At 39.0% G+C, this 105723-nt stretch overlaps 7 protein-coding genes across 10 annotated transcripts; 5 read left to right on the top strand and 2 right to left on the bottom strand.

The window, feature by feature from the left end:
- Positions 1-585: 585 nt before the first annotated feature.
- Positions 586-5772, top strand: LOC110381771 (EP300-interacting inhibitor of differentiation 3). Its single transcript, XM_049848259.2, has 7 exons — positions 586-824; positions 1704-1814; positions 2312-2430; positions 2894-3060; positions 3881-4074; positions 4516-4628; positions 5382-5772. The coding sequence occupies exons 1-7, from the start codon at positions 722-724 to the stop codon at positions 5433-5435; spliced, it is 861 nt and encodes a 286-aa protein (XP_049704216.2). The 5' UTR covers positions 586-721; the 3' UTR covers positions 5436-5772.
- Positions 5773-8413: 2641 nt separating this feature from the next.
- On the bottom strand, positions 8414-27417 carry LOC110381764 (coiled-coil domain-containing protein 186; the record flags this gene model as incomplete). Its single annotated transcript, XM_064042910.1, has 15 exons — positions 8414-9802; positions 10420-10566; positions 14455-14661; positions 15476-15490; positions 15884-15972; positions 16416-16506; positions 17053-17154; positions 18482-18619; positions 19205-19364; positions 19985-20094; positions 22604-22758; positions 23248-23356; positions 23861-23980; positions 25059-25271; positions 26236-27417. Coding segments are annotated over 15 exons (2913 nt in total), but the record flags the coding sequence as incomplete, so codon positions are not given.
- Positions 27418-29204: 1787 nt separating this feature from the next.
- Positions 29205-61694, top strand: LOC110381763 (kinesin-like protein KIF3A). 3 transcript variants are annotated; one of them, XM_064042776.1, is made up of 14 exons: positions 29205-29408; positions 31904-32116; positions 48070-48275; positions 51708-51838; positions 52353-52552; positions 53106-53303; positions 54763-54893; positions 55649-55701; positions 55926-56065; positions 56510-56586; positions 57121-57301; positions 58569-58805; positions 59485-59613; positions 61485-61693. In XM_064042776.1, the coding sequence occupies exons 1-14, from the start codon at positions 29403-29405 to the stop codon at positions 61614-61616; spliced, it is 2034 nt and encodes a 677-aa protein (XP_063898846.1). In that variant the 5' UTR covers positions 29205-29402; the 3' UTR covers positions 61617-61693. The 3 variants fall into 3 exon arrangements, with proteins under 3 accessions (XP_063898846.1, XP_063898847.1, XP_063898848.1); XM_064042777.1 differs by lacking the exon at positions 29205-29408 and adding an exon at positions 29491-29633 and having other exon boundaries at positions 61485-61694; XM_064042778.1 differs by lacking the exons at positions 29205-29408; positions 31904-32116; positions 48070-48275 and adding an exon at positions 48507-48714 and having other exon boundaries at positions 61485-61694.
- Positions 61695-67524: 5830 nt separating this feature from the next.
- LOC126056185 (uncharacterized) lies at positions 67525-72832 on the top strand. Its single transcript, XM_064042832.1, has 6 exons — positions 67525-67608; positions 68076-68239; positions 68718-68873; positions 71561-71688; positions 72165-72271; positions 72662-72832. The coding sequence occupies exons 1-6, from the start codon at positions 67525-67527 to the stop codon at positions 72830-72832; spliced, it is 810 nt and encodes a 269-aa protein (XP_063898902.1).
- On the top strand, positions 69335-70723 carry LOC135119105 (uncharacterized). Its single transcript, XM_064042775.1, has one exon. It carries the CDS (start codon positions 69518-69520, stop codon positions 70685-70687), a length of 1170 nt encoding a protein of 389 aa, XP_063898845.1. The 5' UTR covers positions 69335-69517; the 3' UTR covers positions 70688-70723.
- A 3252-nt stretch (positions 72833-76084) lies between the features above and the next one.
- LOC110381761 (uncharacterized) lies at positions 76085-87274 on the bottom strand. 2 transcript variants are annotated; one of them, XM_064042927.1, is made up of 7 exons: positions 87034-87274; positions 85675-85812; positions 79234-84669; positions 78517-78689; positions 77725-77954; positions 77021-77432; positions 76085-76472 (listed from the first exon to the last, which is right to left on the bottom strand). In XM_064042927.1, exons 1-6 carry the CDS (start codon positions 87141-87143, stop codon positions 77205-77207), a joined length of 6315 nt encoding a protein of 2104 aa, XP_063898997.1. In that variant the 5' UTR covers positions 87144-87274; the 3' UTR covers positions 76085-76472; positions 77021-77204. The 2 variants fall into 2 exon arrangements, with proteins under 2 accessions (XP_063898997.1, XP_063898998.1); XM_064042928.1 differs by lacking the exon at positions 87034-87274 and adding an exon at positions 86537-86721.
- A 2611-nt stretch (positions 87275-89885) lies between these two features.
- Positions 89886-99981, top strand: LOC110381769 (V-type proton ATPase subunit e 2). The gene is made up of 4 exons (XM_021342165.3): positions 89886-90090; positions 90171-90218; positions 91768-91855; positions 99564-99981. The coding sequence occupies exons 1-4, from the start codon at positions 89993-89995 to the stop codon at positions 99582-99584; spliced, it is 255 nt and encodes an 84-aa protein (XP_021197840.2). The 5' UTR covers positions 89886-89992; the 3' UTR covers positions 99585-99981.
- Positions 99982-105723: the final 5742 nt, after the last annotated feature.

Raw genomic sequence — 105723 nt, 5'->3', positions numbered from 1 at the left:
GGCCCGCCAGCCGCGCCCCCTTGCGGGGGCGCAGCGAATACCACTGAGACGACTCGGGTCATTCGTTCACCGACCGTTGCCGAGTGCACACCTCCCACAAATTCGTGATAAATAATTGTAGTGACTAATATTGTGTTAATTGGAATAAACCAAGTGATTGTGTGAGAACCCCTTTGTTTTATTTAACGATGCCGGATCCTGACGCCGACAAATATATATATATATATATATATATTTTTCATATAAGAAAGGAGAAAACTTAGTTTTTGTTTCGACTGCGGTTGTTGCGAACTGTTAGTAGTTTTCAAACTACTATAAAGAGTGAAATAGTAATGCTGGCAACATTACACTAGCAAGGTGCGTTTTGAAACTATATATCACCGCCCTTGCGGTTTTTTTACTTTATAATTTCAACAAAATTTTATATAATTAAAATCAGTATTATTAATAAAAAAAGATGCGTTTTGATAAACAAACTGAATTTTAAAATATTAAATTATATTTTTAACGTAATGCAAGATAATCTTAAAACCTAATCCTGCTTAGACAGACCAAAGAAAATAGATTAGGTACTTCGAACACACTAAGATGAATGAAATCTATGATGGCGTTGTAAAAGTTGTTTTTGGGCGGCAATCATTTGCAAAAAAGTTGTAAACAAATCATATACAGTTGCTGCAGATCAGAATTTTAACCAGAAAAGGACCAAAATTATTGTAAGATGTCGTCAAGGAACAGTTCACAGATGTCCAGATCCAGTATGACTGGTAGTCACGACAGAAAATTGCGATACCGGACGATTTTGGAGAAGTTATCCACTTTAGGTAAGTACTAAAACAAAGATAACAATTATCAATATCGTATATAACGCAATAACCCTATTGTAAATATACTGTCACGTGTTCCTCTATTTCTTCATTTACTTGGTAGTAAATAAATTGATCCAATAGGAAAGTTTGTATTGACAATTACAGATATCAGATTTTCAAAAATATTATAAAGATTGTCTTTTTGTTATACTACTACTACCGTTAATAACTTTTAAATTACCAAGGGGTTTCATTTAAACACACTTTCTATTTGGTAGTCTTCCTACAAATAGCAAAATAATACTTATCAAAAGTGTAGTTTATATTTACATACTTACTCATAGTTACTTATTTACTTTCTGTATAAGTAGATACCTAATAATCTGTATCAAGTACTTGTTAACCACTTCACTGTCCACAATGTAGACACAATAGTTCAGTGTGTATCACATATGACTTATGGGACAGGGAAGTTATTAATATATAAAACAAAGTGGTCAGTGGGTCACAATCAATAGGGGCGGATGGCCCACACTCAAAAAACAGTTTTCTTAAAAGAAGTTGTAGCAAGTTTGAAAAAAGACCAAATCAACAATTTTTATACAAATCCCCTGGTTTCACCCACATGCCAGATGCACCACACTGCAAACTGGCAGAAAGCTTTAACATTTATAATATTAATTAGCTTTTTCTTACGGTTTCACCCACATCCTTTGGAACTACTTCCCATATTCCTACAAAATGTAGCCTTTATACTCATTTACCAACTAACCAATTTGTTTAATCAGGTCAGTATCAGTAGTACCTTACTCCTAAGCCTAAGCTTGTACCAAGCAAACAACCAAAAAATATTTCATTTTTATCATATTAATATAGAGTGTTATAACATTACAGAGGATGAAACCGGTAACAATGAGGATCGTATTGACAAGACAGCCAGGGCCGTGAGCGAGGTGAAAGCATTGAGAGCTGAGGGAGGCCTTGAAGAGAGTGCTAGACACCCTGGTAAGTCACTAACATGAATAAGATATCATCTATTTAGCCTTGGAGTATCGGGTTGCCCGGGTAACTGGGTTGAGGAGGTCAGATAGGCAGTTGCTCCTTGTAAAAGACTGGTTCTTAGCTGCATTCGGAGAGACTGGAAGCCAACCCTAACATAGTTGGGAAAAGGCAACACTGATATGAGGCTTGTTGCAACTGAAAATACAAGGACCATCCAATATGTTTATAATTTTGTGTAATGACATTTTTAACACAGTTTTTGAATCCATACACACAAAATTGTTTTGATGGGGATTCTATCCCACTACTTTTTCCCACTAAAACTACAGGTAGTATGGAAGAATGGGCGTTTTGGATTGCAGGCAAGGTAGGCGTTGTCTTTTGTAAATTTGACCTTCAAAAAGTGCTGTTTTCAGCCTGTTTTGGATAAATGCCGTTAACTTCTTTATCGTTAACTCCTACATTAAAACTTCCATAAATCCTATAAATTCCTATTCCAGGTGAAGGCTACTTAGACTCCCGAGTACTTCACGCGGCCAGCAACCTAGCTATCAGATGCTCTGAAGCTGTCAGTGGGAATGTTAACACTTATGATAAGCATGAATTGGCACAGCATATTGTAAGTTAACTAATATTTTTATAACGTCAAAGTCAAGGGTTTATATATCCTATTACAAGTGCTAGATGCATCCAAAACACTCTTTCTCTCTCTGTAACACTCTTATGTACTTCCTTATGAACACCTTTATGTACTTCCTTATGTACACTAATGTACTTCCTTATGTACACTCTAATGTACTTTCTTATATACACTCTTATATACTTCCTTATATACACTCTTATCTATTTTCTTATTTACACCCTTATGTTCACTCTTATGTACTTCCTTATGTACACTCTTATGTACTTGCTCTGGTACTCGGCTGCATTCGGTTACTGGTAGCCGACCTCAACGTAATTGGGAAAAGATTCGGGAGATGATGATGAGTCCCATACCGCCTGCTATTAATCTAAGATAGTGAAAACACAAACGCATTCCCTCTTATTTTCTCACTCTAACACCTCCATTCTCTCATTTCCAGCGTCAGAACCCATCATTCTGGCAGTTCGCCTTCCCCTCGGAGGCGCCGGCGTTTAGCTTCGTGTTCGGAACGTTCTCCCCCTCGGCGCCGGAGCAGAGGCCTCGCGCGAGGAGACAGGTGCAAAGACAACAGCTTGCCGAGTTGAAGGCCCCGGAGACTGTTGATAAGTGAGTGTCTTGTATGGTGCTTAACTGCCTCTTTGCTGGTGTATAGCTACTTGTTCGTTCTCCCCCTCGGCGCCGGAGCAGAGGCCTCGCGCGAGGAGACAGGTGCAGAGACAACAGCTCGCCGAGTTGAAGGCACCGGAGACTGTTGATAAGTATGTGTCCTGTATGGTGCTTAACTGCCTCTTTGCCGGTGTATAGCTACGTGTTCGTTCTCCCCCTCGCCGCCGGAGCAGAGGCCTCGCGCGAGGAGACAGGTGCAAAGACAACAGCTTGCCGAGTTGAAGGCCCCGGAGACTGTTGATAAGTAAGTTTCACTTTTGCTATGGTGGGTCTGCCTCGTTAGTAGTAATTAAATGGAATTTGGGCTTGTGGCTACTTCTGCATGAAGGTCTGTATGAAGTCGGCCGCAGCTGCACTACTGGTTTGTATGTATTTACATGAAACCGTTTTGGATCAAAGCGACAGCAGCGTTTGCAGTCGCCCTCAGAAATGGACGATTTTATGCAGTGGCTGCAACTGCGGTCGGTAGTTGCAGTCGGCAGGTAACATTCAAAACGCACCTTTAAGCTTCCTTAAACTGGGACCTATTAGTAAGACATTGCTACCCTCCGTTCGTCCGTCCGTCCGTGATCAGGCTACCTCATGAACTGTGATAGATCGTACAGAACCCTGTATGTCTCGCACCGGTTTTTAAACAATTTTGATGGTTAAAAAGTAACACACAACTAAAATCATGTCATTATTTCAATGAAAATAAAAAATACAAGTACATACAAAACAAATACATAGACATATTAAAATTATATCTTTAAAATTCCAGGCTAGAAAAAACCGAAGAAGGCTCAAATATGGTGTCCCGAGTGAACCGGTTCATCACCAAATGGTACAAACAGCATCAGAGAGCGCTCAGCTATTTCCACTGTGTGCTGGACCCGGACAGTTTCAGTCGCAGCGTTGAGAACATCTACCATGTCTCCTTTCTCGTCAAGGATGGCATGCTCGCCGTGGAGTTAGGTAATCATTTTATATCATCATCATAATCTGACCTCAACAGATCAGAAAAAATCTTTCCCTCTAGCGATAGCATTTTTTTACAATTCCTGGATTAATTTAGGGAAAAAACTGACGCAATTTTTTTTGTTAGTTTGAGGACTGAGTATTTTTCAGCAAAACTCTAAAGTAATAATTAAAGAGATGGTAATATTATGAAATAGCTAGCGAAACGAGCCAGAAGTTATTTAGGGATAGAAATGGGGATACAAAAATGATTGATCCATCTCCCTCCATGTTCGCCTCGTTTAAAACCAGAATTAATGTGGTATGGGTTTACTATGTGGAATAAAGAATATTGAATTACGGGCATTTTAGGGCGGTGTTTTGTAAATTCCTGACGTTCAAAAAGTGCTGTTTGGCAGGCAAGTTTGAATAAAAAAAAAATCATTTTGATTTTGTCAGACGAGGAGCACGGCTTGCCGTTCATCACGCCGGTGTCGTCGACGCAGCAGGAGCGCAGAGACATCAACGACGAGAAGCAGTTCATCGTCTCCATCGACATGCAGCGGTGGCAGGTAAACTATACTAACCATGTAATATGTACACACTATGTATATAGGGACACCTTTTCATTTAGTTGGTTAGCCTCAGGGTCAGTTATTAATTAATTTTCGTTATGGGTGCTAACACAACTGAAAAATATACCTGCATATATACATATTGTAACATCCAGACCTCGGCCAACAATCATGCTCATCACATAAATATCTTCCGAACCGGGAATCAAACCGGCATGGTGACCATTGGGCCATCGTCATCTGCTTTAATCTATACTAGCTTCCGCTCGCGGCTTCGCCCGAATGTTGTGTTGATAAATAGTAGCCTATGTGCTAATCCAGAGTATTACCTGTCTACATGCCAATTTCAACCAAATCGGTCCAGCCGTTTTTGCGTGAAATAATAACAAACACATCCATACATTCTCACAAACTTTCACATTTTTAATATTTGTAGGATTGATACACGCTGTCCCACGCAGTTTCATCCGCTTCTGGAGGCAACTAATACCCGCACTCGGATAAAAAAGTGGCCTATATTTCATCTAAACACTAGTAGCTTTATAATAATACTAGTCGTTTCCCCGTGGGAGCAACTGTCCGCACCGGGATAAAATATAGCCTATGTTACTCGCAGATAATATAGCTTTCTAATGGTGAAAGAATATTTAAAATCGGTCCAGTAGTTTTTGAGTTTATCCATTACAACCAAACAAACAAAGTTTTCCTCTTTATAATATTAGTATAGATTAATTATTCTTCTCTCCACAGGACTTGGTGAAAGCGTTCGACATCCGCAAGCCATTGATGGTGCTGAAGAAATAACGTAAACTATTGTATTTTTGTTGATCTGTTAAATAATTAATCTCCACTTTTGTGATTGTTGTGTCATCATCTCCCAACTATGTTGGGGTCGGCTTCCAGTCTAACTGGTTGCAGCTGAGTACCAGTGTTGTACATGGAGCGACTGCCTATCTGACCTCCTCAACCCAGTTACCCGGGCACCCGATACCTTAGACTGGTGTCAGACTAACATGCTTCTGACTACCTGTAAAGACTGCCAAAGATGTTCAAATGACAAATCTGTTATAATAATTAACCTCCACTTCTGTGATTGTTCTATAAGTGACATAACAAATAAATATAAGATTTTATATTTTTAGTAATTTTGTTTAATTTCAAATCGTGGTCTGGTGGTTTAAAAGCTTGTTTTTCAGATATATTTGCGAGTTCGATCAGCCAAGAAACTCAAATAAGGGTTATTAATAGAAATAAAACAGGTAATGAATGCTGAAAATATATTTCGTACACCATAACGGTCGCGAGTCGCGTAGAATTCCCACTTCACAACAATTGTTAAGATAATCTCTTATTTTACAATACAATGATAAGTGCTATATACGTACCGACTTCATATTATATTTAACACTAGGAAATTTCCCGCGGTTTCACCCGCGTCTTGTAGGAACTACTGCCCGTACTGGGATAAAATATAGCCTATGTTACTCGGGAAGAGTGCAGCTTTCCAACTGTGAAAGAATTTTTCGAATCGGTTCAGTAGTTTCTGAGCCTTTATATCCAATAGGCAATGTGCAATGGCGTTGTGCTTAAAACAACGGTTTACTTTAAAACTAGAAAACGAAAATTCATATTCATATCTTGGACACCAATAACCGAGTAAAAGTGAAGGAAAACAACTCGAAGAAACCTGGACTATATAGTCTGCAATCACCAACCCGCATTGAGCAAGCGTGGTGATTAATGCTCAATCCTTCTCCGTGTGAGAGGAGGCCTGTGCCCAGCAGTGGGACGATAAAAAGGCTGATGATGATGGAATTAATTTCTGAATATTAGGAGAAAAATATTTGTAAATGAAGTCGGTACGTACACAGCGCGATTATAATATAATACTATACAATATTAATACATGTTTGATCGAGAATAATTATTACATAAGGTACTATAGACACCGACATGAGGTCTCGTGTAAACACACAAATACTATTTCCTATACATTACACTGTGTTCCCGCACCTGGATAAAAAGTAGCTATAGACTACCTACTCACGTCTAGACTTTCTGTAGGACAGATAATCGGTCAGATTTTTTGTAGGACTATCTGACTAGGATTTTCTGACCGACTTTCTTGGACGAGTTCGTTGCATTATTGCTATCAATGTGTTCAATTTTAACCTTCAAAAAATCTGTCACCGGTTATCGGATGTGGGCAAGCCTTAGGCCCTATCGGTCCAGTAAATTTGCATATAAATATGTTTACTTTCGTATTCATAATATTAGTAAGGATTTTTGAACCACAGTGTAAAGTATAGGAGACCGTACATTAAACTATCATAACATAGCACAAAAGTACTTAAAAAAAATCATAATTACATTTCATAATAATGTAGAATATACATTGATATACATTTGCCAACATTTCAAGATCGAAGCAGCTTTGAAAAGATTCATTTTCTGGCTTCTGACTACCCGTAACGTACTACCAAAGATGTTCAAATGACAGCTGAGACCGATCAATTTAATGTGCCTTCCGAAAATTTTACTACAAGAATTTTCACTAATTTTTAAAATTCCACTATTTAAAAATCTTTTGACAAAGCTGCTTCGACTATCACAAATCCAAAATACGTATAATACAGTATGACACGACATTTGAACTTTAAACGCACACAAGGAAATTAAAGTTAACGGAATAGACCAGTAAAATAGGCGGTAACAGAAAATAAGAGATCGACCAAAATGTAGCTTTATTTAAAAACTGTTTTGACCCCAATTGACCTCCCAAACATGACCCCATTTGATCCCCTGATCAACAACCCATTTGAATAATTTATCATGACCCCGTTTGACCCCCTGTGAATTTTGTTCCATAAAAATCTAAAATATATGTATATCCAGATTACAATATTTTCTTTATCTTCATGGAAGGGTGACAGACAGACAAACACACAAGTCATGGTCACATACAATAAATACAATTTCGGTCGATCGAAAAACTAAAATAAATAGAAATAATAACTAGGTACATACATTGCAATAATTTTAAAACTAAACAATTTACAATACATGGTATATTTAAAAAGTAAAACATAGTACATGAAATAAATTTTAATTCTATTTACAATTCAATTCATAATGATACAGGTTTTTTAAAAATTATAGTAAATTAATTTTGGTGATAATTTTATTTTCTTTAAGTCATAGTTTTTTTGGGACGCGATGATTGCCTAATGAGCTAAACAAATGTTACTCTGATTAAAATTAGAATGACTTATAAAAGTCATAAATAAATAAAGACTGGATAAAAATGTGAAATTAATTGATAATAAATAAGCATTTAATGAAGTCACTTGGATATGGCCCATTTACCAACAGATTTGATTGACATAAACTCAACAATTATCTTGGTTCAAAAGTATATTTTTATATTTGTTTGAAAATAAAGGTATTTTGTTTATGATTTAATAAAATTTCGACTGTTCCAATACATTTGACGAACTCATCTACAATTGGTAGGTCGCTTCCAACAGGTATCTGTGGAGATCTAAGGGGGAGGCCTATGTTCAGCAGTGGACGTCCTATGGCTGAGATGATGATGATGATGATCTACAATTGGACTAAGATATTTGATACTTGTGAAAAGCATTGTGACATTAGTTTTGTGGCCCAGAAATTATGTCCAAGTTCCACCAAAGCGGAGAAATTCTATTAGTTATTTAAAAACTACCCCGCTCTGGTAGACTCCTGGATCTAAGATGACTGATTTAATTTTGCATTTTATTTAGTACTACTATATTTTTTAAAGTTTCGCACGCAATTCAACATACAATATTTCATAGAATCATACATATATGTATATGTATTTACAGAATGGAAAGATTATAATTTAAATGATTTTGTAAAATATCTTAGACCCAGATGTACCATTTAACTATAACGATATCCAAACTATATACCAGCCGTATACTTGCCGCGCATTGGTCAAATCTGAAAATGGTTTGGTTCATCATCATCCTCCGAGCCTTTTCCCAACCATGTTGGGTTCGGCTTCCAATCTAACCGGATGTAGCTGATGTGCCAGTATTTACAAGGAGCGACTGCCTATCTGACGTCCTCAACCCAGTTACCCGGGCAACCCAATACCCCTTGTTTAGACGGGCGTCAGACTTACTGGCTTCTGACTACCCGTAACGACTGCCAAGGATGTTCAATGACAGCCGGGACCTACAGTTTAACGTGCCATCCGAAACACAGAAAATGGTTCGGTTATCGTTATATTTGAATAGTGCAACTCACCGTAAGTTAAGAATTAAGGAAAAACTATAGTTTTATTTATAGGAAGATCTTTTGTGATCAGTTTATAATACACTGCTGAGTGCAATATTCAATTTTAAGTTTAACATTTTAAAATTGCATTTATATAAACGTGTCCGTAATTTTACAGTACTTTTACGGCCGGTCCCAATATACTATCTGTTTCGCTTACTAGAGATCGGAGTTTGACGTTACTTGAATGGGCTAAAGATAAAATTCTGTCTTTAGTAAGCGAAATAACAGATAAAATAGGGAAAGGCTGTTAATAAATAATTTCAACAAAATTCATTATCATACATTAAGAGTAGGATAACATTTATAATTGATTTTAATTTTTAATTTAATTTAATAAGAATTTATAAGCTTCGAAATAACTTAAAGATCGCCATTTCTAACTAAAATACTCATGTAAAATATTTTTTTGTTATACTTTGTTCGTTTTTAATTTCCCACAAATTTTCAATACGTATAACGAGCTATAGCGCAAAGTTTGCGCTAACTTAATTCTCTGCGCATAATTTGCGCAACATGGAATTTTGCGCAAACACTTACATCTAATGAAATACAGATTTATTAAAGCAATAATCTACACATATTAAAATAAATACTTGAAGGAATGTCAAAGTTTTGAAAAATACGTTTTTTTTCTAAAATGGCGACCAAAAAGTTTGACATAAAAGCCTTATGTTTATCATTGGCATGTTTTGGAATGTCATCCATATAATAATATAACAATGGAATTAATGTGATTTCACTTAAATTTTAGTATTTATAATAGTTTTCGTTCATTTAGACTCGCTGGCTGACTTTAATTGTTCTTTTAGTCGCGATATTTCCGCGCCCAATGTGTCCATGTTTTCCTGCAAAAATAGGATAATTTTTTCAAGTTTGGTTAATTTTTATTTGCTTCAACTTATAAAATCTATAACATGTAACCGCAAAATATGTGCATCGTAGCAAAGTTTTTATTTAGCAAGAATGTATGTAGAAGTTTTTATATGTATAGGTCGAAATTTGGCGCAGTGGTCACCCTGCCGGACTGCCGAACAGGGGCCCGATTCTCCTAAGTTAATCATGTCAAAAATGAATAGAAATTAAATGCAATAGCAGCTGCTATTGCATTTATGTACTACTAAAAAAAGAATACTACTAAAAACTACTAATAAAAGACCAATCGTAATCTAATGACATTCGATTGGTTTGCGATTTATTATTTTGGTGATTTTGGTCTATGCGGTAGTTTGCTCTACAATCATATTGCAATCGTAATAGCAGACAAAATGATTCATTATTAAATGACAGAAAAGGATAAAAACGTTTATTTAAAAGAAAAAAATGCGGAATGCTACATACGCTTCAATCGTAATTGAGTCGGGATTGGATCTCAGTCGGATGTGAATCGTAAGTAAAATTAGTAGAATCGCGCTCCTAATGGGCCCGGGTTCGATTCCCGGATGTGTTTGGATGGGTGCAGTACCTTGAGCGTGATGTTCTTGAGCAGCGTGTCCTCGAGCACGGCCTGCAGGCGCCGCGTCATCTCCAGCGACAGCTCGGGCGGCAGCCCCGTCGGGTCGCCGCCCCACACCGCCGCCATGGCGCCGCCGCCTAGACGGGCTATCTCTTTCTGCAATTATAAAATTATAACACGCGTCATGTAGTTTTGAAAATTTCATTTGTTACCATTTTTGTTTGGTATGGTTATCGGCACGGATATTGAGCCCTGACCTTCACCTGCGCAGAAGCAATTTATTGGTTTTTTTCCTTATGTGTACAGTGCGCAAAGCGATCCCCACTCTTCCGCCAAGAGCTCAATATCCGTGCCGGTAACTATATAAATAATTGAGAATAAAAATTTGCATGCTGAATATGAGGCGTGATATGAAGATTATATTTTAAGACCTATATAATTGTGCCGGGGCTGCGGGTTGTTCGAAAGAGTTACCGCGGCCCTGGTACATAAATGGCTACGACGGAACACGACGGTTTTTAGTCAGTAAAAGTCTGACACTCCCTCACCGCTGCTAACCCACAGCGGGAGGTCATTTGATGATTTTTGACGTCGTTAAAAAAATAAGACCTATATAATTGTAACCATATTTCAAGCAAATATATTCTATTCTATATACAAAAAAAAAAACAAATAATTTCGGTCGCCCTTTTCAGTTTTGGGTCGGAAATATAATTAAAATTCTAATTTCTTTATGGGATTTACTGTAAATTCAACAGTCTTAAATAAGGACGAAGTATTTAACCTTTTGAACGCCAATGTCGGCTATAGCCGACATGAGCAAGCGTGCCCTGTGCGCCAACGACGGCTATACTCGACAAAAAACAGGTCGCAGAAAAATACAAAGTAAACCTATTAAATCATTACTTTTATGTATTTTTTAGTAGATATTTAAAATTAAGATTTTCGGGCTTGGCGTACAGGGCATAGGAATACCGATATGGCGTGGCGGTGAAAAGGTTAAGAAGCATGATTTTTATGAAATTCGGTCACCTGTACACGGTCACGTCATTTTATAAATGCAAGAAATACTTATACAGGGTTACTGGTAAGTGAAATTCGATTATCTTGAAACGGGTCAACTTTTGCCCAGTGTATCCCAGGGTCAAAGGACAATGGGCACAAATATATGGGACCTGGTATACCCCACCAATAGCAATGTCGTATATATCATTGGATAGGCCTTTTTATGTAGAACAATATTTACTATGACAGCTTTGCTGAAATGTTTGTCCGTTCTGAGATATAGATCAAAAACTGTGCAAAAGTTAGAACTAAGTAATCTATTGATAACTCAAGTTTTTAAAGGAAAATCTAAGTACTAATAACTTTAAGTCTTGTAAGTACTTCTGTGCCCGTTAGGATCCATAATTGTTACTATTATGTAGCATTTCAACCTTTTATTGTACCAACTGGATGTTGGGCGTAGTGAGAAACCGCACCAATAGGAAAGTCATACATATCATTGGATAGGTCTTTTTAACTGGAACAACATTTACTATGACAGCTTTGTTCTATTGTTTGTCCGTTCTGAGATATAGATAACAAACAATCTTAAAACTGATGCTAATCAATACTGTAATCTGATTTTCTTTCATACAAGACTTACACTTAGTAGTTCTTAGATTTTCCTTTAAAAACTTGAGTTATCAATAGATTACTTAGTTCTAACTTTTGCACAGTTTTTGATCTATATCTCAGAACGGACAAACATTTCAGCAAAGCTGTCATAGTAAATATTGTTCTACATAAAAAGGCCTATCCAATGATATATATGACATTGCTATTGGTGGGGTATACCAATCTGCCCATTGTCCTTTGTCCGTATTGACCAGTACTATCACCTCATGAAAGTATGCGGTCTACTTACCAGTAACCCTGTATACAAAATTTTGTGGACAGTTTTAACAAGTATATAAGGAACAGATTATAGTTCGGCCGTTCAGAGAATGCGTTCCTGACACCTATCAGTTAGTCAGGACTAGTGATGGGCACAACATAACACTGAGTTCGTTACCGTTCCCCCAAAATAAACCGCCGCATTATTTTAAGATTATTTTCGTTTTAAATTGGCGGAATCATTTAAAATTTATATTTTAGTTATTTAAGTGGAAACCAAAAAAAGGTAATATTCATATAATAAAATCGTTTTATTTATTCTTTGTTACAAAGTTACAATCTGTATTTCTATGCAATAAAGTAAGTACATTGAATTGAATGTGCGTACAGAATGTTAATCAGACTCCGATTCGCTTGAGGAGGTGGTGTCTTCATCATCATCTTCGCCTACGTGTATATTACGTGTATATTAGGTATTATCAATAACAGAATCAATCCTGATATCTCGGTCAAAATCTTCCAAAATCAGGTTTTTAGAGCTCTACCTCACTGGGACGCCATGGCGACGTCGCCAGCGGCGGTCTGGCTACTTCTGGCATCCAAATGTCGCCAAGTCGAGTGGCCATGGCGTCTCGACAGTCAATTGTTTACGTCGTCGCTCAAGAAATTGCAAGCTGACTGGCGACCACATTGGCGACTGTGTGAGGGAGGTGCGCTTTACCGTGTACATTATAGTGGCTACTGTGGCCACGTCGCCAAGTTGCCACGGTAGCCAGAAGCCACATAGGGAACTGTAGCTCGTGGCCACGCCTCCAATTTGGCGACGTTACCAAACCGTCGCCAAGTGAGTTAGGTTCCATACATTTCAATACTAACTGCTTGGATACGTAGCCGGCGACGTCGCCATTGGCGTCCTAATGAGGCAGGGCACTTAGTCTTAGCGCACGAAACGACAACAAATGACTATTTAGCGTCACAAAATGACGGCCCATGATGCCATTTGGGGTTACCATTTTCAACCTAAATATAAAAATGCTACTTTCTTTCGCGCGTTCAGTTTGATCATAGTTTTATTTTTATATTTCATAAAAGTTATCCTATAGTCCATTATTTTCAAATTCTTAAAAAGAAAAACAAAACGTATTATTTTATATTATAAGTATAACTGTATAAGAACCATCAACCAGAACAGATTACGATACTTGCCTGTTATTTTTAGCACAGCACTACAAATATAAAGCGCTGACATAACCTTGTAATAGCGCAGTATAGATTTAGAAAAATATTGTTTACCAAGTTATTTGACACTCAATTTGGCACAAAATTACAACATTCATTGATTATTATTGATATAATAATGTTGTTTTAATGCTCAACAATTGTTAAAACGATAAACAACCAGCAAAAATATTTTTATCGTACTGCAACGCCATTACAAAGTTACGTCGTCAGTTCAATTGCGATGTGTCAGAAACGCATTCTCTGAGCGGCCGAACTATAATAAATACATATAAAATGGACTGTACATAATAGAGCTCAAACTAATGCTGAGTTTAGCATGATAAAATGTAGGACATTTACCTTGGTTAGCTTCCGTTTAGGCTACATAGCGGCATGAACAAGCAAACATACTTTTATTATGAAATACGTACAAAATAGGACAATTCACTTATTATAAATAAGCACTTAATATGATCAGTCTACTAAAAATCACATAATATATGTACATAAGCTCTCGAGCTATGATGTAAAATGACAGCTAATATATAAATATAATAGTTTGGCAAAATTATTTAAACAGTTGTTTAAGAAGTCAAAACCAGACGATAAAAAACAGGACAAGAACTCAAAGTCAAAATCATTTATTAAAACTTGGCTGCAGAATAGCACTAAGAAAGTTTGAAAATCCAAAAATTACAAAAAAAACAGCCCCCAAAACGCCCACCCCTAACCAATTCCAATGTGTTATTGCTGGGAAGAAAAAGTTGCGCAACAAACTCCCCAGTATGTATGTGTATCCTCCAGATGTCTGTATGCAGATTAGAATGCTGTGTTGAGAAGGTCCTATAGGTAGACATTCCATGTAGCACACTGGTACTCAGCTGCATCCGGCAAGACCGTAAGCCCAAAACTAGTTGGGAAAAGGCTAGTCAAACAATCAAATACCTTATTCTCATCCCTGGTACTGGAAGCCACAGCACCAGCAGGCAGGGTGCACAGCAGGTGCCTCAGCAGGCGGGACTTCGCCCTCAGCTCCGAGGTGAGCTGCCGGGAGTGCTCCTCTAAGAACTCGCAGCGCTCAGACCTTCGGGCGGCTGCTCGTTGAAGGGACACTATTCGCTCTATGAGGGTTTGGCGGTCTGGTTCGCGGACCTAGGTTTAGAAAAAATATATGTTAATCTACTGTTTTTGTTTTATTTAATAGCGTTGTCGACTAAAATAGTAACGTAATACAAAACCAAAAATATTAATCGATTTTTAAATCCGTTGAGAAAAAGTAATATATGACCTTTCTTTATTCAGAAGAAGGTGAAACTGTCTTATAACGGTAAAAGGAAGAACTATATTTGTCATCATAGTTATTAGATCACATGTGCAACAGAGATAAATAGATGTCAACACTAAAGTCTGCACTGAAATCTTGATACGAATATTAATAAAACTATTTAAAATGTTTACGTAGAAATTGGTTACAACTGTGTGAGTCACTAAAGTGTAAATAGGATACAGTAAACGTAAACCTATGTATAAAGAAATCATACTACCCCACTTACATTTTTTATGTACAGAAAATCTACTCAGAAACTAATGTGTAATTCGCACCACTTAACTTTGCATTTATGAAGTTAGCCATTTAACACCTCAATGCGAGATATGCTTTGACAATGACAATTAGACAATGCTTTGTTGATATTTTTCCCAACTGTTGTGAAGTTAATAAGTAATAACTTCAGACAAGCGAAGTTTTTTGACATGTGTCAAAATGCGGAAGGTGGCAAATGACGAAATTCAGAAGAGCAAAGTTAATTGGTAAGAACTGTAAATGAATAACAGATAATACAGATACTACAAAAATTAAAATTATCTTTATCTAACCTTAGGGAATATTTTACCGAATAGAGTTGGATATTTAATCTGGAAAATTAATTAAATTGTAAGTTATTTAATGAGTTAAATAAATTCTCACCGCAGTAGTTTGTTCCTGAGATATGCGTGAAAATTAAGAAAATAAATCAATATGTGAATCATTGGAGATCGATCATAAAAGTTAAGGAACGCTTGGCGTGGATGGGTGACCATCTTGTCTTGACGATTTCCACTGTATTTCGAATGGCACATTAAATTGGTAGGTCCCGGCTGTCATTTGAACATCTTTGGCAGTCGTTACGGGTAGTCAGAAGCCAGAGTCTGACAACCAGTCGTTCTGTAGTGATATCGGGGTGCTCGAGAAACTGGGTTGAGGAAATCAGATAGGCAGTCGCTCCATGTATAACACTGGTACCAAGCTGCATCCGGTTAGACTGGAAGCTGACCCCAATTAGTTAGGAATAGGCTAGGTATATGATGATGACTGTATGTTATATATATTACAAACCTGTATATCGGGTAAGGCGTCGCTGTGTCCGTTCTGCAGCCTGTCCTCATGCGGAGCGCTCTCGCCGCTACTGAGTGATGATACCGACCCTGCATTGAACATATCATGGAAGTTTTATTTGACGAAAGTTGGTGAACCATGGAGTTTGATAGATAAACATGCACATTGTCTATATAGAGGTATAATGAAGTTTGTTAAAGAATAAAATGATAGGAAAAGAACGGGCAATATTCTGTCCATGGGGAACTGCTGATAGTAGCTCTAGAAGATAGAAGCTGATAGAAGTTAATACTATAAAGACAATTTTTTTATGTTTGCACCAAAACTCCCAAACCTTACCTCAAAAACTCGAGAAATCGATTTGAAAGAATCTTTCACTGTGGCCATCTTACCTCAGGCTTTATTTTGTCCGGGTATGAGGAGAAGCCTTCTGCACGGGGGTGAGAGGCGCTAGTAAAATTATGTTGCTGGGGAAATTAATACAAACTAGCTGTTAATTAAAGTAAAAAATACCTGATATAGTAGTACTGACCTGTTCTAGTAGAGGGCGCTAGCTGTTGCGGCAGTTTAGCTTCCAGCTGCTCGCAGCGCTTCACAGCGCGTTGTAGCTCACGATTCAATTCCTATGATAATTTAATATTACACTTAAAACTTCCTAATGTTATAAGAATAAGAATCTTTTATTTGTATGAAACACGGGATACAAAGATGTTATATTATGTTCTGCATGTTTCGCCGTAGCATCAGCATACAAATAAAAATAAAAAAGGTATTCAACAACTACAATTAAATTTAAATGACCCTATACAACATTATAATTAAATTCAAATTAAAGACAAATAAATAATAATAATATAAATATGGAAGTAAGTTCTATCTGTAGGTCAGTCGCCACATAACCGATTTTAATGAAAGACATGGCTTCCTTTTAGATGGTTGTGAAAAGTGTTTCTCACGGGACGTGAGTGAAACCGCGGTAATTTTTTTTTTTGTATCTTTTCACCACCAATTCAGACTTGTGAATTTTTTTGCGGAAATTAGCGTATGGTTGTGATTTTTTAACACAAATTAGCGCATCATTGTAAGTTTTTTGCGCATTTTTGGAAGTTTTTAGCACAAATTCATGCTCCTTGTTGATATTTTCTCCATTCCTAAAGAGAACAACTAACCTTTATGGCACTGGTATGTTTCTTCTTGAGAACTCCATTCTCCCCCTTCTCCCACTCCAACTTCTTGTTCGCTTCTGACAACTCTTCTGTCAGCTCCGCCACCTGATATAAATAAAAAGAAAATGTTATGCTGTCATTGGGCAGTGATCAGCCAGTATGAAGTCACTAGACGTTTCTCTAGCTAGGAGACATTGGTTTACTGTCAATATATGACACGAACTAAAGAAAGATGTTAAAAGGAGGTGATGCGATAAGGTAGGTAGGTCAGGCTCCTTCTTCTAGGTCAAATATGAACAGAGAGCGTGACCAAAACGATCCGTTACGAGGGGAGCAACGAGGCGTACGGGGTCCTTGAACATCAGTCGACAATTCTTGGGTTTTACAGAAATGGGCAGGTTATAAAGAAGGTGTACGTTCCTCGTCCCCCGACTTTTTGGGACACTTTTTGGGTATGCTACTTTCTTAAGAGATTTTCCATTAAGGCATCTCTGGTAGTCATTTTGTTCTCAGTATATTAATTTATATTGTGTGTACATAACTTGTATATAGTTTCAGTATATAGTGTGCCTACCTTCCTAGCCAGCACTCTGTTCTCCTTGTTCCTTGTGTCGGTCTCCTCGGCTAGAGCCGCGTGCAGTCGCGTACACTCTCCCTCTAGCGTCTCTAGAGTTCCCTCAGAGACTCTGGTGTACTGTCAGTATATAGTGTGCCTACCTTCCTAGCCAGCACTCTGTTCTCCTTGTTCCTTGTGTCGGTCTCCTCGGCTAGAGCCGCGTGCAGTCGCGTACACTCTCCCTCTAGCGTCTCTAGAGTTCCCTCAGAGACTCTGGTGTACTGTCAGTATATAGTGTGCCTACCTTCCTAGCCAGCACTCTGTTCTCCTTGTTCCTTGTGTCGGTCTCCTCGGCTAGAGCCGCGTGCAGTCGCGTACACTCTCCCTCTAGCGTCTCTAGAGTTCCCTCAGAGACTCTGGTGTACTGTCAGTATATAGTGTGCCTACCTTCCTAGCCAGCACTCTGTTCTCCTTGTTCCTTGTGTCGGTCTCCTCGGCTAGAGCCGCGTGCAGTCGCGTACACTCTCCCTCTAGCGTCTCTAGAGTTCCCTCAGAGACTCTGGTGTACTGTCAGTATATAGTGTGCCTACCTTCCTAGCCAGCACTCTGTTCTCCTTGTTCCTTGTGTCGGTCTCCTCGGCTAGAGCCGCGTGCAGTCGCGTACACTCTCCCTCTAGCGTCTCTAGAGTTCCCTCAGAGACTCTGGTGTACTGTCAGTATATAGTGTGCCTACCTTCCTAGCCAGCACTCTGTTCTCCTTGTTCCTTGTGTCGGTCTCCTCGGCTAGAGCCGCGTGCAGTCGCGTACACTCTCCCTCTAGCGTCTCTAGAGTTCCCTCAGAGACTCTGGTGTACTGTCAGTATATAGTGTGCCTACCTTCCTAGCCAGCACTCTGTTCTCCTTGTTCCTTGTGTCGGTCTCCTCGGCTAGAGCCGCGTGCAGTCGCGTACACTCTCCCTCTAGCGTCACCAGACGTTCTCGAAGAGATGCATTGTCTACCCCTAATGCTCGGGCCTGTAATAAAACATACATAGAATTAAAACTTTGGCTTTTACAGACAGAAGCAGATCTGTGCAGGCAACGGGCCTCATAAGGAAGCTCAAAGACACTCAGAGAGTAACGGAGAAGGCTATTCTAGAAGTTTCTCTGCGAGTGATTCTCAGGAATGAAGAGATCCGCAGAAGCAAAAAAGTCTCCGACATAGCCCAAAGAATTGCAAAGCAGAAGTGATGATCCGCAGGGCATATAGCTCGCATATAGAACAGACTTATGAACAGTAGTGGACGTCTTTCCTCTGACACGACGACTATGAAAGGTCTATGTCTATCCCCACAGATTAGTGCCGAATGAGGGACGGATAAGGAACGTGTTACATTAGGAGTACATGACCGTAGTACATAAACATAGTACATAGGTACAAGCAATGTACCTCAATCTGTCAAGTTTTTGCAATAGATTTTCAACCTTATCACAATAGCGGAAGGCTAATGTTTGATTGGTAAAATTTGACAGATGCGAATAAGCTGACCTGCTATCGACTATAGATGATATTTGTGACGGATTGCTATTAACGAAATGGCTAGGCCGATGATGACATACCTCAGCCTCATGTCGACTGGCAGCGGCGCTAACAGCCACGTGGTTGGCAGTCAGCTTGGCGGCATGCTCTAAGGCGGCTGCCTCTCTGCGGCCGCAGGTCTCGGCGACTGCTCGTTCGACGCTTAATGCTTCTTCTGCTTGCGTTGCTCGCTCTGTTTCTCTGAAAAATATGATAAAAAAAACTCATCATCATCCGCTGCCGAGGTGAGGAGATGACACAGGACCATAATCATCTCCCGAGCCTTTTTCCCAACTATGTTGGGGTCGGCTTCCAGTTAAACAGGATTCAGCTGAGTAGCAGCGCTTTACAAGGAGCGACTGCTTATCTGAACCTATCTGACCTCCTCAACACAGTTAAATTGGGGCAAATATGAAAAAAATAACTCCCAGTATATAAAATAAACTTGTACAAAATAGTAGCACTACTTATAGGTCAAAAATGGCTTAACCATTTATGCTGAAAATCAGAGGGGAGGAAGCAAGACATAAGATAGTTTTTGTCACCATCTGGCTACCAGAAGACAGTTAGCAGATAGAATATATTATTTAACCAGATTTGCTTTGACTAATACATATGTATGTAAAACTTACCATTTAAACCATTTATTTGCTACACATACAATTTACATTTATAGGACAACAAACAGAAGGAGAAAAATGATATGTAGCAGGAGACTCAGCTCAGTATACGCTGTGCATGCAAGCACAGCACTGATTTTCAGCTGACTCCTGACAGTTGAGCAACATTTAATAATTTAAAGCGCACACGCACGCACTTACCTCTGCAACTGCGCGCTAAGGGTGTCCGCTAGGGCAGCCTTTGCTCTCAAAGCTGCTAACTCTGCAGCCTCCTCTTCCAAGCGGAGATTACTCTCCTTTAGTTGTTCTACCTGTAATATTATAAACATCATCACTGAACTGCGCCGGTTTTTTTCCTCTTTCTTTGTGTTCCTTCTAGCGTACCCGTCTAATATCATCCTCCGAGCCTTTTTCCCAAATATGTTGGGATCGGCTTCCAGTCTAACCGGATTCCGCTGAGTGCGTTACAAGAAGCGACTGCCTATCTGACCTCCTCAACCCAGTTACCCGGGCAATCCGATACCCCTGTGTTTCGGAGGGCACGCTAAACTGGCCCGGCTGTCATTGAACATCCTTGGCAGTCGTTACAGGCAATCAGAAGCCAGTTAGTCTGACACCAGTCCAACCAAGGGGTATTGGGTTGCCCGGATAACTGGGTTGAGGAGGTCAGATAGACAGTCGCTCCCTGTAAAGCACTGGTACTCAGCTGTGTCTGGTTAGACTGGAAGCTGACCCCAACATAGTTGGGAAAAGGCTCGGGAGATGATGATGGCTATGTGAGACCATCATCATCTAGATCAAGATCATCATCATCATCGTCTGAATCTAGATAAAGACTTTAGTTTTTACACGCTTTTTATTAGCTTCACCTGTATGTTTGTATGTTTGTAGGTTTGTATGTTTGTATGTTTGTTTGTAACCGACTTCTTTGGGCGTAATTTTGACCCACTTCAAACGGCCAGATTTCGTTCAAACTTTGTAGATTTATTGAGGACCGATGACATGACAATACACTAATTTGATAAAATTATTCCATTTTAACCGACTTCCCAAAAAGGAGGAGGTTACACATACACATCGATTACTCCGAGGTTTAAAGACCGATTTACGTGATTCTTTTTTTGTTCGACTTGGAATAGCTGCCAGTTGGTCCCATATTCATCAGGTCAGGATCTGATGATGGAAACCCTGAGAAATCGAGGGCAACCTTCAAAACTTGTAGGCATACATAGGGTAAAAACTTGACACTTAGGTGTACGCCTAAAAACACTATTCAACTGTGAAGATTTGGAGGTGACCTGATGATGGAGACCAGAGAGGGTCGAGGGAACTCGACAACTGAATATGTAAACTACCTCGTGTTTGGGCTTAAATTATTTGTATTGACAAGACCGTTGCAACAGTGAAGGTTTGGAGCTGACCTGATGATGGAGACCAGAAAAAATGGAGGGAACTCGACAACTGAATATGTAAACTACCTCGTGTTTGGGCTTAAATTATTCGTATTGACAAGACTTATGCAACAGTGAAGGTTTGGAGCTGACCTGATGATGGAGACCAGAGAAAGTCAAGGGAACTCGACAACTGAATATGTAAAATACCTCGTTTGGACTTATATTCTTTGTATTGATGAAAACTTCCCACTTGTATGGATAGTGACAACTATTCGTATCACTGAAAAGTTTTAAATAAATAACCTTTTTACAAAAAAATTAAACCGAGTCCCCAAAACACTAAAAAGCAAAAAAAAAACTTAATTTTAGGTGCATCGGCCTAGAAGTCGGTTGCAAAATTAACTTAGTAACATCCATTAGACACCGACTTCTAGGCTTTTCAATTTGCAAAATATGATCTTTGTTAATTTATATAATTTTCATCTATAGTCGATAAGGTAAGAAAATTAATTAAAATTTTCTAGAATTTTTCTCTACAGTCGATAAGGCAGGACTCGATGTTAATTTTTATTTCCAATAATTATCTTTAGCCGTTTTCTCTAATATCTATTGACAAATTTTTGTATACTAAAGAGAATTTTAATTCTACAAAACAAATAATAGTTTGAAAACAAACTAAAAAGTAGAAAATAAATAATAGTCTAAAAAAACTAAAAAACACGCTTTTTATAGAAAAACGAACTAAAAAATAGGAAATAAATTTTAATGAATTTAAATTAAGAAAACAGTGTTAAAAATTTCAATGAATATAAATTAATAATAGTGTGAATACAAAAAAAAATATTTAAAAAAAGCGTGGGGTGCTTTTTAAGATATTATCGAAATGAAAATCAGTGTACTCATATATGTCAATAAAATATTTATAACTATTGACACCATGCACCCCATGCTTTTTTTAATTTTTTTTTTTTTTTGTATTCACACTATTATTAATTTATATTCATTGAAATTTTTAACACTGTTTTCTTAATTTAAATTCATTAAAATTTATTTCCTATTTTTTAGTTCGTTTTTCTATAAAAAGCGTGTTTTTTAGTTTTTTTAAACTATTATTTATTTGTATAAATAATTTATATGTAATAACTTGCTTCTGCCAGAGGTATCACCCGCATCCCGTGGAAACCTCTGCACGAACCCGGATAAAAAGCCTATAGCCTTTCTCGATAAATGGACTAACTAACACTGAAAGAAATTTTCAAATCGGACCAGTAGTTCCTGAGATTAGCGCGTCCAAACAAACAAACTCTTCAGCTTTATAATATAAGTATAGATTAAGGCGCATTTATCGCATTGGGGTAACCTGTAATGGTAAATGTATGTACCTAGATAAATATATAAATAATAAATAAATGTGTTATATCCTCACCTCGGCAGTGGATCGAGCGAGGGCGGCGCTAGCAGTGTCCCGTTGTCTCGTGCAACTGTCTAACTGTTGTGTGGCGGATGTCAGACGACGTTCTAACTCGTCTCGTTCGTGACGACATAGTATTAGCGCGGCTTGGCTTTCTTTGAGTTCTGCTTCTGTTAGGGCCGGGTTGATGAAATAGGTAAGATTATTAAAGAAAATATTACTTAACAAAGTAGTATTAATGAGCGCTATGTATAAATAAACTATGTCGGAAAACCAAGGGAAAGTATAATGAGCAAAAATGTCGTCATCAGATCGTGTGAAAGTTCAGGAAATACCGACAGGAAAATTCTGACAAAGAACCGTTGAAAATTAAGTAAATTAATAATAAATAACTTTTTCACTGAAGTCAAAAATGGCTACTACGGACACTCCAAAATGGCTATGGATAAGTATAATTTATTTTTGCAATAGAAAATGTGTTTGTAAAATTAATAAAGAAGTGGGCGATGATACACAAAAAAATACAAAAACGAAATAAAAATCTCCTTTTTTGGGAATTCAGTAAAGATCATAAAATACAAGATTACTTTATACCTAGTTGTTTGGCCCCCTTTTTGGGAAGTCAGTGAAAATCAAAAAATACAAAAGTACACAAGTACCTAGTTGCTTAGCGCGGGCGGAGTCAGTAGCGTTGGCGGTGGCGGCCTCTTTCGCTGCTTCTAGTTCTGTCACTTGCTGGGTTAGCTTCTCTGCGCGTTCTGATGTTTCCTGGTGACAATATAATGAAGGATATTATTTTATGTGGGTGTATTTTTGCAGTAAAAAAAGTCATTTATGATCTGTGATGTCAATTTTTATCACTAATAATGAGCTCCAAAGTTTTCTTGTGCTATAGGTACGAGTAACTAGATTTTACTTAATCAAAACATGAAATATATATACCATAGATATGGATAGGAAATGTAATATAGATAGTGGGAGTTTTTTGGGAAGTGATTTTTGTGATTTTTTTATTTACACACTAATAATATTTAAGTCACAATGTTATATTGCTCAAAGGCAAGACGAAAGTAGAAAAAAACTGAAAACACAATAATAGCATAAAAGAGAATAATGCCATATACCGTCACTAGTCCATAAGAATAACGTCACTATGAGGTATTAAGTCCTTCACTATGAAAAATGCCAACCGTCACTATGAAATATCCCGTTCGTCACTACACTGTATACCTTCACCCCTGCATAGCAACAACATTCCAGAACACTCCATACCTTATAAGCGTCCATCTCCATCCGCAGCTTGCTCTGCGTCCACTTGAGTCTGCCGTCCAGCTCGCGCAAGTCTTCGCGCAACTTCGCTAGCTCGCGCTCGCTGTTCATTAGTTCGTGACACTGGAACAATAGAAGACATACATTTTTTAGGGTTCCGTAGCCAAAATGGCAAAAACGGAACCCTTATAGTTTCGTCATGTCCGTCTGTCCGTCTGTCCGTCTGTCCGTCTGTCACAGCCGATTTACTCGGAAACTATAAGTACTACAGTGATGAAATTTGATGGGAATATGTGTTGTATGAACCGCTACAAAAATATGACACTAAATAGTAAAAAAAAGAATTGGGGGTGGGGCCCCCCATACATGTAACTGAGGGATGAAATTTTTTTTTTCGATGTACATACCCGTGTGGGGTATCAATGGAAAGGTCTTTTAAAATGATATAAAGTTTTCTAAAAAACATTTTTCTTAAAGTGAACGGTTTTTGAGATATCAGCTCTCAAAGTCGTAAAAAGTATGTCCCCCCCCCTCTATTTTTATAACTACGGGGTATAAAATTCTAAAAAAAATAGAGGTGATGCATGCTAATTAACTCTTTCAACGATTTTTGGTTTGATCAAAGTATCTCTTATAGTTTTTGAGATAGGTTGATTTAACTGTAATTTACGGAACCCTTCGTGCACGAGTCCGACTCGCACTTGGCCGGTTTTTATGACTACTATGGACCATTTAATGATTGAAAATGTATTTACTCTTTTAAGGTAGTAGTCATAGATCTACGAAAAACCCTTACTACATTTTTTACTAAAATTAAACTGGATTTACCATTTTAAGGCTACTGTCATGGACCAACAAAATAGTCTTACTACCTATCTTTGATTGAAATAACTTTCAATTCAGTAAGCCAGTCCACAGGGGAACTCATGGCTAAGTAACAGCCACATGGGTCACAAGGTACAGTCGGTCCCTGGATGGATAACCATCTATTCATGAAGAGTTCCTTCGTCTTTCAGAAGGGGCATTCAATCGGCGTGTCACAGCTCTTATGTAGTCAGACAGAAGCCAGGTTGCCCGAGTAACTAGGTTAAGCAGTTCAGATAGACAGTCACTCCATGTAGCACACTGATACTCAGCTGCACCCAATTAGACTGGAAGCTTACCCCAACATAGGCAAAGGCTAGGCACATAACAAACCTACCTTATCATCATACAACTGACAGATCCTCTGCTTCTCAGCATGGGCCGACCTGAGCTTCCCGTTGAGGAGTTCCACCTCACCCTGGGCCGCCTTCTCAGCTTTAGCGGCATTTTCAGCGGCCCGCTTTGCTTCGATAGCGGCGCATTCTACGCTCGCGTATCGCATGACGGCCGCGTCCTTTTCGCGTTCGGCGTGGTCTACGCGTTTGCCCATCTAAAAATGAAGAATGTTTTGGGTATAGTACAAAAATAATGTTGTTTGGATTGGTCAGTTATCTAAACTTATATTATAAAGCTGAAGAGTTTGTTTGTTTGTTTGTTTGAACGCGCTAATCTCAGGAACTACTGGTCCGATTTGAAAAATTCTTTCAGTGTTAGATAGCCCATTTATCGAGGAAGGCTATAGGCTACTTTTTATCCCGGTACGGGAAGTAGTTCCCACGGGATGCGGGTGAAACCGCTGGTTTTATATATATTTGTACTTAGAAATTGTATAGTAATAGTTCAGTAGTTTTGGCATAAGAGCGCAACAGATAGTTACTGTCACATTTATAATATTAGTTATGATTTCTCATTTAACTCCTTTTAGCGAAATTTTACTGATGTCCATGATGCTTTTAAAATGTATCTCTTTTGTATCCTCATTGCAATTTCCTGTATATGGTAACAAGTCCACATTCATCTTTGTTGCAACAACGGTGCTCTTACAACCATGAACAATGTTACTTATCTATCACAAATATATGGAATGAAAAACCTTGGGCAATAATTGCCATTGAAGAGTATTATCAATTATTGATAATACTCTTCCTGTATACTAAATTTAAACTTACATCAAAGGCAAATGTGAGTATATGAGAGTGTTATGTTTTCAGTTAAACGGCTGATCCAATTGTTGAGATGTTTACAATATACTAGTTACTAGCTGGTCTCTGTGGGTTCACCTAATCCCAAGGAAACTATTTACCACACCTGAGTAAGAATTAGCTGTTGTCTTGTCTCATGTTCTTGAATGTTTACAAAATTTCACTTATATTGCTATAGCAAGTTTTGGCTATAGCAATATAAGCTATGAAAGCATGACAGATAGATAATATTAGTATCTGGCCCATTATCCAGATAAATAAGTAGTTGCATTGAGAGTAAAACTGCAAGGAAATATTAATTATAATACTTACCATATCCAACTTAACTTCCAACTCTTTAAATGTCAGATCCTTTTGCTGCAGCTCATCACATTGCTGTTTAACTCTATCCCTCAATGATGCATTCTCCTTTCTCTGTTCAGCCAGCACTCTCTCCAAAGACTCAATTTGTAGCCGCATTACATCCTTTTTAGCATCACCGACCTCTGTGGTTTCTACTTCAGATATTTTTGGTATGGCAACTTCCACATTTGAATTTGGAATTATTTCCTGATGCTCAGTTGTTTCAACCTTTTCCGGAATCTCGGTTTTGGTGTCTATATTTTCATCTTCGAATATGTCGTTCATAAGTTTACCGTTAGGCAGGTTTTTGGTATTTTTTACTGGTTTCTGATTGTAGCTTGTTCTGTGGGTGTAGGCACTTTTTAAGCTGCCACTCACAGACGAGAATATACCGTGCACGTTCTTAACTATGCTACCTATGTCTTGGGATAATAATTCTTTTGGTATTCTCGTGTATTTAGGATCTATATTTACAAGGTTTTCAGGTATTTTATGTACAGCGCTTACTTTAGTTTTTTGGCTGGCAAATTCTGAGAGTATTTTGTCAGCATTCAATTCTTTGTCACTAGAATTTAAACTTGCATTTTCAATTGGTACTGTATATGATATGTTTGAGATATTTTCAGCACTTTTACTAAAAGGAGATTTACACATGACATTGTTTTCAGAACATTTATGCTCGTTGAGACTTACAGTCGATGTAGTTAGAGGCCTATTTACATTATTATAATCTGTGTCTTTAAAATCAGTTATTTCACCATTTTGATCAATTTTTCCATCTGTCTCATCAATATTCATACTTTCTATACAATTCATGATCAATTCTTTGGCTAAATCGACATCGGTTTTTTGAGGAAATTCGAAATTTAAATTGTTAGTAACGCCGTCTTCAGACCCTGGGCTGGAAAGACTACTCTCGTTGGATAGGCTGTCTGTGGACGTTCCATTGCCCAAATCATGGTTTATAATATTTTTAATCGGGGATAACTCGGAATCAGAAGCTGGGAAGGCGGCAGAACACGAGTCTAACGTGTCCAGCCCCGAATCACAAATAGTTTCGCCCATTGATCCATTTTCTTTCACTTTTTCATTGACGTCAACAGACTCAATATGGACCTCGTTTTCTTCCAATTCCGTCGACATCTTTGATAATTACACTTGTTGTTTATCATCTATTTCATTTAACTTTTTGATAATGAACAAATAAGCCATGAAGAAACTAAATTATTGTTATTTTTTTAATAAAAATAAACATCAGCAGTGTTTGACTTTGACGTTCCTTGTTAAATTGTGTGTGGCCAGTTCTTTTTTCGTGACTGTAAATGTTGCATGTGTATAAATAAGTCCATTTAATTAAAACTTATTTTTTTATAAAATCATCTTTTCCATTTCAGCGGTTTTTGATTTATTTTACAAACAAAACAAAGGGTAGCAGCATTCATTTGCTCAATTTTCTAAAAATATAATAAAAAATGATTATTTCTCCCTCTATTCTTTGGTGGGTTTAAAATTTGCCAGAGTGCAAAAAAATAATTTGATGGTAGAATAAATACTTTCTATCAAGTACGTCGCATTTTAAAAAATTGGTAGTGTAGTTATTATCAAAGGCATTATTGTCAAATTGTAAGTTTTGGAGCTTTCTTTAGGCCGGACGGTGTAATTGTTCAGTTGTGATAATTTGTCGAGCAGCGGTCGTATCGTAAACCTGAAATAATTCTGTACTGTACCAACTGCATTATCATCACCTCTCACACTTGTCTCGACGATGTGGCGTGCTTGCGACACAACGCTTTGCATGGCGAACGAACACGACCCATTTGTCATGATATGGAAAGTATTAAGCCCGGTTTCCACTGCGAAAGGGTAATGTGCGGAAAATGGTTAGGCGGAACGGACTCCTTTTTAATGAAAGAGGTTTGCGTTTCCACCAACGAAGAGTTGGTCATTTGATTTCCACTGAAAAATGAAACTCAGATAGAGAAATGAGCGGACTGAGCTGAACGGAAAACGAGAAATGAAAAACGAATCGATAATTTCCACAGAGAACGAGTTCAGTTGAAGTTTTGAGCTGGTTGTGTGTGGTCGTGTTTTTGCGATGTTATCGAGTGACACGGAATCGAGCGATGACAGTGATTATGTATACAGAAAAAAGGCACGCAAAGAAGATTTTGGCTGTGCCTGCTGTGTGTAAATTAAAAGAGGAATTTAGGCAGACAGCGAGCGAGTCCGTTCTGAACTAGTCGGTGCAGGCCTTGCGCAGCGCACTCTTTTCAATTTCTTTTTACTCGCTCAATCCGCCCCGCTCACCACTTTCTGTGTGGAAACGCTACTATGTAAATTGTAATTGCGAGTTGAGCGGAGTCCGTAAGTACTCCGCTCCGCTCCCTAGAACTGAGCGAGCTCATTTCTACTCTTTCTACACGCTCGGCTCTTTCCGTCCGACTATTTGTTGGTGGAAATACAAGTATGCAGTTTGCGTTTGCGAGTTTAACGAAGTCATTAATGGGTCCGTTCCGCTCGCGGTGGAAACCGGGCTTTAAAGATGACGTTGTCGCACCGCTGCCGATTCACTCTAAACCATAAATGTATCTTCAATATAAAACCCGATTTTATATTTTACATGATCTTCATTACATTCACTGCATCCTTTAAAGTTCCTTCTCAAAATCCCATCTAGATCCTATTTGAATGAGTATCTTTTGGTAAAGCATCCTCGGCTAAACTGATCACAGCGGACGGCTGGGTTGAAAGGACTCCGAATTGGCTACTTAATATCTAAAGGATTGGCAAAGCTATCTGTGAGCTCTGAATATAACTGATGAGGAATACCTTAATGTGTGATAAAACAGGGTGTGAAACAATTTTTTTTGATAACGTGTATTCGAACGTATATCGAAATCTTCCGGAAGTGCCTCATCGATTTGGTAGAATGGTACGTTTTTCAACGAAGTACAGACAACATTAGCGAGAAAACGTCATGTCATTTCCATTTCGTTCGCCAAAGATATTGAAACGGAAAAGTAGGTCGTCAGTATTGATTTTTACAATATTCGTTGAACAAAGAACGTAGCTGTCCGCTGTATCTGCAACGCGATAAATTACATGCATTCCTGAAATCGGCGCCAGCATCGAGAAAAATGCCTGTAAGTACCACGCTATCATGTGATTTCCGGAATTCGATATGGATTCCTATTAGAACTATCGATTTTATATATTTTCGGGTTTGATCGCATTTTCATCGCTTATTTAGCTAAATTAGTTCCATACAGTCGTATTTTAGTCCAATCGTGCCAGTTAAGAAGGTGAGTCATGTTTTAATTCGTGTCAGGGTCATTTCGCAGTGCCGTTTGCCGCCGAGCGCAGCGCAAGTACGTACGAAATTACGCATTAGTCTTTCGTAATAGTAGCTGCCATCTGCTCCGCATTATCACTTTATGGCTTTAAAACCTTCATTTTAGGCATCAAAACCTTATTGTTAGGTTTTGGCACGCCATGGAACGTGGTAGGTAGGTACCGCCCGTATTTTATCGATATTTTTAGACTTTCATAAAAAGTTATGTTTCTGCATTGTCTATTGTTCGTCATTGACAATGGAAATGGTAAATACTGCCTCATTTTATAATCTTTTGTATTTTTTTTATTTTTCCTAATTTTTAGTTGTTAGCAAAAAGCTGAGCGTGCCTACGTCATTAGGAGTTACCGCCTTTTTGCCGTATTTTTATTTTATACCCTATCTTTCAAGTAATCAATACAGATAATGCAACCTACATAGATATTTTTTTAAGATACCTATCTTTTTTAATTAATCAAGTTTGTATTTAGTCCTATTTTAACTAACAGTTTCACAAATTCAAACCATCACTGTACTTCATTCATTGTCATATTTGGAAGTCTATCAAAATGGCTGACTCTTAGTAAATCCATACATATACTTTACTATAAACTACCACAGAAAGCTTCCATCAAGATGAAATGTAGTTCAGAAATAATGCACTGACAAAATAATAATCAAAATGTCTTTAATTCAGTAACAGCCACATCCTTCCGCCCTTGTAACATTTTGATTTGATGCACTTGGCCTCCTGCATAACATTTTTAATGCTAATAAGAATTGAGTACTGAGTATGGAGCATTTTCTTCTTTCATACTCTTGACTTAAATCTGCATTCAGTATTAATTATTATTATTCTGTACAAAAGTAAAATGGCAATACATAAGACTCAAAAGTAGTATACCGTCATCATCATCGGCCTAGCCTTTTCCCAACTTTCTTGAGATCGGCTTCAAACTGGTTCAGTACCAGTGTTTTACAAGGAGTGACTGCCTTTTTATCTTCTGAATCCATTTATATATGCTATCCAATAACCCTTAATTTACACACAAGTGTACATATCGATATTTTTTTCTGGTATTTAGATAATTTCCTTAAGTTTTTTCTCTGTTGCCATGTCAAACACAAGTATCTTACTTGATCTTCACGGTACAACCTTGGATACCTTTTACCCGACCTCAGTAACCTACTGGCAGTGAATTGCATTATAATTTATAAGGCTAACAACAAGAATCGTTAAAAATACATAATTCATAGCAAAAACTTTGACCTTCAATGTTGTATGTGAATGCACGGTTCTATCTCAAGTTTATTGAAGATGCAGTTTTTGTTACATTTGTACCTCTACCTAAATGAGAAATAACTCCGGTAAAAAAACTAAAATTTTGTATGAGCATTCAGATTTTTATGCAGATTATTTCTTGGTAATATCCCATCTTTCATTCCACTTCTTCAAATAGCCCTCTACTGTAGCATTGCACCGAATTAGATTTATTGACCAATGTCTGATTGAACTTCTTCCCGTGCCCAGACAAAATATAGCCTTTGTTACTCAATGATAGTCTACCTTCCCAATTGTGAAAAAAAAAATCAAAACGGTTCAGTAGTTTCAGAGCGAAGAAGCAAACAAACAAGAAAACATTATATTTCTACAATTTTCGTCAAGTAACATTGTCAATCTGAAGTCGGCCATTTGTCGCCTCGCGCATGCGCGCAATTTTATAATTTATACATTTTGACTATCATGAAGTCACTTGTACGCAACTTCAGAGCTGCAAAATTATTTGAAGCGCATTTCTACTTATTAAACAAATATTCTGCGTTTGCGCATTCATTCCTACACTGCGTTAATCACGCAACGAATTTAAAATTGTTAGTAATCCGCATTGCGGGTTGCAGTGCGGATATGTGATTCATTGCATTTTAAAGGGATTTTGAGTCATAGTGTTGCGGATATAGAAGGCAATTTTACTTGCTTATTTTATTTATAAAAAAAAAAAATGAAAGTATCAAGTTTGTTGTTTTACATAAGACTCTTTACTTTCATAAATAAGTAGACTACGACTACGTGATTTAAATGTGTAATTTAAAATCCAACTGACAGAAAATTAATCCTAGCACACATTTTACTTACAATACATTTTTGGATAAATGAATTAATATGCGGTTACTTCCCATGTCACAGTCTATAGGGTTTAGCTAAGAAAAGTTAATATTTTTTATTAATAGGCACCAGTTACATCTAGAATAAGTTGACCCGACCAAAGAGTGCTTTCCACATTTCTCAAAACCACCAATTTCCACCAGGACGCGGAGCTCACAGCTCCTACCGTGGAGAATGTCCGCGTGGTCGTACGAGTCCGGCCAATGGACCAGCGAGAGAAGCTCGACGGCTCCTACAACTGTGTCTCCGTGGATAGCACCAACCATACTGTGGCGGTGACCAGGAACAACGTGACTCCGCCCGAACCGCCGAGGGTTTATGCGTACGATGCCGTCTTCGATTATAATACTAGTCAGGTTAGTGGGATTTTTTTTGGTTTCAATAAGCTATCCATTAATTTTGGTTAGAGATCGGAATTCCAGGATAAACGGCCGCTCCTAATATTTAAATCAAATCAATAAGGCTGCAAAACAGCACTTTTTAAACGTCAGCAATTTATAAAAGACAGCCCCGAAAACGCTCACCCTTCACCACTTCCTATGTGTTTTTGCTGGGTAAAAGTAACAACGAACAACAAACGCAACAAACTCCCCAGCAACACATTTTCTATATATCTGTTGATTTGGTAACTTGTGATAGGAATTTGACATTATATATTTTGTGCCAATGTCAACATTTTATATCTACTAAGCAAAATATAGATTGAATATTGGGAACAGCCGTAAGACGCTGAAGACTGAACAAAATGGCGGATATTGGGGAGGCCTTTGTCTAGCAGTGGACGTCATTCGGCTGCAGCAACCATAACAATTTGACTTGTAAGGGACTAATGTAAAAAAGATAGGTTATCTCTATTAAGTAAATGAAAAGTTTGATAGGTTATTGAAATCCGCAATATAGATTTATGACGCCACTGACAATGATGTGTGCGTACATAAATTGGTTTTATGTATGCTTGCCATAAAATCTACTATATTTATGTTCTTCCTTCAAGGGGAATATTAAATAGATTTAGAAGTGCCACTAAACCTTAATACGTTTCCGAAACGGATTGTCTTTGCAATGAACAAGCTGTCAAATTTCAGAAAACTCCCTTTAATATTGAACCGGCTTCACAAAAGGAAGGTTTTCCTGAGTTAACATTTTAGCTAATTTCATAACCATTATAAAGTAGCTCATTTCCGTATTCATTATTGGATGTAGGTAAATTACTAAAATACGTTGTGTTTTGTCATTAATAGTTCGATTTTTCCGTCTAAAACTACAATCATCACCTTTTTATTGACATGTTTATTACTCATAAACTCTTGTGTATTAATAATCAATTCAAACATTAACTTCATACAATGCGAGCATAGACTGCCCGTACCATCGTATCGGAGCACCGATCGATAGACTGGCTTGTAAGCCTGAAAGCACGTCTGATTATTTCATAACTAGCGAACCGCCCCGGCTTCGCACGGGTGCAATGCTATTTATTATATGTATTTAACCATTCATGTACGCAGTAAACACATTAAGGATGTAGAAGTAACATAAAATAGTACAAAAATACTGCTTATTTCTAATGAAATCTCTTCCAGAAGACCCGTAGTAGGAGAGTTAGAATATAGAGATGTAGACAGTCTCTGCAAAAAAAGTACAAAGGACATACAAATACAGCCTGTTATCGTCTCACTGCTGGGCTCCGGCCTCCTCTCACACGGAGAAGGATTGAGTGGTAATCACCACGCTTGCTCAATGCGGGTTGCTAATTTCATAGAACATTTAAGAAAGGACATAGTAAAGATTTATTCTACATATAAATGTGTAAATGAATCCCTATATCCCTTGGTTAGGCCATCGCGCGTGAACAGCTGGGCCGATTAGGCTGAAAATTAAGAGGGGAGGTAGCTTAGACCCGGAAGGACATAGGATAGTTTTTATCACCATCGGCTACGGGAAGTCTCGGGACTCGAGTGAATCCGAGGACTTAAGCTTAGTGTAAAATATTTGTTAAATCTTGAATTTAAATGTCAAAGTTTAGATTTCATATTACAATTTTTTAAGGCTAAATAGGATTCAGCCATCTTTCAGTCTCTGTAGATGGTTCCGAACTCCACTTTTGATTGCTTTGTTGCAAAAACTGTAATACTACTGTATCAGGTAGTTTATTTCAGACATTGTTGACTCATCATTATATCTACAAAATTATTGAGAAAAATGCTAAGTAAAGATGATAAAGTCAAATACTTTTTAAAAATGGCCCTCAAAGTAGACCCATTTTTAAATCGCCAGATAACATTTACCTAAAAAATTGATGATCCAAGTTATGTTTTCCTTTGTTCTAAAAAGTTGCATCAAATTCATGACCTCTTCGAATAACAACTTCCTACACACCATTTACAAACAAACCAAGGCCATTCTAATTTTGTAACCAATTAAAAAAATTACCTAAACAGCTGTTCACATAAAGTAACGATTTTCCACAATAAGCGTTAACGTACATAGCGCTATGCAACGGGGTTGTAGCTGAAGCATTGCGCGTCCCGGGGCCCGAAACTAGGTCACGACCCCAGCGCCAACATAAAAATCGGACTGCGCGATCGACTTGCAACCAACCTGTTAGTAGTGCTGCGATCTTAAACGTAGACGCATCGCGGGCTCGGTCGGAGCGCCACCATTAATCCTAGCCTTACATACATCAGTACTGACTCCCTTGTGTTACTCATATTTAAATATAATAGCTAGTTTTTAATTTTCTGTGTTAAAACGGCAAGAAAGAAGAGTTGGGGATTTTACTCTTGTCTGGTCCATCCTTCGTCTCGACTGGCGCTGGTAAAAGCATCAGTCTTGTCGAATGGTGGGTTAGATTTGAGTGCTAACATCATTGAAGATTCCTGCTGAAGATCTAGAAGATCCTTTGTTTTAATTTTTCTATTGTGTTCGTGTTTTTTTGGGAGAATTTTTGTATATAATGTGTCTTTTTCGAAATATCTGCGCTAGTGAACTGAACAGTGTATTTCCAGTGTTATGTATTTGGGTCATTCTTGAAAGAATTTAACAGTCGTATCATGTGGAATTTGCCGCACGTGCCGCGTTCTAGTTTTTTATACGAGTTGACCTACTTTGGTCTGCCCATCATTGATTTTCAATATTCCGTCACGAAGCGACTATGTTGAAGTGCTTTCACGAATATTTGCCCAACCACAAAAGAATGTACAATGACAAACGACATTCGGGTTAAATTTTCGACTCCATTGCGTTGTTACCACACAAAGTTTCATTTCTCTAATCTGTCAAAAACGCAATAGTTTACGAAAACTAAAATAGATTGTGAAAACGTAGCCCGAATGATGTTGTAACGTTTCTTACAGTTCTGGAATATATCAGAGCTGTTGTGGGTGACGTAACATTCTTAATGCATCTTGGTATACGTCGCGCGTAGACTTATGTCTGATATTCCGCGCTGTCTGTATTGCAAGACATTAAGAAAACATATTGATGCGCAACGAGGAATCCATCTCATCGGTGGGAAGAAGACGGGAAGATTATAATGTCCTTTGTTCTACTAATCTAATTATGTTTTACGTTGTATACAAATTGTGTGTATTGTGTAATTAATAACTGTAATTAGGTCACATTTCCTGTGTCATTCTATTCTTAGCAATGTTCCAGTTCACTATCATGCCTATGTATGCTTTTAGATCAAAGGACCAGTTTGCAGAAATATGAATGATTTTTTTTCTTTGTAGATTTTAGTGGGAGGAGCCACGGGTGATTTCGTCGTGTAAATAATGTTTAAGGTTTTCAAAGGTAAGTTGAGCTGTGCTGAAGGTGTTTTAGGGTTTATAGAATCAATAGTTATTCAGGGAGGTTGCAAGTCGATCGCCGTTTCAATCGCCGCCTCACAAATGTATATTTTCATAAATATTTATATTTTTTGAGTTGATAAGCGACTGCGAAATTAACTTTAACTCTTTTTTCGTTTGGTTTTATTAATTCACTAGCTTTTTCCAGCGGTTTCGCGCGCCGGGACAAACTATCCTATAATAGCCTTCCTCGATAAATAGGGTATTTTACACTGAAATAATTTTTCAAATCGGACCAGTATTTCCTGAGATTCAGGTGTTCAAACAAAGAAACTTCAGCTTTATTCATAGTAGGATTGTATGTAGGTACGAGGTTTTATTTCGAAGAATGCAAAGTTAGCAATTCAGTTCATAGAATTACTGTTTATTCTGGTAGGTTTTATTATAACTTACAAAGTCCTATTGTAGCCGTTATAAAAAGATCCCTCTTTCAATGGCTTTATTTAATAGTTACGCAGAACTAGTCTGTTCTTTGTCTCAAAATATTGGGGTCAGCATCCAGTATAACCAGATAGGAATTGAATACAAGATGAATTAAATGTCTATCTTTGATTATTCAGAGGGGTGAAACGCCATTTAAATTTAAATGTGGCTAGCTACATTATATTATTGAAAACTAGTTTAATACATTCAGTCAATAATAGTTTTTGCACTGTATAGGTGTTGTCTACAGTGCGAAGTATTTTTACTCTATGAACTAGGGGGAATTTTTGGTCCTTTATCGAAAGCCAGCGGTTTCACTCGCTTGAAGGAATTACTTCCTGTAAACGGTTAAAATGTAGCCTGTACTTTATTCTGATATATAAGCTATATTAGGTACTGCAGAGATCCATCAAAATCTATTCGGTTGTTTCTGCGTGAAAGAGAAACAAAAAATCCATACATACAAAACTTACTAACTAACCTCAGATAGATCTCTTGGCCCTACAATTTAGACACTAACAAACACACCAATTTCTAGAACACAAAAAATCCTGCGTACGGTAGACCACACATCAGTGGTAACTGTCATGCACCTTAACTCAATAGTAATAAGTACGATTTTCCTATAAAACTGTTACCACTGACCTGCAGTTGACTGTACTAATAAAATTCACATACACAGACTCCATCAGATCAAACTATCAGAATCTACCAAAACCAATCGAACATCAACCTTTCACTATTGTGATAAGGTTGAAAATCTATTGAAGACAATTGACAGACAACTGCATAGAGACATTACATACACAAGTTAGTAGATATATTGCAATGCGTCATTTTATTGAGCGATATTCGATGCTGCGAAACTGATACATAGTCTACACTGCAGTTTTATTAGGTACTAGGTAATGTTATTGAAGTATTCATTTACAATTAATTAATTGAATTGTTTGCCTGGGTGACTGGGTTGAGGAGATCAGATAGGCAGTCGCTCCTTGTAAAGCACTGGTACTTAGCTGCATCCGGTTAAACTAGAAGCCGACCCCAACATAGTTGGGAAAAGGCTCGGGAGATGATGAATCAATGAATTTAAAAATTAAAAATAATTTATTGACTTAACACAAGACAGAGACAATATGGAACAAAAATTTCCAAGAAGGTGTGGTTATGCCAATTAGGTCCAAATTCAGCGTTATGCCTGATAGGCATTCAATAATTAATTTACAAAGTATTTTTTTTAATAATAATACAATTTAGTCACATCTTTAGGGGTATATGAAGTCACTGATTTAGTTTTTTTTTTTCAACTTGAAAATAATTAAGTAAATTGAGAGTAATTGAAGAGTCGATAATATTGATAGTTGTATTTCAATCTAGGAAGAATTTCAGTCTACGCACTTTTAGACTCCGAACAAAGAAAGTAACAAAGAGAGTGCAAAATACTAGCTTTTCATTCAATTCTGCATTTATTTACTAACTGGTACTAAGGTGTATTTCTGAAACCTATCTACACGTAAATTCTGATTAGAGATTGATTTTTGCCATAGCTCTATTTTATATATCAATCTCTAATCCCAAAACAAATGATAGATACCTATGTTGTAGAAATCGTAGTAATTTGAAGTTACTACTATAAGGTTGTAAAACGTATATTTACCGTAATTCTGAGCCCATTCAACTAAAATTCTTTGTGTTAACAATGACGTCAGCTTCTTTAAGAAAATACGTTTTGCGTATATTTTGTTACAACTAAGAATTTTGACTATTGAGAAAATAAGGGGAGGAGTGACATAAAATATCCTGTGTACTTTTAGTATGTAATTAAAGTCATAAAATGCGTTTTTGATAAAGTATTTATAGTAGCTTATTTGATAAGGTTTCAGTATGAACAAAATCTTTTCCAGATTAACTATAGAATTAACTGTAAAATCGCTTTCCTACATCGTCAAAACAAAGGAAAGCCACGACTGATCACCAGACCATTTCCTAACCGCTCCCAATATTTTATCTATCTCTTGACTTGCTTACTATAGATACCCATACAAGTACCATCAAATTTCTATCTCTAGTTAGCAAAATAAAGATGGATAGATTATTGGGACGCAGAGGGGGAGTTGTCCAGACAGTAGGTACTTCAATAAACATACATAGCGTTGTACGTCGAATGCAGTGGATCAATATCGCAAGGGTGTTGAGCGCAGGCGCGAGTTCCACTGGCCTATTTACCCGCCCTCGCCACGCCTAGTCATGGCTTCTGTACTATTAGATTATTGGTAGCACTTGGATTTCTTGAATAAGTCATTAGAAATATGATTTGAAGCTTTAGTTATTGAAAGAACGATATTTTTCATCATCATCATCCTCCTGCCCTTATCTCAATTTTATTTGGGGTCTCAGCATGTTTTCTCCTTCCATACTCTTTTATCTGCCGTCAGAATGATCTTCTTCACAGACATATTTTAGAAAAAAATATAGGGTCTGAATACACAATCAGATTCGAAAGTTACTGAAGAAAACGACATTTTCAAAACTGCTAAGTACTGTGGCGTCGATAATTTACCAGAGAATTACTACTTTTTTTTGTTGAAAATTTTGATGTGATCATCTCACTTTTGATGCTGGCGGTCACACCGTGCTGAATTTCATCTATACTTACTACATATTTATAAGAGCGACGATCAATGTAAAACACTGGTACTCAGCTGCATCCGGTTAGACTGGAAGCCGACCCCAACTTAGCACAAGGTTAGGCAGATGATGATGACTACATCCAGTTAGTACGACAGATATGGTTATGTAAATATTTAAAACTACACCATTGCTACAAATAACATTTATTCTATAGGTAAATATATTGGTTATTGAAAAACATTCCCAAATAATTCAGAACATAACTGAATTAATTTTGTATGCCTAGGAGAGCAATGAAGAAGACGTACTGCACCAACTTAAACCTTATTGGAAATGAGCAGGTGGCTGAAAGCTGTTGAGTGAGAGTCTCTTCTCATATAGAGACAATGATTAGTAGGTACTCATAAAGGAAAAGCGTTTTCAGACTTAAATATTACTTATTACAGCTCTTATACAACCTCAAAATCCATAATTTCCTCATTGAAAAGGATTAAAACAGTCGATATCTGAAGCTACTTGAATATGAAGGACCATTTACACGGCGGGGTCGGGGGGAGGGGGTTATAGCCTCCCCCAATGTGCGCCACCCTTACAGACGTCCCCTCTGAAGTACCTAGTTTATGTTAAAAAAATTACGTAACCTACCAGTCAATGGTAGTATTCAATTATGCATAATCGATGTTTCTTTCTTTTTCTTGCTCTATTAATATGAAGAAAATATTTCTTACTGATATTATAAATGCGAGTCTGACTGTATGACAGTTTTCACTCCAAAATAGGCATGAACCTATTTAAATGAAAATTAATGTGGTAGGTAAAAAGATAGAGCCTGAAAAAGCACAAATTCTATTTTTTTAATCTACGTACTACATCACATCTGGCAACATAATGGACATAACTAGTAAATTCGTAAACAATTTCAACTGTCCACAGCCTACCTCAAATCATTTCGATATCAATTATCTGGCTCGTATTGGCCCACTACACCCCTTCACCCGCCCTCCCCCCTTGTAAGTCCACTGCAAGCTGGCGCCAACAGCTTAGAACAAAGAGCTAGTGTTTGCATTTGATCAGCAGAAATGGACACTCGTTGCGTTTTTGATGAAGTTTCAATATAATGTGGATGTTCCGATTTATATTAATCCGATAGCCACAGAGTTTATCGATTATTTTATAATAATCGAGTCGGTTGAAACAGAAAATGCTCCTCTTCAACGATTTGGTCCGTTTAATGCTCCTTTATTGACAATAGCTTCTGCCCACGGTTTCAGAGAACTAGTTTCCCGACCCGATGGGGATAAAAAATATCATAGTGCTAAGCTGTCCACCAATTTTTTGCCAAGTCGTTTGAGCCTTTCTTGAGTGGTGTAACTATCACGACTTTATTTTTTTAGTATAGCTTAAAGATTAATTAAAATTAATGAAAATAATAGCATCCTCCCACGGGTCCCAAGGGGCCTAGTTTCTGCACTTGGATAAAATGTAGCCTCAATTTCTCCATCCTGAAAAACAAGATTAAAACTGCAATTCGCTACAATATACCATAATTACCATAGAATTTCAATTCTTACTAGCCGGTACCCAATACCCCCTTTGTGTTCCCCTATGGCTGTCCAACTAAAAGCAGCTGGACTATATACTATTGTTTCTTTATGTGCTCTATAGAATTCCCTTTTGTGTCAAAAGTATAATCTAGTATTAAGGGAGTCTGATTCCATGATGCGTGAAGGCTTGTAGTAATAATTTTGTCTGTGAAAGAAACTGGATTTTGACTATGTGTTTAAATAAGTGTAGTGGCTTATTCAGTTATTTGAACATTTTGGCAACCCTTATGAACATAGACTATGGAACTATGGAAAGTCGTAGGATAGAAGCCAGAAAGTCTGACAACCTGTCTTGTTGTCTATCTTGTTGCTCTGGTAATTGTGTTGGGTTGAATAGGCATTAACTTAATTTTAAACACTGGTGCTTAGCTGAAGGTATTGGGTTAGGCTGGAAGTCCACCACAAACTCCAACACAAATGGGAAAGGACTAGGCAGTTAAGGCTGGTGGTCTCTTCAGGACAATAATATGTAGATGTTCGAGTTGGGCATGGTGAATTGTAGGTATTCATGCAGGCGTATTCATTTTGAAGTGTCTGTTCAGAAGCTTGCTAGGCTTGAAGTATAACCATATCGCTGATTGACGTATCCGTCTTTGGCTTCACACATTATATAATATCGATACTACCAAGTGTACCTAATCGATAAACTATTCACTACACTTCATAGTTTCCATCATCGATATTAGCTGCCAAGTCAACCGTGCTCCTTAGCCAGTTGCTAACAAAGGGATACCACTACTACTGAATACACCGAATGCTGCATAGTTGCTGAATAATTGACAAGTTTCGAGTGTTTTATCGATTTAACTGATTGCGAATAGTGAGGTTTTAATCACAATATGCGCTGCGTTGAGGATTTGTGTAAGAAATTGAATGCATGTATATAGGTGCCTCTCTAGTCTTGTGATCATCAAGAGCAACTACTGTGTGAGGCCGAGCGGATTTTATGTTTCAGTCCAAAGTTTGTTAGTTGGTGGTGACACATGGCCATGCTTTTTAGACCACTTAAAATCGGCGTCTCCGCATGTTACTCAGTAGCAGTCTTTGTTAAAACTAAACGTCATAGGTCGTCAGGCAGATTTGAGAAAAGGGGTTTTAGCCATTTTATTTTCACTCTCTCATACAAAGAAGGAATGAGCGTTAATCATCAGCCACGCTTGCTCAAGACGGACTAAAAGTTTTTCTCAAGATGTTTTCCATCACCGTCAGACAATAATGTCTAAGATACACTTAGAAGACTTTAGTACTCCGTAAACCTTCTTTGATTCAGTCCTAGTCTGTCAACAACATTTTATAACAGGACACACCTATGTCACCATCATTATCTCCCAAGCCTTTTCCCAACTATGTTGGGGTCGGCTTCCAGTCTAACAAGATGCAGCTGAGTACCAGTGCTTTACAAGGAGCGGCGGCCTATCTGACACACCTACGTATGTCATCATACAAGTTAAATAATATAATTATTCGAGTCAAATAGGTTATCAGGTCGCTATATTGATCCGTAGTTAGGGCGGTCCTGTGACGCTGGATTCAATTGGTATTGTAACTGCCAATAAATATACATATATGGTGATAAACTAGGTCGGATACTGCGGTAGCTGAGGACCTGGATTTATATAATTAATGTCTTGATATATCATCTCTGCATCACCCTCAAGGTTGACTGGAGAGAATGCCTGTGGCAGTAAGCCCGCCTATGTAATGAATTTTTGCAAAAAAATATGCAATCAAGAAATATGATGTTTCCCCATATGGTACGCCTACAAATGTTTATTTTATTTTGAGAAATATAAAGAAAAATATACTTAGTGTATGCAAGAATAACGCCTCTTATCAGTCTTATGTAGGTAGGTAAATTAATCAAAGAGTAATGTCGGATATCCCGGATCTAGAATTGACATCATCACTTACGGCAAAAGAGAGTTTATTTAGTCCTCACTTTATCCCTTACTCTTGGAACCCCACCTTAATAATACAGCCTTAGGCAAGCCATACCCTTGAGATGTGGAAACTAGTCCAGGGTCTTTCATTCTTCATCCGTCAATTGTTTTTACAATAAGGCCATGTAACTTTACTACTTTCTAGTTTCCATTGAACCCTTAGTAGAAGTTTCAATACTGTAAAGTTACATCATGATCCGGTCAGTAGTTTTATTTTAGAGTAGCAAACATGCACAATCCAAAGATACTTTAATTTTATATAATTAGTCCGTAGTAAAAAAATCTGTAGTTAAAAGTACTACCTTCCTTTCTCTGAATGTCAATTCAAATCTGAAACCAGACAACGAGAAAAATGGAACTGAAAGGCATGAAATTGAAAAATGTTCCTGACATGTTCGTATGCACTTTCCGAAGTAGGTCTGATGGTTTGACATCACCATGTGTTCTAGTCTCTTCGGGGCTATTGATGACTTGATTTTTGAATTTGGATTGGAAAGAAATAAGGTTCACAGGGAATGTAATAAAATATTGTAAAAATTGGGTCATTCCTGACCATAAATTAATAAAAAATCATGATTAATTTACTTGGTTCTCAATTGATTTCAGACCCTTCAATATGGTAAACTCAATATACCTATTATTTAAAGTTAGTTAGCTTAGTTAGTCTCAGAAAATAGGTGATCATCCCTGGTGATGAAACCTGAGTACTTAAATAATTTTTATTTCAGAGGTTTGTTATGAATTTCTTGCATATTTTTTTTGTGAAAGAATAAGATGTACTTAGAAACTTTTGCAATTATAATCTAGCAAGGGGTCCACCTCAACATACTTTTAGGCTGCACCAACGACGCAATTCAAACAAAGAGCGTTACACAGTACATCATTAAATACATAAGTGCTATATACTGGATGTAGCTGAAATGCGCCAGCACCGGGATGACCCAGTGACCTGATTGACGCCCAAGTGAATTCACTGCAGCTCCTCGCACCCCGCACCTCACCCCGTGCCGACCTGGCCTGACATAGTTTGTAGATGAGATTACAACTTTTTCTAAATGGGTTTTTTATTAGCAGCTACACCTATCTTTTATAAAACTAGTGACCCGCCACGGCTGCCCACGGGGTAACAGTATTTCCCTATTATTTAATGTATTTTATTATACAAATAAACCTTCCTCTTTAATCCCTCTATCTATTTTAAAAAAATCGCATGAAATTCGGTTGCGAGATTTAAGCGTACAAAGGGACACGGGGAATAGGGATATGGGATAGAAAAAGCGACTTTGTTTTATAATATGTAGTGATGATAGAGTCAGTAGGTGGCTATATTTGCCAGTTTCTAGCTTGATGATGTAGTTAGAAAATTGCAATAGTATTGAGCAAGGGTGGTAATTAAGGCCCATTCCCTTTGTCTATGAGAAGAGGCCTGTGCCCTGCAGATGCAATTAGATAGAAAAGACGTGGTCTTAAGTCTGGCTTAAGTCACCATTGCCATTAGCCTTCATTTACATACATATTATGTAAGTGATGGCAATTTTAAATATTTTTGTTTTACATACATAGATATTTGAATAACCAACCAAAGTTTTAAAAATAACAATTATGATATTAACACAATTGCAATAATTGGTCTAGATCCCTAAATGACTTCTTTGTATGTACACCAAGTTGTTCATAGATAAGACTTCAAATTAGTGCAAAGAATTGCAGTTGGAAACGGTAGGCAATATAAGGAAAAAGAGGATATATTGCCTGAAAGTGTGCCAAATGACATGAATAAGAAATGAGTGGATTTTAGAATGACAACTGAGAGGAATCGAAGCTGAAAACATATTGCGCCAACAACAAATAACTTTGGAACTGGAACAGGGCAGGAATGAGATTTCTATCCAGTTGATGGACAGTGGACTGCTAATTACAATTGTGGATTCTTAATAGGAAACTAGGCTCATCATCTGCCTATCCTTTTCTCGACTATGTTGTAGTCAGCTTTTGTTTACCTACATGGAACAACTGCCTATCTTACCCCCCTTAACTCAGTTATCTGGACAGCCTAAGAAAAGTTACTCTACAATGTGCACCTACTGGTATACTCTTTTTCGCCCAATTGCTTCAGAGGCATAATATCTTTCTATTGCCTATTATTATATGAGGCACGCTTTGTAGTTAAAGCTTCTTAGTGGCTTGAACTAATGAGGTGTCCGTAATCCATCTTAATTTAGCTAATGAGGAGGGTAAATATGTATTATACTGGCTGTTTCCTGTGGTTTTTCTTGTAACTCCAGTAAATTAAAAGAAATTAAAAAAATATCCAGGAGGAAGTGGCAGTTTCTCATTGACTATTAAACACCACTAAATAGTTACAAAATAAAGGCGCAATTTAATTAAAAAAAAAAGGATTGGTCAAATCATCAGATCACTCCTCCCACTGTGGGTGCAGCGTGAAGATCACACTTCTACTGCTAAAAACCCTACCTTTGTTCCTTTGGGAGTCCTTTGTGTACCAGTGCCGCTGGTAACTCGCAGGCGTGGCAGACTTCGACCTAGATTTCCAATAAGCTATCCATCCGTTGATTTGATTACTAGGCATTTCAAATGACATTGAATGTATGGAACTAATGTCAAAATCATGTCTACATTTTACGGTTACAAATATATAAACTCGAACGTTTGCGCAGTAGTTCATATGGGGCACAGTTGAAACCGCTGTTACTAGCTAGAAAGCTAATACTAGCTTCCTAAGAGAGCATATTTTCCAACCCATCATTTTAGCCTCAACTTACTGACGAATTTACGTCATTAAACAAAAAAGCATCACAGTTTTCATGAACAAAGGAAACTACATCAAGCTCTGGATGGATCGCCGACCTAAATATCGTATCTAGGGCACTCTGCAGGAGAGGGGGTGAGGAGGGGTGTAGCCGGTGCAGCAACACCCTTTGTATGATAGTATGTAGTACATTTTATAGTACTCTGGATGTTATTTATTTATTTTACCGTTTTTGTACACATAAAAAACACAAACAAGAATAAATAATAGAAAAAAAATGTACAAGGGCACAGCTTATCTCTAAAGAAATTTCTTCCAGAAGGCCCGTTATGGGAGAGTTAGAATAAAAGAGATAGGTACAGATAGACAGTGTAAAAAGAAAGAAGATATAACCAATGTTAGATACTGTGGGAACTACTGCCCGTACAGGGATGAAAATAGCCTATGTTATAATACACTAGGGGTTTCTTCGCGGTTCCACCTGTGTCCCATGGGAACTACTGCCCGTACCGGGATGAAATATAGCCTATGTTACTCGGGAAGAGTGTAGCTTTCTAATTGTGAAAGAATTGTTCAATTCGGTTCAGTAGAGAGTCTTTATGGCAAGGAAACAAAGAAATATTAGTAAGATTTGTTAGAAGGTTGTTCAGTGGTTTCACCAGTGCCCTTTGGGAACTATTTCCTGGTTAAAAAGTTAGCTATAACATTTGTCAGTAAATGGGCTGTCTATTTTCTACCACTAATTCAATTTTCAAATCTGATTTGCACTTCCTGAAATTAACGCGTTCACAAACAAACTCTTAAGTTATTTATTATTAGTATAGATGACATCACAACTTCCGATTTCAATGCACAATGATAAATATACACGATCAGTCAATTGCATATAATAAATATTGTGACATCATCATGTCGTAATAAAATCGACATTTTTGCACTGATTATAAGCGTCAAGGTCCCTTATTAAGAGAAGAACTATAAATTCTTTATTGGTCGAAGTAACTTCCCAACCTACATACTGAAACACATCAAGAACATCCTCCTATTTAAAAGTAATAAAAGTATCTTAGAAATGTCTTAAAATTATCAAACTCCATTTGAGTGAGCCTCTAACAAACGCTAGAGCCACTGGAAAACTATCTTGATAAGTCTTTATATAGAAATACATACAAAAAAACTACCTACTGCTTGACATAATTATTCAATCGATTAAGTAATTTGTATTTAGGTAGCGACATATTTTTTTTACAGAATTATATTTTCAATCAGATTTTTATCCTTAGATAAGTGCAGATTCAAATTGACTATAGCTTTCGTTAAGATGCATCATCCCAAACAAAATCTTCAAGTCGGGCCGAAAACCTGAAACTGAAAAATGAATCGAGGAAAAATGTATCGTGAGCGCCGTTGCCGTTCCGCGTTCACGCCTGTTACAGGCGTTATCAGAGTGGCAACGTCGCATTACGTCTGATTCGACTGTTTTCTGACAAGGACGATTTTATTTCATGAATGATAGATGTTTTTTTTTTTGAAAGACTTGATAATGTATTCTGGTGATTCTTTTAAGATATTATGTAGGATTTAGAGACTCTTATTGTGTCTAGTCTTTTTCCAACTATGTCGGTGGGTCGGCTTCCAGTCTAACTGGATGCAGCTGAGTACCAGTTTTACATGGAGCGCCTGCCTATTAGACCTTCTCTACCTAGTTACCCGCGCCACCAGATAACCCTTCGAAATATTAGTTGTCAGACTTTCTGGCTTCTGAAAACCAGTAAAGCCTGCCAAAGACGCTCAAACAACAGCCAAGACCCACCAAATTAACGTGCCTTCGGAAACACGGAGGAACTCATCATGACAAGATGGTCCTATCCAGGGGCAGGACGAGCCAAGCGTTGCTTAACCTTATGATTGAGCCTTGTGGCTGTTATTTAGCCACGAGCCACTAAGTAGGTGTACATACGTAGTTACAGTTTGAGGAAATATCGTAACAAGCAAATAGATAGCGACTTCCGCGTTTGCACGTAGATAATATATTATGTGGCAATGAATATATGTATGTACAGGTTTGTATGTATGTAATGCATATGTGTGACTGGGTGGGCGTAATACATATTTGTACTACAATTAACATAATTGTAATTTGCAAGTAAATACTGCTAGCGGTTTCGCCCACGTCCCGAGGAAACTATTTACCGCTCATGGATAAAAAGTAGCCTATATACTATCCTTGATTCATGATTGCGTGGACCATGGAAGTGTCACTAATGAGCTGTGCAGGCTGTGGTAACAAATAGAATTGTTCAACTTATTTCGGCCTCTATCTATGGTCTTGCAGAAATGGAATGAAAGAACTTTAAACCTTGATAGGCTGGTATCGCCATAATCCTACACTTTTCACAACAGTCTATATTTCTTTACTATAAAAAAAAAAAAAACATTCACTATAGTCGCATCAAACTATAATATAGTTGAGAGAAGGGCGTTGGTTCCCTCAAATGTGACCCAGTGACCCTGTTCTGACATACTTGCTGCGGGGTCGCGTTAATAGAAAAATACGTTGTGACATCATTATGACTGTTTGCCTACAATTGACATACTTACATAGATATACATAGTTAGATGAATATTGAGTTCCAAATATCTTTGCGTTTCTGAAATTCTTGAGAATGTGTTCGCAAAGGATTTTAAAATACTGTAAGAGATCATGGGGTTGTTGCATCATTTTCAAAGCAAAACTGATCTGCCAAAGTAACTCATAAATTATGACACAATCATGTTCTACTTTCTACGGATAACAGATTCCATCAAATACGACATTTAATATGAAGCGAATGTCCAATTTCAATCTCCAATCCCAAAACAACGGATGGATTTGTTATTAGAATCCGCAGAGTTAATGAAAAATAATATAACGACTGCTTTCAAAAATATTGAAACCAATATTATTTGCTATCACCAACTAATCTTCTCAGGGAACACCTGTATGATCCAACAGATCTTTTATCAATACATTCGATTCCCCTCTGGAAACCACCAAAATTAAAATTCTCTTTAAAGTAATTTTATCACCAAGTATCTCCTCTTCCTCAGATGGACATCTACGTGCAGACGGCCAGCCCCATAGTGGAGCAAGTCCTCAAAGGCTACAACGGCACGATCTTCGCGTACGGTCAGACTGGTACCGGGAAGACTTACACCATGGCTGGAAGCAATACTGCGCCGGAGTTGCGGGGCATCATACCCAACTCCTTCGCGCATATCTTCAGTCATATCGCTAAGGCTAAGGATGATGAGAAGTAAGTATATAACGACTACAATAACATATGTGCCTAAGTGTCAGAAATATTATGCCGAAAACCGCATTAAAGTCGGTCAAACGGGAGATCTTAATGGCGTCTAAAAATACAAATAGGTCAAATAGAGAACCTCATTTCTTGAAGACGTTTAGAAATTGCAAATTTAGTTAAGGCTACAAAGGGTCTGATAAGTATGAATGAAGAGGCAAGTAAGTATACCAAAGAAAAGATGATAGATTGCTTGAAAGATGACAGCCAGCCCTATAGTGGAGCAAGTCCTCAAAGGCTACAACGGTACGATCTTCGCGTACGGTCAGACTGGTACCGGCAAGACTTACACCATGGCTGGCAGTAACACTGCGCCGGAGTTGCGGGGCATCATACCCAACTCCTTCGCGCATATCTTTAGCCATATCGCTAAGGCTAAGGATGATGAGAAGTAAGTTTATAACGACTTCAATAATATGGGGACCTACCTAAAACCTTCTCGTAATTCTGGCAAATGCAATGCTGAAAACTGTGTCAAAATTGGTTCGGCCGATCGGGAGATCTTAATGGCGTACAAACAGAGCACAGGTCAAACAGAGCACTTCCTTTTTTTGATAACGGTTAGAAATTACATATATAGTTAAGGTTTCAAGGAGTATGTTAAGTATGAAATATTAATGGAAAGGCAAAGTAGACCAAGGAAAGAATGGATCGATTGCTTGAAAGATGGCATTATTAAGAAGGGAGTGGATGTTAGTATGACGGCTGACAGAGAGGAATGAAAGCGGAAAACATATATTTGAAAAATTCTTGCAAGGTTAGATAGCCTATTTATCGAAGAAGGTTAAACTAGGAAAAGGGAAAGCTAGGTATTTTTTGTCCCGATACGCGAAGTAGTTCCCGAGAGAGGCGTCTGAAGCTAGTCTTAGATATAAGCCCTATAAGAACAGTCTTGAAAAATCAATATATCAATCCTTGAACATAATAACATAAATATAACAACCTCGGCTGAACATTACCGGATCGATTGTCAATCGCGTCTTGTCGACGGTTGTCGACCTGACGCTGACCTACTTACTAAGAGTAAGATATTGCACGGGAGCATTTACATTTACTTTGCATGGATGAGATGAACTGGGAATAAGCTATAAGGGGTTTAGATTCTTTTGGACTTTTGGAAACATTCGCGCATAGAAATAAAGTTAAGTATGAATGGAGAGACAGAGTAAGACCAAGGGAAAGTTCAGGACTAGGTTTTGCTGTGGATGCGACATAAGGGAGTGTCAGACTCTTACTGACTAAAACCCACCATGTTCCTTCTGGAGTCCTTTATGTACCAGGGACGCGGTAACTCGCGTGAACAATCCCGTAGCTCCTTCATCTTTTTTTCAGTCATTGGTGTCCTTACTAAGGGACCGTCCCCAATATCTATCATTTGTTTGCATATATCAGTGGTAGGAATTCGACATTACTTGTACGAAGGTTAGTTATGGTCAAAACTCTAATCTCTACTAACCAATACTCTGACTCTAATCTCTATTATGTTCGGGTTGGCTGTTAGAAAGTACATGTTATAGCTTTAGATACTCAATTAAAATGGTCATGAAAAAAATCTTAATATTCATCTTTTTAACATAATTACCGGATCGATTGACAATCGCGTCTTGTCGTCGGCTGCCGACCTGGCGCTGACCTACTTACTAAGAGATATTGCACGGGATCATTTACATTTACTTTGCATGAGGACTGAAGGAAGCTGTTAGGAATTTAGATTCTTCTATGTAGGTATATCTTGGGACACCAATAACTGTGTTTCCGAGGGCACGTTAAACTGTAGGTCCCGGCTGTCATTGAACATCTTTGGCAGTCGTTACGGGTAGTCAGAAGCCAGTAAGATTGACAACCAGTCTTACCGAGGGGTATCAGGTTGCCCGGGTAACTGGGTTGAGGAGGTCAGGTAGGCAGTCGCTCCTTGTAAAACACTGGTACTCAGCTGTATGCGGTTAGACTGGAAGCCGACTCCAACATAGATGGGAAAACACTCGTATGAACCTAATGTCAAAACTCTCTAAACAAATCAACTGGAAGATAGAATATTTGGGATTTCAGTTAGAAAGTGCTTGTTATAGCTTTAGATACTCGATTAAAATGGTCCTGCAAAAAATCGAAATCTTTTTAACATATTTACTGGATCGATTGACAATCGCGTCTTGTCGACGGCTGTCGACCTGACGCTGACCTACTTACTAAGAGTACAAGATGTTGGGGATCATTTACATGTACTTTGCATGGATTTTAATGGAGTAAACTATTAAAAACCTCCTCTATTGGATTTTGGAAACTTTGGCACATATCTTCAGTCATATTGCTAAGGTTAAAGATGGTGAGAAGTTCAGAGTTTTAAGCCTCAAGTTCATCTGTGGGTGCAGCGTGAGGGAGTATCAGACTCTTACTGACAAACCCATCATGTTCCTTCTGGAGCCCTGTATGTACCAGGGCCGCGGTAACTGACGCCTGTGGTACAGATTAATTTCTATACAAGCACCGAAATGTTATTTACCTAGAATAATTAAAATGTAAGAACTAATTAAGATATTGTGTACAAAAGATAAATAAATAAAGAAATTTTGAACTCGCGCGAAAAATCCAGCAGTTCATCTTAACTCAGTCATTGGTGTCCTTACTAAGGGGTCGTTCCCAATATTCTATCTATCTATTGTTTTACTTATTAGGGATAGGAATTCGACATTACTTGTACGAAGGTTATGGTCAAAACTCTAATCTCTACTAACCAATACTCTGACTCTAATCTCTATTATGTTCGGGTTGGCTGTTAGAAGGTGCTTGTTGAAGCTTCTAAATACACAATTTAAAATGGTCCTGGAAAAAAATTAAATAGCCATCTTTTAACATATTTACTGTATCGATTGACAATCGCGTCTTGTCGACGGCTGCCGACCTGGCGCTGACCTACTTACTAAAAGATATTGCACGGGATCATTTACATGTACTTTGCATGGATGAAATGAGGATTGGGAGTAAGGATTAGGTATTTAGATGCCTCCTGTCCAGGGTTTTTAATTAATATTCTATTTATTTAGACGATTTTCATTTGCATTCGATCTTGTATGAAAAAATTGGAGCAATAAAAATCTACTAATATTGTAAATGCGAAAGTTTGTAAGGATTTATGTATGTTCGTTTCCCGTGTTTTTCCTGTCCTGTCCCCAGTGTAGTTTTCTGTCAGCTCAATGTATTTTTTTTTCATTTGGACACTATTACAATAAAGGCAAACTGCTGGATGGATTCTGATGAAACTTGACAGTAATAAGTATACTTTGTACATCAGCATTCATTTATGTTTCTTTCAGGGAGGAAGTCAGTTATATAAAAAAATTGTTGGTAATTTGCACTAAACATAAAAGTTTTCCTCTTAAATTCCAGGTTCCTAGTATGCGTGACATACTTGGAGATCTACAACGAAGAGGTTCGCGATCTCCTCGGCAACAACCCTCACCAGAGCCTGGAGGTCAAGGAGAGGCCTGACATAGGCGTCTTTGTTAAGGACTTGACAGGTAACTTATTATGTATATTCTCATTTATTTATTTTAATGCATATTTATTGTAATTTCAAAACGTTTAAAAATATTTAAAAACCCGTGACCACCGATATGTGCACAGGGTTCAAAGTACCGGTGGTTAAGGCCCCAGAGACAGAAATCCCCTCACAATACGCACCGTATCAAGGAGTACTGCTTTCTGAATCAGTCCCTTGATGGGCTAAACTCCCAACAAAAGCCTCATATAATATTGCGCCCTTATAATATTTATTATTATCCTACACTAGCTTCCGCCAGCGTTGTCACTCAGGTTCATGGGGAAATAGTCTGCGCAGCTACATAAAAATACATAACCTTATAACCTATGTATATCCTACCTACCTGTAAACATCTTAGGTAAATGGTTTGTCTATTAAGAATAATATTTTACCGTGATTTCATCCACGTCTCGGTTGAACCTCTGGGTATTCTCCCAACACGTAGTTAAACCTCTTAGAACAATCAGTATACCTATACTTCTCATCCACAGGCTACGTAGTCCACAACGCAGATGAACTAGAGAAAATAATGGCAGTCGGCAACAAGAACCGTCACATCGGAGCGACCGCCATGAACACTGAGAGCTCGCGCTCTCACGCCATCTTCTCCATCACGGTGGAAAGCAGCAAGAAGGGCAGCGACAACAAGATGCACGTCAAGATGGGGAAACTGCACCTTGTCGACTTGGCTGTAAGGATCAGCTTAGATTGTACGATAGCCACTCATAGACTCATAGCCACTCAGAGACGGAATATGGTGTGGTACTCTCTTTTGGCGTCAGGCCTTAAAGTTTTTTTTTTTTTTCATAAAAATGTGTACAGTAGACATGGTGGTACAGAGAGATTTTGTAAGTTCAACCATATTTTGCCACGAAGACAAGTCAATCTAAATATAACAAAAACGGAAAGGTACATAAGGCTTTCAAAAAGCACATTACTTACTTTACTTTTTAGCACATACACGCAGTTTGTATATATGTTAACTTCTCAGATACTTTTTATAGAATTCATTTTAATTATCAAATTTTCCCATTGCTATTTTTTATTCTTTTCAGAATCTCTTGAACAAAAAAAAATATTTTTACCTTCGCAGGCAATTATTATTTTGAACTTTTAGGTAATTCCAAAATGCAAATCTTTCAAGACCCATCTCACTTAACCTCAACAATATCAGAATAATTATAATAACACAAACAAAATAAAAACCTAAATAATTCATTTTCAACCTTACCCCCTTCCCCCAGGGTTCAGAACGCCAAAGCAAGACACAAGCCACGGGCACCCGTCTCAAAGAAGCGACTAAGATCAACCAGTCTCTCTCAGTACTCGGCAACGTGATATCCGCACTGGTGGACGGCAAGTCTACTCATATACCGTACAGGAACTCCAAGCTTACCCGACTGCTGCAGGATTCGCTAGGCGGTAACTCGAAGACTGTTATGGTGAGTATCATCTGCCTAGGATTATAATTTTCAGCCTCGTTATGTTGTTGTATAAGTTTTTCCTAAAGAAAATTATCTGGGAAGAGACTCGAAGATTTTCAGTTACACTAAGTAGACTTTTTTATAATTACCTATCTTAATGAAAATAAAATAATATTGCGTTTATTGCTGCCTTACAAATGAACTACATAAGTATCTAAACTTTAAACTACTTTATATACTTTATGGACACACTCAGAGACATTTATAGATAGTTCAACTCAGATTTGCGCGCGGCCCTATGTGTGCGTCGGCTTGTAAATATACAACTTTCATTCGTGTGACAGTGACGTCGTCCGAGCATGACGTGTTCTTATCACTTTTTCTTATGGGTACAGTCGTTTACGAAAATACTAGTTATTCACGGAGAAATTATTAAGGAGTCAGATAAAGGGTTTCAAAAAAAAAAAACAACATTCAAAGCTTTTTATTATTAAATATAGTTTTTCATTATTTTCTCATAAGTCTTTTCAAATTGACATTGACAGTATCTAAGAATTAAATACTCCTTACATATTTTCTAGCTCGGGGTACGCCGACAATAAATAAAAGTGTGGACTAAGAATGTAAAAAGAGGTATAACCTAGTATAATAATGTAAACAAAATATGTAGGGAATTTTAAAAAATTATATTGCTTCGCATAATGTCGACCAAAATAACAAAATAATGAAACTCATAAATGAACGTTTAAGTCAAATTGATGATGGGATGTGGCGTAATACTTGTCGACATGTACAAAAGAAAAAAGAAGAATACTATAGACATTTTGACATGGAGTCAGAATTTATAATTCACCTTGGAGAGTAGCGAATCCGAAAATTCATCATTTGATTTTTCAAATAGCGATTCATAATCATTATAAATAAATAAACATTAAATTACGTAATAACTGTTTTTCTTTAAACACCCGTATACAATCCCTACATAACTGTATTGTACCCGACTGTACCTCTTGTCACGCACACAAAGTCACTGTATATGTACAAGGGTTACCCACACATAAGGCCGCGCGCACGACTGAGTTGAACTTACTATAATGATTACTTAAGCCGTTCCTTAGTGCAGAATTTCTATGAGAATCTGTCACTAAGGAGTGACTTAAGTAATCATTAAATGTCTCTGAGTGCGGGGGTTAGTTCGTTTATTTGTCACATATTCAAAGTCAAAATCATTTACTGAAACTAGACTAATTAAAGAAGGCTGTTTTTCACGTAAAAAATAACAAACGGTCAGCGCTTCCCCTTTCCCATTTCATCATTTCTTAGTTTTACGCTTTTTATTCTTCTAGGGGCCTCTAGACACCCAAGAACTTTTTGAAACTGAATTATAATAAGAAAAACATTTAGTTTTATTTCTACATAATGTGGAAAGAAACCCATAGACACATTTCCTCAACAATTTTATATTTTTTTTATATAGATAGCCACCATAGGCCCAGCAGACACCAACTACGTGGAGACTATCAGCACTCTGCGCTACGCCAACCGCGCCAAGAACATCGAGAACAAGACGCATGTCAACAGCGAGCCGGGAGACGCGCTGCTTACTAGGTAAACAGCGAATAACTTCATTCATTTACTGTTACAGTTATCGGCACGGATAATGAGCTCTCGGCGGAAGAGTGGGGATCGCTTTGCGCACTGTACACTTAAGGCAATAAACCAATAAATCACTTCTGCGCAGGTGAAGGTCAGGGCTCAATATCCTTGCCGATGATTATACAGCTTTTTTATCGTCCCACAGCTGGGCTGCGGCCTCCTCTCACACGGAGAAGGATTGAGTGTTAATCACCACGCTTGCTCAATACGGGTTGGTGGTTTCAGACTATATAGTCCAGGTTTCCTCGAGATGGTTTCCTTCACCTTTTTATCAGCCATTGGTGCCTAAGATATACTTAGTTAATTCATTTACTAGAAGAGAGTGAAGATGCCATAAGGCAAGTAGGTCAAGCACCTTCTTCTAGCTCAAATACGTACGGGGGTGTAACCAAAACGCTCAGTGACGAGTGAACTAACAAGGCGTTTGGGACCGGTCAAACATCTGGCAACGATTTTTGGTATTATAAAAAAAGAGATCCAAAGACGGCGCATATGGCAAGAGCTAGTAACTTTCGACATCCCCCGAAAACTGCATTATGACGACGTTACTTATGTTATAGATTTAAACGCTTTTTACAATATTTTTTTAATTCTGAAGGAACTGAGCTTTAGTTAATTATGTAACAACAAATATTTGTTCCTCGCCACAGATATTTACCAGTTACATTCGATTATACATATTGCATTATTATTTCCTTTATTTACAGATTCCAACAAGAAATTGATCAGCTCAAGAAACAGCTGGATGAATGCACTAATGGTATGATATTTTATTTTTATTAAATTATTCAAATGAAAATATATTTTATGTACACAAGTATAGCTTCCAAGGTTTCACGCGTTGTTAGACCCACCTATCTATATGCAATGTTTTATTTCAATTGGTTCAGTACGTTTAGCGTGATGGCGTAACAAACAGATAGGAACTTTCGCACTGATAAAATTAATATAGGTAAGAATTGTAAACTAATGTTACTTCTTCAGAAGTTGAAGAAGAAGAAGGCGAGGAAGAAGAGGAGTTGTCTGAGGAAGATCTGTCAGACGACACGCTGACTGAACCAGAGTTAGACTCTCTCGATCCTGTCGAGAAGAAGATGCGACGCAAGCTTAGGAGAGAGGAGAAGGTAAGAAGATAAATCTTAGGCCAGGCTTTTAAACTGTATAGAAAATAATTATAATGATGTTTTTTCATTGTAGGTAATATTTATACGCTTAGAGAGAAATGGAATAGCAATTTTATCTTGTTCTATTAAATAACGTTCAAAGTTTTCACTTGCATAATAACCCCCTGAATATATTTTTTGACCTAGTTTTCAGTACTTGTTATAGCGGCGTATATTAAATAAAAATAATACATCATCTGTGAAAATTCACATGAGATATAGCCTGGCGATAGACATAGTGAAGTCTTAGTAATGGGGTAGTATTTTACCCTTGGGGTAAGGAACCCTAAAAAGTGGAGGTGAAGTGACAACTCACTTAATAAATTCTCACCTAATTTAACCCATAGATGTTATCAAACCTTTTTCTGATAACTCTTTAGTATGACATATTTTTGTCATGTTCAGGAGAAGCTGAACAGAGAGAAGGCTCATCAGGCTCGCAAGGTCTTGGAGGAGAAGAAGGCTGAACTGCAGAGGACTAAGTAAGTACACTCATAATTTCAGACTAGTCGTAGTTTCTGAGATAAGCGTTGTCAAGCTAACAAATAAACTCTCAACTTTATATGTATTCATCATCTTCCTCCAAGCCCTTTCCCCAACTATGTTGGGGTCGGCTTCCAGTCTAACCGGAGGCAGCTGAGTACCAGTGTTTAACAAGGAGCGACTGCCCTATCTAAAAAAGTATTACGTTGAAATAAAGTCCATTTTGCAGCCACAGTTTTTTTACACAAGTGTAACACATGTTTAAGTTTTTGTAGTAAGACCATATATGTATTATTGGTATCTAAAAAGAGCCTGAGACGTGACATTCACTAAATATATTTGCTTTTCTCCCGCGTCCCGGAGAACTTTCATCCCGTACTCTTATAAAATATAACCTATGTTACCCTGGGATAGTGTAGCTTCCCAACAGTGAAACCATTTTTCAAATCGGTTCAGCAATTCAGTCATTCTTTCGCATTTATCATATTAAGAGGGATATTTCTTTTATGTTCACCAACATAATCTCCTTACAGGAAACAACAAGAAGAACTAAAAGACAAGCTCCAACGCCTGGAGTCCAAGGTCCTGGTGGGCGGCGAGAACCTTCTAGACAAGGCCGACGCCCAGCGCAGACTGCTGGAGCAGGCCGCCCGAGAGCTCGAGCAGAGGAAGCTCAACGAGCTGCGGCTGCAGGAGGACTTGCAGAAGAAAGAGGTCAGTTTATATCGGGTGTGTCGTTCACAATCACATTAAATGAAATGCGTTAATATGCTGGTTAATATATGTCGATTAACACAAAGAAAAAAGAAAAATACGTAAAAATAGAAAAATGCATTTTTCAAACAAAGTAAATAGAATAAAAATGTGCGAAAATTAGAACACCATATAGAAGTCAGTCATTACAAACAGCTAAAATTCTCCCTTGAAAACTGACAGCTGTCAACTGATCAAAACATTCGATACTCCTAACTTTATCTCTGTTTTACCCATGATGTTGTAAATTATAAAAACGAAAAATGAGTCCTGTGGCTAAACCACTGAATGGATTATGTTATTTTTTTTTACAATTCGCTATATAATATCATGAAGTACATGTGATAGATTTTAATGTGATTATGAACGACACACCCGATATAGGAGGTTCATAAAATAAATCTACAGATATAATTATCTACAGACGCAGATACAAACGCCCCATAACTAGAGCCATTAACAATATTTTAAAATGTAAACAATAATAAAAAAAAAACAACTGCAGTGTATTTCCAGCAGACAGAGGTCAGTTCATTTATTTACTTTTATTGGTTCACCAAAAATTTATCATCTGTCTAGCCTTTTTCCAACTACGTTGGGATCGGCTTCCAATCTAACCGGATGCAGCTGCCAATGTTTTTGACACTAACACTGGGAAAAAATGTTTTGTATCATTACTTTTAGCAGGAAGTTTTAATGACATGACCGTAAGATCTTTATATGTGGATACTAGCTTTTGCCCGCGACTTCGTTCGCATGGAATAGTGACTTCCGGCATATTTTTGGTTTGACCAATAGATGGCGCTATATGTCCGGAATAAATTTAATTTTTTATTTTTATATATATTTTTTTAAATAAAAACTATCCTATCTATCCTCCTTTCTCAAGTTCCAAACTATGTCTGTACCAAATTTCACACAAATCGGTTCAGTAGTTTAGGCGTGAAGAAAAGACAGACAGACAGACAGACAGAGTTACTTTCACATTTATAATATTAGTTAGGATTTCTTATTTTTCGTCAATAAATATGTAAAAAAAAATCGCAATCCCAACATGTTCCCGCCATTCAAATCATCTGTCCAGCCTTTTCTCAACTTTGTTGTGTTTGGTGCCAGTGTTTTGCATAAAACGACTGTCTGACCTGCTCAAACTAGTTACCTTGGCAACCCGATATTCTTTGGTAAAACTATAAATTCCCGTTATTGAAACCCAGCATTTTCTCCTCAGGCTGAACGTCTAGACCTAGAAGAACGCTACTCCAGCCTCCAAGAAGAGAACGCAGCGAAGACCAGAAAACTGAAACGAGCAGTCCAACTCCTGAACAGCGCCAAAGCAGAACTAGCAGACCAGCAGAGAGAACAGCAGCGAGAGATGGAGGGCATCCTGGACAGCGTGAGGGCGCTCAAGCGGGAGATACAGCTGGCGGACCTCGTGCTGGACTCTTATATACCTAAGGAGTATCAGGTCAGTGCTCTATACTGAACCCCCACCAGCAGAGGAACAGCAGCGAGAGATGGAGGGCATCCTGGCACACTGGTGTGGTGAAAATTTTAATTCTGACATGCTGTTTCTTGCGGTTACACTCGTGTCTCTCGGAAACCACTTCCCAACATGGTCTAGCATTGGGGAGAGTGTAGATTCCCAACGGTGAAATATTTTTTTAGAATTTCAGAAGTTTCGGAGCCTTTAGGATATGAACGGGCAAGCAGAAAAATATTTTCTCTCTAGAAATATTATGAGTATTTGTGGCCTAAATTGAACTTACCTTCCTCGATACATGGGGTACAATGTATATGTCGGCGTCAGGATCCGACATCGTTAAATAAAACAAAGGGGTTCTCACACAATCACTTGGTTTATTCCAATTAACACAATATCAGGCACTACAATTATTTATCAGGAATTTGTGTGAGGTGTGCACTCGGCAACGGTCGGCGAACGAATGACCCGAGTCGTGCGCGCGCGCCGCTTTATATAAGCTCCACCGTTGACAGATCGACGGTGGAGCCGTCATATATAATATCGAAATCCTTTTTCAAAACGGTCCTGTATGTAGTTATTACTTTTGTTGTTATTACTCTGTAGTTGTTTATATGTATTTCCTATATTATGCTCAAAACTAATAGAACCTTTTCTCTTCCAGTCTCTGATAGAGAAGTACGTGCACTGGAACGAGCAGCTCGGCGAGTGGCAAGTGAAGTGTGTCGCGTACACCGGCAACAACATGAGCACCCCGCACCACGCCGCCGCCGCCCATAGCCATGCTAAACACGTGAGTATACTGTCCTGGAGTCAGATACCTGTGTATCTCCCTTACAGTCTCTCATAGAGAAGCAACAACATGAGCACCCCGCACCACGCCGCCGCCGCCCATAGCCATGCTAAACACGTGAGTATACTGTCCTGGAGTCAGATACCTGTGTATCTCCCTTACAGTCTCTCATAGAGAAGCAACAACATGAGCACCCCGCACCACGCCGCCGCCGCCCATAGCCATGCTAAACACGTGAGTATACTGTCCTGGAGTCAGATACCTGTGTATCTCCCTTACAGTCTCTCAGAGAAGCAACAACATGAGCACCCGCACCACGCCGCCGCCGCCCATAGCCATGCTAAACACGTGAGTATACTGTCCTGGAGTCAGATACCTGTGTATCTCCCTTACAGTCTCTCATAGAGAAGCAACAACATGAGCACCCGCACCACGCCGCCGCCGCCCATAGCCATGCTAAACACGTGAGTATACTGTCCTGGAGTCAGATACCTGTGTATCTCCCTTACAGTCTCTCATAGAGAAGCAACAACATGAGCACCCGCACCACGCCGCCGCCGCCCATAGCCATGCTAAACACGTGAGTATACTGTCCTGGAGTCAGATACCTGTGTATCTCCCTTACAGTCTCTCATAGAGAAGCAACAACATGAGCACCCCGCACCACGCCGCCGCCGCCCATAGCCATGCTAAACACGTGAGTATACTGTCCTGGAGTCAGATACCTGTGTATCTCCCTTACAGTCTCTCATAGAGAAGCAACAACATGAGCACCCGCACCACGCCGCCGCCGCCCATAGCCATGCTAAACACGTGAGTATACTGTCCTGGAGTCAGATACCTGTGTATCTCCCTTACAGTCTCTCATAGAGAAGCAACAACATGAGCACCCGCACCACGCCGCCGCCGCCCATAGCCATGCTAAACACGTGAGTATACTGTCCTGGAGTCAGATACCTGTGTATCTCCCTTACAGTCTCTCATAGAGAAGCAACAACATGAGCACCCGCACCACGCCGCCGCCGCCCATAGCCATGCTAAACACGTGAGTATACTGTCCTGGAGTCAGATACCTGTGTATCTCCCTTACAGTCTCTCATAGAGAAGCAACAACATGAGCACCCGCACCACGCCGCCGCCGCCCATAGCCATGCTAAACACGTGAGTATACTGTCCTGGAGTCAGATACCTGTGTATCTCCCTTACAGTCTCTCATAGAGAAGCAACAACATGAGCACCCGCACCACGCCGCCGCCGCCCATAGCCATGCTAAACACGTGAGTATACTGTCCTGGAGTCAGATACCTGTGTATCTCCCTTACAGTCTCTCATAGAGAAGCAACAACATGAGCACCCGCACCACGCCGCCGCCGCCCATAGCCATGCTAAACACGTGAGTATACTGTCCTGGAGTCAGATACCTGTGTATCTCCCTTACAGTCTCTCATAGAGAAGCAACAACATGAGCACCCCGCACCACGCCGCCGCCGCCCATAGCCATGCTAAACACGTGAGTATACTGTCCTGGAGTCAGATACCTGTGTATCTCCCTTACAGTCTCTCATAGAGAAGCAACAACATGAGCACCCCGCACCACGCCGCCGCCGCCCATAGCCATGCTAAACACGTGAGTATACTGTCCTGGAGTCAGATACCTGTGACTGCCTATCTGACCTCCTCAGCACAGTTACCCGGGCAACTACCTAATACGTCGGTTGACATTCGCAGCCCCGACAGGGTTTGGTGAAAAGTAGAATTAGCCAATACATTGAGTCAACTTTCCCCCCAAGGCGACCCCCCTCCCTCAAGGGGCATTATCAGGGAGATAAGATGAAGAAAATGTTATTTAATGTGAAACTTGTAAATTACAGATGGACCCCCCTGACCTGTCAGACCGCTACCTGTCGTACAGTACGGTGAGCAGCCGCCCCAACACCCGCCTCGCGCGCCCGCACACCTCCGCCGTGCCCCGCCCGCATACTGCGCTCAGGCAGCGGCAGTAGATATACCACCATGCGAGGAAAAGATGACCGATTCCCGCAGGTTAAAATTGCTATATTGACACATTATTAAATTAGCAAAATTGAGGCCCACGTAGGTCAGACACCATCTTGGTCAAATTTGGATGGTAGGCGTTAAAATCAAATGCTTTTATTTCAAACAGGCCTTTATGAAACGTCACACTAGTTGCACGGTTCACACAACACCATGGACACTCACACAGCCGTGCCCAGGCCTCATACTGCGCTCAGGCAGCGACAGTAGGTATACCACCATATAGGAAGGAAATATATAGTTATCGGCACGAATCTTGAGCTCTGACCTTCACCTGCGCAGAATTAATTTATTGGCTCCCTTTTATGGTATGAAGTGAGGCGCAGGAGCGGGCTAAAGCGGTGATTGGCCCGCAGCGCATCGCGTCATAGCCGTCACTCGGGATTGGTTCCTTACTAATAAATCACTTCTGCGCAGATGTAGGTCAGAGCTCAAGATTCGTGCCGATAACTATAGGAGACGTGACCGGAGATGCCTATTGTAGAGGCAATTCTGCTAATTTTACTGAAACAACATATGTACGATCTACCGAGATTCAATCTGCAATTGATATACAATTCACACATTTTTAATTTGCAGAATTCAGTCCCAGGTAGGTCAGGCGCTTTCTAGGACAAATACGGATGATAGACATCAAAGTCAAATAGGCCTTCGAAGGCTCTTATGTAACGTCACATTAGTTGCACGGTTAAAAAATAAACACAGTCACAGAAAAATGATAAAAAAGAAACTCCATGGACACTCACATTAGCCGTGCCCAGGTCTCATACTGCGCTCAGGGTTTACCCACATTTATCGACACTGAATCGGCTAAAGCCGAGTGCGTATCGCCACAGTTATTTGACTTATCGCCGATCAGCTATACTAACGGCTCGTTTCATCGTCGGCCGGCGTCGTTAGGGTTGCTACACACATAAGCGGGCCGGCATTGTCAGTTAGGAAACTTGTTTGGCTTGTGCCGATCCAGAACTACCTTGATCCCTGAAAGCCGAGCGGTACTCGACTCTCACGGTTCTTGAGATTTGGGAGCCAAGCGCTATATCTTCATAAATTCGGTTTTGTCGCCCAGACTTCTGAGCCAAAACGACGCGAATATATTAGTAGGCATAAAGATTTTTTTGACCGGTGTTAGCCAATCCCACGTCGATTAATTGTAGTGGCAACCCACATACATAGTCCGTGAGCTAACTATGTAGATTACTTAGAAGAAAAAAATACTATATTTTATAGTACACTGCTATAAAATATTAAGTTTTTTTTTGTATTTTAACCCAATGAAATAGCACCTTATTTTAGCTGAATTTAAATATAATCGTCTAAAGAGAATGGCTCTCAAAATTGTGTTAATAATTTTATTATTTTTTTTATTGAAAATAATTATAATTTTACCGAAATTATGTTTTACAATTTTACGGTATTTTATATTGCAAATAATGAAATTAATATTTTATTTATAAAACCATATTATTTACCAAATTGTATCAAGACAAGCAATTAATTCTCAATGTCATGATGAGGCACAAATTAAATTTCTCAAAAGTTAATATAAGCTTAGGCAGCTCACCAATGATAATTGTGTTAGTAAAAAATAATGAATTTTCATATTATTTTATTGTGCACGTGTGATAGTCAAAATTGTGATACGCTTTCGGTGACTTGCACTATTTAACTATAACGATAACTGAACTACTTTCAGTTGTCAAATCGCCGATTTAGCCAATGGACGGCAAGGACACATCTGGTTTTCGTGATAGTTAAATAGTGCAATTCAGTCTTATTGTTTTATTATTTTAAAGTAGATCTCTCTCTTCACAAATTACACGAATGAAAATAAACTTGCCAGTGACTTCTAAATATACCATTTAATGGTGAACGCACATTTGTCGGAGCCGAACGAATTGGACGCGCCTAACTTAGGCAGTTGTCCCACCAACGACGAGAAAACGACTAACTATCGGCTATTTCCTCGCTCAAGAAACGTACAATAGATATACTTTTCAAGTGAACAAAAGAGATGCATATAGAAATAGTTGATCGCTGACTGTTCACACTGCCGGCGAGCACTCGCTTCACCAGTTTGTCGCTGAGCGACAAAAGCTATGAAAGATAACACTCGCTCGGCGACACTCGCCAAGCGTTTAGAACTCACGCCGAGAGAGCAACCAGTGGTCATTTCTCTACAGTGCGTATCTAGCGAGCGAGTGATGCGAGTAATCGCCCGCCTCACTCGCACACTCGCTTATAGCCGAGCTACACAAATATCGGAACTGCGCATTCGCTCCTCGCGTCTCGCTAACTCGTTTCTAGTTCTAGCTCTACTCGTTACTCGTTAATCGTTGCCGGTGAGACAAGTGCCTTAGGCTCCGTGCAATAAAAAACTTGACACTGATAATAATTAGTGCGCAATCTTCAATATTAACTAATTTTGCACAATACGTAATATTGCGCAATTTTATTGATCTACTAGTTAGCCCCCAGACACGCTTGGCTTCGATAGATGTGCGTTTACCGAAAGTCCAGCTATTTAGGATACAAAAAAATATTGATATCATTTTAAAGTTTGCATTTTTCGAAAGCATTATCATTATTATTGTATTGAATTATAACTTCTTACTCAACGTAACTAGTCGCATTCCAATGTTTTTTTTATAATAATTTTATATGTCTTTAGGTAATGTCTTCAGTATTAATAAATTGTGAACACAAATATTTTACGTCTTGCTATGTATTTTGTGATAATTTGTGTTTGTGCAATATTTTATTTGAATTAATAAAGTTTTTTTACTAAAAATAGTTGTTTTATTTACTTTTAAAAATTATGATCCGAAAAATAAGAATATTTTTTAGGTTTTCATGAAAAATACAATGATCAGGTCAGAAGTAGATGTCGTCAGAAACTAGACAGTCTGACAACCAGTCTTCCAAGGGGTATCAGGTTGCCTGGGTAACTGGGTTGAGGAAGATCAGATAGGGCAGTCGCTCCTTGTGGCACACTGGTACTCACTGCATTCAGTTAAACTGGAAGCCGACCCCAACATAGTTGGGAAAAGGCTCGGGAGATGAAGGTGAACTTCACGATACATTTTTGTCATACTGACAAATAAAAAGCCAAATAGATTTTTACCTAAATAAATCAATATAAATAATTTTCACAATTTTTTGCTTATAATTTTTCTTCAAAATTCCTTGAAGTATGACTCTAATTGACGCGATTCTGAAGGCTGAGAATGATGAGGAAAGAAAATACAAGTCACCCCCGCCCGAGATAGACGAGTCTTTTCATTCTGTTAAGATCAAACGACCTTACAAGGTATGTAGCTTACACTAGGACACTATTCAGTTACTCGTACCCTCAATAGGATAGTTAAGTCTCGTCTCCCGAGCCTTTTCCCAACTATGTTGGGGTCGGCTTCCAGTCTAAACGGATGCAGCTGAGTACCAGTGTTTTACAAGGAGCGTCTGCCTATCTGACCTCCTCAAACCAGTTACTCGGGCAACCCCTTGGTTAGACTGGTCAGTGGAATAGTTAACTAGCAAAAAATTATACTCTTTTGAGGCATGGTGGATTTTTAAATAGTGCTGATGATGTCCTCCTAGCCGATTATCGGTTACGGCGACTGTTCTCATGTAAGGAGATTAGCCAGCTACACAGGTGCACTCACTATTCCTTCACTTTAATGGTATGGTAACTATTTATCTGTGATACTACTGCCAGGATTTTCGCCAGGTACTTGCTAAGTTTTCTGTAAGTGAATGATTCATCTTGAGCCCTTTTTCACTTTAATATAAATGACAGTTTTTCATAAAGCAACAGTTTATGTAGGTACTTTGAACAACTTTAAATTGAACGCGAAATTCATAGTACATTGGTAACATTTTGTTTTAATATGTTGTTTGTGAACTTTGCTTTTTTAATGTACATAGGTATATATTACCCATTGGCTTTAATATTCCTAAGAGTAGGTATATATTACAAGAACATGTTTTTAGTACGCGCACGTGCAAGCGAAGGTAGATTCCTCTCCACCGCGCTATGTGCACAGCCATAAGCTTCATGCGTTGGAGACCTGGAGCCGCTGGTTCGATGATCTCTTTAAAGAGAACGTTTCCATGCTCACGCTCATCAGGCAGGCTCATTTCTTAAAGGTAAGTGATGACGGTAACTCCATATTATATACTAACTCCACATACATATACTTCATTGTGTAACATAATAGTCGTGTCTTACCAGCGTCCCGGAGAAAAAAATACAGGTAATATAAAGCTTAGGATATAAGGATAGTGAAGCTTCCCAACAGTGGAAGAATTATCGAATCGGTTTTAGTTTATCTCAGGCAGAGGAACCGATAAAAAAAAATCTATGGTAATATGTAGCCCAATTATCGAGAAAGAGTATAGGCTGTATTTTATACGGGAACTGGTAGTATGGTTCCTACGAAACGCGTGAAAATACGCTGGCAGAAGCTTTAAAATAATGGATACATATACCTTCCCTCCTAATTTTTTACTTTATTTTACGTTTCATGAATCTTAACGAAGTTTACACGCTAAGTGTCTAAACACACTATGCCGAACGTACGCGACCGAAGTTCCGCGGCTGATTTTACGTTCCAACGTAATCGCCTGATATGACACACCATAAGTGCCGAACTTACGCGGCAGAAGTTCAGTTGCGCAATTTTGTGTGTACGAACTTCGGTCGCGTATAATGTGTGTTCTTCAGAATACGTAGCCGCCGAATTTCCGCTGAACTTACGCCCGACTGAAGTTCGGCTGTACGCTATAACGCAACGTAATTTCGGCATAATGTGTCGCCAGTAATTCAAATAGCATTGCAGGCGTAATCATGCCGAACTTCCGTCGCGTATTCTCGGCATAGTGTGTTTCGACACTAAGGGATTGTTCACACCAAACGTATTGTCCGCCGCTGACTGTGAGTATACTCACTGTCTGCCCCAGTGTGAACGTCGACTCAATCTGCAGTACGCGTACTCACCAAGCCGACAATAGGCTATAGCGTACGATGCGCTACATGTGTGAACAAAAGAATAGGCTCTTGTAGGTTCACACTAGATGCGTACGCTGAGCGGCTGACTATTCTACACATAAAAGGGCTCAGTATTTGAAGTTGCTCGTAGTATTTTATAAACGATAAAACTAGCGTAATTTATTTTTTTCAAATCAGACGTTTTTCTGATATTTCAATTAAATGATGCGCATTCAGATATGCCATTTGCGAAGCTCTAGACTCTAGAGGAAGACGAAAATAATAAAAAGAAGAGATTGTGGGTACATCCCTTAAATTTGAAGAGATGTTTTCTTGGTCAATTTCATACTTTATATTTCGAATATAGACTTTATCCAAATAAGTTCAAGAAATATTTTCGTATGACAGTAAAACATTCGATGAGTTACTATCTTTATATATATATACGTTTAAGTTTAAGTTTAATATATTTTATATATACGTTTAAGTTTATATAAAAGGGACACTAATTATCGACGTGCTGTACCGAGGCGCGGCGGTGCGTACGCGGCGGAGCGGCGCTATTCGGCAACTGCGTCCGCGTAGCCAATCCGCGTCCGCCGTGCATAGTCGCGTAGTAAAATAATCGGCCACTTAGAGTCAGCTACAACAGACGACGTAACAGCGTATAGTCGGTTCGGTGTGAACGACAATTTCAATATATATGGAAAAGCAATAAACTGCGTAACGCGCGCTCACAGTCAGCGGCCGACAATACGTTTGGTCTAAACGATGCCTAAGACGCTACGACTCAACATGGCCTATATTTATAACTAAGTTCTCCTCAGGGTCGAGTAGACAGTCACTGGCACAGAAGGCCTATTCGTCCGATGCAACATTATTGGAACCGAGTGGACTTCCTGAAGAGAGTGCACAGAGAAAACATCATGCTGTACAATCTTATTATAACTACGGTAAGTTGCAGAAATACGCTAATCAGGTACAGTACAAATGGATCGCAGGATACATAGTTTGGGTGGTGCTCAATGGGTAAAACGGGACTCTATTAGGATTTCACAGTCCGTCCGTCCGTCAGTCACTAGGCTGTACCGCCTGTTTCTGATGAATCGTGATAGTTTTAAGTTTCTGAACCATAGGGTGCTATGCATCATTTAACTATGACGATGACTGAATCATAACCATAAACGGGCCAAATCAGGGCTGGTTAGGTTTGGTCATCGTTACAGTTAAGTTTAGGCCCTACGTTAATATTTCAGTCAGTCGATCCATAAGTTTCTCCTTTTAGGAATCCGGTAAATCCTTAAAATCTGATAGAAGGATCTGGTTTCTTGATTGTCTATAAAAAGTAAGAAGGTTAGGTAGTATCAATATTCAAAAATATATTCACCTATTTATACATCAACTATCTCTTACTCTTCAGCCATCACGTCTGCCAACGACAGTGGAACTGAACAGAGATTGGGTTCGTAACAAGCGCAAAATCGTGATGCAAGCAAACAACAAGTTTGTGCTGTTCTCACCTGTTCCATACGAGGAGATGGAGGACCAGGCCTTTAAAGCTGCTGCGGATGTGAAGAGACCGAGGTATGTACTGCATGGTCTTAAATTGCTTTTAATAAAAAAAAATTGTTCTCCTAACATGTTGTGAAACATGGCCAGATTTGACTGCTACTCAGACTGCAAGTTCCCATAACATTATGTGTCACGCCTAGCAATCAGTATGGCCTCACTGGTAATAAATCTTTAGAACATAGTTAACTATCCCCCAAGTTGATAAAGCCTGGAAGGATCGTATAGTAGGTATATTTTCGAATTGGGAACTCGAAACCGGGATCCTCATTCCCACAGTCCGGCACGGTGACCACCGCGCCAGTAAAGTCCTCAAAATGTTTAATAAAATGTAAATGTTTTAAGACCTATCCTTTCCAATAAACACAAATAACAGAGGAAACATATCTAATTAATTCATCCTCTAACTACTGCAAAATCTGTAAAACAGAAGATCTGTTTCATTTTGTCATTCCATTATTTCAATTCAGCATCATACCACCTCCCTTCGCAGGGTATACATAAAGCTAGGCATGCGCGACGGCGCGGCGATAGGCGAGCTGTGCATAGAACTGTTCACTGAAGTGTGTCCCGACACCTGCAACCTGTTCCTGGACCTGCTGGACGGAGACACCCTCGGACATGGATACGTTCATACGTGCTTTTTTAGGTATGATATTCATATACATTTGGTTTTCATTTGAATCGCTTGAACATAATTATTCTATGAATGTTTCTGAATAATACTTAAGTGTGATTATGTTGTAAGAAATATTGGTCAAAAAACAATTTATTAATCAATTTAATCAATAATTACTCAAAACAGTTTTAATTGAATAATATGTTTGGTATTTCAATAAATATAATGATGAAGTTTTTTAAAAAAATACCTATGGATGGGCTTTTGTATGTCCGAGAGCGACGTCACAGATATTTAATTTCATCGTACAGAACTTGCTTATTGGTTGTGTGCAGCTCTCGTTTGAAGGTTAATATCAAAAAAAATCCCGCATATTTTTGCTGAAAAAAGTCCGATTATTCAAGACCATTATGATTAATGCATGATCTCCTTGCATCAAAAACTTAAAAAAAAACAAGACATTAAAGAATAAAACACGTATCTGACAAAAACTGTCAAAACACAAACAAAATGCCAAAATTATGCTCAAACTCATTTGGTGTCTAGCAACATTTTTTAGCAGTATTTTATTATTTCTTATACTTATATCTATGAGAATAATCAATCTAGCAGCTCTTCAGAAGCTCGAGGAGACCCGACTTAAGGTCAGTGGGTCATCTTAGCCCGGAGTAAGGATGTTGGTTTCCGACTCCGGGGTGACTGGGGCCAATGAGATCTTCATCAAAGTGGTCAGTCCCGAGGGTCAGACCTTCACGTCCTACTTTCCCGAAGAAACCCTGATAGAGGAAGTGAAAAACCGTGCGATTGACTTCTTCTATCCGACCGGGGAAACAGGAGCTAGTAGATACAAGATCGTGCGTGTATTCGACACTTCTACTCTACATGACTTCCTTACACTGGCTCAAGAACAGGTCATGATGCAAGAAGAGCTTCTACTCGTTGAGAGACGCTTGCCGGAAGCTGGGACGCTATGGGACCTCGGCGCGGTCAGGGCTCCTCAACACGGAACCATTGCTGCAGCCACGGCGTCACTACCAACACCCACAAGCGCCATACGTCAGCCTAACCTCCAATCTCTGCTATCTACCAACGAATTGTCGTATGAACTGAGGAAGATACTCATTTCTCTGATCGAAGCTGGAGCCCGACTTGCAGCTGCAGGCAGAAACTATGAGATGACGTTAGCACAACTGACCGCAGCCTTAGAAGAGCCACAGAGGCCCCAACCTGCTGTCATCCAAGTGATTACTCCCGAAGAAATAGCAGCACGGCTCAACAGCATCAACGTCGACATACAAACAACGATTGAAGAAGCCGTGGAGACTGATAAAGCTGAAGGGAACGAGCTATTCCGCCGCGCAGAACATTTACAAAGGTTTTTGGAGAAATTCCGCGAGTGGAGGAACAAGATTGCTGAACCACCTAACCCCGAAGCTATAGGCGCTTTGAGAGACCTTGGGTTTTCTTACGAAGAATCTGACAAAGCCTTGCGATATACAGGCTGCAATGTTCCAGCTGCCGCTTCGTATCTTATTGGAGAGAGGGGATCCAGTATCTTTGAGTTGGTCAATGGTTTACCAGACGGTCTGATTTTACAAACATTGCTGAAACAGCCACACATCCAACGAGGTCTACTGAATACGCGTATGCTGATCGCTTTCATAGCCATGGTCGGTCAGACAGGGAGTGCGTCACTGTGGCTGAACTCCCCCCACGGGAGTCCGTTACTGTCACAGATATCGAGGACTTACCACTCTGAGAAGTACTGCTTGGCTGTGAATCAGTTTTCGGAAGAACGGCGCGAAAATACTAATGTGCCTTCTACTTCGCGCCAGAGGAATTAATGTGACTTGAGTTTGTTGATTTGTGATGTCTTTCTTTAGTTTTGGTTATTTTGGATTAAATTATTGGGTGTAATATTGCCTTTTAATAACACACATCTTTAAGGCCCGGTTGTTCGTACGTTACGGTAAAGTTAAAGTTAAAATTTTACCTTTGTCAATTTTGACCACGGTTAATTTGACATTTTTGTTATGAAATTTTGACGTCCAACAACGCTTTTCGAATTTAAACTCTGTTAATTTTACTGTAACTAGAATCTAACCCTAACCTTGACGTAAACGAGCTTCGAACAATCGGGCCTAAGGGTGCTTACATAAAGAAACAGGTTGCCGGTACAGACAAACCTGTACGGGTCGGTACCGATCAGTGCAGGTATAATATTCTAAAGAAACAGGTAAACAGGTAACCTGTTTCTTTATAAGTGAGTCAATAGGATTGTATTGAAATATTATACCTGCACTGGTCGGTACCTACCCGTACAGGTTTGTCTGTACCGGCAACCTGTTTCTTTATGTAAGCACCCTTACTCTTTAATAAGTTGGTAGAGTCTACAAACCCCTTCAGCAATAGACAATCGATGCCACGGTACGCCCGCCGTTGCTGTCTTCAAAACAATGTTTTTTTGGAATTTGTATGTGAAAATTCAAAGTAAACTATGTTAAAAACCTATAAGCTTTTGTTAAGAAAATTGACACTTATGTTTTTGGTGGAAATGGATGATGAAAGTTTTCCAAACTTATGCTGAGCATGTATTTTATTATAATTACTTAGGCTTTACAGGGTCCAATAATTATTATTCCTCTAGCTAGTAGCTACACTGGTAGAATCTCGAGATCAGAGGTTGAATTTATTTGCTGACATTCCCATCTCTCCAGGAAGGTACCTCACCTGTACTGGAGCGGTGGCGACGTGATCTACAACAACGGTTACGGGTGCTACGCCCAGCGCGGCCGGGTGATGCCCATCGGAGCTGAGAACTATCACTATCCGCATTCTATGGCCGGTAGGAGTTACATTTTCATGCTCATTGACTCGAAGGTCTCTGAAATATTCTCTTCGCTTAAATACCACTCGCCATTAGTTCAAACAACACAAGAAATATTTAACTGCTAGGAAGCTGTACTATCAGTTACCGGGTGACATGGGCTATATTTTATCGGGGTGCCTACACCATAAGTAATGGCTGATTTCCACGGGACATTGGTGAAACTGCGAGGAATCGCTAGTTAATACTTCTATCTATACTTATATGTATATTAAAGAGGAAACGTGTTGTTTCTTTGTTTCTACCCTTAAGGCTCCCCGCTCCCATACTAAAGAATCAATTTGAAAAATTCTTTCACTGTAGGGTACAGGGGTAGGTAGTTCTACTATCCCCGGGTGACATAGGCTATATTTTATCCGAGTACAAGAAATAGTTTAGGCAGGAGTCGCTACTTGATGATAGATTCCTTCTAATTGAGTGAAGTTATTTCATAGGTTTGTTGTCGATGCGAGTGACCGTGGACGATGAGATGTGTGGCATGTTCAACATCACCTTCAAGCCGTTACCTCAACTGGATTTGCGCAACGTCGTATTTGGCAGAGTGAGTTTATTTTTAACTTATTCTTATCACCACTAGCAATTATTCCACCGTTTTGTTAGCTTTTTCTCAAAATAAATATATAACGTTTTCCGGTCAACTTCCAGTCTGCTGAACTGACCAGATACAGCTGAGTTTTTTCAAGGTATTTGTGTATTTCAAGATATAGGGAACATCATAGAGTAGGTACTTATGGGCGGAATTTAGATGCGAACCGCCATTGAGTTTGGCGAGAACTAGGTATACTGCGTCCAGTTGAATTGGAAACCAAGTTGAAGGGCCCAACCCTCAAAAAACGTTGTGGGCACATCCGATATCATTTACATTCATATTCATTAAGTCTACTCCACTTTAGTAGATTGGATAAATTATGTAATACACTATTTTTCGCAGGTAATTCGGCCAAGCAACACATACAACATTATCAGGGAAATGGGCAATGCGCTCAGTTCCCGCCCCGTGATCGAGATCTGGGCGTCCCGGCGGAAGGTAGACGGACGCTGGGTGAGAGGCGCGCCTAACACTAAGCTGCCGAAAAGCCCAGTATCGTGGAACGTTAAGTAAAATAATCTCTTCTTTTGTGGTTAATAAATTATGAATTAATACTTATTTTTTTCCTTAATATCTTAATTCCTGTGGCATAGTATAAAACAAACTCGCTGTTCCTGCCCCTATGTATATCCTTTGCAACGCTTTAAAAGGTACAGCCTTTGAACGCTTTAAATCTTCAAAACTACGCAACCCATTTTCATGCGGTTTTTTATCAGAGACAAAGTCAAAGCGATAAGATTACGATTTGGATTTATGTGGCGTTAAGCAACACTTGCCGAGGTTACAATTTGGATCGGTGGGTTGGGTTAAGCAACACTGGTCGAGGTTGGTATATGGATGGGTGGGTTAAGCAACGCGTGCCAAGGTTGGATTTGGATGGGTGGGGTTAAGCAACACGTGCCGAGGTTACAGTTTGGATGGGTGGGGTTAAGCAACACTGGTCGAGGTTGGTATTTGGATGGGTGGGGTTAAGCAACGCGTGCCAAGGTTGGATTTGGATGGGTGGGGTAAACAACGCTTGTCGAGGTTAGGGTTTGGATGGGTGGGGTTAAGCAACACTGGTCGAGGTTGGTATTTGGATGGGTGGGGTTAAGCAACGCGTGCCAAGGTTGGATTTGGATGGGTGGGGTAAGCAACGCTTGTCGAGGTTAGGGTTTGGATGGGTGGGGTTAAGCAACGCGTGCCGAGGTTGGATTTGGATGGGTGGGGTAAGCAACGCTTGTCGAGGTTAGGGTTTGGATGGGTGGGGTTAAACAACACTTGTCGAGGTTGGTATTTGGATGGGTGGGGTTAAGCAACGCGTGCCGAGGTTGGATTTGGATGGGTGGGGTAAGCAACGCTTGTCGAGGTTAGGGTTTGGATGGGTGGGGTTAAGCAACACTGGTCGAGGTTGGTATTTGGATGGGTGGGTTAAGCAACGCTTGCCAAGGTTGGATTTGGATGGGTGGGGTTAAGCAACGCTTGTCGAGGTTAGGGTTTGGATGGGTGGGGTTAAGCAACACTGGTCGAGGTTGGTATTTGGATGGGTGGGTTAAGCAACGCTTGCCAAGGTTGGATTTGGATGGGTGGGGTTAAGCAACGCTTGTCGAGGTTAGGGTTTGGATGGGTGGGGTTAAGCAACACTGGTCGAGGTTGGTATTTGGATGGGTGGGTTAAGCAACGCGTGCCAAGGTTGGATTTGGATGGGTGGGGTTAAGCAACACGTGCCGAGGTTACAGTTTGGATGGGTGGGGTTAAGCAACTCTTGTCGAGGTTGCAGTTTGGATGGGTTAGTGCTTAGTGAACTTGTATTAATGACAGGGTGGGCTAGCCAATCCTAAGGAACTCCACCCACTGCACCGCGTCGTCGCGTAGCGCGGGATGGCAAATACCATTGCGCCTTCCCGTGTCGGCAGTGTGTTCTATATAAATTGAGATATGTACTTTACCTAGGTATATGTTTATTTACATATTTACAATGCATATAAAAAACTATACTATATGTACCCAAGACGCTAGCAGCACTACCTGGCTGGATCGCCATGCTGATCCTTTGTCCGAGGTAATAGCCAGCCTTTTGGTCACGAGAAGCGTCAACCAGCCACCTAGATAGGTAGATCTTTAAATAGGATGTGCGCATTCGGCCCGCATTGGGCACGCTGGGCATTCGAAAATATGGTTGCCGATAAGGCCACTATATTTCCGCCGCTTGAGGTTCTCCGCGGCCGCAGCGGCAGAGCACGATATGTACTTACATGCATACAGTGGTAAAATCTGGCATCCCGCGCTACGCGACGGGGCGCGGTGCAGAGTTAGAATGGCCAGTGAGCTTGCGATATGGCTGGGTACCGTGTATTTAAGGAAATATCTACAGCATTTTCATACCAGCGGATTTTCTGCTCCGTTTATCCACGGGACAGCAACAATATTGACAATAATAATTATTGACAATAACCAGTACAATAGGTATTTACCGCACGGAATATAAAAAATGCTAGTGTGAAAATAAAAATAAAACCACCATATAAATCACAAAATAACTATATTTATAATAATCATTGATCAAAAACATCATTAAAAACATTATGTAAGATCATATAATTGGACATATAACAAATAGGAAATAAACGTCACAATACTCGACAAATACTCGTGAAATTTAACCAATAACTGGGGAGTGCTGAGAGGATTTACAAAATCGCCCTTTTTAATTACAATACCTGTATTATATCTTTATAAAGTACAATATATAAACATATAATATAAAGTCTTATTAATTCTATATTTTGAGCAATGTGTACCCTCCCCCCCGCCCCGACACAATACAGTCGCAATACATACATACAGTTGGCCTCAGATTCAATCTACCAATTTTGTAACATGCATAATACAGTCGAAAACATTATTACATAAGATTGACTTAGCAGAATAACTTTATTTACTACCGATTTCTATAAGCTATCTATCAGTTGTTAAGCGATTAGAGATAGAATTTGGGCAATAGCTCCATATAACTACCACTGATCGCAAAACATCATATAGATAGGAGATAGTTACAAATAAAATAAGGGGGACATTCCGTATAACAAAATTGATAAACAAAATATTTGGGCCAAAAACACAAAACAATTTTTTGAGTCATTTTCTTCATAATTTTGTTTATTTTTAGCTAGCGATATGTTCCGTACCAGTCTTGAATTAATTATTCTTACAAATGAATATGATACGCAATATCTAACAAATAAGGTGCAGTTTTGAACGCTCTTCGCTTTTCAAATTCTAACTTAAATAATATGTTGTATTGAATACTTAGTCTACCAAGGGGTATTGGGTTGCCCGGGTAACTGGGTTGAGGAGGTCAGATAAGCAGTCGCTCCTTGTAAAGCGGTACTCAGCTGAATCCGGTTAGACTGGAAGCCGACCCCAACATAGTTGGGAAAAGGCTCGGGAGATGATGATGATGATTGAATACTTACAAACGGGTAAAGTTTGTATGTAAACCTTATACTTGTAAGTTTCGCTTACATAAGTAACTTAAGATAAATTTAGATGTAAAACTTCTTCGTAAGTCGCTTGCAGTAATTTTTTAGTACTTCTTACAACTTACGGAAGTCACTTACGTATTTTTACGGAAGCAAATTACAAGTGTAAAGTCGGGGTAACAAATTGCATTATTAGAATTGACAAAATAACCAATGAATATAAGAAAAACATATCAAATGTTTGACAAAAGTGGTGAAAAATTAACACTGCTACATGCAATATTAGTGATAAATTTCTATTGAAATAAAAAATACAAATAAATAAAAATAACAAAATACATACCCACTGTATTTTGTAGCGAAACTCAATTTTGTCATAGTTTTTCTACAATTTATTGGTTATTCAAGTCAATTAATAATTATTATATTCTATTTTCTTTGTCTTTCTGAATGTATGGTACTTAGTTTAGCTTTATAACCTCGATATACTCAAACGTCACTTAACTTTATGTTGTACTTAAATACATATCTATCGCAGTTTTATAAATGAAACATGATATATATGATGATAGTGGGGTTTGAGCCGTCGTTAAAATTAAGTGGCGTTTCAGTATGCGGCTGTAAAGACTGGTGATCACGATAGCAGAATGTCGTCGTCTCTCGTCTTGTGTTTCAAATATCGGAACATTCGCCTGAAAATAAAGGAAATATAAAATTATGACAGGTTAAGCAACGCTTGGTGCGGTCGCTCTGTGGATGGGTAACCATCTTGTCATGACGAGTTCTTCCGTGTTTCGGAAGGTACAATAAATTGGTGGGTCTCGGCTGTTGTTTAACATTTTTGGCAGTCGTTACGGGTAGTCAGACGTATAAAAGTCTGACAACCAATATTACGAAAGGGTATAAGGTTGTCCGGGTAACTGGGTTGAGGAGGTCAGATAGGCAATCGCTCCTTGTAAAACACTGGTATTCAGCTGCATCCGGTTAGACTGGAGGCCGAATCTATACTAATTTGTTTGAGTTGTTGTGAGTTTGTTTGTTTGTTTGTACGCGTTAATCTCAGGAACTATTGGTCCGATTTGAACAATTATTTCGGTGTTAGATAGCCCATTTATCGAGGTTCCCATGGGATGCGGGTGAAACCGCTGGCAGAAGCTAGTCCTACATAATTGGAATGTGTGAGATATGAGAATGTCCGTATTGGATCTAAGGGTCACCCGCCTGGATCTAAGATACATACCAGACAGTCCTGGGCGCGTGGCCCCAGTCGCGCGGCGTGTGCGCGAGCGCGCGGCGCACGTGCGCGTCGGGCACGCTGACGTCACACAGCACGCGATACATACCAGACAGTCCTGGGCGCGTGGCCCCAGTCGCGCGGCGTGTGCGCGAGCGCGCGGCGCACGTGCGCGTCGGGCACGCTGACGTCACACAGCACGCGATACATACCAGACAGTCCTGGGCGCGTGGCCCCAGTCGCGCGGCGTGTGCGCGAGCGCGCGGCGCACGTGCGCGTCGGGCACGCTGACGTCGGACACCACGCGCGACACGCGCACGTCGCCCGCGCGCGGCCACGGCGCCTCCCGAGCGTCGTCCACCACCAGCTCCACGCGCATCGTCACCTCCCATACCGAGCGCAGGGGGATGTTCGCCACCTATAACACAGAAAATATTAATGTGTTATTTCAATTATTACATGACATATGGTTATTTAACGTGAGGTAAATGGCATTTTGTTAATTGCTTAATAGTTTTTTAGGAAAACCATAATACCTACAGTTGACAAAATCAGACTTCTATCGCAGTTACATCGACCATACTCCTAAAACACCTACCTTGAGCGTGAGATATCAGTCATTACCAAGGTCAGCAGCGGGATGTCACTAGCGAGACACTATATACCATATGACACACTAACTATATCCCCTGTAGGCTACAGTGGTGTACCTTGAGCGTGAGATATCCGTCATTGTCGAGCGTGTACGCGAGGTGTAGCTTGGCGTCGTGCATGGCGCGGCCCCAGCGCAGCGCCACGCGCGCCACGGCGGCGCAGCGCCGCAGCAGCGGCGGGATGTCGCTCGCGAGGCAGGAGCCGCCGCGGCAGGCGCGAGACACCATGTAGCGCATCGTCTCGCAAGCGAAGCGGACGCACATTGTTGCCACGGGGTTCTTGCGATCTAAGAGGGGAAAAAAATTATTTATTCAGGCCCATTTGTACACAAACATCTCCCTGATTTGAAATTTTCGTTTCACTGATAAGCTACATTATCCCTGGTAAAGATAGTATTTTTAAAGGCAGTAGTTACTACGAAATCCAAGTGAAACCGCGGGAAAAAGCTTGTTTTGCATATTTAATCAAGATATTTACTAAGAAGATCGTGTGTAAGAAACAGATATGACGATGACGAGTTTCTTCGTCTTTCGAAAGGCGACGTAAATTGGAGGGTCCTGGCCGTCATTTGAACATGTACCGCAGTTGTTACGGGTAATTAAAAGCCAGAATGTCTGTCCAAATTTTGCCAAGGAATATTGGGTTGCTCAAGGAACCAAGTTGAGAAGGTCATATAGGCAGTCGCTCCACTCGCTCCATGTGACACACTGCTACTCAGCTGCACCCTGTTAAACTAGAAGAGTGGAAGCCGACCCCAACATAGAAGCAAAAACTCTAGATAGATGAGAGATCTTTTCTAAGCCAAAAAACAACTTCGCAACGGTCAACATATCCTCAAAATTACATACCATGCTGCACAGTTTCCACCGTGACCTCCAACACGGGCGTGTCACCCCTCACTCGGCTCCTAGCGGCATTATCATGCCTATGCGCCAGTCGGGCCGTCAGACGTAACCGCCCGTGTAGGAGTCGGAACGACCACGTGTCACCCGCTGATGACTCCCATTCGCACTCGTGACTTCTGGAATGTTCCATGTTCTTTGTAGGGTGTACTTGTAAAACACTGGTACACAGCTAAAGCCAGGTTAGACTGGTGGACCCAACATAGTTGGGAAAAGGCTCGGAAGATGATGATGAATATGTAGGGTGTATCTTATTAATATTCAACTTTTAAACTACTTACTTTTAAAAAACTAGAACTTGTAAGCTAGGCAGATGATGGTGATGAAGTATTTCTATAGCAGAAATATTTGAAAGTGTGACAGATAGAATGATGTTTGGGCAATTTAAGTTATTCAAGTTATTTGGCCGTAAGTCTTCTGTAATCTACATTTTTGTTTCTATTTCAAGGCACAAAAGATGGGATGATGAATAGTGTATTTGTGTAAATTGTTATAAAACTGAAAAAACTTTCTGATAAGTTTTAGACACCTTTCCTCCGCTTCTTGCAAGTGGCAGAACGCTATAGTACTGCTCAACCCGGGGATTGAACCCAGGACCATACTTATAACAGGAGCTAATAATCACAAAACTAAATAAAACAATAAAAGTCATTATCAACTCACCCCATAAAAGGCAGCATATCAATCTTAGCGACCACATTCACCCCTGAGTCAGAATCGCCCAGATTGGAGCTCAAAGCGCTGATCAGTTCCGGGTGCCAGTCTAACCGACCCCCTTTGCTCTGTAACGCGTTCTGATGAGATTGAGTCGTAGATGTACTAAGCACGTTCTTAACAGCATTGAAATTCTTACTACTTGTAAAAGAGCTGACCACTTCTAGGCTATTACTTTCTAAGACATCAGACTGTGATGCCGGCTCGTTAGAAGATTCTGATCGCGGCTTTAAAGCATTAAGTATAGATTTATCCACAATATTCGTGTTCAAACCACTTTCTACTGTATAATCTGTTATTAACTGTTGCACTGTTATATTCGTTCCAGGTTTCTTATCTCTCTTTCGAGGTGAAACCTTCTTTTCATGTTTCTTAGGAGATTCAATTTCTGGTTCTATATTCTCTGTAATATCTTTTTCGGCAGCCATGTTTGTTTTTTCGTTTATAGGTTTGTATACTTTAGGACTGCTAGATATTTTCTGCATTTTTGATACCGGTTTGGGTGTAACGTCTATCGCATTGATAGTCGGTTTACTGTTGGAAGATGGACTGTATATTCGTTTCTTGCCTTTATAAGGATTTGGTTGTTCTATCGCTTCGTCTATCGACATGTCATGCTTTTCGTTGTCCGAGCTCATTTCTTGTATGTTAAGAGCCTTCCGTACAGGCGTGAGTTCGTGTTGGCTGGGCTCGTCGGCCATATCCTGTGCCTCATGGGAAGCCGCCCTACTTGTCGCTTCGCCTTCAGATTGCGTGGTTAAAGATTCATCAACTAAAGTTAATGATGAACTAGCTTCGAGCAATTCTCTGTTACCTTTCATAGCTATTAATGTGTTCACCTCATTATCTTTAAGTTCGCTTGGTATCGCGTCAATAGACTGGTCTATGGAAATCGGTTTACTCGAGCTGGATAGCATGCTGTACTGATCTTCTTGCTTATAAGGGCTGATGTTCCCTTGCGTTATTCGCTGTTTTGTCTCTACTCGATACTGCTTGGACACATTTTCTCTTTCGTGTTCTGTTTCATTTTGGGTATTATCTTGTTTCAAATCAGAAGGATTGCGCTCAGGAGAACCTATAGCGAGCTCTGATCTCTTTGGATTATACTTGTGTGCGTCCGAGTAGTCTAAAGTACCTATCAGTATGTTATTCAAAGGGTTCAAGTGATCGAAGACTAAGACAGGAGGTACCGGCTCTTCCACAGGTGCCTGGGAATACAGGTACCTTTGTCTAGGAGGAGGAACTTCAAATTCGGAAGATTTCTCCGAGGAAGTCGAGAACTTGACTGGACACCTAAACGAGCGAGATCCCGACTTATGCAGAGCTCCGGTTAAAGAGCTCATTTTATCGATTTCGTAATTCGATTCGGCGTTTATCGATTGGGAATCGATATCGACTTGACTGGTGGAGATTAGGTTAGCCTGGATCTGAGTGCTTTGCGTCGACGGGGCTTTTTTTACAGACTTGTCGATTGCAACAGAATCGAATGGCATCGTATCGGTCATGGGTTTCACTAAATCCAGCATAAGTTCTTTGATTCCATCGGAAACATCTTTCAAGTACGTTGGAATCACTTTCGCTTTAGTTTCGGTCATGTACGAAGTTTCGCCGAAAGCGGTTTTCTTGAGGGGCGAAACTTTCGTGTCGAATTTCTTCTCGCTCACTTCGCACATGGATTCGTCATCGAATTGCAAGGTTTTGACTACATCGTTACTCACGCGGTTTGACTTCTTGGATAGGTCTTGATCCATGGACTCGTCTTTCGTATCTTCATCCATACATTCAGTGTCGTTTAGTGCCATTCGTGATCGCTGCAGCACTGCTTGAGCCATCGATATATTGCTCATCATTTCTTCTCTACTCAACGCTATCGACGGCTGGTTTGGTACAAAACTGTGTCGCTTTGGATCAATGACTTCTGTCTTATCCTCTATGGCCACATGACCTTTGATCCTGACTTCTACAGGCGCTTCCCCTTCTTCATTATTATCGGTGAAATCAGATATCATGTCGAGTAACTCCTTAGTGTCATTAGCTCTCTTAAACGTGTCGCTCTGTTGTCGTAATTTGACATTTTCGTCTCTCTCCACAATGTCTTCCAGGTTGGAACTGACAACGTCCTCATACAGTCTGTTCGTCTGATTCTGGGTTTCATCTGTTATCGCTGTTTTTAGTGCTTCTAGTTTCTCCTGTAGAACAGCGATGTTCTCATCTTCATCTTTGTATTCTAGAGCTGGCCTCGACCGCCTTTTTGTTGGCGAAAGCTTTTGAGAATCAGACTTTTCTTTTTCAGTTTGCGTATCGTTCTCAACATCCTTCGTGATATAAAACATGCTCTCGCTGGATGTACAATCAGTGTCTGCCTTTTCTTTGGCAGAAGAATGCTGGGATTCCAGCTCAGCCATTAACATCTTATCTGCAGTACTATCCTCCTCAGTGTGGACTGTAGTACTAGACATATCGAGTAGGGTATTGAGAACTGAATCATTCTGCTTTTCTAATAATTCATCATCATGTAGAGAATTTGAAACATCAGTTTGCGTTTGAATAACCTCAGCTTCTATGATAGGGCTACCTACTCCTATAGTCGCGTTCTTGAGGTTCAGTTGGTCTTTCCTTTCATCGACTCTCGGATGTATGAGCGATACATCGACACTGTCCACTTCTGCGTTCGAAACGTCGACATCATCAGAAACTTTAGCAACAGATGCCTCTTTACCTTCGGTGTTCAAATCCGTAGTATTGTTCTTCAAGTCCACTTGTTCAGTTATGTTCGATTGCATTTTCTGCAAGCTCTTAGTAGTCGCCGTTTGGTATACGACCACATCTGGACAGGGATTGGCTACAAGCTCTTGCTCTATCACATCTAGTTCGTTCTTCTTAGGTTTGTCTAACAGTTCACTTTCGATAGTCATCAATACAGCTGGGATAGGTTTAGTTATTAAAACATTGGCGGTTTCTTCATCAAATATCATTGTTTTGAGTTTCTCTGATTCTGGTAAGCTCTGGACCTTTGGTATAGCTTCAGTGATGGACATTTTATCATCATTAGGATCCTCATCTAAGGCAGTTTCATGAATCTCTTTGGGACCTACAGAAGGAGGTGGTTCTTCTTCATAAATCTCGTAGTCAATGACCTTTTCGTCAACTTCGCTCTTTACGTCAACTTCACTCTTTTCATCAATTTCACTGACTGGAGTTTTAGTGGTTTGACTAGTATCAGAATTTAGTTTGTCGAGTAGGAAAATGTTCGTTGAAATCGCTAGAGTCATGGAAATATTGTCTTCGTCAAAGATGATTGTTCTTCTTTTCTCCTTGTCGTTGGCAGCTTGACCTGAAACTATTATGTTGGCAGGAATAGCTTCGGTCATAGATATGTCATCATCATCATTATCATAGACAATTGTCTTTCTTTTGTGGCTGTTTGGTTTTCTAGGCGATATGTTTAACTTTTTAGATGTATCTGCATTTTCATAGCTAGGATCAGATTTAGGACTTAGATTAGTTTTAATACTTTCTTGGCTGTATCCAGGTAGAAATTTAGTAGGAATAGCTTGTGTAATAGAAATATTTCCCGTGTCATTTTCATAAACAATAGTCCTCCTTCGATTAAATTCGTCTTTTTGATTCATATTGTTAGGAAGAGACTTTGTGGTAGGAATAGCCGGTTCATCTTTAACTTTATCTTTTAAACCAACTGTCTCAAGTATAATATTAGAAGGTAAGGCTTGTGTTACTGAAATGTTCCCAGTCTCATCTTCATAAACAACTGTCCTTCTCCTGTCTGTGATTGGTTCGCTCTTTTGTGCGAGAATGACGTTCCTGGGTATCGCTTGAGTGACCGATATATTGCCTGAATCATCTTCATATATTATAGTGCGCCGTTTTTCTTGCTTCTGTTTTTCGGGTATTATGATATTAGCAGGCAACGCTTGTGTTATAGAAACATTACCAGCTTCATCATTGAATACTATAGTCTTCCTCTTTTCTTTGTCATCTATAAAGTTACTAGGTATAGCTTGTGTGACGGACAGATTGCATAGTTCATCATCAAAAACTATAGTTTTACGCTTATCACTCTTCTCGCTGACGAGTATATTAGTGGGTACCGCTTGTGTTATAGATATGTTCCCAGTATCATTCTCGTAAACGACTGTTCGACGTCGTTCGGAGGTGTTACTCTCTACTTTGGTCAAAATCTGTGACGGCAACGACTGGGTGACCGAGATGTTACCCGCACTTTGATCAAATACTATAGTTCTTCTCTTACTCGACATATCATTGGTTATCATTGCAGTATGGCAGATGATGTTCGTAGGCAGAGCCTGCGTTATCGATATATTTCCAGACTTATCATGTATAGTCCTCCTTTTAGGTACGATATCGACTCGATTCACAGGTAATGTTTCCGATATCTCATCTTCACTAGTCTTCATTTCCTGAGCGAAACTAAAACCAGAATTCTCACATTTAGGGACACGCTTATTGTTGCCGAAGTTCGGTAGATCGTCGTCGACGTTTACAACTATAGTTTTTCTCGGAGAATTTACGGGATTTGGCAAAAGATTCTGTCTATAATTCGTTTCTTTTTCTGGTTTATCTGGCTGCAGAGTCAAGCGCTTTCCATCGAACACTAATACTTGATCCGGTTCCTCGTTAACGGCGAAATTGACGGACTCCCGCGGTGCTGCGTAAGGGTTAATAGCAATATTTTCTTTGTCAGCCACCCAGTCGTTATTCAAACTAACTTTCTTATCTATAGAAGCGCTTTTGGACACATCCTGTACGGGACTGTGGACAGTATCAGTGATAGACATATCTTCATCATTGTTTTCTGCTACATGCGTCATATTGAGATCTACTTCTATATACTCAGACATGTCTCGCCTATTAGAGAAGGCATTATGGCGGCCCATACTATTACTAGAAACTCGTTTTATATCCCTCTGTATTTCATCGAGATCGTCTATCGCGTCACCACCAATCTGCTGTAAGGCTGAAAAGTTAACATCGATCCGACCGGAATTTTCACACATAGACGGAGCCGTGAATTCATTTCCGAATATTTTGCTTTGCTGTTCGGTAAAAACGCTTAGTTCGAATTTGTTTTGTGGTGCTGTCAACTTGACGTCGTCGGTAACCTCGATGGGCGCGATTTGTTGGGAGTAATTAACATTATTGGTGGAGTTACTATCTGGGGAGGGGCCTAGGAACTCAATTGCTTCCTCGTCTTCAAATTGTTGTTCGAAAAGTTTCTTGCCTAGGTGGCCTACGGGATGGCGGGACGCGGTGGCTTCAGAATCGTTTCCGGACGATTCCAGCGATTTGTTGTGTTCCTCGTAGAAGTTCTTCCATGTGGTTGTTGCTTCGTTTGTTACGAATTCACTGTGGGGAAAATAGTAAGACATGATTAAATCTAATGTTAAAAGCTCTCTTTTAGATATTTACCTAAAATTCACCTAAAAAGACAGATACAAAAGTATATGTTAATTATCTAAGCTTAGATCACTGCATAGTATAAAATAAAGTCACTTTTTCTATCTCGTTGTCCCATTGTATGCTTAAATCTTCAAATCTTTTTTTTAATAGATAGCATGGGGAAATACTGTTATCCTATATATTAATTCATTGATTAATCTAATTGTTGTATCAATATAGGTCTGAATAAGCCAGATCACAATAATACTATTAGAATCTTCATATTTTTATGTGCAGATAAACAGAATTATGTGCAAATGTTTGTTATTCTTTCAGGCAAAAACTTCTGAGCAGATTGATGAAACTTGGCAGTAAAATATCTCAATGTATGAGAATAATAATATGTTTACTAGTAGTTGTTCCTTCAGGGCTTGGTATAAACCTCACAGTAGCTTAGTCCTAACTAATATTATAAATGTGAAAGTAACTCCGTAAGTCATGACAGGTAGGACGCACTGATTGCAGACTTTTATCTTTAGGCACTGTGGGATCGACGATGTTAGGACTCGACGTAGCTTCCCAAATGCAACCCAACTGAATGCGCGAGACGGCTGGCAGGAGCTGGATGCGAGAAGCCGAAAATTGATCTCAGTGGCGTGCACTTGGAGAGGCCTATGTCCAGCAGTGGACTGCGATAGGCTGATGATGATGATGATGAAAGTAACTCTGTCTGTCTTTTCTTCACGCCTAAACCACTGAACTGATTTGTGTCGAATTTGATACACACATAGTTTGGAACTTGAGAAAGGACATAGGATAGTTTTTACTACAAAAAAATATAAAAATTAAATTTATTCCAGACATATTATGTATATGTGCCATCTATTGGCCAAACCAAAAATCTGCTCGAAGTCACTATTGACTATTTTAGAGATATGTGTAGAAAAAATATTTATACATGATACTACTTACGCTACACCAGTCCTGCGAGAGAAGCTGACTCGTCGACTCTTCGCCGTGTCTGTTGGTGTTGCTACATTGAACTCTAACTCGGAGAACGGTGTGCGGGCTGGACGTTGGCTTTTCAGTATGGAGGAACGGCGTTTTCTTCTGTGGAAATGGAAAAAGAGAATGAATGGTGGCAAGCAGTTGCTGCTTGTAAAGCGCTGGTACTCAGCTGAATCCGGTTAGACTGGAGGCCGACCCTAACATAGTTGGGAAAAGGTTGGGAAATGGTGGCATTTTATAAATCTTTATAAGCAGTTAGCTGCATGTATTCGTACACTGATAATAGACATAGCAAACAAGAATTTTATTCCAACTTAAGTTTTTTAAATAATTGCTTTGTAATGCTGTTGGTGTGCCAATGAATAAATTAGCTCACTGTGAGTCCGCCCCAACGATGTCAAAAATTATTAAATGACCCCTCCTGCTGTGGGTTAGCAGCGGTGAGGGAGTGTCAGACTCTTACTGACTAAAAACCGTCGTGTTCCGCCGTAGGCCTTTTATGAACCAGGGCCGCGGTAACTCTTTCGAATAATCACACAGCCCCGTCCCGTCTTAGGGTCTGCTGGGCCCCTAAGACGACAAACTGACCGAGCTGCCTGCTAATTTACTGCCAATATAAGGCGTAATATTACACATTAAACCCCTCATCATCTTTCACACATTTTCCCATCTATCTAGCAGTAGGAGGATTGAAATATACATATTTTCTTTCTTTACAGGTCCGGTATTCATTTTCATACATTTGAATGATTGCATATCGAAATAATATATTATACAAACTTAGATTTAAACTTCGAAGCGATTTCATAGAGAATTCAAAACTTACGTCGCGGCAGCATCAGATGCCCTGCTCTGTTGTGTATCATCCATTTTATCAAATAATACACGAACAAAGTATAAATTTAACCCACATTTAACTCATCACTCTTCACACGTTCACTTAATTATTTAATTCAAATATTGTTTATACTTTCAAACAATATGTTTTCAAAACACAACGGCCGCAATCATTTCAAAATTTGACTTTGACAGTTTTTAATTTTAAACGCATGTTTTTAATCTGGCCTCTAAGTTGGACCCAGGCTTTTAAGTTGGCCAGTGTTGCTATATAACAAAGTTTACAAAAAGTTTCGATTTCAAATAGTGTTATGAGATAAAATTAATTAATAAAATAGCCATTGATTTATGTGATTTTACGTATTATTATAAACCAAGTATAATGTGCATTTTTAATAGGACCTTTATTAGCTTGTTTTTAAAGTTACAGAGTAAGTAAAGTTAAGCTAAAGTTCCTACGAAATAAACGGAATAAAAGTAACTTACAATACCCATACCACACCAAGTGCGGTGACTGTCAGTAGGGTGGTGTACAAGGAACAGATCGCTAGCCAAATGAGAACAATGGCATAGTCTACACTCACTGAATCAGACATTAGAAAGCATAGCAATTTACACTACATTGCTTCGTTTACAAACAAAGAATTTTAAATAATTTTACTTCACAATTTTGCTACCATGGACCAGAACATGTCATCTTGACTACATTGAGGATTCTTTATTTTTCTTCGAAAACGAGATGCCGGATTTTCTTTATGTAAAGGAAGGCTAAAGATATGTAGACAAACTTCTTGCGGAGATATTGTAGGTAAGTAGTTAAAGAGGTTCAATACTAATAAAAGGCACTACACCAGCTTCAGGCCCGGACTCCACCAAAATGTAGCAGAGAAGTGAGAAGCTTTTTACCAACCAATAGAACTTCTCTATTCAAAATAAACTTAGGCAGATAATTGGTAGTACGCCCATACCGTAGTTGTTGTCTGATAATCTACACTACCTATTTGGTTATTACAGGATTCAAAAAATCTTCCTCTTGGAAGTGTTTTATTTAGGTAGAATATCATTTTTTATGCGCTAACGAAAATAGTGCTTTCATTACACGGGGGAAACCGTGAGAAACGGGGAGGATACTTCTATTATATAACTTTACTCTATGGTTACTTCATGCATGACCCTTTATCATCATTTCCCGAGACTCATCTGAACTATGTTAGTCGGCTACCAGTTTAACCAGATGCTGCTGAGTACCAGCGTTTTACAAAGAGCGACTGCCTACCTGACCTCAACCCAGTTACCCGGGTAACCCAATACCCCTTGGTAACCCTTTATATTTGGTTAAAATAAAACAACTAAAAACAATGGCAATAATTTATTAGTATTACATATCCGATCCAGAAGTCATTGATGTGGTCGTCGTGTACGATGAAGAGCGAGACGTTGTGTATCTGCAAACAAATGCCGTTTTATTTTTTTACTGAAGTTTTTTATTTTATGCAATGTACACACTATATATACAAATTTAAACTACTTATCTTTATACAAATCTAAAAATAAAATACTATATAAGTTTTTTATTTTATGCAATGTACACACTATATATACAAACTTAAACTACTTATCTTTATACAAATCTAAAAATAAAATACTATATACAAAATATATATAAACATAAATCATATATAAAAGAACATCGATCCCTTTTACCATAATACATATCATACATTTCTTCTAAGTCCTATGACTCCTAAAACTACTGAACAGATTTGATCTGATGAAATGTCGTGCTTAACAATGACAGTGATTTGATTGAGATCTATAGTATAGATACGGTAAAGAGGATTTTTTTTTTGTTTGTCTGTACCATAAAGACGCCGAGACAAATGGACTGATTTCGAAAAATTTTTCACTGATAGTAAACTACCTATACTTTTCCCAAGTAACGTAGGCTATATTTTATCCCGATAACGCGTGTGAAACCGCGGGATCATAAAATATAGAAAAAGTGGAACCATGAATGAAAACGGGACGGCTGTCGGAGTTACCAGTTTCGCGGACTCAGAAAATGGATAAAGCTCTAATTATTATTACAACTCTAACCTTCTTTTATGCTTTGCTTTCGATACTTTCTTAGGCGGCACCCTTCTCTTTGGGTTTCTCTTGGCCGGTCTCCGTCTGTCTTCTTCATCCATCTGGCTCTCAGAGCAGAATGAGGTGTCGTCGCTCATGCGATCATCTTTGAATTTCCGACGAGTTTCCAGTCGCCTTCTACGGTCTTTGTATACCTCACATGAGTCTCGTGGCATGATCTTCCAACATCCTCTACCTTCAGCTCGCCGAGTTTTCTAGATAGTGAAAAAAATCTTATGTAAAGCTTAGCAAAGTTATATTATATCGCAAAAATACTGAATTCTCAGGAGCCTTGTCCCAACTATGTTGGGGTCGGCTTCCAGTCTAACCGCATGCAGCTGAATACCAGTGTTTCATAAGGAGCGACTGCCTATCTGACCTCCTCAACCCAGCTACCCGAGCAACCCAATACCTCTTGGTAAGACTGGTGTCAGACTTAGCAAAAATACTGAATTGTATAGCGTGAATTAAGTAGGCGAGGGTATGACTGGGGCTACATTTCTTTTGATGAACAGATCACTATACATCAACGCGAGATCCTGCGATGTGTCTAAGAAGATCACCTAATTAGTGATGTGCCTTTTTGAGGCATGCGCGAGGCCAGAGAAAAGGGCCCATGCCGTCTACACCTAGCTACACCACTTGAAATGCTACTTTTAGAACATAAATCATCCTTATGACTAACATTTTGCCGAATGACATCGTTTATGTTGTCAAGAAATAGATTAGATACATCATCACTCCAATCCCAATTTGAACTTGCTTTGGTTTTGTTACTTTTTTTCTTATTTATACGAACATGCTTATACGATCTTTTCTGGGTTTTTGCTCGGCCTGAGGTTCTCATTTTAATATTCAAAATGATACAAAAACGTTATAAAAATTTCGATTCGTAAAAAATTAACATTATCTTTAGGGTTGTCAAAACAATAAAACACCTCATTGAAACCCGTATGGCATACCTATACGAAACAAGGTGATCATGGCCATGTAACTAGATATACGCAGTTTTTTTATCCATCAAAATTTTTGTTTCTATATAATCCATTTACTACAATAAGGCCTAAAAATCATCTCAAAAATATCATTGCCGATTAATGCTAGAAACGGCATACAAGGTATTCAAACTGTCTCATGAACGTTTTTCTATTACACTCTAATAAAAACTCTACAACATTAGGGTAAACGGAACGCCGTAATGTCATATGACTATCGACGTCAGTGCTACCAACATAATCAGCGTGTCCACCATTTTTACGCAGCTGATGTTTGTTTGAGATATATTTAATTTAGAATTTTATCTAAATAATATCTCAAAATGGGAGCCTCCTTCGTCCCCATCACCGTTTTCACCGTCCTGTGGGGTATTGTGGGCATTGTGTGCCCCTTCTTCGCCCCTAAAGGCCCGAACAGAGGGTAAGTTTTAGTGCCTTCCTATTTTTCATAACTCCTTGAAAAATTCAGTACTAAATCTGTAAATTATTGCTCTATTCCAGGATTATCCAGGTGGTGTTGATGCTAACTGCTGCCACTTGCTGGCTTTTGTAAGTATTTGCGTTTTTATTAAATTTTTGAGTGTAAAATGAGTCACGACGGTGTGCCTAGCCTAGTTTTGGGTTGTTGTTCACCTTCTGCCATGGCCCGGTTAGTGTGTAGCAAAGGGTGTGCAAGGCTTTTGGGACTTAGAAAATTTTTCATAAAAAATGAAAATTTCTGAAAATGTCTAGTTTTTCATTTCTATCGTATAGAATACTTAAAAATAAGACGAAAACCATCTGGGCACCTTTTGCCTAGGACCAACGGTTCACCTGAAAATGAGCACTGAAGGTCATTGTAAACAAAGGCAAAGTCGACGGAGCCCCGCTGCGCGGGGCTCCTACTTCTGGGTGGTTTAAAAAAAAATAACCACGAAGGGGATGGCGGGGTCTGCAAGACCCCGCCATCCCCTTCGAACCTAACCTGTCCGAGTCGGGGTTGCCCTAAGTCGAGGTTGCCAGTCGACGGAGCCCCGCTACGCGGGGCTCCTTGGTCGTAGACAAAAAGTGCCCAGATGGTTTTCGTCTTATTTTTAGGTATTCTATACGATAGAAATGAAAAACTAGACATTTTCAGAAATTTTCATTTTTTATGAAAAATTTTCTAAGTCCCAAAAGCCTTGCACACCCTTTGCTACACTCCAACCCATGGCCCTCGTGATTTAGGCAGCCAGCAGCCTGCTATAGCTTTTGAGACGCTAGTTAACCTCTGAAGTCCTTTAACAACAGGCATTTCAATTGAAATCACTCTAAACTTCAGTGCTCACATGACCAATGAGAATTGATTCGATTCTTCTGCGAATATAATGTGTATTGAAACTTTTTTAAGCACATAGATATCTATTTACTGAGCCTGTTGTCTGTGTACTAATATAATGAAGCACATAACATTTCTGATATTTGAATAATGAAAAGTCATTGTCGGGACATCCGGGTACCTCTGTTTCATGCTTGCATCCCAGTAAGAGTGACAGAGTTGTCTAAAAACAAAGATAATAACTGTCCAATAAAGTTCTGATTTCTGATTTTGGAGATGTGTCTACAAATATTATAAACTAGTTGTTTTCTCATGGTTTCAACCATGTCATGTAGAAACTACTGCCCATACCGGGATAAAATATGTATAGCTTATGTTACTCAGGCACAGTCTAGCTTTATAATGGAGAAATATTTTTTTAATCTGACCTATTATAGTCTTTGAGTCAAACAAATATTTCTTTTCCTCTTTATAGTATTAAGTATGGACCAGCTGTATACTCGCAGTTTAACCTGTAAACAGGGATTTTTTTCCCAAACATAAACAAAATATGGCCTATTTTACTGTGTGTAATCTAGCTTACCAACAGTGAAAGAATTTTTTAAGACCATTCTGTAGCTAGTAGTATTCTTTCTCAAGTGGTATAACTTATGGCTAGTTAACTTTAGTATGAACAACCAAACAAAAACATGATATATCATCCTCATCATCATCATCTCAGTCATAGGATGTCCGCTGCTGAACATAGGCCTCCTCCCCCCCTGATTCATTATATTATATTGTTTATAATGTATGTTTCAGCTGGCTGTGTGCCTACATGGCGCAGATGAACCCGCTCATCGGGCCCAGACTTAACAACGAAACCCTTATCTGGATGTCTCGCACCTGGGTGAGTACTGGAATTATTCTGACTAATTACTGTAGTTAATGGCGTCCACGGCGGCCGTTCTTATTTAAAGAGATCAGCCAGCTGCACAGGACATATTATAGTGCACGAGCATTTGCGCAGACACAGGTGCACTCCCTATTCCTTCACTCTCATAGCGCGATGGGATGACAATCCGACACGACTGGAAAGAGATCAGGCGCTTCAAGATTTTTATTACTGTAGTTATTCATAGTTTATCTTAAAATGCAAATGCCTTACAAATATGCATTGTAGGGCATTTGCATTAAAAATAAACCTAGATAAAGTAATGATGTTGAAACCTAGATAAAGTAATGATGTTGAACAAAATTATGTTTTGGGATCCCTACTTTATAGGATCTCCACCCTGGGTGACATATAACAAAATTATTAAAAGAGTCACACCTTATTATATAATTGATTTATTAATATTGTTTGATTGTATGTTGTGTGAATTTCTGATATGGGTGAATTTGCCTGAAATAAATGACATTATATTTTTATTTATTTATTTATTTATTATAAAACGTGGTTTTAAGAAGTACCTGCTTTAGTAATAGCTTTAGTCCACTGATTTTGTTCGGGATGGTGGTTTAAAGGTGGTAGAAACGCTGGTACTTTATTTAAACCACATTTTATAATAAGGTGGTGAGTTCCTCCATGTTTCGGAAGGGACCGTATATAAATTATTAGGTCCAGGATGTTATTAACACCTTTGACAGTTGAATTTTTTGGAAATCAAAAAGTCCGACAACCAGTCCTACCAAGGGGTATCGGGTTGCCCGGGTAACTTAGTTTGTGTAGGTCAGATAGGCAGTTGCTCTATGTGGCTGCGGGATACCTATATAGGAACACGATGGATATTTAGTTAGTAAAAGTCTGAAACTCTCTTAACCAGCTGCTAACCCACAGCGAGAGCGGTCATTTGATGATTTTAGCCATCACTAAATATATAAAAAAATGTGAGAATAATCGAGGCAGATGACATAATGGACCCACTATCATACTCCAGTTTAAGCTTTTGTTACTGGGTAATATGGATATAATTGAATTTTTTCCAGCAAGTTCTCAAATTCCAGCTCAGATTACTATAATAGTTACTTCAGTTCCAATAAGTTTAAATAGCAAGGAAGTTCTACATTTCACCTTGACCTTGTGTTAACGAGGTCAAATCACCAAATGCCAGGGTCAAATTACTTATATTGTAAAATGTAACAGTTTGTAAGAATGTATAATGTTACTCTTTCATGCTAAAATTGCAGTATAGATTTTGATGGAACTTGGTAGTAACATCCTATACCATGTAATAGATCCGCTCGTTGGGATCGTGCACCTAGCTATTGATGTTTCGTATGAAACCTGTAATGAAATATGTTTCTTTTAAATAAATAAAAATAGTCTTCGCGCACCAAGTTCCTTATGTATGAAGAAGCAGTTTGTCAATAGATGGCGCTGCATGTTTCATTTTTTCACTGCTGACTGTTTCAGTTCAAAGAACTTATTTAAAATATTTTCCAGAAAACATTATTCTTTGTTTTTTTCTTTAACATTCGGAGTTAGGCTGACAAACTGACAGATGAACTGACAAAGCTCAAGTAAATAACTTAAAGCCTTAACTAGGCCCATCACATCATCCTCCGAGCCTTTTACCCAACTATGTTGGGGTCGGCTTCCAGTCTAACCAGATGTAGCTGAGTACCAGTGCTTTACAAGAAGCGACTGCCTATCTGACCTCCTCAACCCAGTTACCCGGGCAACCCAATACCCCTTGGTTAGACTGGTGTCAGACTTACTGGCTTCTGACTACCCATAACGACTGGTCAAGGATGTTCAATGACAGCCGATGCACATAAGAATAGTATTTTTTTGCATTTCCGTGTTTTTGGGTGGTTTAATTTTTTTGTAAAAAGTTTGTTTTAACATCGGGGTACTCCGAATTCAAGCACCTCGAAATATTTTAAACTTTTTTCTATGTTTTTTTTCTTTACTTTGTAGCTTATTAAACCCAGATATAGCAAACATTTGCCCAAACTCAATGCCAGCGTTATAAAAACTGAAACAAAGCAACACTCGCTGCCAGCCAGTGACAAATGCGTTGCCCAAATATTACATACTCGCACGTGTAAACTTCCATATCTTCCGGTTGGGTACTACCGTTGCCAATTATGCGTTAAATAATTAATTATTGTAGTAGTTCTATATTTAGGTATATTGTTCTGGCCAGTTGGGAAGCTGTTTATTGTGTTAGACTGGAGAGCTGGTTTCTGCGGTTTTAGTCGTGTTTCGAGGGTACAAATTCGGTGTCTGGATAAAAAGTAGCTTGTATTATGATTTTCTGATGTAAATATTACGACTGCTAAGTTTCATCAATATCCTAGCCTTTACATTGTCCCACTTTAAGAGAGACCTCTTCTTACACGAAGAAGGTATGAGCGTTAATCACTACGCTTGCTTAAAGTCAAAATCAAAGTCGATTTCAGACTTTAAACTCCCAATTTTCCTCATGATTTTTTCTATCACGTTTACTGTCATTAGTGCCCGAAATATAGGTACTTAGAAAGTAAACAACGAGGAAGTTTCATACTTTTCCATCTAAACAGTTCGATAGCACCACATTATTGTATTGTCATCAGAGCTACATACAGCAGTCTATTTTGATGACGCTACGATCCTTGGAAGATGGTTCCATCGTATCACCTTAGACCTTAGATTCCATTACATAGTTATCTACAAGTAGGGCTGCCACCCGTCCGGGTTTCCCCGGATTTGTCCTCGTTTGGAGGCCGTCCGGGGGCCGTCCGGGCGGGGTTTCAAGAAGTGTCCGGGGAAAACCCGGACACTTTTCATTTAATTAAGCACCTCATTGAATTTAAGTATATGTTAATAGTAAATGGATTACAACTTAGGTATTCTTTTGTTTACAAAAAATCTTACTCGTTCGGGGAAACAATGCGATTTACGCCAAATGTCCGGGTTTTTTTAATGTTTGTCCGGGTTTGGCGAAATTCGAGATGGCAGCCCTATCTACAGGTCGGCCTAAAAAGGACATGTTAAAAACCAAACCAATTCAATTCCAACCAATAAGGCAGAAGTAATTTGTCAAAACAATGTTTTTTTCCCTCTCCTGGCAACCAGTCATTCACGTGACAATTGACGCAACTACTTACAGTCGTTACGTTACATTATAAATAATGTGTTTATTTCATTGTTGCATACATTCAAGTTGTAATGACACATTATGTTTATTTCTTTGTAGACTTATAGTCAATCCCGGTATTCTATCTATTGATTTCCTCAATAGATAGAATTTTGATATAAGCCCCATACAAGTAATGTGAACTTCCTATCTAAATCATGACAATATGGGCATTGGTCAGCCTCTTTATTATACAAGGTATTGATTTGCCTTTGTGTCATACTTCAGGAGGAGGGCTACGTAAATAATCGATTGGAATTACAGTTGACAGGAAATAGCTAATATGCACTGCTTTTTTGTAATTGTAACGTCGTAGTATTTCAGAAGTAATCCAATTTTATGAATGTTTATGAATAATTTTTACGTATGCTTTGTGTTTGCGTTTGTGTGAGGGTGCAGCACGGTTTTAAGGCCAGTAAGTCCAGTAACACATGCGCCAAGTTTAAATACGGCTAGATGACATTGACGGAATTCTGAAAAAAAAAAAATTACGTACCAATTTTTTTGTTTATTTGGGTCGAGAATCATTAGCATAATTACGTCCTTGAATATGGCAGGGATGCAAATCAACAGCTTGTATTAGCGTAGATAAACTCCCAACAATGGTGGCTGATATCCCCCTGTGAAATGTCAAAAAATCGTTCAGCAAATGCATGTTATCTGGTTAATTTTTACAAAGTGCTGGATGTTATTATATCTTATCATTGCAGCATAACACTATTAGAAGTCAAGTGCACTGTTTTGATATTCAGATAAACTAAACACATTATAATTTTATCGTAATGGCGTCGTTACTTCACGGTTCCATAGATTCACTGTCAGCCTTTTAGATGGTCAGTATCGATTCTGGAATCGATTCTCAGTTGTATATATATTTCCTCTCTTGTGGAACCTAAAGTTTTTGTTTGTTTGATAGTGCTAATTTCAAGGTCCCTACTGGTAACTAATGATCCGATTTAAATAATTATTTCAGTCTTCAATACGTATCGAAGAAGTGTATTTTTAACACGCTTATAACTAGCTTCACTTGTAACTATGTGTATGTAAGAAAATCTTGGAATCTTATAATTTGACCCACTTCCCGGTCTTCGATTAAGACGAAATTTTGCACACGCTCTGAGTTCTGATGACAATACATGACTAGCGAAGAAACGTTACAAAAAGCGTGTTTAAACTATCTCTTATTATTTTTATCAGAGTGCACTAAGTAGTTCTATAGATACGCGCGTAAACCCGATGGTGGAAACTAGCATTGTACTTGCATAAATAATTTTCTTAACTAAAGAGCTGTTTTCCGCGGTTTCACTAACTATTCGTAATTACTACCCATAACCGAATAAAATATAGCTTATGTATAGCCTTTCTTAGTTTCTAGCTTATCTTTTCTTATAAGTCGTGGTGGTCTAGTGGGTAAAGAACCATCCTCTCGAGTATGAGGATGTGGGTTCGATTCTAGTTCAGGCAAGTACCAATGCAACTTCTCTAAGTTTGTATGTACTTTCTAAGTATATCTTGGTCTATATAGTCTGAAATCAACAACTCGCATTGAGCAAGCGTGGTGATTAATGCTCAATCCTTCTCCGTGTGAGAGGAGGCCGCAGCCTAGCAGTGGGACGATACAAAGGCTGTAACAGTTATGTTCCTAACGGATATTGAAGCAGTGAAAGAATTTTCCAAATCGGTTCAGTGGTTTCGGTGCCTTTAGGTTACAAACAGAAAAATGTTTCCTCTTTGTTATACCTAAGGTTTTCTTGTCACCTTAGCACTTACTACATCCGTATCGCTATCTAACATTTGCACACTTACTCTATTACGATGAATAAGAGAAATTATTATGATAACAATAATTAATATAATAATGGGTGTGTTCAATGTGTCACTGCGCAGATATTTATTGCTCGAGTTATCTCAATGGCCTACTAATGATCGTTTCTCGTGCCTTTGATATCCCTGTTTTTCTGTATATGACGTCCAAGTTCTAGCATAATATTATTGTGCACTGCACTTATCTAAACACCTTTTTCTATTTCCTGCCGTGATCTCTTTTTACTTGATATCGGCGCAATATTTTTTCCCTACCATTCCGCTCTCTCGCAGCAGTCATACTAACACCCACTCCCTTTTAAATTCGTGTCCTCTTTCAGGCAATATGTACTCTCTTAAATCTATTAGATATTTATTCTTGTGGTTCTTTTTTCTTTGAGATTCTCTTCATGATATTTTTAACTTCATTTTCTTTTCCGATTATGATAGGAGTGGCTTCCAGTCTAACAGGATGCAGCTGAGTACCAGTGTGCCACAAAGAGAGTTGTTCATTGCCTATCTGACTTCCTCAACCCTGTTCTCAGAAACCTGATATCTTTTTCTGGCCTCTGAATACCTGTAACAACTATTATACATACGTGTTCAAATAACCCCAAAAATGGATCTTCCAAAATGCGAAGTATTTATACCACCGTCACCCATCACCATCTTTTTTTACATTTTACTCGCCATTTTCTCTCCTCTCCATAGACAAAGCTATAAATATTTAAGTACTATTCAGCTATCGCTCCGTATCTCTGAGGTCAAGGTCATCTGTCACGTTCGTTTCTGACACATCATATTATAATATTATCACGTGTCGCAACCAGAATATATTGTCTGCTGCGTAGATAGGAACAGATGCCATCTTTACAAGTCAAATAGGCAGGATTTCAGAGTCCGTATATCATGTATTAAAGAGCATGTAAATATCGGTCCTGCTTGTGATTCTCTCCGATGGTGTCAGATTGTCGTCCCATCGCGCTATGAGAGTGAAGGAATAGTGAGTGCATCTGTGTCTGCGCAAATGCTTGTGCACTATAAAGTCCTGCACAGCTGGATGATCTCCTAAGAGAACAGCCGCCGTGGCCAAGTCTTTAGGCCAGAAAGTCTAACAACCAGTCTTACCAAGGGGTATCGGGTTGCACGGGTACCTGGTACTCAGCTACATTCGGTGAGACTGGAAGCCGACTCCAACATAATGGGGAAAATACGCTATTGTAAAAGATCAAATTATACTGGTCAATATAGTATCTGATTGTGTGACTTAACATTTCACACATGACTGATAATAGTGATAATTTGACATATTCAAAGGATCTATTTTATGTTTATGTAATTGTTATTTAATAGTGACGTATAGTTATCGGCACGGATAATGAGCTCTCGGCGGAAGAGTGGGGATCGCTTTGCGCATCGTACACTTAAGACAATAAACCAATAAATCACTTCTGCGCAGGTGAAGGTCAGGGCTCAATATCCTTGCCGATGATTATAGCACTAATCGTATTATGTACTAGAATCTTATTACCATTGGACCGGCAGGTTCATAACAAAATAGAGTTTTCTCTAAATCCACCAGGCCTGATGGCCTCTCCAAACGATGTAAGCATGCTATGTAGCAGCCCGGGAAGTCGGTCCTTGTCTTCTAAGGTAAAAGGGACGTATGCATGACCTTGAATCCTTAATTTTTTCACTTAACGACTTTCGACTCAATCTGAAAATCCTTTTACAGCAATCACATTTGCACCTCTTAGGCCCGGTTGCTCGAAGCTCGGTAACGTCAAGGTTAGGGTTAAATTCTAGTTACAGTAAAATTAACAGGGTTTAAATTCAAAACGCGTTGTTGAACGTCAAAATTTCATAATAAAAATGTCAAATTAACCGAGGTCAAAATTGACAACGGTAAAATTTTAACTTTAACTAAGGGCCAGACAGAGAAAAATTTAAACTTTACAGCGCGATTCCACTCTTAGCATCTGTTTGCAAAGGTTGCAATTTCGCGAACAGTTTAGTTTTCATCTACATCTAGCACACAGTTTTCCTAATGACGTCGTATGACGTAGCGAGCACATTAGTACCAAAATGTCCTACGTTCAATGGCGCACACGCTGTGACAAGTTATTCTTAGCTGCTCGCGATCTAGGATCAAGGGTGCCCCAAGGATTTCTTATAGCTCCGTCTGTTGTTGTTTATTATTTTTGGGCTGTCATAACAGTATTAGGACTGGAGTTCTTAGGAAAAGACTTGGCAAATTATGAATTGAGTCTTGCTGGGGAGTTTGTTGGGTCACTTCTTCCTAACAAATACACATAGGAAGTGGTTAAAGTTTTTGGGGCTGGCTTTTGTCCTGTCCTTACAAAATTTAGAAGTTCAAACAGTGCTATTTTGCAGCCAAGTTTGAATTTGGCTGACTTGTGTGTGAAGTAAATTGGTCTGCCTGGTACTTGCCAGGTCAGGTAGTCAGAAGCCAGTAAGTCTGACACCAGTCTACCCAAGGGGTATCGGGTTGCCCGGGCAACTGGGTTGAGGAGGTCAGATAGGCAGTCGCTTCTTGTAAAGCACTGGTACTCAGCTGAATCCGGTTAGACTGGAAGCCGACCCCAACATGATTGGGAAAAGGCTCGGAGGATGATGTGTGTGAAGTAAATTAGCCTAATTATATACTTATTGTGTTTCCTTTTGTTACAGGGCAACAAAATCACCCCATAAGCAGGCAGAGGACAACCAAACTCTAGTATTATAAGTGTTGATATATTTGTGTCGAATTGTATCAAATAAATGCTATTTAACTATTTATGTTAACCTTTAATGAATCAATCAATCACTGTTTGTAAATAAGTCAGAAATGTAACATCAAAATAAACTCTAAAAAAATCATATGCCTCAATGAAATGAAACCTTTTTTGTGTAATATAATTTAAAAAAAGTTTAACGTTCATCTTTCGGTGAAAGAAAGTCTCTCGTGTGTCTATGGTATTTTGAAAATGTCAGCATCCTTGAAAATGAAATATTTGCTATCATTCCAATAAATTATAACTTCTCTTCTGTAAACTGAATGTATAAATTTTCTTACTTATATGTAGATAAATAAATTTATTTCAGTTTATATTTGTCGTTTACTTTTATTAACCTTTGTTGCAGAAAATTTGACCCAAAGAATGGCTGTAAAAACCTTTCGCCTTCATTAAATATTTTCTTATTTATTTATTGAAAACACCTTAAAACTATCTTCACAGGAATTATGCTAATACGTAGCTATAAGAGCTTACGTAAAATAGACCCATTTCTTAAAATATATCTTAAAAAATCCTATTTTGAGAGAGGCCTTGACCGCTCAACGCGTTTATGGAAGCTAATTTAAATCCTCCCACATTCCTTTCTAATTTAGCTTTCACAAGCTTAGCCAAAAATACTAACCTACAAAAAAAACTTGAGTTAACAATATCTCAGCGCGGTGAGTGCCATTTAACCATAACGATAACAACTATTTTCAGTTGTCAAATGGCCTATTTGACCAATGGGCGGCAAGTATAGGCTGCTTATAGTTTGTTTATTGTTACTTATAGTTAAATGTGGTTTATTTCGTTTTATATTTGCCAGTTTGGTTCAAAATTATCTTGCGTTAAATAAAACAAAAGAAAATTATTATGTGTATTTGAATACCTAAGTATTTTTGTCACTTCACAAAGTTCCCGCCATTGAGAAATGTCAATTTATATTTGTCACTTTCGTATTTTTTTCAGCAAGCGCCTGGGCAACAGTAGTGCGACAAAAAATGATTATTTTAAATCACGTGCTGTTAAATATAGATCAATGCTGGCGTACTTTTACATAATTTGTAGTAAGTATGTATTATGCGTAGGTAGACACGTAGCTATAGGTAGATGTAGATTAATAGTTTCCAAGTTCATCTTTAAGGAACCACATTTTATCAACTGTCAGTCGTTTCGACGACGTGAGTGAATGCGTAAGAGGCATCAGACAGTTTTTTCGCAAATCTAATTATAGTTCGAATGCAAACTTAGATCATTTAACTAACTGGAGACTATATCGTCGTGGATTGCCTCTGCTAAGGGTATGAAAGCGCAGAGACTTCCTATCATGGCGGTTCCTTATAGTTATACGCTCTAAGAATGCAAGTTATATTTTGTCGTATGTACTCTAGAGAAACAAGCTGTCTACTAGACACGACATGCACATTAAATTGATGTTTTTTTTGTTTTGTTTTGATAGTAAATAACAAGCGTAAAGTTCATAGACCACTGCTGGCATTTTAGATGGTCGTAATTCTGTAACGTCACAATCTTAGCTAATTGGAGACTGTGTTAATTTAGATGACGCTAAAATAACGATTAAACTTGTCTTCATAAATAATGGCTTTATTATATTAACTCAAATTGTTTTACTTGAAAAATCTAGCATTTTTTTATCTGTGAGAATTTGTAGGTACAACTATAAGTATAAAAATCTATTGAGAAATGCCACAAAGCTTCTTTATTTTTACAAGTTTCTTGCCAACATCAAATGTTAATTTGATATACCTTTTTAGATGCAGTGTGAGGCTCTTGTCATGTCAGACTCTTACTGACTAAAACCCATGTTCCTTCTGGAGTCCTTTTTGTACCAGGGCTGTGGTAAGTCGCACGAACAATCCCGCAGCTCCGGCAGGCTTCGACCCCGCTAGGTTTACTGTTAATTCCGTTTCAAAAGGAAAGTAAAGGAATTTCAATTTTCACGGGAAAGATAGCTAGGTATTTATTGATAGCAGGATGTAGGATCTAGCTACTACCTACAGTGGCGGCGTAGCATCGGGTGGCACCCGGGGCGAACTAGTTATTGAGCACCCTCTCCCCAAAGTTAAAATAAAAAAAATATTAAAAAGTACCCAAACAAGTTTGATAAAAGGGACCGCAAAGTGTAGAAGCCGCGAGCGAAGCGAGCGCGAAATTTTTGAGTTTTTTAAACACAAAAGTAACCAAAAAAGTCTGAAAAGAGCATTTTAAAGTGAATAAGTCGCGAGCGAAGCGAGCGCAAAATTTTTGATTTTTGGAACGCGAAAAGATATGAGACAGACTTCAGAGAAAAGTACTGTAATTTTTTTGAGTTTTTGAACACCAAATTACCCAAAAAGGTTGCAAAGAGCACTGTAAAGTGTAGAAGGCGCGAGCGTAGCGAGCGCGTAAGTTTTAACATTTGTGATGCAAAAATATATCTAAAGAAAGCAGAGAAAAGTACTGTAAAATATAAGGTGCGAGCGCAGCGAGCGCGAGATTTTTGAGTTTTGGAACACAAAAGTACTCAGACAAGTGAAGTAGCTGCGAGCGTAGCGAGCTCAAAATTTTTTGAGATTTGGGACACAAAAGTCCTCCACCTCCGCTTACAAATAGCGCCTAAATCCACTGTAAAGTATTTTTTTTCGAGGACTCTCTACTTTAACTCAGAATTAAGCACAAATTAAAAGAAACCGTGACAGAAGCGAGCGTCAGTTTTTTTGCTACTTCGGTGCTTTCTTTTTGCTAGATTGCGGACTCAAAAAGTAAGCGCAGAACAATTTAGAAGCGGAGAGAAATCCGCGAGCGAAGCGAGCGGTTTTTTTTTCTAACTTTGAGGAATTAATTTAAGTAAAAAGATAAAAGCAAAAATACAAGAGAAGGGTGACAGTCGAACTGAGAGGGGTGACCGGCTCGATGTCTCGCACATGCACTGTTGTAATTTTGTTTAAAATTTGAATATCGCGCAGTAAATGGTAGTGAACCTAGGCTTCCCAGATTAGAATGGCACCCTTAGTGACTTGTCCCATCTGCCCGCGCCATCCTGGTCATGCAGATATGTGCCGACCGAGATGGCACCCCCCGAGATGTGGCACCCGGGGCGGACCGCCCCCCCCGCCCCGCCCTTACGCCGCTACTGACTACCTACATCTTTACACAATCTGAGACTGATAACTGTATCTTATCGCAGTGCACGTGAGTAAGAATGACATGAAAAGAAAGGCTCAGTTAACATCATTTAGGTGTCTATTAACTTGTAGATGTAGATACTTGCTCCAATTATCAGTTGTTTCATACGGCATACTGGTACTCAGCTTTATCCGGTGAGACTGAATGTCGACCCAGTCGGGAAAAAGCTATGCAAATACATACCTACCAATTGTCAAGTTCATCAATAAATGCTGTGCAAAGTGACATTTGGCCAATTAAAATCAATAATCCCGTTTTAGTCTTTCCTGTACTTTTTGATTTGGACTTCCCGAGGTTGCATCCTCAAAATAACTACACGCCTTGTTACAAAAGGAAAAATGCTCCCTTTACACTCGAAGTACATAGGTACGTCAATATAATATGTCTGTGACCTACCATCCCGGTCTTCGGCAGTCCACATCCATGCACTGCTCGCCACCTTCTTCAAATCATCTGTCCACCGAGTAGCAGGCCGTCTTACACTACGTTTGTCTAAACACTAATATAAAAGCCCCATAATCTCCTAGCTTCCTCCCTAAAAAAAAAGCATTTACCCAAAGGACCTTCACTAGTAACAAATAGCAATCGCACTTGAAACGCAACAAGATGTCAAGAACAGCTCCCGGCGTTACATAAGAAAGGGCAAGTCGAATTGTGTCCCGTATTAGCTGCGTGCGCGCCGATTGGACGAGCGCCAACTATTCTACGCGGAGCCACAGTTCATAAGTAGCTCAAGGGCAAACACCGGGTCAAACTCGAAATTTAAAATAATAGGAGTTAGTTGCGTAAGTTCTGGTCTCGTCAGGTGGTGTTGCCGGTCTGAAGTTGGCTACGAGTGACAGCGGAACAGAACAAAAGATACATAAAATAGCTGACTGAACTGGCTACTTGACTAGTGCTGTAAATTAGCGTGATATCAGTAGCAGCCAACTTCAGGATGAGTTTGCACCTCTCATCCCAGCCGATGCGGCAGGGGACGTTGAAGACACCATGGGCGCTGGATGTTGAGAGATGACTCCCGACCACAGGCATTACCCAAATATCATAATGTGTTGCTGGCGAGTTTTTTGCGCCACTTTTTCTTCCCAGCAAAAACACATAGGAAGTGGTGAAGGGCGGGCGTTTTGGGGGCCTGACGTTCAAAAAGTGCTGTCTTGCGGCCAAGTTTGAATAAATGATTTTTGATTTTGATTTTATCGTCAAAATTGCCAGTATTCGACCATCCAAGCAAATGCCAAGATGATCATTTATCCAGTGACAAATGATCATCTCGCTCATCAAATGATGGTCGTTGTGAGTCATAGCCTAGCCCTCTCCCAATGATGTAGAAGTCGGCTTCCAGTTTAACCGGATGCCGTTGAACACCAAAGTGCAATACAGAGTAACATGTCTATTATATTACCTCGTCTCAGCCACCATCTTCATCAATGCTAGTGATCTCTATAAAAATTAGGGTTTTTACGTTTGGTGAACAAGCAAAATAGGAGCAGTTTCATCGAGTTATTAACCATTTTTAGTTACATCATTAACCTACCTTTGCCAATTTGTGTTTACAAGGGAGTGGGGTCAATCAATTAACTTAAGTAATTCCTATATGTAATCTAGTAAAATATAGACAAACAATGACCCTCGGATCGCCTAATCACCATTATCATTTTCAGTTTTCCAGAAATGAGGCAATTGGTTGGAACTTATAGAACCTGTAGATAGAACTAAGTATAATGTACCTACATTTACCTACTTATTGCGGCCACAAACAGCTGAAAATGCCTGGTCGACTGTTGTACTGACAAGAATATTTATGAAGAAAGCAAAATTCTTGCTCTAAGAAGGTAAGAATCCACCCTTGGAAGTATGTATAAAAAAAGCAAACTAACAACTAATTTAAGAAGTTTTTAACATTCTTTTTCTATCAAATTATTTCCATGGTTGACAGGCGTAGATTACTCTTTCGTTGTTCTGTCTAAAACAATTCAATAGATGGAGATTGAGTGAGCATTCGCTCGTTAAGTTAAACGCACCTACACCGCCTAATATCACTTAAAACACTAGGTAACTGGTTCACTAACACGCCAAAACATTTTTACACTAACAACTGAACAAACAACGAAATAATCATTTAAGTTGTCATTCACGCGTCGTGTTACCAAGTCGTGTTGGCCTTCACAGCTCATCTCTCGTTACAAAGAATTTTTCTCGTCACGTCTGGCAGCCTTAGAGAGTCTTATCTACAGGAACCGCCTTGAACGCGCAAAATAAAATGCGGAAAACGCGGCCAATTTACAGGGAAGCCAGGCCGAGCTAGACCGAAGAATTGCATAACTGAAGTGGCATTAGCCAGACGCCAGAGCACATAGCTCGCAAAACTGACGGCCGATGGAGCAGGGACTTTCTCGAGTGTCGACCACGACCCGGAAGACGCAGCAGCCCCATAATTAGATAGAATTGTGATAGCTCATTCATTATTTTCGACAACGCCACGAAAACACATGAAAACTTGACGCACGTACATATAGGTATTCATTCTATATGAGCGCTCTCGTACTTTTGCCAGAGAAGAAGGTACGGCAAGGGCGTCTTCGGTTGGTAAGATTATCTTAGATATCAGCTGGTGTTAGCTTTTGTCACCAATGCGACCAATGTTTGCCATATTTTGACGAAGGTGTGTTTGTTACCTGGATTTTGTTGGCGCCAATATTGGCCACGATTTACCGTACCTAGTGATTAATAGTGAAGAGTCGAGTCTAGAATCGTTACTTGGCCAGTATTAAAGGAAGCCTTGATTAAACTTTGAAAAATATAAGTATTGGACATTTTGCAAATCAGCCCATTATTCTAAGTTTAGGTCAGAAGATTAAACACATTCGTAAGTATTTCTGTAATTGGGA

The sequence above is a fragment of the Helicoverpa armigera genome, chromosome 30 (assembly GCF_030705265.1).
Source record: "Helicoverpa armigera isolate CAAS_96S chromosome 30, ASM3070526v1, whole genome shotgun sequence".
In the NCBI taxonomy this organism is placed as follows: domain Eukaryota; kingdom Metazoa; phylum Arthropoda; class Insecta; order Lepidoptera; family Noctuidae; genus Helicoverpa; species Helicoverpa armigera.
This window is presented reverse-complemented; position numbering and strand designations above follow the sequence as displayed.

Excerpts from the sequence above, each read along its gene's own strand:
- LOC110381771 (XM_049848259.2), top strand. The coding sequence starts at position 722 with ATGTCGTCAAGGAACAGTTCACAGATGTCCAGATCCAGTATGACTGGT. Across the intron at positions 2,431-2,893 it reads ATGAATTGGCACAGCATATT|CGTCAGAACCCATCATTCTG; the intron begins GTAAGTTAACTA and ends TCTCATTTCCAG. Across the intron at positions 4,629-5,381 it reads TCGACATGCAGCGGTGGCAG|GACTTGGTGAAAGCGTTCGA; the intron begins GTAAACTATACT and ends TTCTCTCCACAG.
- LOC110381763 (XM_064042776.1), top strand. Across the intron at positions 54,894-55,648 it reads GGAGACGCGCTGCTTACTAG|ATTCCAACAAGAAATTGATC; the intron begins GTAAACAGCGAA and ends CTTTATTTACAG. Across the intron at positions 56,587-57,120 it reads GCTGAACTGCAGAGGACTAA|GAAACAACAAGAAGAACTAA; the intron begins GTAAGTACACTC and ends ATCTCCTTACAG.
- LOC126056185 (XM_064042832.1), top strand. The coding sequence starts at position 67,525 with ATGCAACATTATTGGAACCGAGTGGACTTCCTGAAGAGAGTGCACAGA. Across the intron at positions 67,609-68,075 it reads ACAATCTTATTATAACTACG|CCATCACGTCTGCCAACGAC; the intron begins GTAAGTTGCAGA and ends CTTACTCTTCAG. Across the intron at positions 71,689-72,164 it reads CTATCCGCATTCTATGGCCG|GTTTGTTGTCGATGCGAGTG; the intron begins GTAGGAGTTACA and ends GTTATTTCATAG.
- LOC135119105 (XM_064042775.1), top strand. The coding sequence starts at position 69,518 with ATGTTGGTTTCCGACTCCGGGGTGACTGGGGCCAATGAGATCTTCATC.
- LOC110381761 (XM_064042927.1), bottom strand. The coding sequence starts at position 87,143 with ATGTCTGATTCAGTGAGTGTAGACTATGCCATTGTTCTCATTTGGCTA. Across the intron at positions 85,813-87,033 it reads CTTGGTGTGGTATGGGTATT|AAGAAAACGCCGTTCCTCCA; the intron begins GTAAGTTACTTT and ends CCATTTCCACAG. Across the intron at positions 78,690-79,233 it reads GATATGCTGCCTTTTATGGG|AAGTCACGAGTGCGAATGGG; the intron begins GTGAGTTGATAA and ends GGAACATTCCAG.
- LOC110381769 (XM_021342165.3), top strand. The coding sequence starts at position 89,993 with ATGGGAGCCTCCTTCGTCCCCATCACCGTTTTCACCGTCCTGTGGGGT. Across the intron at positions 90,091-90,170 it reads CCTAAAGGCCCGAACAGAGG|GATTATCCAGGTGGTGTTGA; the intron begins GTAAGTTTTAGT and ends GCTCTATTCCAG. Across the intron at positions 90,219-91,767 it reads GCTGCCACTTGCTGGCTTTT|CTGGCTGTGTGCCTACATGG; the intron begins GTAAGTATTTGC and ends TGTATGTTTCAG.